This window comes from Monodelphis domestica, chromosome 7, assembly GCF_027887165.1.
Source record: "Monodelphis domestica isolate mMonDom1 chromosome 7, mMonDom1.pri, whole genome shotgun sequence".
NCBI classification, from domain to species: domain Eukaryota; kingdom Metazoa; phylum Chordata; class Mammalia; order Didelphimorphia; family Didelphidae; genus Monodelphis; species Monodelphis domestica.
The window spans coordinates 184,561,993-184,671,650 of record NC_077233.1 but is presented as its reverse complement, the minus strand read 5'-3'; the positions used below and the strand labels follow the sequence as shown (position 1 = coordinate 184,671,650).

The 109,658-nt window shown below is 38.6% G+C and overlaps 3 protein-coding genes across 4 annotated transcripts; 1 reads left to right on the top strand and 2 right to left on the bottom strand.

Moving 5' to 3' along the window:
- The first annotated feature begins 11,414 nt into the window (after positions 1–11,414).
- BFAR (bifunctional apoptosis regulator) lies at positions 11,415–51,789 on the top strand. Of its 2 annotated transcripts, none has more exons than XM_007498624.3 (8): positions 11,415–11,553; positions 37,478–37,809; positions 38,703–38,907; positions 41,309–41,478; positions 43,386–43,530; positions 45,086–45,250; positions 49,109–49,311; positions 51,381–51,789. In XM_007498624.3, exons 2-8 carry the CDS (start codon positions 37,550–37,552, stop codon positions 51,397–51,399), a joined length of 1,167 nt encoding a protein of 388 aa, XP_007498686.1. In that variant the 5' UTR covers positions 11,415–11,553; positions 37,478–37,549; the 3' UTR covers positions 51,400–51,789. The 2 variants fall into 2 exon arrangements, with proteins under 2 accessions (XP_007498686.1, XP_001375837.2); XM_001375800.5 differs by having other exon boundaries at positions 50,648–51,789.
- A 2,021-nt stretch (positions 51,790–53,810) lies between these two features.
- On the bottom strand, positions 53,811–67,661 carry PLA2G10 (phospholipase A2 group X). The gene is made up of 5 exons (XM_056806157.1): positions 67,510–67,661; positions 64,941–65,091; positions 62,645–62,751; positions 54,065–54,234; positions 53,811–53,979 (listed from the first exon to the last, which is right to left on the bottom strand). Exons 1-4 carry the CDS (start codon positions 67,550–67,552, stop codon positions 54,092–54,094), a joined length of 444 nt encoding a protein of 147 aa, XP_056662135.1. The 5' UTR covers positions 67,553–67,661; the 3' UTR covers positions 53,811–53,979; positions 54,065–54,091.
- Positions 67,662–91,414: 23,753 nt separating this feature from the next.
- On the bottom strand, positions 91,415–91,878 carry LOC130455442 (eukaryotic translation initiation factor 1-like). The gene has a single exon (XM_056804552.1). The coding sequence runs from the start codon at positions 91,809–91,811 to the stop codon at positions 91,473–91,475; it is 339 nt and encodes a 112-aa protein (XP_056660530.1). The 5' UTR covers positions 91,812–91,878; the 3' UTR covers positions 91,415–91,472.
- Between the last annotated feature and the right edge of the window lie 17,780 nt (positions 91,879–109,658).

Genomic DNA, 109,658 nt, shown 5'->3' with positions numbered 1-109,658 from the left:
CCCAGAGATTCAATTAAAATTTTCAAAAGTTTTTCTTAGGTTTTCAGGGTTTCTATTTTGGTATTTAATTGAGTGTAACTGGGTATTTGCTATTAGATGGTTTGGTTGCATATAAAGCCAGAAAATCAATAATTAATAACTTAATCAATACTTACAGTATAATTTTTAGAATTAGAAAATATAACAATGTGAATTATAGTAAGAATTTAGCCCCAGGCAAAAAGTCAATGTACATAAACAAATTAAGAATGTAATCCTTAGATGGTTTGGTTGCATATAAAGCCAGAAAATCAATAATTAATAACTTAATCAATACTTACAGTATAATTTTTAGAATTAGAAAATATAACAATGTGAATTATAGTAAGAATTTAGCCCCAGGCAAAAAGTCAATGTACATAAACAAATTAAGAATGTAATCCTTAGATTATAATACCTGAGTTATAATTTCAAATATGTGTATTTTTATAGTAATTCTGAGTGGGTGTGTTATACTAAGCATAATTAAGTTACTATGTTAATCCTAGGCAAGTGAATCTATTTTGCAATGTACTTTATATCAAACTGATTCATTTAAGAGGCTACAGGGAAGAGAAAGTCACCCAAAGGTCATGGAGGACAGGAGGCCTTAGAAGGCTGAATCCTTGGAAACCAGGGGGCCCTCAGAGGGTTCTGATATACTATGTCAAGAATGACCTGTAAAGAAGCCCAGATCAAAAGTGTTCCGACCTGTCCATGACCAATAAGTCACTATTACTCATCCAGTTGACTTGGATCTCAGGGTGTATGCTACAACTGTGACAAAATATCTTGATAATAGAGCAGGAAGCACAGCTCCCTTTAGCCTACACACTTTCACCTTCACCTTCAGTTTCTGCTGCCAGCTGGGGAAGATCTGACCTCAGGGCTCAATAATACTCCATCAGCATAATCTAGTCAATTAGCAGAGCAGAGAAAAAAAGCCCCTTTAGGACAGAATAGCCCAAACCCACAGATCTAGCAAATAATCAAAGGAGCAAGATTACAGTCAATGACAAGGGGGAAAGAAGGAAAAAATACGAGTAAACAACAGAAAAAGCAAAAAGAAATTACAATGAGCAGCTTCTATCCAGGTAATGAACAAAGAGAAAATGGAACAGAGGAGGACCAAGGAACACCAAGCAAAAAATATAGAAACTCCAGAAAATTGGACTCAGGCTTTGGAAGAACTCAAAACACGATTTTAAAAAACAATTAAGAAAGGCTAATGACAATTGGGAAAAGAATTTAAAAAGCAACCTAAGTCATTTGGAAGCAGAGGCACATGAACTAAAACAAGAAAATAGAGTCTTCAAAACCAGAATAGACCAGCTCAAAAACAAGGCAAAGAAAGTGAAAGATGACCTACAAAGAAAAACAGACCAAAAGTAAAAGGATGACCAAAAAGCCAGGGATGAAATTCAGTCTTTAAAAATTAGAATTCAACAACTAGAAGCAAATAACTTCACAAGGCAGCAAGAGTCTATAAAACAAAATCAAAAAAATGAAAAATTGAGGAAAATATGAAACACCTAAACTGATAAAACTACAGACCTGGAAAATAGATTCAGAAGAGACAATTTAAGAATTATTAGACTACTGGAAAATCATGACAAAAGAAAATGGCTAGATATCATTCTACAGGAAATTATCCAAGAAAAATGCCCCAACATTCTTAAACAAAAGGGAAAAGTGGAGATTTAAAGAATACACAGATCATCTCCTGCATTTAATCCCCAATTGACAATGCTCAGGAATGTTATAGCAAAATTCAAGAACTACCAGACCAAGGAAAAGATACTATAAGCTGCTAAGAAGAAGACATTCAGATATCATGGAACCACAGTTAGAATGACACAAGATCTGGCTGCATCTACCAGAAGGCATAGAATGTGATATTCTGGAAAGCAAGGGAACTGGGTCTACAACCAAGAATTGACTATATTCTTGCAGGGGAAAGTATGGTCATTTAATAAAATAGAAGACTTCCAACATTCCTAAAGAAAAGACCTGACTTAAACAGGTAATTTGATGCCCAAACACAGAACTCAAGATAATCACCAAAAGGTAATTAAGAAAGGGGGGTGAAAACAAACAAAAAACTTTTTTAAGGGACTCAATATGTTTAAATGATTTGTATTGCTAAGGAAAAGACCTGACTTAACAGAAAATTTGATGCCCAAACACAAATTATTAAATGTTTTTATTAAAAATTGTTAGCTAGAAGAAGTATACTTAGAGAGAACAGAGACAAACTGTATAGGATGAAATGCATATATATTTAAACTAGGTTCAAAAAAGAGGATAATACTAAGAGAAATGGGAAAAGAAATAAAATGGGGGTAATTTTATATTTCATAAAGAAGTACATGGGGATAAGGGGTATAAGAGTAGGGGGGCAGGCTGGCCTGCAGCCCTCCCAGGAAAGGAAAGATAGAAGGTTGGCCTTGAGGGAAGGATTGAAGCCAAGGAGATGGGTGAGAAGCAGGCAGACACACATGCAATATTTAACAAATGAGCTCCACAGAATAAGCTCCGCTACTTAGCCTTCACTAGGACCTGAACCAGTTAAGTAGCTTCAAACTAACATACAGGAGTAAGCAATGAATATGGAGATTAGCTGAAAGAAAAGCCATGATCCCTTACAGCCTGGGCTGCAGGTACGGATCAGTCCAGCTTGAGGAGAGGAGATCAAGAAAGAAATCACGGGTTCCTTAGAGCTGGTACTCTGAGCACGAACCGAGGAAAGGTCTTTCAGGAAGCGAGAGATAGAGAGGGAGGAAGTTAAAGTGGAGCTTGGCCTGTCCAGGAAAGACAGAGACAGGTGAGGGGTGATAAGGTAAAGAGAGCTGGCTCTCTGTGGAGCTCCTATTTATTATTATTGAGATGCAAATGTACACAATACATATTGATGAATACTTAGTGTATTGCCATTGGTCAATTGTAAATTACAACAAGGTATAGGTGTGGTTTGTCTCAGCCAGGTGAGCACAAAGAAACCTGATTTCATGCCTGATCCTGGGGGACACTGGGATCAAGGGTCAAAGGCTTTACTTGCCATGTGCAGGACTGAGCATGCGCTCTCCTAAGGCAATCTTTACATTTTAACTGTTTCCCTTGATGATAGATAGGTGTGGATTGCTACAAGGGGGAAAAAGACCAAAACAATGTAAAGGTGAAAGAGGTTGGAGACGATCTCCAAAAAAAAATTTAATCATTACATTGGGAAGAATCAGAAAGGTTCAAATAGAAGGAAGACCCCTAACTCCAAATTCAATCCTCATCATCATCATCCAACATTATCCACATCAACAACATCATCAACATCAACAGCAGCAGCATCAACATCAGCATGATCATCAATACCAACATCATCAATATCATCATCAACATTCACATCATCAACAACATCAACACCATCCACATCATCAACATCATCATCTGCCGGGGACATCTACGGAGTCGCAATAGGGGACAGTTTCGAACTGTCGGGAGACAGCTTAGAGCTGTCCGAGAAATTGCAAGAAAGAAAGACTGGAACATTATCAAAGAGGGATAATGAACGTTTATTGTAAGCAGAACACCAGATTTAAAGCTCTTCTCGAGAGACATCCTCCCCATTCCTCCCCAGAGTGTGAACAGGGGCGTTAACCCGTTCCCAGGAGATCTTGGAACTGTTCATGCAGCCTTGAACTGAGATTACTATGTTTTGGCGTACTCAGCAGGAATGGTATGTCACAAACACCTGGGAAGAGGAACTCTATTCCATGAAGTCATGAATGGTTCATTGCAATCATCAACAACATCAACAACATCATCAACAATAACATCATCAATATCATCAGCATCAACATCATCAGCATCATCAAAATCAACATCAACATCAACATCTGACTATCCATCTTTTCCTGGCCCAGGAAAAACTTTTGCTGGGTGGCCTAACCTAATAGCATACTATGCAAAGTACTGAATGAGAGTCAAAAGACCTAAACTGTATGCTTGAGTGCCACTATGTGTCCTTTGGGAGTAAAAAAAGAAAGTCTTTTTTTCCTGGACTCAGTTTTGTCATTTATGTATAAGTGAAGCTTAACTGGACTCTGCATTAAGTTAATCAATTACATCAAAGAATAAACCAGGTGTAAACAAGAGAAAAAAAGAACATGAGTTTTTTGATGAAACAAACAAAAAAGAAAAACATTGAGTCCATGCCACTTGAGGATCATTTGAACTGTACAGGAGTATTTCTTCTTGAGAAGACTTGATTTAAAACCAGAAGATCCAAAGCTTTCTACCCATTTTTATTTGCTATTTTATTCTACATATAAGCTTTTTCTTCTTATCCTTAAACAAATAAATAAGAACACTCAATCAGATTTCATTAGATGCTTCTTAGTACAGTTAGAAAATGTAGTTTGTATTTGTTTAGGGCATTAAAAAAAACTAAAATTCATCAGAACCTAACTTTGGAACTCTTCAAGTTCTAGAAGGCATATCTGGTGAAAAGTGATTATACTATTCTGATTGACTACAGAGGATAGGACCAGTATCAGTAGATGGAAATTGCAAAGAAAGACATATTGCCTGGATGAAAGGAGGTAAAGGAAACTTCCTAAAAATGGAGTGTCCTATCTCAATATATGGTAGTCTCTCCAAATTGGAAGTCTGTAAGGACAGACAACAGATGTTTGTCTAACTATGTCAGATATATTAAGGTAAGAATTTTTTTCATTTATAGATTGGACCATCAAAGTCAGAGGTCCATTATAACACAATTTAATTTTTAAAATTTTCTGACCAAGGAAGCTTATTTTGTTCTTGTTATTCAAGGAATTATCTCTGGTAGGAACTATGTTAAACACTAAGAGCTAATGAGATTATTCACTGTTCTTGATGAATAAAAAACCTTCCTCATCCTCTCCTTCCTAATCATATTTTCACCATCTTTATCATATTGTAATGGATATACCTGGAGTTAGAAATACCTGTCTCTGACATTTATGAGCTATGTAACTATTGGAAAGTCACTTAATATCTGAAAGCCTATCTCTTCAAAGAGGAGATAATTATCATTATAATACCAATGACACAGGGTTGATATGAGACTTAAATAAATGCCTCCTCTTTAACACACACACACACACAAGAATTCTTAGAATCAATAGAAATTTTTGTCTTCTGATCATACATTCCCCAGAGCAAGAAGACAAATTTGCCCATTTTCTGATTTAGTGAAAATAGAACTGTATCTTTAAGTTGTTTCCAACTTCTTTCCTTATAAACATTGGTTTGGCGTTCTTGAACTCTGCAGTCAGAACTGAGGATGAGATTGGCTCCAAGGCAGAAGAGTGGTAAGGGCTAGGCAAAGGGGGTTAAGTGACTTGCCCAGGGTCACACAGCTGGGAAGTGTCTGAGGTCAGATTTGAACCCAGGACCTCCCATCTCTGGGCCTGACTCTCAATCCACTGAGCCACCTACTGCCCCATCCTTAATAATTTAAGGTAAGATCTAGTCCCAGGTTTTAGCCGAGCATGGTCCCCTCCATGCTGGCTGCTGCTTGCCAAACTTGCCTTTTAAACCCCACTAGCTCTTCCCTCCCTGGCAATGTTTCATACTGAGGCCGGGGGATACCAGGCCATTAGATATGACATTATTCTATAATACCCATTTTTGGGATGCCTAGGGATGGAGGTAATTTATTTCACATACCCATTTGACTCAATCAGGTAAATCTCCATGACTAGAATGGGACAAGTCATCTATTTCTTTTCTTTTTCTTTTTAAATTCTTACCTTCCATTTTAGAATCAATACTAAGTATCAAGTCCAAGTCATAAAGGTGGTAAGGGTCAGCAATGGGGGTTAAGTGACTTGCCTAAGGTCACAGAGCTAAGCAGTGTCTAAGGCCAGATTTGAGCTCAGGGCTTCCCATCTCCAGCACTGGATCTCTATTCACTGAGTCACCTAGTTGCCCCCAAGTCATCTATTTCTGTTAACAACTCCATATCAATATTTTCCAAGCTTGGTAAGTGTGGACCATATCTTCGAACACTCAGATTCCATGAGCTTGACTTCATGATATGAGGCCTGCACCAATATGCATTTTTGCATCTCTAATTTCACACAGCTGTATCCTGAAGAGTTGGTGTGGAAGTGGATAAATGGTGAAACAAGGCTTACTGAAGACTAAGCTAGTGCTTCCAGTTCCAACCGATGGGTACGTTCTGTTGTAGTCTCAGGAGGGCTCCAGCCTTATTTCTTTAGACTATATCCAATTTCTTGAGACTTGGAGGTAAAGAGAATACATTAGACTCATCTTCTATTTTGATCTTCCTAATATGATTGTCTGAAAATCTTCACCATAGTAGTGTGTTATTAGGACACATACGAATTCACGAGTTGAGTAGGAGGTTAGGGTTAGGGTTTCCAACTAGCCTGCCTAACCCAAAGATTCCCATTTCTCTGCCTCACAGCCTTCTGGGTAGGAGTCCATTGCCTTCACAAAGAGTGACTGTGGTAACCAATGCTGCAATCCATAACTGCCAAACAAAGCAAAGGAAAGGCCTGAGAGGGAGTTACAGACTATTTGCCTAAAGGTGTCCTGTTAGTACTTCCAACCCAATAAACACAAAGAAGGGATATATAAATGGAGGTCACATTTCCCAGGGTTGGGGACAGGAACAGTAAAGGATAGTAGAAGGGCATCAGGAAAGAAATCTTTCACCATATAGAGAAAAGGCAGTAGCTGGAAGAATATCATAATCAGGATGGTCTCTTTCTTTCCTTTTAAATCCCTCTTTGAGGTTCACTTTCTGTGGTTAAAGTTTGTTTTGATTAGGACTAATTCTCTCTTGATGCATTCTCCCTCTAATTCTCCCTTTTCTTGTTCCCTGTTGAATTAAATGTTTTTCTATATCCAACTATATTTATGTATTTTTTCTTTCTTTGGCCACCTCAGATGAAAGTGAGGTTCAAGTACTTGTTTATTTGTTTTGCCTTATGTAGCAGTCCACCCCTAGCTATGGGCAAGGGGAACAGTTGGTATGTGCAGATTGCCTTAAAAGAGAGCATGCTCAGTATTGCACATGGCTGGGAGGGCCTCTGACCCTTGACCCCAGCTTCCCCCAGGTTAGGCGGGAAAACAGGTTTCTTTGTGCTTGGCAGGTTAAGAGAAACCACACCTATGCCTTGTCATTAACCAATGAGGATCATCCCTATGTACTGTGTATATTTGCATATCAAAGGGTATATATAACCCAGCAAGCTCCGCCTCTAGCTCTCTCTCTCTCTCTCTCTCTCTCTCTCTCTCTCTCTCTCTCTCTCTCTCTCTCTCTCTCTCTCTTTCAGGCTAGCTGATGGCTGTCCTGGCAGGAGCTTGGCCTCTGGCCAAGCTCCATCTTTAATCTTTCTCTATTCACCTCTCTGACCTGTGTGGTATTAAATGTGGATCTCTGGACTGGTAAAAGCCTTCAGAAGGGTCCTATGATCAGAGCTTAGCTGTGGCTCATGGAAAATTAATAAAGACTCACTCCTGCCACCTCATATCTCTAATTTGACTCCGTCATCCCCCTCGTGGTATCTAAAACTTCTATCCTGTCTCTATCTTCCTACCTTAAAGCTTCTCTTCCCTCTGAGGAAGCTTTACCTTATTTTTCCAGTCTAGATGTAGTCTGGTATGCTTTCTAGATTTTTGTGGAATAGTTGTAGTGGCTGTACAACTGCTTTTCTGTCATCGTGGCTGGTCAACACTCTAATCTACTAGATACTGACAGGTCTTGATTCCCAAAGAAGATACTCCCTCTATTTATGACTCTAGGTATCAAGAACATCCAAAGACTTTCTATTTATACAAAACCAGCCACTCATGAAAATAACACTTTTAGATCTTATAATAACCTTTTGATTAGCAATAAAGCAAAAGAAATATTAATTTCACATATTAAATAAGCATATGAATAATAAAACACTACATATAAATATGTTAACTCTCTCCCATCTATGTACTCATATTAAACAAGTAAGATGAATAATAAAATACTACACAGAAACATGTTTCCACCAATACACTCAGCATCTATAGGAGAGAATGTGCACACTTTGGATACACAAGAAAACTGCCAAGGAGGCACATGAGTAAGAAAATTAGTGTGAACAAGTTAGAATAACTGTGGAAATTTAAACTGTAGTATTCTCTTTCTGCCCAAGGAGCTGTTCATAAAAGTCCCTTGTTGAATATAACTTCTGTATTAAATAGATGCTTCTACTGTTAAAATCAGTTAATCCATAATGGGCTTATGGGCATGACTTTTCAAAGTAAATGATCTGCTGAGTGATTTCTCTGACTTTCCTATCAAAATACCAGATTCCTTTTGTTGATTATGGAAAAAGTATTTCATCTTATAGAGCAAAATGCTATCTTAAAGGCTCTCTTCCAACAAAGTATCTCCCAAGGCTTTTTGTAGGACATGACAACAGAAATAACAGTGTTCATTGATGCTCTGATCATAATGACCAGGAAAGGAATAAAACAGAAATATATGTTTGCCAAGAGTACACATCACTGTAAGGGAGGAGATCTAGTTCCAAGTCCAAGAGGAAATACCTGTGAAAAATGAGGTTCTTTAGGGCCTCACATTTTTCAGATGACATTGTGTTGGTTATTTTAAGCTCTAGAACACAAGAGTCTCTTAGAAAAGACCTATAATCCCTCAAGAGAACTCTGCCTTGCAATATACACAAGAAAAAGTAAATGACTAATGTCTACTTACTGTATTATAACTTATAGTTATATAGATAACCTATATAACTTATCCATCAGTTTTTATGCATCTGGGAGGGACAAATGAGCAACAAGTTGGGCCCAGCATCAAACAGGAAGAGTTAGATAAATTGCTTTCAAGGAATTACAATTCTTTTATAAACTCCTTAAATTTCTGGAAACAAAGGCCATTGAAAAAAATACCAACATTCTATTGGTGCCATTCTATTGCTATGGCTAGCAATGGAGAAGTGCATGGTGCTCATGAATGGACTGCAACATATAACCAATGATGAACTATGAAGAAGAATGGAAGTAAATAATGTCATCAGGGTAATGTATTTTAGGGAGAGAAGATGTTGGGAGTATCCTCTGTGTTTAAGCTATGAGTAGGACCTCAACAAGAATTACACTGGAGAGGTATGGATGGGTTGTTATCTGCATCTTTGGTAAAATCACAGATCTATTGAAGCATCATGATTTAGTGTGTTTTCATTCAGCTGTTTCTTTAATTTCTAACAGATCTTATAAGCTGGTTCAGGTCTTCTTTTAAGGATTTTATTTATTTATTTGCTATTTCTAATATTTTACATCTATTACTTTGAGTGTTTTTCCTATTGCTTCTTTTACCCCACAATTTAAAAAAATGCAACCAACACAACTTTGATGGGCAAGATGAAAAAGTTCCACATAGTTGGTGCTTTTTTTTCAATTTGCTAATCAATTTTGGGGGAGAGGGGGGGGGACATAATTTTCTTGTGAGAATTTCTATCACTTTTGTTTCTTTTTGGTGTTTTTACTGTTATGTTTGAAGGATTCATAAGGATCTTGGCTCAATTTCCAACCTTTCACTCTGCCATTTCCCAGAAGTTCATGCTCTTAAAATTTACATATGCTCTATGGATTAGGTGTCAGAGAATATATATGCCTAAAGGAAGTACTGTATAAAGAGCTATTTTACCACTTTGCCCACTAGAGGGGAGTAGTGTTTCATATAAAACATTAATATCTATTATCTTTTAAGTTGTTTCATTTTCAAATCAAGTATGAGATAAACAAAATGTAAAAACTATTAAAAGAATGTCAGAAGAGATAGCACACAGTATTAGACACTGGGTATTTTGTGTTATTAAAAAACAGCCTCCATTCATAAAAATAAACCATCCATAGACCCTAATCTTAAAATAACTTTGGTTATGTTAATTTAATAAAAAAATTTAATAAACATTTTAAATGCATGCACATCAATGGGATCCCTTGTGTTGCTGATGACCACTGTCATAAACTGCATCATTAATATATTGATACATGTGATAAGGGCCCTGGCATCAGTTTTCTAGGTTCATCCAGACTTTAAATTACTTAGCAAATCTGTGAAAATACAAATAAGTATATATGTAAAAACCAACAGGATATAGAGAAAGGGGTGAGGATGCATGTCGATGAGGGTTTAACTGACTCTCAGGTTAGAAGACTTTAGTTCAAATCACTACTACCTGAGGAACATAGGAACTAGAAGGGACCCCAGAAATTGAAGCTAAAAGAAGTTAAGTGATTTGCCCAGGGTCACCTAGCTAATAAGTCCCTGAGGCAAAATCTGAACCCTGTTCTCTACTACTGCATCCAGTTTTACATCCATTGAACCATCTCATCTATTAAAAAAAAAAAAAAAGAGTTAGTCGGATGGCATTTGAAGTCCCTTCTTCAGCTCTATGGCTATGACCCTAAACCACATAAATTATTTTATAAATATGTGGTTACTTTTGGTAAGCGAGATAATAGATTTGTCTCATTGTTTCTTGTAGACCTACTACGCAAAAGCACATTTGTTTGTATTGTTGTTTATGCATGTTTTCATCTTCCTATTGAAAGTCAACTTCTTGGAGGAGGCATATTTTTTCGATTTTGTAATGCCAGTGGCCTTGTAAAGTGCCCTGCACCTACCTAGTAGGTGCTTAATAAAATATTTGCTGAAGCTAGGCGGAACTTTGATAGAAACGGGAAGTAGACATAAATTCTTTGCTGTGTTACTTACCTAAATCAACAAGCACGTGCGAAAACTGAGGAATTTATCTTGTATATCTTGTTTGTACATACTTTGTTTTGCATGTTGCCTCTCCCACTAGATTGAACTCCTTGAGGTCAGTGAATATTTTTGTCTTTCTTTGCTTTAGCATAGTGCTTGACAAATAGTAGACACCTAATAAATTTTGTTGGATGAGCAAACAATCTCTGCTCTCAAGATGTAGGGAAGCTTGTTTTCCAGACCATAGTTTTAATAGTAACTAATAATTGCCTGATTTCCCATCTGAGTCAGTTCTTTTGCCAGGAACCTTCAAGTAATAGAAATACAACTACGTCAACATTCCAGCTACCTAAACTCGGAGCACGGAGGAGTCCACTAGCCCAAGGCTCAAATAACCAAGAAAAGGGAGGTGATTGTGTCTGTGTGTGGGGAGGGGGGGGGTGTAAATGTCAGACTGGTGACTTTATTGCGCAGGCGTAAACTTCCCCCTCTCCCCCACACCGCACCCCTTTCGAGAAAGCCGGGGCCTCTCTAGCCCGCGGGGAGATGCTTAAGTTGAGGCGGTGGGAATCTTTCCGAACGTGCTCTATGGTTGCTGCGGGGGGCGCACCAATGGCGTAGTCGGGCCGTATTTTATTTCCGGAAGTGAGGTCTTCCGCCTCGGCCGCGGCGGCTGGGGTCGGGGTGGGCAGCGCCGCTGCCGCCGCGGATGGGGGATGCTCGCATCCGCGTGGGGCCGGCTCCAGCACAGCGAGGTAAGAGTGGAGGAAAGTAGGGGGCAGAAGGCGAAGGAAGGGGAAAGCGCGGGGAGACTGGGGGAACAGAGGCGCCTCGAGAATCCCCCGCTCCTGGCGGACCCCAACACGTCTTTTGGGGATCCGGGGGCCGTGGCAGGCCCGAAGGCTTTTTCTTCTACGCCCGGGACCCCAAGTATCCTCGCGTCGTTTGTGTGCTCCCATTTTTACCTTCCTGCAGCTAGGGCCATGGCCCAGGGCAAGGAAGCCCTGCGGACGCATTGCCCAAGGGAATGAAATCCGAAAGTATCTGGAGCCTCGGCTGTGGACGAGGGAGGCTCCTAGGGCTGAGCAGGGGTCGGGTCCCAGGCCCGGGCCTCACCTAGTGGGGAGAAGTGAACCTGGTCACCTTGGGTATGTTAGGGAGTCCCTTCGGCTAGCTCTTGTTGAGTGTAGCCCACAACGTCGGACCCACAGGCTGCTGCGGCAGCCCCTTGGGACTGAGGGAGGTGAGGACGGGAGATGCCCCGCCTGGACTCCCTTCCCCCCTTCTGACGGGGGGTTGGGGGTGGTGGTGTTGGGAGGCTGCGGTCCTGGAGGTGGTTAAAAGCCCTGGCTCGAGGCACCGATTGGCCAGTCTTTGGGGTGGTGACGCCGCGGCCCCCTAACCCGTCCGATTGAACGGTTAGATCTTTCTGGTTCAACCTAAGCCTAGACCCGGAAGACTTGCGGCGTTCCTACCTGGTTCTTGGCTTATTTCTGGTGTTGCGGCTGAGGCCCCTAGGATGTAGCCCCTGGGATGTCGTCGCAGCTCCTGGGGAGGACGTTCTGGAGTGCTATCTGAATATTTAATCCACCCGACCCTGGAATTCCTTCCAGGACCCTTCTATCCTGCAGTGTCTGTTCTCCCAAATGAATCAATCTGAAATACTCCTATGTCAGTTAATCGTGGGCCACTCTTCCCCTTCGTTTGTGGCAGTTCTTCCATCGTTTAAGTGGTGTTTAATCCTTTCTGTCTGACTCTTTGTGATCCCATTTTGGAGTTTTCTTTGCCATTTCTTTCTCCAATTCACTGTGCAGATGAGGAAACTGGTGCACAAGGAGTTAAGTGACTAGCCAAAGTGCACACAGCTAGTAAGTTTCTAAGGCCAGTTTAAACACAGGAAGATGAATACTTAGATCCAACTGTTATAACTTATAAGGAATCATAAATTTGGACTTTTAAAGACCATCTAGTTCAGGGCATCTTATTAACCTTTTGTATGTCTCTTCTATGAGCAATATTTTTAAATGCATAAAATACTGAGGATTACAAATGAAAAATTGAGGTACAGTAATCAAAATATATGTATTTAAAAACAATTCCCAGAATCCTAGGCTAAGAACGCTTGATCTAGTCCAACTCTTCATTTTACAGATGAGGAATCCAGAATTTAACTTTTTTTATTACTTCACTCCCCAGCTTTAGCATAAACTTCAGAGACACTTTGTATTAATGACATTAGAAGATCCATCTTCTAGTACAGTCTTGCCTAGAACAGACCCTCAATTAATATGAATTGAATCATTAGGAACTTAATGCCTCATGTTGTGCAAGGTATCATTTAATACAAAAAGGTACAGAATAAGATCTTTAAAGGGCCCTCCAGGAGTTTAGGGTCTAAGTAATGAATTATTTATATATATATATACATATATATATATACACACACACACACATATATATACACACACATATATATAATAAACAGCAAAGCTAATACAAAACACTACAGAATGGTACAGTTACTGTATAAGACATAGTAAAGTACAATTTTGTGTATACTATAAATATTTAAAGATAAGGATCTAGAGCACCGAGTTCGTGTTTTGGCATGTTTGGTGAAACATAGTTTAACTACTAGTTAAGACAGTTCACTTTTGTTTCAGAAGTGTTGTAATGTTTGATTGATGTTTAATATAAGAGAAAGTGCTCCCTAAATGGGATCAAAGCTTGGAGGCTCTGTTAAATCATTTCTGTTCTGTCTTATACTGTCAAAAAACAAATCATAAGACAAAAGGTTGGCAAGAAAAGCAAAGAGCTATTGGGGAAGAGTTTATGATTTTAAAGTTGAGTCAGCAAGCCAAAATTTGGCGTGAGATCACCCTGACATTTCTGAGAGTCGGAATTATGTATATTTCAGTTTGAAGAATATTTTTAAAAACCAATCTAACTACATGTATAATTGAATATGGGAAATGGTTGTTAACCCGTTGAGCTTTGATAAGCTTGCTTTGCATTTATAGAATCAGAGAGGGTGAACTTCTGGCATTTGGGGGCAGTGTCTATGCAGCACTATGATTTCACTGCTTTTTTCTCTAGGGATGCTTTTCCCATTAGTGAGACATTTCTTTTCTGTTACAAGAGCTCTAGAAATAGAGCAGGAGATCTTTGTATAACAATTTGCATGTAATAATGCTTGGAGCCTTTTGCTAGGAAGACTGGGATTTTTAAAAAAAATTTAGTTTAAGAAATACTGAATTGTTCCCATTTGACAAATGTGGAAGCTAAGGTTTAGAGAACTTAAATGACTTGCCTGTGGTCACATGGCCAGTGTTGAAACTAGATTTGAAATTTCTTGGCTCTTAAAATCAAGTGTTGTTTTTTTTTTTACCACCACTAGCCACTTTGTGTCTGTAGTTCAGTAGTCTTTAAACTTAGTGCTTCTCCAGTAATTAGCCACTTAGCATGTAATTAATCAATTTGTTGAATTTGAATTAAACTGAATGAACATTTCTCACAAAATTAACAGAATTGGTTGATCAGGATTTTATATAAATTGAATCAAAAGATAGAAATATTTTTTTTTATTTTTTTAACATTATTTTATTTGGTCATTTTCATACATTGTTCATTGGAAACAGATCATTTTCTTTTCCTCCCCCTCTAACCCCCCCCACCCCCACCCCTTCCCTAGCCGAAGCAGGATTCGTCTGGGTATCACATGTGTCCTTGCTCTGAACCCATTTCCTTGTTGTTGGTATTTGCATTAGGGCCCTCATTTGGCATCTCTCCTGGATCATGTCCCCTCAACCTCTGTAGTCAGGCAGTTGCTTTTCCCTGGTGTTTTTACTCCCTCAGTTTGTCCTCTGCTTGAGGATAGTTTTTGTTTTTGTTTTTTTTTTCCCTCATAGATCGCTGCAGGTTGTTCAGGGACAACTAATGCCACTAATGGAGAAGTCCATTACATTCGCTTGTACCACAGTGTATCAGTTTCTGTGTATAATGATTTCCTGGTTCTGCTCCTCTCACTTTGAATCAATTCCTGGAGGTTGTTCCAGTCCCCATGGAATTCCTCCACTTTATTATTCCTTTGAGCATAATAGTATTCCATCACTAACATATGCCACAAATTGTTCAGCCATTCCCCAATTGAAGGGCATCCCCTCATTTTCCAATTTTGGCCACCACAAGGAGCGCAGCTATGAATATTCTGGTACAAGTCTTTTTCCTTATTACCTCTTTGGGGTACAAACCCAGCAGTGCTATGGCTGGATCAAAGGGCAGACAGTCTTTTATAGCCCTTTGGGCATAGTTCCAAATTGCCCTCCAGAATGGTTGGATCAATTCACAACTCCACCAGCAATGCATTAATGTCCAAACTTTGCCACATCCCCTCCAGCATTCATTACTTTCCTTTGCTGTCATGTTGAACAATCTGCTAGGTGTGAGGTGATACCTCAAAGTTGTTTTGATTTGCATCTCTCTGATTATAAGAGATCTAGAACTGTGCTTATTAATAGTATTTTGATTTCTTTACCTGAAAGTTGCTTATTCTTGTCCCTTGCCCATTTTTCAATTGGAGAATGGCTTGATTTTTTGTACAACTGGTTTAGCTCTTTATAAATTTGAGTAATTAGACCTTTGTCAGAGGTTTTTGTTATGAAGATTGTTTCCCAATTTGTTGCTTTCCTCTAATTTTAGTTACATTGGTTTTGTTTGTACAAAAACTTTTTAACTTGATGTAGTCAAAATTATTTATTTTGCATTTTGTGACTCTTTCTAAGTCTTGCTTGGTTTTAAAATCTTTCCCTTCCCAAAGGTCTGACATGTATACTATTCTGTGTTCACCTAATTTACTTATAATTTCCTTCTTTATATTCAAGTCATTCACCCATTCTGAATTTATCTTGGTGTAGGGTGTGAGGTGTTGATCCAAACCTAATCTCTCCCACACTGTCTTCCAATTTTCCCAGCAGTTTTTTATCAAATACTGGATTTTTGTCCCAAAAGCTGGGAAAAGATAGAAATATTGAAGTACCAGAAATTAAATTACTTTTTTTTTTTTTAAAACCCTTACCTTCTGTCTTGGAGTCAATATTGTGTATTGGCTCCGAGGCAGAAGAGTGGTAAGGGCTAGGAAATGGGGGTCAAGTGACTTGCCCAGGTCACACAGCTGGGAAGTGTCTGAGGTCACATTTGAACATAGGGCCTTCTGGCTCTCAATTCACAGAGCCACCCAGCTGCCCCCTAAATTACTTTTTTTAAATAATCACTTTTGAATGCTGGTAAGGAGTGTCAACATGGAATCTAGAAACCCCAAACTTGTAGCCTAGTAAGATCTGATGAACTCCCAAGTTTTAGGACTAGCTTGTAAGTTGGAGACTTGTCCTTGTTCCCTGTTCCCATGAGAATCCACCCTGAAGGGAATCTCAGGATAGCAGTTTCAGACTGAATAATGAACCCTAGCTTGTAACCTAGTAAGATCTGATGAACCCTAGGTTTGGGGTTTCTAGATTCCATTGACAGAAATGAACAAAGAAGAGGTGGACAAATGAATAATGGGAATAAAGGGGAGATTTGTTGATATTGCTAAGTTGGCAATAAAGTTTGCAAAGCCTGTGGACTTTTAGTTTTTAGAAACTATTGAAATCCAAAGTGCTTATACTAACAAAGCAACTTTTTATTGAAGGGAAGAAAAGTTAATTTTTTTTGCAGTTACAGTAGTATTTTTTCCCCCACTTAAATGTAAAGATAATTTTTGGCCTTCATATTCTGACATTTTGAGTTCTAGATTCCCTTCCTTTTTTCCCTTTCCATTCCTTGAGATGGTAAGCAATTTGTTGTGGGTTATACATGTGTAATCATACAAAAAACATATATACATATTCTTCATGTTATAGAACAAGACGCATTTTTTTAAAAAATCATTAAGAAAATAATGTGAAGTATGATCTGCTTCAGTCTGCATTCAGATTCCCATCGGTTGTTTCTCTGGAGATAGATAGCATTTTTCATCATAAGTCCTTTGGGGTTGTCTTGGGTCATTATATTGCTGAGAATAGCTAAGTCATTCACAGTTGTTCATTGTATATTATTGCTGTGGCTGTGTATAATGTTCTCCTGTTTCTGCTTACTTTACATTGTATTAGTTCATGTAGGTCTTTCCAGGTTTTTCTGAAACCCTCCTACACATAATATCTTAGGACATAATAGTATTCCATTACAATTACATACCACAACTGGTTCAGCCACTCCCCAGTTGGTGGGCATCTCCTTAGTTTCCAATTCTTTTCCATTACAAAGAGAGCCACAATAAATATTTTTATGCAATTAAGTCCTTTCCCATTTTAAAAAATCTCTCAGGGATCCAGACATAGTATTGATATTGTTTTGTGAAAAGGTATACACAAGTTTATAGCCCTTTAGACATAATTCCAAATTGCTCTCCAGAATGGTTGGGTCAGTTACAACTCCAAGAACAGCACATTACTGTCCCAGTTTCCCCTCATTCTCTTCAGCATTTATCATTTTCCTTTTCTGTCATATTAGCCAATCTGCTAGGTATGAAGAGGTACCTCAATTGCTTTAATTTGCATTTCTCTAAGTAGTAATGATTTGGAGCTCTTTTTTTCATATTACTATAGATAATTTAATCAATTTAATTTCTAATTCTTTTGTTACTTAAAGTGGCTAGGAGATTTATGCAATTGACATAGCTCTTTCCTTTTTTTCTCATGGACCTTTTCTCTTAGATTTAAGACTAATTTTTTTTTTCTCCCTCATTTGCCAGAAAACTAGCTTACTTGCCTGGTCCCTATAAATGATATTCTTTTTCTGCAATCCTGCCATTAACTTTTGCATTGTTCTCTGAGTCTAAAATACTCCTTTGTTATAGTCATCTGTGTTTCCTGATGTCTAGCCCACTTCAAGGCTTTGCTCAGGTGTTGCCCCCCTCCTTTTTAACCTTTACCTTCTGTCTTAGAACTGATATCTTAATTATTTCTTCTTTATTTCTATTAAGAACATCACCAACCTTCCAGTTACTTAGCCTTATAACTTTGGAGTTGGCTTCAGCAGCTCTATTTTTTCACTCCTAATGTCCATTTAATTTTTTAAAAATAATATTAGAGGAAGTTGGGTGGTTCAGTAGGTAGAGAGTCAGGCCTGGGGTTGGGAGGTCCTGGGTTCAAATGTGACCTCAGACACTTCCCAGCTGTGTGACCCCTGAGCAAGTCACTTAACCCCAGTTGCCTAGCCCTTACCACTCTTCTGCCTTGGAGCCAATACATTGACTCCAAGACGGAAGGTAAGGGTTTAATAAATTAAAACCAATATTACTTTATTTCTACATGTATTTGGGGAGAAATATAGTAAAATATTGGGGGGTGGGGGAACTGATTACTCCTTAAATGGGGATGAGTGGAAAGAAAAGGCAGGTATCTACAATTTGCTAACTGCTCTACAGATATTATCTCATTTGGTCCTTTAACAACTCTGGAAGATGCTATTATTATTGCTATTTTATTATTGAGGAGACAGAAGTTAAGTATGATGTCCCACTCCAAGTCCAGGACTCTTTATCACTTCACCACCTAGCTGCCTTGGGGTCTTCTCTCCACTCAAGTTGATCCCTCTAGTTTATTTCCTGGATTATTTACAAGTTTTCTGATGGGGTTTTTGCCTCAAGGCTTCCTTCTCCAATCCATCTGCCAGATTGCTATTCTGAAAGCACAGGTCTAACCATATCATTCCCCTACTCAATAACCCTTATATGAATCCCCCTTGTGTTTGTTTGACATTTAAAGAACTTAACAAGTTGGTTCTAGCTGACCCTTCCAGACATACTTTTCCAGACAACTCTTTTTCATACACACATTCTATATTCCAGCCAGACTGGCCTACTTGCCAGTAGCAGCCTTTATGTTACATTCTAGTCTCCCATGTCCATGACTTTACTTGGGCAGAGTGTGTAAATGGAAGTAATGTATCATGAGACTGGAAAGGTATCATTGTAGTGCAGAGTAATATAGTGATTCAGTGTTTATGAGTTATCAAATTGTTAGGTTTGTCACACCCAAGGTAAGGAAGCAAGGAAATATAAAATACATTTTAGAAAGATATCCTCCCCTTTCTCCCTCCTGAAAAGATTAGTTGTTTGGCTCCTAGGTACCACCTTATTGGCCAATACAGCAGCAAAGGAAAGTGATAAATGTTGGAGATGTGGCAAAACTGGGACACTAATGCATTGCTGGTGGAGTTGTGAAGTAATCCAACTATTCTGGAGGTCAATTTGGAACTATGTACAAAGGGTTTTAAAAGATCCTGCTGTTGTCTCTTGCATAAGTTGATCAATAATGTATAGCTAGCAAAGCCCCTCTATATAGGGTTTGTACCCCAAAGAAGGAAAAATACTTGTACAAGATATTTATCATTGTGCTCTTTCTGGTGGCAAAAAATTGGAAAATGACGTGGTGTCTATCGATTAGGGAATGGCTGAACAAATTGTGGTATCTGATAATGATGAAATAAATACTATTGTGCTGAAAGGAATAATGAACTGGAGGAATTCCATGTGAACTGGAATGACCTCCAAGAATTGATGCAGAGGGAAAGGAACCGAATCAGGAGAACATTGTACACAGACTGATACATTATGGCACAATTGAACATAATAGACTTCTCTACTAGCAGCAATGAAATGACCCAGGACGATCAAGAGGAATTTATCAGAAAGAACACTATCCACATCCAGAGAAAGAACTGTGGGAATAGAAATGCAATAGAAAAAGATATGATCGACCACGTGGTTCAGTGGGGATATGATTAGGGTTTTGGCATTAAAAGATCACTCTATTGCAAATATGAATAACATGGAAAAAGGTTTTGAACAATGATACATGTATAACCCAGTGGAATTGCTTGTCAGGTCCTGGGTGGGGGAAGGAAAAAGGGGTGGGAAAAGTCATGAATCATGTAACCATAGAAAAATATTCTAAACAAATAAATAATTTTTTTAAAGGGAGAAAAGAAAAAATTAGGTGTTTTAAAGGGTTAACCATCAGTAATCTAGAATACTCACCTATCCAAAGTGGAATTTCTCAAAGACACCAGGTAGTCAAATTTTTCTAGTGTTTTATTGTGATAGTTATATATTTTTAATATTTTCCTATTTCAGATGTTTGTAAAAAATTAACTGAGGTGGACATTAATGCCTGTTTGGGTTGATTCAGAATTATACAATAAGGACACAACTCCAAAGCAATATAATCTGCTATTGTCATTTGCCATAAGTTAATAAATAACGTGTAGCTAGCAAAGCCCCTCTGTGTAGAGACCTTTAATCACCATGTAGAGAATACAGGTATCCCTTCTACATCTCAACTTTCTTGATCTCAGTTTTGATATATTGCAGATTGGCATAAGAAATTGAATGGAAATTTCAGGGGAGTTTTGCAAAAGCAGCAGATGACACACAAAGGCCAGAAGATGAGACAAAAAGTTTAGAAACTCAGAAACGCATAAAATAAGTATAGTATTGTATTATGTCAACATATTTTATCTTTTAATACCATAAATATACACAATTTCTTGTTTAAAGTTAAAATAAGTAAAAAGTTAAAGTTTGCAAAAAGAAAACAAAGGCTAGAAATGTAGAGATATTTAAAAGTTTAGTAATTCATAAATACCTATCAGGTATTGTCAACAGCCCATTAAAAAAAAAGAAATTCAGACTTTCAGACTTTTTTGGTATGAAGGGAGGACCAAAAACTTTTACATAGATTTTCCACATCCCAGCCCCTAACCTCTTCAGTGTGGATGGGATATCTTTATTTGCAAAAATCATAAAATCACAGTTACAAATTTAGTTTCTGAATTAGATAACCCTTTTTTTTTTTAACCCTTACCTCCCATCTTGGAATCAATACTATGTATTGGTTCCAAGGCAGAAGAGTGGTAAGGGCTAGGCAATGGGGGGTAGGTGACTTGCCCAGGGTCACACAGCTGGGAAGTGTCTGAGGCCAGATTTGAACCCAGGACCTCCCATCTCTGGGCCTGACTCTCAGTCCACTGCACTACCTAGCTGCCCCCCAGACCTGTGATTTTAAAAGATTAACTTTTTTTAAAGAAAATTTTTTGTTTTAATAACAAATCTCCACAAAGTTTTCCAAAGTCATATGATCCATATTGTTTCCTTCCCTTCCCTCCCCCTTCTGGAACTGACAAGCAATTCAATCCGGGATATACATATATATGTATATATGTGTTATCATGCAAAACATCTCCATAGTATTCATTTTGTAAGCTACCAATCTTACAGAACCAAAACCCCAAAACATATGACCAAATAAACAAGTAATAAATCATATGTTTTCACCTGCATTTCTACTCCAACAGTTTTTTCTCTGGAGGTAGATAGCATTCTTGCTGCTGGTCCAGGTCCAGCCCTGCTTGAGACTCCAGAGGTCTTTGGTAGGTGGAAAGGCTTAGGGGAAAATGAAGGAAGGAAGGCAGATGTGTGTATGTATCTGCCTGGGGCAAGACTCTGCATGAAGTGGCTTCTTCACTATGCCCAGGCTTAGTTTTTATTTTTATACCCATTTTCTTGGCACATAGCTACATCATTCAACATATGTGTTTGAATAAAGATAATTGGATAAGTGATACATTAACTTTTCAAACAAATCGTTTGATTAACATTCTGAGATTATTCTATACACTTGTATTATATAACTATTGATTCTGACAGGATATACAAAGGTTTTGCACAAGATAAATGATTTCATCACAGGTGGCTTAATTTTCTCATTAGCCTGTGAGGAGCTTGAGCTTACAGACAATCAAAGAAAATCATATGTTATTTTTAATAAAAATAGACAATCAAGAACACGGTAGCCAAGTCAAGGGGTCAAAGGGGTAATAGAAGCATAACTAGTTCTAGTATGTTTAATAAAAAACTGATCATTTTTCAGAGCTTCATTGGGGAGTTTTGGTTGGTAAGTCAAGTCACTGAGGCATGGTGTGCTAAGGCATATTGTACCAGCCTTTCTCTATGGTGATTATGTGCTGGCCTAAGAGAATTTGTTCTGAGCATGGGAGTGGGGAATGTCTAAGCATAGCTTTGTTGGGAGTTACAGAAGTTAACCCATGACGGTCTTTTGGGTTTGATCTTTTAATGGTATTCTGGGGGAATAATGTGTAAGTATTTGCTCGTATATTATTCCTTCTGAGTCTAGGGGGAGAATAATAATCATGTCAATTCCTTTAATAAGGGATGTTGATGAGAGAAATCATTCAGAGGGGACTGAGTGGGTGATTCCATCCTGTCAAGGAGCCACTGTGTGACCTCCTGGCTTCCACGAGTAACCTTGTCAAGACATTGTGGCCTGATGGCTCCCAGCACATTCTTTTTCATAAATCCCTCAGAATTGTTCTAGATCATTGTATTGCTGTTAGTAGCAAAGTCTATCACTTTTGTCATTTCACATGATCTCTTGGTTCTACTTATTTCATTCTTTTATCAGTTCACGTAGGTCTTTCCAGCTCTTTATGAAATCATCCTGTTCATCTCTCTTTATAATAGCACAATAGTATTCCATCACCATCATATAACACAATTTGTTGTCATTCCCCAATTGAGGGACATCCTTTTAGTTTCCAATTCTTTGCCATCACACACAAAAAAGAGCAGCTATAAATATTTTTATACAAATAGGTCCTTTCCCATTAAAAAAAAATTTCTTTGGGATAAAGACCCAATAGTGGTATTATAGGACCAAAAGGTATGCATTCTTTTATAGCCCTTGGGCATATTCCAAGTTGCCCTGCAGAATGGTTGGATCAGTTCACAAGTCCACCAAAAATGTTTTAGTGTCCCAATTTTCCCTCATCCCCTCCAACATTTATCATTTTCCTTACTGTCATATTGGCCAATTTGATAGGTGTGAGCTGAAACTCAGAGTTGTTGTAATTTGCATTTCTCTAATCAAGAGGAATTTAGAACATTTTTTCATATGATTATTGATAGTGAAGCCCTATATTTCTGAAAGTAGTTAACAGTTAAAAATATATCAACTAAAAGATATTGAAATAACACAGAAGACTTATAGAAAGAACTATAGCAGAAGAGCCCAGAGATTAAGAATTATTTATTTATTTGTTTATTTGCTTATTTGTCTTAGGGATGAGGAAGGGGAGGAGAGGAAAAGGGAAGAAATAGGAGAGAATAGGGGCAAGATGGGATCTTGACACAAAAATGAAGGGCAGTATAAAACTCAAAAAGGAGATTTTTCTGGGAAACACCAACTGCCATCAGGATCCATTTCAGTTGCTCATAGATAACAAAATGCCACTACATTCCAGGAGCTCAAGTGGAGGAAGGAAGGCTTGAATCCTTTGTAGAAGCATGGTAAGGGCACAGTAGCCAACACTGGCATACTGGCCTGAGGCAGAGTTCATGTATCTCCTTTTGACCATATCCACAGGGGAGGCAGTGATGGTGGGGCAGAAGCCAGCCCCGAAGGCTTATGTGAAGGCTGGCATTGAAGGTTATCAGTCATAAGGTAGGCCTTCAGGAGAGCATCTTTGATGAAGTTATAGGTCACCAGCTCAGCACAGTTGACAGTAGTGTTTCAGGATAGTGGAAGAGAACAAATATACAAAGAACAATAGCAAAAAATTATAGTAACTTTGTATTTGACAAAAATATAGATCCAGGCTATTGGGGATAAGAAATCACTATTTGGTAATAATTGCTGGGATAGCTGGAAATTAGTATGGCAGAGACTAGGTACAGACCAAAATCTTATACCATTCACTAAAATAAGGTCAATATAGATATATGATCTAGATACAAAAGGAGATATAAGCAAATAAGGAGAACAGGGGAAATATTCCCTATTGGATTTATGAATAGGAAAGGAATTTATGAGTAAACAGGATGGATAGTGTTGTAAAATGTTAATTTTGGATAATTTGGGTGGTTTTATACAAATAAAACAAATGTTGCAAAGATTAGAAGGAAAGCAGAAAATATGGGGAAATTTTTCAGTCTCTCAGATAGAGGTCTCATATCAAAAATAGAGAGAGAACTTTTTCTAATTTATGGGAATAAGAGCCACCACCTAGTTGATAAATGGGCAAAAAGACATGAACAGAGAGTTTTGGAATGAAGAAGTCAAAGCCATATATAGATACCTGAAAAAAATACTCTAAATCTCTACTGATTAGGGGAAATGCAAATCAAAACAATTCTGAGATATTTCACGCCCATAAAATTGACCAAAATGACAAAAAAAAGTAAAATGACATCTTAGAAGGAATGTGGAAAAATGAGGATATTAATAAGCTGTAAAACTATATCCCTAGACCCAGCGATACCAAGGCTGGATCTGTTTCCCAAAGAAGAGGAAAAGAACCTATATGTTCTAAAATGTTTATAGCAACTCTTTTTGTGGTGACAAAGAACTGGAAATTAAAGAGATGCCTCTCAGTTGAAGATTGGCTTAACAAATTCTGATGTAAAATTATAATGGAACATTACTGCACCATAAGAAATAATGACCAGATTAATTTTTAAAAAAACTTTGAAGTAACTACATGAGATCATGAAGAGTAAAACTAGTACAACCAAGAGAACATTATATATAGCTATCAATTTAATATTTGAAGAATAACTTGTAAATGTTTATCTCCAGAGAATGAACTGAGAAATAGAAACATGACAGATATAACCTATATATTTTGCTGGATGTGGAGAGGGGAGGGAAAGCCGAATTAAAAATAAGGTTCAAACCTGAATAGTCCCAAAACAAATTACTCTTTTACAATACAGTACTTTTATTTATTAATAACAATAGGTGTGTTTTTTTAAAGTTTTATTAATAATAACTAAAGTAAAAGGAAGTACCTGAACTCAGCCTGGTCTCAAGTAAAAAAGAATGTGGGAAGAGTTACAGCTCACTTAGCATCACGCAAAATGCAAGGATGCAGGAAAAGGGAAAAGGATTCTAGGTAATACAGAAAGGAACTTTGGGTAATGTAGTTTTAGGGATTCGAGAATTTCTAACTACATTCCCCCTGTGATCCTGCTGGGGAGACCAGTCTCCCCAAAAGGATCATGGAAACATAACTAACTCATGAATTGAAATAATTTGTGGATAAAAGGTAAAAAAAAGAACAAAGCCAATGATTACTAGGCTGACAAAAAGCCAATTTAGGGGCAGTCCCCTTTGGCATAAGAGTATACATTCAAAACAAATGCATTTCAACCCCTCCATAGTTCAGTTCACATCCCCCAAAGTTCACTCTGGATCTTCTGGTGCAGCATGTGGTCTCTGCAGGCATCTATCTTCATGGCGCCTTCTGGATCCTGGGAGGTAGCAAGTTTCTTATCCTAAAATTGCTCAAATCCTGAGGTGTATACAATTGTAACCAGTTTTGTTGAAATCCATCCGTCATCATCTATGTGACAATTAACAAAGGCAACATGTGATCTTCGATGGATCTAGTGACAGGGGTTTGGGCAAGATGTTCATAGGCTTATACAATGATATTTTGTTCCTCAGCAAAGGTAAAGGTACAAATTAAAGCTCAATATAGGCAAAACATAGTAGCTTAAAATGATCCAGTATTACAGAAATATATTGATTAGATTAATACAGATAAACTTAATAAGTAAATGGCAAAGATACAAGCAGGCAGTGTAGTCAAAATCCTTTTCACCAGTTCGGAGTAGACTTGTTTGCTAGCTTGAGGAGAACAGACTGAATATGGTTAGCAAATAAAACAATGGAAAAGGTTTAAAATTCACCTCCAAATCTCAGAAAGGTTCGTCCCCTCCCCCCATATTATCCATTTAGATTTCATTTGTCAGAGCTCTGAAGTTTCTGATAGAAGCACAGGGCAGAATCTCCTCTCTGCATGTTAAGAGCAGTTAAGACTTTTAGAACTTTGTCAAAACATTTCAGGTTGGTTTGTAGTTTAAGTAGCCTAGCTTGTGGCAGATTCTTGAGGAGAAGGGAATAAAATGGTAAATAGCCAATGAATATACAAGCTGCCAGGAAAACAATCCAGCAGAGCCAGTATGCACTTGCTAGCTCAGGCAATTCAAACTGTTCTTTGAGAGTTCGAAGCTTGGTTTGGAACAACTTTTTTTTTTAAGTGGAATGGAAAGGAATTAAGAGACTTGTAAAAATACTGTTCTTTCACCTCCTCCTTAGGGACAGCTTAAAAAAAATCTGTTTGAAAACTAGAAGGGGTGGGGTTTCTTTTCTCCACACTGGAAAATCCACATGGGGGGAGGAAAGGGATTGGGGAATCTTATGGAATGGCAGGTGGGTCTGGTTGCAGGCTGTTGGAGGGCTGGAGACTCAACTCAGAGATAGTAGTGGGAGGTGGCAATGGAGCAGCTCTAGACTTCTCAGCACACCTCAGTGATAGGGAGACCGGGAGCAGGCAGCAGTGGGGGAGGAATGAAGGCACGAAGGCACTAAATGCAGCAGCTTGTGAACAGCAGCAGGAGCAAAGGCAGACCCAGCCACCTGGCAATCATGATGGGCAGAGACCAGGCAAACTTACTGTCCTAACTGCAAGGCTATCTGCTCAAAAATTTTTAGAATTTGTATCCTTTCATGGTTGCCATAATGTGGATTTTTAAATTAATATTTGATAACTATTATACTTTAAATTTTTTTATTAATAATATCTAAAATAAAAGGAAGAACCTGAACTCAGCCTGGTTGCAAGTAAAAAGAGCTACATCCCACTTAAATACCATCACGTAAACTGTGAGGACGCAGGAAAAGGGAAAAGGATTCTAGGTAGTACAGAAAGGAACTTTGGGTGATATAGTTTTAGGAGTTCAAGAATTTCTAACTTTACACTGGGTAGTTCAGTGGATTGAGAGCAGGACCTAGAGATGGGAGGTCCTGGGTTCAAATGTGGCCTCAGATTCTTCCTCTCTGTGTGACCTTGGGCAAGTCACTTAACCCCAATTGCCTAGCCCTTAGTGCTCTTCTGCCTTGGAGCCAATATTGACTCTAATGTAGAAGGTAAGAATTTTAAAAATAATAATACTAACATTTAGTGTTCTGTAGATTTCCATACAAATAGATAATTGCTTTCTATCATTGAATAAACCTGTTAGAAAATTGTTTAAAATAAAAGAATGAATATTTTTGCCTAACTATCCAAATGTGTGACATTATGAAATTGTTCATTTAAGTCTTCCAGGTACTCTTGTTTGCAGATGTCATTAAGTACAGAAAACTGCAGAATCTCCTAAGTGGGATGAATAATCATTCAAGAGTTCAACCTTTATTCCAATAGGAAAAACCTAGCGGATAAAAGTTATCTCTGATTCAGATGGTATAATGATATTGGGCAGATAGCCTAAAGGGTTACTCTTACAGAGTACTTGTAGCTTGGCATTAATGATCAGCTAATACTGGTGATAGATGATTTCACCTCAGAATTAAACAGAAGGAAGAAAACAGACTGGATTGTATTTACAAACAGCCCAGTATTTTTAATGACTCCATGTTTCCCCATGAACAAAAATCATGTCTTTTTAATAACCATATTTGTTTGGTGATTCTGTATTGCTGCAAATGATGGAATATTATAACTTCAAGGACTCAAAAGTGTGAACCACACAAAGGATGATGGAGACTGTGTTGATTGTCACAGAGTACCAAAGGCAATTCACACATAAAATATATCAGCAAAGGGGGATATATAATGAGACAAGGAAATGAGTAGCTCTGTAGCAATGACCAAAGGTCTTGAGATAATGTAGATCGAGTGCTGGAAAAGATTTCTGGTTCATCTAGTTCAGCCCTCTTTATTTTATGGTTAAAGACCCTAAGACCCATAGAGATTAAGTGACTTTATCAAGTTGACACAGATAGTATGTGGCAAAACCAGGATTCAGACACAGATCTTATACCACCAAATCCAGTACCCTTTCTACTGTACCATGAGGTATAACAATTTCCAACTTGCTGAATTTTAATTTTTTATTTTCCTACTGTAGTAATTTTATGTTTATTATATATTTATATTTTGATTTAATTACATTTTAATTTAATATATAATTAATTTTTAATATTTTTAATTAAATATTTTAATAAATTAGTGGGTTATATTGTTTAATGTTTCTGATGATTAATACTTGAAAATACAGTCTATGAACATTTTTTTCATATTAAGATGACTAGGTCCAGGGTTCAAATTTGACCTTAGACACTTCCTTGCTGTGTGACCCTGGGCACGACTCTTAATCCCAGTTGCCTAACCCTTGCCACTCTTCTGTCTTAGACTTGATTCTAAGACAGAAGGTAAGGGTTTTGTTTGTTTTGGGAGGGTAAGAGAGGGAGAAAAGAGAGAGGACAGGAGGGAGAGAATGGATGTTTTGTTTGTCTTCTTTCTAAAATTGACTACTTTACTGAATTTCCTATTATATCGACATCAGTGGTTTTTGCTAAGCATCTAGATGGGTAGCCTTGGTTTCATCTGAAAATGATTCTTCTTTCCTACATGATAGCCACATTGTCCTGACTTTTCATTTTTTTGTATCTCCCAAATTAATTTCCATTTTCACTTTCCAACGTTTTAGCACCTTACTCTTTTTTAAGCCCTTACTTTCTATCTCAATAACAATTCTAAGATAGAAGGATACGGGTTAGGCAAATGGGGTTAAGTGGTTTGCCTAGGATCACATAGCTAGGAAGTGTCTGAGGCCAGATATGAACCTAGGACCTCCTGACTCCAGGCCTGGTATTCTTATCTACTCTACCACCTAGCTGCCCTAACACTTTACCACATGAATTACTTCAAGATCTCCTATACTTGTGTTGGTGAATCCATGGCCTAGTGTACCTCCCATGTGCTCTAGAAGAGACTGCTCCATTCCTCCTCTCCACAGCTCTTGAGGACATTTTTCACATTCCCTGCCCCTCTGCCAAGCACCCCAATGTGAACACTTCCTCCCTCCCCTGCCTGGGTTGATGTGCAGGGAGCTCACAGGTGGCTTGAGAGTTCAGTTTGGGCATGTCATCTTATTTTAATGCTACTAGTATCACCTTGACAAATCTCCCTAAAACACAGATTTGATATGGAATTTATTTCTCTTATTGCTTATGGTTAGAAAAAGAAGAAAAGCAAATTATTGATCCCTCCCTTCCCAAAATATTGTGTTTCCCTTGAAGCTAAAACATATATTACAGGAAAGATCCATGTCTCAAATTCATCCACCTTCCATTGACTCCTGCCTCTCTTGTACACTAGCCCCCTTTCTCAGTTCCTTTTAGCATTGAAAAGGTAAATATCAGTAATTAGTTCAGGGAAAGTTAGATTGGTGTCCTCAGTTACCTAGTTTTATGAAGTCTACCTTTTATAAACTAAAATAATAGTGACATCTTATTTTGTCCTTAAGACAACTTAAAGTATCTTTAAAAAGCCTAAACGATCTGCTTTTATTTTTTTAAAGAAACTTTAAAATTCAAGTATTAGCCAATATATTTTTAAAATTAAAAGTATGTCTATAGGATAAAATCCAAATGACTAAGCTCAGCATTCAAGGCTGCTCAATCTGCCCATTCTCTATTTCCAACCTTATTTCCCACTACTTTCCATCCTGAACCCTTTGCTTCCTCTAGGCCAGTGATGGCGAACCTTTTAGAGACTAAGTGCCTAAACTCTAACCCTCATGCTGCATGACAGGGCAGGGAATAAGCACTCCCATTGGGCTGCTGGACAGAGAGGTGGGTGAAGTGAGAAATGTTGTCAGGCAAACGTGGAAAGGGAGAGGGGAGAGCCTCTCTGGCATGCATGTCATAGTTTCGCCAACATGGCTCTAGGCTAATCTTTCAGTCCCTTAAACTTAGTCTGCTCATTTATATTTGTAGGCTCTTGTTCATTGTATGCTTCTTGCCTTCTTTTATTCTCTCCTCTTTATATGGCAAAATTCTACTCATCCTAATGAATCCACACCAACCCAGCATGATTCTTCCTTCTGCACTTGAAATAGCATATGTGTATACTACTTATTTGGCATCTTTTGTGAATGCCTTATATCAGGGTTATTACAGAAAGAATTGGTAAAATTAGTTTTATCACATGCCCAAAGATAATAAAAAATATAATTTCATATTATAGTGTTTGCAGCAAGCATTTTTGAAATTTTTTTTTAAATAACTACATCTTATGCACCACTATGTTTTGCAGAAGATAAAGAGAAAATCTCTGATGAATTAAAAAAAAAAAGAATCAGAGTATCGAGTATTGGACATGGTTAGCAAATTGAGAATATTCTAATTTGAGGCTCCAAATTGAATCTATATATTTTAATGCTTGGCAACTTAAGTACAATGGTAAGCATGAGAGAAAGAGCAAAATGATGTTGTAAAATATGGTTCAGATATTAAAAAGGAGATAAAGGGGATTAAAGGAACAAAAATGAGAAGGTGTGTATAGTTAAGGCAACTCCTTATTGAGAAATGAAAAATAGATAAAAAAAAAACAGACCCCCAACATTGACTATATTTCTTATGGAAGTTTGCTATCAGTTGCCAAAATGAGGAAACCAGAAGAGGCTAGAAACCACCTTAGTAAGCAAGTACTTTAATTGCCAACTGGAAAGAGGTAGCACTTAAAAGCTTCACCAGATTAGAATATACATTTGTTTGTAAAATTCAACAGGAAAGGATGATGGAAGATCACGAATACAGTATTGCCTCATAAGATAGTGAGAAACAGTAGACAAAAAAGTTCATAGGAAATATGGTCAGAGAACCAACTAATACAAATTATCTGGAGGTATTTGAGGGTAAGTTGGAAAGAGGGCTAGAAACAGATTTTTAAAAAAACATGACAATGCTATATGACTTTTTACCAAGAAATATCACAATCTCCTAATAATTAAAGTTGAGTATTTCCCAGAGAGCAGTGGAGAAGTACATAGTGAGAATAAATAGGCTACCGCATATCAATGAAGAATTTTGTAGAAGCCATCATGGTTATCATGCCTCCCCATATTGAATGGTTGATCCTCCCTGCTGCTGTGAAAGATTTATGGGAAGAAGTAGACAAGAGCCTCACAGGTTTAGGATACAAGTTTCAATCTATATGTTGATGAAATATCAGATCCGTGCAAGTGGCCAGGAACTTTAATAAATAGCCTAATCAAAATTCCACTTGTTCAAATTCATCAGTCAAGAACTAATCAATATGGATACTTATCCTATCGTGCAAATCACAGTGCATCCGCACTTTCTTATTCTTCATGCTTCTTGTCCATGTCTTGTGGAAAATTATTTTTACCTCTATCCTATTTCTATTTGGTATTTATTCAATCCAATGTGATCAATACATTTTGCCCTAGCTAGGTTAAAAAGGTTCTTCTATCAGAATTTTTACACTATAAGAAGCAGGTTTAAGACTATATATACTATATGCCATGAGTACACTTACCTAACCACAAAAATATCCTAGCTAGAGGACCTCCACCCAAGTGGTTTGATGAGTATACGCTGAAATAAAGAAAGGGATCATCTCTAGACCTCTTCCTTCTGACATTTCTCCTAGACCAGTTTGAGGAGATAAGTATTTCATTATCTATCTTATGACAAGTCAGCAATGGCTGTACATCCTGCCCATCTTGTCAGCAGAGATGACCCTTATCTTGCCCCTTTTGTGATCATTCTTGGAAAGTCCCCGAGTTATTTTAGGAGCCCCTCGACCCTTTGTCATGTCTCTTTAATTGCCCAACAGTGGGTGGGATTCTGCCCTGCTCAATGACTGCACAACTTCTTCCCATTGCTATGAAATTTTGTATCTTAAGATATACCATCTAGATTATCTAGGACCTAAAGATGATAAAATCTGTACTAGAGAGCAAGGGAGCATTTCAGATTGTGAGGAAGATCTGAGGTCCTATTCATCAAAGCGGGTTATTGGTTAGAGTTCTGCCTCAGTGGTTTTTTAATTGCAAAATGGACAGAGACAATCTCTTCATACTTTCTAGAGCTGTGTTGGCAAAGGCATGGCACGCATGCCTTGGCATACTGGAGGGGCTGTTCTGTTCCCCCTCTCCACAGCACCTGAAGACATTTTTCACATGCGCTGCCCAGCAGTCCAATGTGAGCACTTCCTCCCCCATTGTCTGGGGTAATGTGGGCAGAGTGGGGGTTTCACAGGCAGCTCAAAGGTACAGTTTGGGTATGTAATCTCTAAAAGGTTTACCAACGCTATCTTAGCAGTTCCATGTTTTAGACAGTTTTTTTAGGGAATTAGTGCAACAACATATTGTATTGCTTTCATATTTTATTGATTGCCCTCTCTTGTAGGGGGGAAAAAAGAGCAGGGCAAAACAAATGATTAGTCTGGAAACAAGCTTTGTTTCCATACTGCTAGTCTACCACATCTTTGCCAGGGAGAGAGAGGCATACTTTACCAGCAGACTTTTGAAATCATATGCCTCTTTCTTTTTAAATTAAGGAATTTAATGTTTATTGAGCTGAATCGAAGTCGACAGAATGCTTAAAATTCTCTTTTAGAAGTTTATAAATTTTATTTTATATAATCACAACTATATTAACATCAGTATCTTTAACTGTTTACACATTGAAAGGAAATATTGCTATACTTCTGACCTTAATTCTTTTTAGCTGAAATCATTCATCATGGAGTTCTTTGAAAGCTTGTAATTTATGTTATTCTTCTATGTTGTGTGTTTTTTTCAAATACAAAAGAATATTATTAAAGCTTTTGGGGACCAACAACATCAAGAGCATGATTTGTGTGGGTGTTTTTTTGTTTGGCAAGACAAATTGAATATAACCAAAAATATTAAAAGTTTAAATTATCAGCATTGAAACAGGTTTTCAGGATTAGTGCAAAAGGAAAAAAAAAAGGAAGCTGTTTGCAAACAGTAGCTCTTAAATGTGGACTTAAATTAGTCTCTTCCCCATCCCTACCCCTCCAACACACCAAATCTTTTAAAAAAACAATTCTTAATGCTCTCTTTTCAAAAAGTGTATTTCTCTATACAAGAGGTAATAAGCATCAGTAAACACTGAAATGAAACTGTAGCCTGTTCTACTCTGTCTTTTCAAGGGTCTTTCACTAGAATTGGTTAGAGATTCATAAAGAAAGTAATGGCTTCTATCCAAATCCTCTAAGTAAAGCTTAATAGTTCGGTGCCTCCCATTTCATTTGGTTTCTATCAAGATATCTCCATAACCCCTCAAGTTTGTAAAACTCAAGCTGACATTTGGACAGAGCTCACTATTATAAAGAGTGTGCTAAGAAACTGAGAAGCAGCCTTGTTTGCAACATGTGCTTTGGTGTAGTATCCTGTGCTCAGGGAGGAGTAATATCTCTGGTATGGAGGGCTTGTCGTGCCCTCCTAGGGCAGCTCTCCAGCCTCTGACACCCACCTGACACCCAGCTCTCACTTGTGGCTCCCAGTAGCTGCTAGCATGTGGCAGCGGCCACACCCCGGGCAATGGCTTCGACAGGCCAGCTAAACCTTGTGAGGGTAGCCATCGGGTCATCAACCCCTGGTGAACCAGGGCTTTGCTCACCCAGCATGTGAAGCCTGCTTCGGCGGAACAGGCGGAAGAAACCAACAAGAAGGTTCAACGGCTGAGATGGCGACGCAGCAAAGCACTGTGGAGTGCTCAGGGCGTGTTGGAGCACAAAGAACAACACGGCCATCCAATGCAGCTGAGGAAGTCTCCAGGTGTAACGACTTTTCGTGCCACTGGACCCAGGCTTCCAATGCCAAGAGAGTGGGACTGTCTCTGTGCACCGACTTTTCCACTTAAATCTCCTTCACGCACAAGTGTCTTTGTGCACAAAAACACAAAGACAATAGTCATCCTCGGTTACTGAGAGACTACTACTACTACTACTCAGCAGAATGGTGGTACTGTGCTATTGGCCTTTACTCAGACTGGCAGCTCATTTCATTGGTTTTGAGACTATAATGGTTGGTCTTGGCATTTTCAAGTTTAGATTTTATGTCTAGTGGCTTTTCAAAGAAGTTTACTAGCAACTGTTCTGTCAAAATTGATGCTAAAATATGTTCAAGGGAGAGAGCAATATAGCATTACTTAAAGAATACTGATATTAAAAAGTTGGGCTTTTGGGGGCAGCTGGGTAGCTCAGTGGATTGAGAGCCAGGCCTAGAGATGGGAGGTCCTGGGTTCAAATTTGGCCTCAGGCACTTCCCAGCTGTGTGACCCTGGGCAAGTCACTTTACCCCCATTGCCTAGCCATTACCACTCTTCTGCCTTGGAACCAATACATAGTATTGATTCCAAGATGGAAGGAAAGGGTTTAAAAAAAAAAAGGTGGGCTTTTGTTTCATAGAGCTTCTTAGTATCATTGTCCAATTTTCCAAATACAACTCAAACGACTTCATCCTATAGTCTAGGGCCCAGGCCATTGCCCAATGACTCTATTTTTCTTGAGCGGATGGATGCTGCAATAAAATCTGAGCAGTATTTATTCTTCCACTTGATTTTTTTAAAACCCTCTGTGGATTTTTACTTCTCATAGAGGCAGCTAGAATGGTGTTGAATTTAAAGCCTAGAAGACATGAGTTTGAATTTTGCCTCAAACTGGTGCTGTGATTCTAGGTAAATCATTTAACCTCTCAACCTTAGTTTGTTTTTTTAATTTCTCTATTTTCTAAAATTTTATTTATTTATTTAAGAGTATTTTTCCATGGTTACATAATTCATGTTCTTTCCCTCCCCTCCTCACTCCCCCTCCTATAGCCAACACTCAATTCCACTGGGTTTTACATGTATCATTGATCGTGACCTATTTCCATATTATTAATATTTATAATAGAATGGTCATTTTAGAGTCTGTATCCCCAATCATATCCCCATCAAGTCATGTAATCAAGCATTTGTTTTTCTTCTGCATTTCTACTCCCAAAGATCTTCCTCTGGATGTGGATAGCATTCTTTCTCATAAGCCCCTCAGAATTGTCCTGGATCATTGCACTGCTGCTAGCAGAGAAGTCTATTATGTTCAATTGTGCCACAGTATATCAGTCTCTGTGTACAACATTCTCCTTGTTTTGCTCCTTTCACTCTGCATCAATTTCTGGAGGTTGTTCAAGTCCCCATGGAATTCCTCCACTTTATTATTCTTTTTAGCACCATCACCAACAGATACCACAATTTGTTTAGCCATTCCCCAATCGAAGAGCATTCCCTCATTTTCTAATTTTTTGCCACCACAAAGAAGTAGCTATAAATATTTTTGTACAAGTTTTTTTCCTTAATATCTCTTTGGGGTATAAACACAGCAGTGGTATGGTTGGATCAAAGGGCAGGCCTTTGGGCATAATTCCAAATTGCCTTCCAGAACAGTTGGGTCAATTCACAACTCCACGAGCAATGCATTAGTGTCCCAATTTTGCTACATCCCCTCCAACATTTATTACTTTACTTTGCTGTCATATTAGCCAACCTGCTAGGTGTGACATAGTACTTTAGAGTTGTTTTGATTTGCATTTCTCTGTAAGAGACTTAGAACACTTTTTCATGTATTTATTGATAGTTTTGAATTCTTTATCTGAAAATTGCCTATTCATGATCCTTGCCCCATTTATCAACTGGAGAATGGCTTGATTTTTTTGTACAATTGATTTAGCTCTTTATAAATTAGAGAAATTACACCTTTGTTAGAGGTTTTTGTTATAAAGATTTTCCCCCCAATTTGTTGCTTCCCTTCTAATTTTGTTTGCATTGGTTTTGTTTGTACAAACCCTTTTTAATTTAATGTAATTAAAATTATTCATTTTACATTTTGTAATATTTTCTACCTCTTGCTTTATCTTAAATTCTTTCCTTTCCCATAGATCTGACAGGTATACTATTCTATCAACCTTAGTTTCTTGATCTGTAAAGTTGGAATAATAATAATATTATCTTAATATATAGGATTCTTGCAAGGTCAAATGAAATATGTGCAAAAATCTTTGTAAACTTTAAAGCACTCTAAATATTAATTTTTATTTTTATGCTTTTGATTGGCTATAGTATTTGTGATTCTGTTACAGGATGTTCTAGGTAAACTACAAAAAGAAGAGTTTCCTGTAGTCTTAGAATCTTCCAGGTTTCCCTTACAGATAATATTTTAAAATAAGTATTTTGATAGTATCAGCAAACAGTAGCACTTCAAAATGCCAAGGACCGAAAAAGGTTAAATATGAAACTAAATATAATGTACCGGGTTTTTTTTTTCTGCATTAAATTTGGTATGTAATACCAAAACTGCCTTTCTTGTCTGTGACCTATTCTGAGTATTCTTCTGATCTCTTCTGTGTATATTTTGTGTTTGCATGATGTTTTCCTTTTTTTGCCTTTCTCTCACTCTCCCATCCCCATAAAAGTGTACTCTCTTGTAACAAATATTTGGGACTTGATAAATGAGAAATACAGTCATTCAGAAGTGATTAGCTAAACATTAATCAGGGTGCTTCTTTACCACTTTGAAAATTTTGTACTCTTGGGAGACAACTTCTGACCTAGTAAATTCATGAATAATCAGGATGCTCAGATATTTAGTTGTCTCCCATTTAAAGAACCTGTGTAGAGTAAAATATTCCTATTTGTCAATTGATTGGTAAAGTTTTTGCAGGATGAAGAGTTCAAGAACGATTTCATTTCAAACTGGTTGAAAAGGAGAACAATAATGAGCTTGCCAATCAGCCTCTACCCTAGTCATAGAAGACAGTTTTGTGAACTCTGAGTTGAAGGGACTCCAAGATAATCTCATTGCTTAAACACGCCAATCAACAAGTATTTCTTAAGTGGGCACTGACAAGAACTGGGGATACAACAACAAGAATAAGACAGTCTTTACTTAAAGGAGCTTACTTAGAGGCAGCCTGGTAGTGCAATGGCTGTAGCATTGGGCCTGAAGTCAAGAAGACCTGATTTCAAAGTCAGCCTCAGATACTTGTGCTAGCTGTATGTTCACACAATTGTTGTGAGGATATTTGTAAAGTGTTTATTATAAGCATATTGCCTGGCATATATCAGGACCTTTAAAAAATGTTTATTTTCTTATTCCCCATTGGCATGCCCTGGTACCTAAAATTTTTACCTCTTCGTTATTCCTTTATTATGACATCTCTAGAAGGCATTTTAAAATGTATTTTATGTTACCTGGGTAAGGTAAAGGAGAGAGATAGTATATATCCCATTTATATTTAACACAATTGACATATTGTCTATAATTAGCTTGTCAGTTCATTTATATTTCATTTACAACCAAAATGTAAAGCCCTCAGAAAATAAGATTTAGAACTGGAAATTGTAATGGGAAAGCCAGGTGGAAGACCAGAGTTCTAGTCCCTGCCTCTAGCACTTGTGACCCTGAGCAAATTACTTAAGCTCTTGGTAGCCTCAGTGCTCTAAGAATCCAGGTGCAAAGCAGCTGATAATAATGTACAGTGCTAGAAGGCTTTACCTCTATCAGTGAAATCTGTTCAGAAAATAAAAGCAAGAAATGGCAAGGATTTTTAAAAGCCTCATTTATCCTGATTACAATTTTTAGTGATATGACTTAATATGACAGTGGTAATTCTATGACTTTGATTATCTCTGAGTTTTTCTAAGCAAATTGTCCTATTTTCTCCTGTATTTTTTCTTCCAGATTTAATTATGCCTCATAGCTCTTAAGAGTTTGAAATAGATGTCTTCAGAGTACAGAACGATCTAGAAGAAAATGGAAGACATACAGATCATTGCACCCAACATGATGAAAACTGAAGAAGAAACCATCCCTGGCATTAGCCGTCAGATTTCTGTTAGTGAATTTTCTTGCCACTGCTGTTATGACATCCTGGTGAATCCCACCACCTTGAACTGCGGACACAGTTTCTGTCGCCATTGCCTGGCTCTATGGTGGGTGTCCTCAAAGAAAACAGAGTGTCCGGAATGCCGAGAGAAATGGGAAGGTTTTCCTAAAGTAAATATTCTGCTCAGGTAATAATTGATATTCCAGAGCATAGATAAGCAGCTTCTGTAATGATAATCTTAATAGGAAATACAGTTGCCCCATATGTTTTTAAAAAGGCAAATTCAGAGGAGCTCTAATTCCTGTTTTTCTTTTTCTTTTTTTGTTCTGTTGTAAGATCATTTGGAGCTTTAAAACATAAGTAAAATATGACAAAATTTGATTCCTTTCCACCCAAGTGATTTTTAGGGTGTTTTTTTTTTAATATGTATAAAGAAAAATTCTGTTTAGCAGACAATTACTTGAAACATTGCCTGGTTCATGCCAAATAACCTAGATTTTCTCATTTGGGGCAAACAGTATAGCCATAGAATTATTTTAAATAATTGTCATTTGTTGGATCGTTTACGCAGTCTTTGATTAAGCTCTGATCTAGTCATCCCACAATAAATAGAAAGTCATATACTATATGGTATGTATTGTAAAATGGTATGTGGTCAGAGAGCAATTACTTTCAGTTTCTATGGTTTCATAATATTTTGCATGAAATCTTAAGGAAAGCAAGACTGAAAACCTAGACTTTGCTCACTTGGTTCTTGAATTCACTACAAGTCATATTAATAAAGTAGATAAAGTAATCCAATAAACAGTTATGCATAAGTGAGTGGAAATGTTGTTGGGTTATGTTTAAAAGACTTTGTTTTTCACCTTAGGGGTTTGGTCATTTTGATGTTATTGTTAATTTTCACTGAACTGCTATTGGGTCCTTTAGCTCGAGAAAGTTAAACCCGCTGAGCCTACATCATGAGCTATATCCTAGTATTTTTCCTACTTTCTGATTTTCACTTAGAGTTCAGCCTTTTCTTTATATCCTTATGATATATTTAGTTAAATGATTTTCTTGATTCTGTTTCCCCTGTAGAGATGCCATTGAAAAGTTATTTCCTGATGCCATCAAATTGAGATCAGAAGACATTCAGCAGAACAATGATATAGTCCATAGTCTTGCAGCCTTTCACAAATATGGGAATGATCAAATTTCCATCACCCCAAATGCAGGGCGAGCAAATCCTCAAAGGGGAGGAGGATTTTTTTCTGGAGTACTGACAGCTTTAACTGGTGTGGCAGTAAGTTTACCTTTTATTTAATTCCTTCTCTATTTCATCTGATTGTTTAAGCCTGTTTCTCTTAAAATATGTCCAGGTCATAGTATGACTTCATGAAGAGGTAGCTATTTGTAGTGGATATAGGTGGAAAGATCTGGGTGTGAGACCTATATGATCCTGAGCAAGTCACCTAACTTCTCAGTTCCCAAGTGGCTCACTAAGACTTAATGAGCCAGGCAGGTCCTGAACTGCATTTGCAATGGGGTTTTCTCACCAGGAGTTTCCTGTACCAATGAAATCACAGAACTCATTCAAAAACCAAAAACAAAATGAATAGAAAAAAAGACTTAAAAGGTTTATACAATAATTCACTAGTGAGCATTTAAAATTGCTTTTAAAAAATCCTTACCTTCTGTCTGATCAGTACTAAGACAGAAGGGTATCAAAGGCTAGGCAGTTGGGGTTAAATAACTTGCCCTGGGTCAACAGCTAGAAAACGACTAAGGCCGCATTTGAACCCAGTGCTTCCTAATTCCAGGCCTGGTTTTTTATCCACTGTGCTACATTGCTGCCCCTAAAATGGCTCAATTCATATAAATTTCCCCAGTCATGTTACCCTGCTATACTAAAGTTAATTGTATTTTCCTTTTATGCTGCATAAAATGAAAGCCTTTAAATATTCCATAGTCTGTTTAATTTGCAGGACACCAGAATATAATTATTATTTTGGTTTGTAGTTTTCATTAGGACCTATGATCTCATTGGTGTAAGGAATAGCCAGAGAGGAAACTCCTTCTACTAATGCAGATTGGCAGCTGTTTTGCAATTTATAGCCTTGGAAAGATTATAGTGGGTAGGGGGCATAAGAGGTTGTGACTTCCCCAGGATCACATGATTTTGTTTAAAATCCTTATACCCAGGTCTTTCTGACTCCATCCACTACAATGCTGCAGCCTCTTCTTGAAGCCATATGATGGTCTAGTCATGTGGGATTAATGCTACTATTGGAGTATGTGTAAGGAATGATTTTCCTCTGTTAGTTTTTTAGCCTCCTTTTTCATTTGGCCCATTGCTTTCATTCATTCTTGCATTGCTTTCATTTCTCTTCCCCATTTTTCCTCTGCCTTTCTTAATTGACTTTTGAAATCCTTTTTGGGCTCTTCCAGAATCTGAGTCCAAATCATATTTTTCTTTTGGACTTGTGTTTGCTTTGTTTTACTGTCCCCTTTTGTGTCTGTGCCTTATTCTTTGCCTCCATAAAAATTCTCTATATTTAGGTGGGGGTATTTTAACTGTCTGTTCAATTTCCCCAGCCTTTTTAAAGGTAGACTCTGTTCTCTGGGAGGTGAGAACACCCTCTTAAATTTCAGTCCTTTCTTCATGCTACCCGTAGCCTTATTTCTGGGTTTTTGCAAGTTCCAAGAAGGTATGATGGTCTGTGGACTGGGAGCTCTGAGAGCCACCTCCCACTGCTAATTCAATCATCCCCTGAGACTACTGATAGCTCAGATTCTAGCTTTAGGCCCAGGTATAGTTTTTTGGTCTCATTATGGGCTTGACCAATCACTTAGCAGACTTGCCCTGCCCTGGGGCTCTTGCCTTGAGCTTTTGACAAGAGGATCAGGGGGCCCAAACTACCTCAAATTGGATCTATGTCCTCACCGTAAATTGGGGCTAGGACTCCTGGCCTCACTCTAGACCCACACAGATAAGGCTGCAAAGCACAGACTGCCCTGGGCTGGAATTCTGGACCTCACTGCAGATTTGCTTGGAACTTTAAGGGGTGCGTATTGGTTTAGTTAAACCACTATTGGCCTAGGCAGTGTCTCAGGGCCTGGATGTTGACTTGGGCTCAGGTTCAAAAACCTGGAACAGTGGATGGGGGCTGGAGAGTGGGGAACTTGACTTACTCCTTACTGTAGCCTTCTGTCGGCTGTGCCCACCTTTTCAGTTGGTCTCTTCTTGAAAGTTGCTTCACTCTGTCTCCTTGTTGGTTCTTTCACTCCTGCATTCGTTTTGTGGTGTTATTTTAAGATTGGTTGGAGAGGATTCTCTTGGTGGTTTCAAGCTTCCCTGTTTCTACACCATTGACTCCAGAACCAATACCCTTGGGTTCAAATCTGGCCTCAGACACTTCCTAACTATGTTACCCTGGGCAAGTCACAACTGCAGTTGCCCAGCTCTTACTGGTCCTTGGCTCTGGAACCAATACTTAATACCATTTCTAAGACAGGAGGTGAGAGTTTAAAAACACACAAACATACAAACTTATATTTACCAGGTATTGTGCTAGGCACATCCCTTAGGAAATCTGTGTCCGTCCACTCCCCCCACAATACCCCCCAACTTAGATTTTTAGCAATTGCAGTTAAATATCAGAATTACCTATAGCTCAAACTTGCTGACATTCTCTCATTCCCAGGTGGTTCTACTTGTATATCACTGGAGCAGTAGAGAGTCAGAGCATGACCTACTTGTTCACAAATCTGTTGCTAAATGGACAGCTGAAGAAGTCATCTTCTGGCTAGAGCAACTGGGCCCTTGGGCCTCTCTTTATAGAGAAAGATTTTTATCTGAAAGAGTTAATGGAAGGTAAGTAATAAATTGACATTTTAAAAGATAGTCCACTCTTGTAATAGATCAGTGCTTTCATATGGAAAAATAGGTAATAACACTTAATAATAAAAATAAGTAATAATCAAATTAACCTATTAAAATTTTTCAGTCTGTTACTTAAATCATCCTTATATCTCATGGCATGAAAATGACTGCATTCCACAGAGGCTTTGCCAGGAGAGTGTAAGCTCTGGCAAGTCTAATCAAGCTGGAAAGTCTTTGAGTATGAGTTTGGCATGACTTACATGTCTGTTTCCAAAGACCAACTTAGTTGAGGCCAGGAAGTCTACCTAAACTTTTTTTGAGCCACACAACCTCATCAAGACTTCACAGGGGTGTGGAGGAATTGTCTGAATCAGAAGACAAAACATACACACACCCCCAAAATCATGACTTCTTCAAATATTTGAAGAATAAGTAAAGCCTAAATGTCATTTTGTAAGCAATCAGAACATTATTGAAAAGCTGCTCTAAAAGTGTAGACAGACATCAACTCCTAAAATTTCACTTATTCCTTAGATATTTCCTAGCTTTGTGACCCTGGGCAAGTCATTTAACTCCAGTTGCCCAGCTCTTGCCACTCTTCTGTCTTAGAATTGATACTGAGACAAAAGGTAAGGGCTTAAAAATATTTTTTTTCATTTACCTTCTTTCCCATTATGTTTTAGAAATCTTCTTAAATTTTTTTTTGCTATTTCACAGTTGAAATTCCTGTAAGTATATCTATGCCCACAGTTGGGGAATATAAGATGGTCATTCTGAACCTATACTATTATTGTTACTTTGTATTTTACCTCTGACCTATCATAAAATATTTCTAAAATAAGACTAGACTTTAATACCACAAGGAGGTTCTCCCCTCCAAAAAAAACCAATAGAGCTAGAGAAGGTCCAGAGAAAGTCACACATAGCAAAGAGTAAGACTGAAAAGGTTTTTGATATTTATCAACTAAAATAATTAAGACTATAAACCACAGCTGAGATGGAATATGATATAAATCTTTATAAAAATCAACAGGCTTGGAATAGAGTTAAGCATGGAATTGTTTACCAAAACCTACAGCTAGAAAGTACCTCTTGGAAGGTGAAAGTGGATAGGACATATAGGAGGAAGAGTTACTTTAAGACAACAGGTAGTAAACTGAGTAAAAACTGAGGAAGTGTGTTAGGAAACAACTCTAGCCTTTGGATGTTGGCATTCCATGAACTCTGCTTTTCTATAAGCCTACTTTGGTGCTAATGTCCAAAGACTAAAGAGTTTAGGTGTGGATTGATTGAGGCCAACCCAGTGTAGTGATTCTTATATGTTTACATATGTACCTTTTTATTTTTAATGATCTGAAATCAGTTTCTAGTTATTATGCACTTGTGTACTGTTTAAGAGCTCAGGACTCAGGTTAATGTTTGCTGTTTTTAGTTAGTGGAGTTGAGTAAGCCTATTAAATATGAACAAATCATTTAACAGACAGATGGAGCATGAGCTCCACCAAAGAAAGAGCCCCATCAAGGCACTCTGCAGTCCTGCTTTGTTGCATGCTGGGAGGACTTGTACCCTGTTGTTGGATAGCATTTGTTTAGATACTTTATTTCTCAAGAAACTATATTACTGGCATTTGGGAGTTTAGTCATTATTTTTATTTGTTTTGTTTTTTCAATAACTGTATTGGCCTCTTGTTGAGAATGGTATGTCTCAAAATGCTGAGCAATTATTATGCTAGCCTGTTTAGGACAGTATATATGTTGAGTTGCAGGTGTATTAAATGTTTTAGCTCTATTACAAGTGTGGGATGATTTCCAAGAAGGAATTTTGAACATGGAAGGGGTGCTTTCAACGCTTGATCTCAAAGAACAGATTTTTTTTCTTTTTTGCTCCCCTGCCCTAGATTGCTTTTAACATTGACAGATGAAGACTTTTCAAAGGCTCCATATAACATAGAGAATAGTAGCCACAGAAAAGCCATCATAATGGAACTGGAGCGTGTCAAAACTTTAGGAGTAAAGCCCCCACAGAATCTTTGGGAATACAAGGTAAACTTCTATAGCAGCTGATTCCCTTCTTTGTGCATAGGCTAAAAAATACATTTGTGAATTTTAAGATAAAGCACTGAATTAGAATCCAGGTCTTCTGTGGTCATTCCCAACTCTAGTATTGGCAGATGCCATTTCTTGATCTTTGGGTTCCTTTTGTATAAAATTAGATACATTGAAACAAATTATTCTTTTAAGTTCAAAATTCTATAAATGCTGTAGGTTGTATATACTGTGAGAGCCCCATATACCTGAGAGTGCTAGATATATTCCAGCCAACTCATTAGCTTCTAATATTTATTAGCCAAGATCTTTCTGAATCCTGAACCCTTTATTCCTAGACAGCAACTAGATCCTTAAGATGCTGATATTAACTTTAATAGTAAACTTGAGAATATCATAGTTGGTAAGATAATCTTGTTACAAAAGAAAATCCTGCATTCCATAGCCACATTGATTTCTTTTTTGTACTAGTGATTTCTTTTCCATCATAATGAGAGGCAGTACAGCACAGGAGATAGTGAGCCAGTCTCCAACTTAGGAAGTCCTGGATTCGAACCCTGCCTCTTACTAGGCTCATAACTTCATTTCAGTGGCCTAAGCAAGTCTTTTTATTTTTAGACTTCAAGTTGCAGAGAAGGTGCCAGCCTACTTTGGTAGAAGAAATTCCTCACCTGGGAGTTCCTTTGCCAATAATATCATATTGTAGTTCCAATACCTGTCTCTCCCCCTATAGAAAATGGAAATAATTACATTAAAAAATGTAACCGTAACAAGATCACTGAATTGTGAACCTAGAAAGACATAAAAATTTATCTAGTGTAGATTCATGGAACCTCTTAATTGATATCTATGTAGAAGTGAAAGCAAAACGTTTTCATGATTTGCCTACATTCGAAGAGTTATTGGCAGAGGTACAACTTCCATTGGCATCCTTTTGCTCTTTCCTGTGGTTTTTCCATTATATCCTATAATGGGGTTCTCTAAGTTTTCCATCATTGGCAATAATCAACAAAGTACTTCTTTCCTCAAACAAGTACTTTTATGTTCCATGTTTCTGTGCTAGGTGCTGGTAGTCATTTATATTTCAGTAGGACTTTCTTCTTTCTTTATCTTAGTAACCAAGAACTTTATCATTTCAGGCCAGGAGTCCCATTGATAACAGGTTTAGAGGTTGACTGGAGTCCTCTTTCCTGAAGGCTCTTAATGGAACCAGCCTTAGCACTGTCAGAGTCTATAATTGGACCTTGTAATACTGTAGAATTTTTGCTCCTAAGACTTAGAAGAAACATTTATATAGGGCCATTGCTTCTCTAAATTGGCATCTGAAGATTATTTTAGAAATTGGGACTTTATGTAATGTAAGGTACATGTCGTATGTTAACAACAAATACTAGACTTTCTCGCTGCATTATTTCATTTATTTAAAATAAATTTAAAAATCGCCAAAAATGAGACTGCAAATTGTATTTTACAAAATTATTTAAAGTTAATTTAAAAGGACAATTTCCCTCTGTTGTTAATAATACATTGTTCAACTTCTAATGCATTTCAGGCTGTCAACCCAGGCAAGTCATTATTCTTGTTGTATGCCCTGAAGAGCTCTCCAAGACTCAGTATGTTGTATCTGTACTTGTTTGATTATGCAGAAACCTTCTTACCTTTCATCCATACAATATGCCCTGTGCAAGAAAAAGAAGATCTCATCACAAAATTTCTTGTAAGTTTTTTGTTTTAGAATATCTTGATTTGAACCATACATATATGAGATTGAACCAAATGGTTTGAGAAGAAACTGATATGGAACAACAACAAATTGCCTTGACTTAATAATCATACCTCACTTTAAGATGTTCAAAGCCCTTTCATCATAACAACCCTGAAAGATGAGTATTAAACATTTTCTAAAACCTATGATTTCATGAGGAAAACTTTGGAGCAGCAAAGTGGCACAGCACATAGAAGGCTGGACCTGGACTCTAAAACACTGAAGTTAAAATTCAGCCTCAGAGGGTTGACAAGGTAGCACAGTAGATAGATAGCACCAGGCGTGGAATTAGGAGGACCTGGTTCCAATTCTGGCCTCATATACTTCCTACCTGTGTGATCCTGGCAATGTAAGGGCCAGAATGTAAGGGGTTAAAAAAAAAAAGAATGGACTAAATTTATCAGAGTGTGGTCGCCAGGACTTAATTCCAAATGATTTTTTAGCAATTTATTTATAAAATATAGAAAGAGTGAAAGTAGAGAAATGAGAAAGAGGGCAGAGTAAGAAATCTAGCTTAATGAGCTAGACTATTTGCTCAAACCCTGGCTTTACTCCAGCAGGGCTCCAGAAGCTCCAGCCGGAGGGCCTAGGGGTCAGTTAAACAAGGGTTTTAGCCATGAGGCCTCCTCCAAGATGAGGAGCCCCTCTGTAAGCTGGTAACTCTCAGAACAAACTAAGGAAGGGAGTCAGCCTTTTTTACTCACCCATGTGTTAGTCCCAATAGAAAGCAGTCCTCAGCCAGAGCACTTCCAAGGTCCAGCTGAAGGCGAAAGACCCAACTCGAACTCAGAACTCCGAAGAACGAAGAATTGCCTTCACAGGAAGTTGTAACTCCTTTGAAAGATGCTTCTTTACATCACTTCCTGTGCCTTCCTCTACTTTTATGTGGACCTGTTATTGTCTATAGTTTTGCTTAGGACTGCCCAGGGGGTAGTCAGTGGTTTCTGATTTGTTACCCACTTTACATACATGGGTCACAGACCTCCCCCACTTAAGGATAAGTGGGGTTTATACGATTCTGGTGATTAAATCTAAAAATGGGCAGGGGAGAATTAATCCTATCTTCACAGCAAGTCATTTAACCCCCATTTGCCTAGCCCATGTCCTTCTGTCTTAAAGTTGTTACAGAGGCAGAAAGGATTTATTTATAAGTAATTTCTTGATGGCTGAATCTACAGTTCCTCATGTATAAAATTATTGGCATTGAAACAAATGATATCTTCAAATTCTGTGAATGTAGTATAATTGTAATATACTGTTTATTTTTTTTAAAAAACCATTCCAAGACACATATTAGTCCTGTGACCTTGGGCAAGTCATTTAATCTCAAGTTTCCTCGACTCTAAAATAGGTATTATAATAGCACATACCTGCTAGGATCATGAGGATCAAATGAGATAACATTTGTAAAGTGCCTTGCACATACTAGGCAGTTAAAAATGCTTGTTTCCTTCCTTCATGATGTGGAAACCCCTTTCTCTGTGTTGTTCCCAAACAACAACTCTGTGTTGTTTCCCAGGGGAAATCCCAGTATTGATCAGCAATTCATCTATAACTGCTTGTCTCAGAGATTGGTCTGGAAGCACTGAGAAGATAAATAGTGACTTGCCAACAGACGCACAGTGTGACACAGTCGTCTGTGTCAGAGATAGAAGTTGAATCCACGTCCTCCTTACTTCAGAGTTAGTGGACTGTCCACTGTGCTGAGATACTTCTCATGACCAGTATTATTCTACATTTTACAGATTTGGATCTAGGACATGTCTGAGCCTGAGTATAGCTTGGCTAAGGAATAATGAATTTTTTTGGCCACAATATAACTTTCAAAAGTACAGAGGAGATGGGATAGTTACTAGTAGAGGGAATAGTCAAACCAAAAAATGAGATCCTTGAATCATCATATCCTTTTTTGTGCAAAAAGATTACTCCAGAAAGTAAAGAAGTTAGCAAATGTGACCTACAGATCCCAACAAAATATGTTTAGTCATCAATTTTAGCTTTTGCTGCTACCAAGCCGCCATCTTGACCCGGTTATCTGATTTTAATGATAGTGTGAAATAGTGTCCCTGACTCTGAAAACTAAAATGGTGGCATTGCCTGTATCGTATAACAAGTTATATACTGTAAAAATTAATCTCTGAAAGCAGTGCCCAATATGGTGCTTTGCTTATAGTAGATAAGACACTTAGAAAGTTGTCATGGGAATAAATAAATGCAACACTAAATTGACCTGCTAAGTCAAGACATGTTTTCCAACCCAGTAGTTTGCCTCTGATTGATGTTTGATGAAAAGGGACATTTCGTGGGTTGGCTTGGTTGTTATCTAAGATGATAATTTTAGAATGTTAAGGATATATCTCTAATATCCTTGACTTTACTGAATGAGTCTCTGGGTCCATTTTAAAATAAATGTTATCTAAATTTTTGTTGATTCTATTTTTGTTTAATAAAATTATACTCTCCTTAGACAGGTACTACGTAAGGCTTCAATAAAGACTAAACAGTACCACAAAATCTGACAGTGACTTGATTTTAAATCTCTTTGAGGTAGAGATTGATTGTTTTTAATGAAGAGTATAAACAAATTGTTTGCTATCTCCTCCTTCCCTATTTGTTTGCCTTTTTTACTCCCTTAAAAGAACTAATGTATTGGTCAGGAATTAATTTCCCCCTTAGAAATCCTTTTGCCTTTTCCTCCACTAGATTATACTTGTTAAAAGATCCTATATTTTAAAGTCAATGGAGTTCCTTTGCTCTGTTAGCAGACTACCAGCTGGGATGCTCCTCCCAAGGAAAGATACTTCTTTCTCTTCCCTTGTTTTGAGATTCCCTCTAATTACTCTCCTCTTCACTTGCCTGTCACCTGCATTCATGTTAATCTAGTTAAGTGACTGTCCTTCTAGCAATACCTTTATGTTGTTTGAGCTGGTACTCCAAATATCTTTGAAAGATGACCGATGATCGATTTAATCTCCTTTGGCAAATTTGAACCTGGAGCCTCCCATTTCCAGATCTGGCCTTCTATTCATTGAGCTATTGACCTGCCTCACATATTGTCATTTAAATTCTTAGTAAAGTGCTCCTTAAATTATATTTTGGCCCACTTGGTGTCTTCCTTACACTTGATTTAAAAAATAGTCCCTAGATCTTTTAGAAATTATTTACTTTGACTAGCTGATTTTCCTTTTTATTTTTGCTGATGCCTATACTTTCTTTTGTTAATTCTTTAAAAAATAGGGACAAACTATCATAGTTTTTTAATATTTTTTTCAATGTTTTCCTTTCCCTTCCTCCTCTTCTGTCAGATGCCTGAGCTATATATATGATAGGGAAAAACGATAGCGACTTGATTATTTTAATGTATTCAACATCATTTCATAGATCTACTGAAAAGCTTCAAAAATTATATAACTCATGAGTGCATCTATAATCACAATTCAATCTGAGTGATTCACTTTAAGTTTAACTATTAATGGAGGAGTCAGCCAACAGGTTCTTCAGTTTTGATTATTTCAAAAAAGGAATAAAAAGTAAACTGGGGGCACTGCTGGGTGGCTCAGTGGATAGAGAGCCAGGCCTAGGGACAGGAGGTCCTGGGTTTAAATATAGCTTTAGACACTTCCTGTGTGACCCTGGGCAAGTCACTTAACCCCCATTGCCTAGTCCTTACCACTCTTCTGCTTTGGAACCAATATAAAGTATTGATTCTAAGACTGAAGGCAAGGATTTAAAAAAAAAAGTAAACCAGTCAGTACAATGAGATATTTCTTATACAAACCACTCTTTTTTTCCCCCCCTTTTTTCCCAAAGGACTTTAAAGAGCCCACTTGGAAGCAGTGGAGAGAATTCCTTGTTAAATACTCTTTCCTTCCGTATCAATTGATTGCTGAATTTGCCTGGGACTGGCTAGATGTGCACTATTGGACGTCACGATTTCTTATTGTTAATGCCATGTTGCTCTCTGTTCTGGAGTTATTTTCCTTTTGGAGGATTTGGTCAAGGAATGAATTGAAGTAAGTAGAAAAAGATGGAATAGCAGAGTTTGGGAAAGAAAATATTTTTCAAGATAAATAGTTGTCTTTTGAAGATTCTTTTATTTGGGGCTATCATTAAAAACATGTAAAATATTTCTCCAGGCATTATTTATATATAGGTATTATCATATAACTTCTAGGAGAAGAGATTGGTTTAAGAACAGGGTTAAAGGGGGCAAGTAGGTGGTTTAGGAGATTGAAATCCAGGTCCAGAGACAGGAGGTCCTGGTTTTAAATTTGGATTCCCAGCTGTGTGACCCTGGGAAAGTCACTTAACCCCCATTGCCCAGCCCTTACCCCTCTTCTGCCTTGGGACCAATACAAAATATTGATTCTAAGACTGAAGGTGAGGGTTTAAAAAAAAGGGGGGGGAAGAAAGAGGTTAAAGTAAAATTTCTTTCTTGGCATATTGCACCATGATAGAATAAAAAGGGGATCGGACATCAGGCAATCCAGGTTTTCTGCCTATTGTGTGACCTGGGATTAAGAAAGGGGAGAGGGTCAGCTAGTTTACTTGTTTACAAACTCTAGACCTGGAGATGGGAGGTCCTGGGTTCAGATCTGGCCTTAGAGACTTTGTAGCTCTGTGACCCTCAGCAAGTCATTTAACTCTTAGCCACTAGCCTGTCTTCTGCATTGGAACAGATACTTCATATTGATTCTTCTAAGACAGAAGGGATGGTTTTTTAAGAAGGATGAGGGAGAACGAGCATTTTTAAAGTACCTAGTGGGCACTGTGTGTTTTACAGATATCTCATTTGATAATTATCTCACTTTTCTTATTGGTCCTTAATCTCCCTGAGCAGCATTTTCTCCTCTGATCGTGAGATCACAGATTTAGAACTAGAAAGGATCTTGGAGGCCATTGATCCCAGTTTCCTCATTTTACAAGTGAGGAAACTGAGGCTGAGAGAGACTATGTTGATTTGCCCAAGTTTACAGTATTGGGGTAGGATTTGCACTTGGGTCTTCCCAGCTCTAGCAGTCTGTGACCCTGTATATAAAATGATTCCTGGAGGAAGATTGAGCAGACCTGGGATAAGATGTTTCTCTTTTCAGAATGCTAATCTCTGCCCTCTCACCTTTACTTCCCGCTCCTCCGGGAGCCCCAGTGGCATAGCCCGCCCTCCCGCTGTGAGGCGTGCTCAGGCGGCCTGCAGATGGGGGGGCAGAGCTGTGTGCGGCCCTCGCTTCTGTAAGTGAGGGTGCCCCGCGGTAGCTCAGTCAGGGTCTTTGCAGTGGTTGAAGAGAGGCGCCCGGCGGAAGGCACGGAGACGCCGCCGCTCCCCGCTAACGCGATCCTCTTCTTTTTCAGGACCGTACCTCACATCATGTGGAGCCATTTTTGGAAAGTATCGACGCAGGGACTCTTTGTGGCCATCTTTTGGCCTATTATTCCTCAGTTTATTTGCAACTGTTTATTTTACTGGGCCCTGTACTTTAACCCGATTATCAACATCGATCTCGTGGTCAAAGAAGTCCGCCGACTCGAGACCCAAGTGTTGTGAATGAAGCCGGCCTTCAGCGGCCCGAGCTTTGACCTTGGAGAGCGGCGGGGGCTGCGGCGGGAGCGGGGAGGGAGGCTCCGCTTTTCTATAAAGAGTGATAAAAGGAGCTGCTTTTTTTAAAAGCTACACAGAGTTTTTCTTGGCATGGGAAACAGGACCCATCAGTCCCCCACCGGTATCGGTTTATTCAGATTGTACAGCAGTGATACCTGCCACTTACTATAACTACCTCGCAAAGGTGTTGTGAGGTTCCACGAGATGATGGCTTTGAAGGACTGCTAGGAGCTCCTCAGAGAAGACGGTACATGCATTAAAGTATCATGGAACTGGGCTGTGTGTGTTTGCTTCTCGATCGGCCTCCCGGGCGGGCGTCTCCTGGGGCCGCTGCGAGGCGGGGCCCTGCCGCAGGGAGCTGCCCGCCACAAGGGGTGGGGCCTGAGGCCAGCCTCTTGGGAGGCATCCAGGTGAAACCTCGCCGCTCGCCGACTATCCCCTCCTGGCCACTTTTAATCAATGTTTTGTGTCCTTTTATTTTAAAAGGGAGATTGAACAACTTTGAGCAATTAATGAAGACTAATGTAGCCACTCTGCTCTCTCCAGGCTTCCTAAAAATCATTTTCTCTGAAAGAATTGCATCTGTGACAAATTTCAGGATTGTACTTTTGTTTAAGAAACGTTCGGTCATCGACCTCATGCTGTGTCTTTTTGTCATGGTGGTGTGGATGCCGGTACCCAAAGCTGTGATTACTGAAGTCGGCAGGGTCCGCCCCGGCCCAGGAGAGCGGGCTGTTCAGACATGGCCGATTTCTATCCAGAGGGAGGTGCGTGGCGGCTTCATGAAGCCTTCTTTGACCCTTTGTATCTTGTCTTAGAAATGAGCATTTCCTATTTGCATCTGAAGGTTTCAAAAAATGACTTCAAACAAAAATAAAGGGTTTTTTACAAAGAATTTAGAGAAGTCTTTATGAATCTAGAAGGGAATGTTTGGAGGCTGTGTGCCTGCATGTCGCCCTGATCCAGCATACTAAACACACATTTCTAAGCCCAGTTTCTAGGCGTGGGAGGGGTTCCGCAGAGGATACTAACTTTGCCTCTGGGCTTTATTGTCGTTTAGGTCAAAAGAGAGTTCTTGGCCCAGTTTTGACACTCACGCTATGTAGGTTGACCTTGTGCAGGACACAGAAGCATTCCAGGTCTTCATTTCTTGATATACAGAGTGAAGGGATGGGCTAGATGTGCACATCCCCTTCTGCCTCTTATTTTATGATTCTCTGGGGATCAAATAAAAGACAAGACATTTATTCATTTTTGAGTCCTTGACTCCTGCCTTAGAATCAATACTGAGTATCAGTTCCAAGGCAGAAGAGTGCTTAAGGGCAAGGTCATTGGGATTTAGTGACTTGCCTCGAGTCACACAGCTAGGAGTGTCTAGAGCCAGATTTGAACCCAGGACTTCCCATCTAGGCCTGGCCACTCAGCTGCCCCTGAAAAGGCATGTTTTTTATGATAGCAGCTAGCTAGCTAAGAGTTAATGTACTATATTGACCATTAAAGTTTACAAAGCCTTTTCTCATTTGATCCTCACAACACTGGGAGGTGGTACTATTTATCATTCCCATTTGTCATTGAAACAAGATGTTTCGGAGATCAGAATTGAACTTGGGCCTTCCCAACTCTAGGCACAATGTACAAGTCCACAGTACCATGCAGCCTGAACTATGTGCAAAACATTGTGCTGAGGCTGGAGACAGAAACAGAAAAATTAAGTGTCAGCCCTCAAGAAACAAACATTCTAAGAGGCACAGTCAACATAGGATACTCTAGCTGCAACTGAGATGATCCTTAGGGTGCAAGAGAGACGATAAGGCGCCCTCTTTAATACGATTTCCCTCGATAAACGCTTAGCGATTGCAACCCTTCCTCCCCCTCCAGGATATGGACCTGATGAGAGGAACGGTACTTCTATCCACGTGAAGCTTTTCTGTTTTTTGATAGTTCATCCTTTTTCTGGAGCCAATTTTGTCTTTGACATACTTTAATAAAGGAAAGATCTAGCAAGAAAACACTACACCTGCCTGTGACCAAGGATAAATCCTTTTAACCTCAATGAGTTCATTTCCTCATCTGAAAAACAGTACTAACAATATTTGCACAGTGTCATTGTTAGGGAGGCGGTTTATCAAACTGGGTTCTATGTAGATGCAGCGGTATGAACTTTAAAATTAGATGTCTGAGGCAGTTTAATTTAAATATTAAGTGCCTTTTCTTTGTGGAGAATCTGCTAAATATTAGATGAAACATGATTATCCAATTCTATAAAACAAGTGAAGTTTTGACATTTGTAAGCAGAAGAAAGCAAGGTCTTTGGTCTGTTCCTTATTGCTACTTAGACTAATAGGGAGACGACTTGTAAGTTAATCCTTTTTTTTTTTTTGACAATTCTAGTCATTCTGGTCATTTATATAGCACCTGCTGTGTGCCAGGCACTACCCTAAACAACTTTAAAACTGTCCTTCAGTCCTCACAACCACCCTGAGAAGTGGGAGCTTTTATTGTCCCTACTTTAGAGCTGCAGACAGTGGCCCAGGGTCACCCAGCTAGTAAGGATCTGAACTGGGATCATCCTGACCCCAGGCCCAGCTCCTGATCTGCCTGGACACCCAGCTACGTGGGGAGCGTGAGGAGGTAAGAGCTACGGGGCAGCCACTTGGCCAACGAAACTTTATTGAACACACATTCCTGGTTTCTAAAGGTAGAATCCATAAGCAATATTGGGAGAGAAGCCACTTGGTAACCATAAAAGCAGAATTTGAGTCGTCAGATTTCCATTTTATAGATGCCCAACCACCAGCCCTGTGAGAAGGGCTCCGCTCCGGACCTTCACGCCTCGGATTTAAAGTCCCCTCCTTAGAGCCGTGGCTCGTCTGCCTTTGTCTGGACCACCCGGTTATGACACGTAAAACTGGAAGAGCCGCTTAATCAACTATTTTATTTATGAGCTTATTTAGAACATTTTCCATGGAATCAGCTTCACAATCAAACAGCGGGATGTCTTGGACGCCATCGCTGGGTCGAAGGACAGAAATGGGCTCCAGATGGGTTTCGGTGCGATAGAAGACGCCCGCCTCGGCCGGTGGAGCTAGGAAAGGGAGGGGGGAAACCTTTATTCTGACATGCCGGCACCATCATTTTTCTGCTGAGGGAAAATCACGTGGAATACTCACGTCCAAAGGGAAGCGTCCCCCGCGGCATCATTCACACTTGGGGGATTGGTCTCCACAATCCGAGGCCAGGGATAAAAAGTGCTTTTTGTTATATTTTGCAGAGGCCAAGCAGTGGCTTAACTCCTGGTCACATTTGCAAGCTATGGCTGCGCACTTGCTCTGGGAGGACGCTGGAAGAGGCAGAGAGAAAGCAGGTTACGGGATGAGACGGGCCTGCGCGCCAGTGGGATGGGCAGGATGCAGACCAGGAGACACAGACGGGTGATGGGCTGGCTGCAGAATCCTCAGCAGCGGCGCTAGGCACAGCGCCCCTTCATGAAGGGCCCGCCCTGTGCGGCTCTGCCAAGGACGGGGACGCAGGGAATGCTGGGATGGGGGTGGGGAGGGCAGGGGGCGGGGCGGGAGTCCCAGCCTCCTCCGGGGCGCACAGTGACCTCAGCGCTCATGCACAGTGAGTGAGGGACTTCAGATGAGCCCAAGGGCGAAGACTGCAGGTTTTCCTTAGACCTGTGTCTGAAAGGGGGGCCTAGTCAAGAAGAAGCTAATCTCTTGTATCTGCCTAGACCAGGAAAGAGACAATTTACCTAAAGATAGCACTGAACACCTTGTTTATGATGCATTTGAGGGTTTGGGTTTTTTCCTTATCGAGGCTCATTTTGTAAATTCTCAGTCATGGAGTATTTTAGTTATACCATTAGTTCCTTTGAAGATGTCAAAACCCTTGGGGGCCGCTAGGTGGCTCAGGGGATGGAGAGCCAGGCCTAGAGACGGAGGAAGGTCCTGGGTTAAAATTTGAACTCAAGACACTTCCTAGCGGTGTGACCCTGACCAAGTCATTTAACCCCCATTGCTTGGCCCTTACCGCTCTTCTCCACTGGAACCAATACACAGTATTGATTCTAAGACGGAAGGTAAGGGTTTGTTTTTAAGAAAATAAAATCAAAGGTCAAAACCCTAGAATTCCCAAGAGGAATCAAAGGGAATTAATGCTCTGTTAGACCACTGAGGCAGCCCTGGTTATATGAAGATGCTTGGAAGGCCTCCACTCAGCAATCTCTAACACCAGATTCCGTTAAAGTAAGATCCTTAATATTTTAATAAATATTATGTTAAAAGATTCCTTAATAGCATAAAGTTAAAGTGAATACTTATGTATTTCTTTTAATTAATCCCCCTTAGAGGGGGTTCAGTGGATAGAAAGTCACACCTGGAGACAAGAGAACCTGCATTTAAATCTGGCCTCAGACATTTCCCAGATGTGTGACCCTGGGCAAGTCACTTAACTCCCCTTGCCTAGCCCTTACTGCTCTTTGGATCAATTCGAAACAGAAGGTAAAGGTTAAAAAAAAAAAAAGGAATCCAGCATAGCATGGTTTCATAGGAAAAGTTCTAAACTTGGGGTCAGAAGACTTGGGTTTAAATTTTGCCGTTGCTATTTATTACTACCTCAACAACGCTGCACAACTCCCTTAACCTGACATCCACGTTTACTCAAAATATGTGCTCTATGAGCTTTAACCTTAAACAAATTTTATATAAATCTGGGAAGGACAAAAGAAATAGCCACACTAACATTTTAGTGCAAACGAACTCTTCCTCCAGGATTCTATGTAGACAAAAATGTCACTTGGGATGGAGATGGGGAGCTAGCAGGAAAGACAGGTTGAAGGGAGAATCTGAAGCAAATTGCAGCTCCTGGAGAATTGTTTAGAACTGGAACTAGGGTTGAGATCATTCAGATTATTTAATACAAAAACTACCAAACTCTATTTTCCTACCAAGGTTTGTATAGATTTTCTAGACAACTTTTTTTTATTTGGGCATAAATTCTTCCCTTATCCATCATTCTAGCAGGTAAACTTCCATGTTCCCCTAACTTGTTTATAATATGGCCCTTTATTTGTAGATGAAATATCCATTTTGATTTTATCTTGGTATATGGTGTGAGATGTTGGCCTATGCCTAGTTTCTGCCAGACTGTTTTCTAGTTTTCCCAGCAGTTTTTCTCAAATGATGTGTTCTTCCTCAAAGCTTGGATCCTTTGGCTTTATCAAAAACTAGGTTACTAACTTTTACTTAGATTATTAATTTATTTACTTAGATTATTAGATTAGATAATTAGATTGTTAACAAATTCAATGATGTTGGAAAGCAACACTAGATTTGACATAAAGAGATCCAAGCTCAGTTCCTGGTGCTCCCTATATAATGACAAGAAAGTCATGTAATCCATCTCTGAGCTTCAGTTTCCTCATCTGCAAAATGGCAGTGTTGATGAGTGGGAAGAACACTCAATTTTCAGTGAAAGCACCCCAGTTCGGATCCTGACTTTGCTTATTATATTATTCTCTGTGACCTTAGACAAGGTATGTGACCTAAATCTCCTCAATCTGAAATAACGGGGCTGGCCTAAATGACCCGACACCCCTTCCAGCTCCTCTCTCTGATTTATGAACTATTATTCCAAACCACCCGGCACTCAAAAGTTGTCTATATTAGGTTCAAATTAGCCAGCTTCACAGGATCTCAGATAACGTATGTATAACTAGGAGAGCAGATCCTTTCCTTCTACAAGTTCTCTCTCGATCACCACCAGAGACTACAGAGGTAACAGCAAAGTAAATCTCACTTTTCATTACATGGAAAAAGGATGGTTTGGTGATGGGCCACTCTGGGTTGTTGAAAAGGAACAAACTGTTCTTTGCTGTCTCTTAGATTTCTGAAAATATAGGAGGAAATGCGGATGTTGGGATAGGTGTACACCCACTGGACTCCAAGTATGGTTAAGATTGAAAAGAATTCAGTGGGTTTTTCTGGCTTCGATTACCTGAAAATTATTTCTGTCTATTGCACTTTCTCAGGCCAAGAAATTTTCAGAAGAGGCACCCCATTAAAAGCAGTACTTTCCCCCATTTTTATTTGTTTTCACTTTTTCTCCGCTAATATTTGGCTTCATCTTTTTTTAGCATTTAATAGGATTGCAGGTTATCCTGTCTTGTCTTTGTCCAAGGGCTGGTAAAGATATGCTACGTAAATGGCTTTCATTTAGACCTTATTTCACATAGATCTACTGAATGAAATCAAGAAGATATGTTGGGAGCTTTGGAAAGAGTCTCTTTCTCTTTCTCCCTCCCTCCCTCCATCTCTTTCTGTCTCTCTGTCTATCTCTCTCAGAACAGAACAGTAAGGGCTAAGCACTTGAATGTAAGTGACTTTCCCAGGGTCACACAGCTAGTAAGTGTCTAAAGCCAGATTTGGACCAAGGGCTTCCCCACTCCAGGCCTGGCTCTCTACTGAGCCACCTTGCTGCCCCAAAAGCCACTTTTGAATATTGTTGAGGAGATTCTCTACACCTAAGCAACATGTATGCATAAACTTGCTTCCTTTTATAAAACAGTGGAATTTACCTTTTTTAATTAACTATTCTCTCTCTTTTTTTTTTTACCCATTGAAAGGAAAAAAAAATGCCTTGTAGCCAATAGACATTAGCAAAAATTCCTGCATTGGTCATGTTTGGATAAGGTTAGAACTCTTCAGAAGGGAAGGGGCATCAGCAGAAAAGTCTCGATTCTCAAAGGCTAATAGCTTCATCTTTGCAGGTTTTTAGAACATCGCTGCTAAAAGTCAGATGGCATTTATAATGACTCAGAATATAAAAGCGTGAGGCCTTGCAGTCAGGAAGACCTTGGTTGAACTCCACCTATCATATTTGCTAGCTGGGTAGAAGTTCATTTAATCTCCACGTGCTTCAGGATGATAGAGAAAAGGATGTTTATCTACTGAGTCATAGATGGCTGGATATCTAGGGAGAGAGTCTCATAATTCCAGTTCACTTGTGTATTGCAAATTCAAGTGAAGGCCTAAGTGAAAAACCTGAGCACTATTTTGGCATCGAACCCTGTTATTGTTGATCTTCTGCTGAGAAAAACTTTCTACCTCAATTCTGAGAGACAGATACGAATGGAGGGTGGAAATCAGACACTGTTTTCTAATATCTCAGATCCTACGAATTCCAAATAAAACAAAAGCACCAGGAAGCAAACCCCAGGTCTAAGCAAAGAATGAGCTCTGAGTGGACCAGACAGATTCCAGGGGAGACTTGGAAAACAAGAATAAATAGATCTGGGGGCAGCTCAGTGGTTTGAGAGTCAGGCCTAGAGATAAGAGGTCCTGGGTTCAAATCTGACCTCAGACACTTCCCAGCTGTGTGACCCTGGGCAAGTCACTTGACCCCCGTTGCCTAGCCCTTAGCACTCTTCTGCCTTGGAGCCAATACACAGTATTGACTCCAAGATGGAAGGTCAGGGTTTAAAAAAAAAAAAGAATAAATAGATCTACTCATTCATTTTGAACAACTTAGAGCTTTCCAATGAGAAAACCTGACGATTACCTATTTCTGATTTTTGTCCTATGGGCGCTAGCTGAATTTATAGCCTTTTTCAACCTCAATTTTGTCTCATGTCTAGAGAGAACTGAAAATTCCACCAGAAAAAAAGACGACAGAAGTCTTAAGATTGCTTCATTCTGTTATGGTTGTTCAGTTGTTTTGACAGTATCTGACTCTCCTTGAGCCCATCTCATTTGGGGTTCTTTTGTCAAAGATACTGGAGTGGTTTGCCATTTCTTTTTCCTGCCCCTTTGACAGATGAGTAAACTGAGGCAACAGGGCTAAGCAACTTGCCAAAGGTCACACAGCCAATGTCTGAGGCTAGATTTGATCTTCCTTACTCCAGATCCAGCACCTCATCCACTGTGCCACCTTGTTCTTGCTGTCTCACATGTTATTATAACATGCCTTATGAAGTAGCGGAGCCCCCATCACCAGAGACGTGGTTAATGTTTCATTATAGGACTTCCTGGCCTGGGATACTGTAAAGGAGATTTCTGCACTGGGGAAGTAGTTACCATGACCACCATCCAAGGAGTCTACCCTAAAAATTCTTTACTGAGGCTGTAAGCAACAAATAAAGAAAATTTTGAGTAGCATATTAAGTTATCGGGAGGGTTTCACCAAACAGAAATTCCTGGGGCGAATGACTTCCTGAGATAACTTCCAGTTCTAACATTTTTCTCTCTTTCTCTCCCTAAATCCAATTTTGGTTATAAGGCAAATTGTATTTTTACAAAATTACCTACTTCTGACTCAGCACATTGTGCTCCAGGAAATACACTGGGATGACATGAAGCTTTTCTATTTTACGTGCTTATCGACACCCAAGACTTGTGAATTCTTCCATACATTTTGCTTTATGGGAAAGCAAAAGGTCGCGTTTACTACGTTGCAAACCTTAGTCATGGCTGAGGGAAGACTATTAGCTAATGAAATCAGAGATATTCCCCTGGAATGAGCAGAACATGGCCGTCACTTTGGTATTTTGCCAAATGAGTTTAACTGGTTTTCGGAGCCTTGTTGCTGGGAGAACAAGACATTAGGCATGTAGGGTTAGGACACAGGGCAAATAAAAGCCATGCCCGAGGCCCAATCCAGTGCAAGGTGTGGTCTCATTTTTCTGAAACAAAAAATATTCAGGCCAAGATTCTTGCTGGAGCCAGAGGCTAAGGGAAGTAGAATAGTTTCCTAAGAAGTAGAATAGAAATAGAAGAGGAAAACCACCCCCTGAAGGAACCATGAGGAGAGACTAAGGAGCTAAGTGGTTTGCATGCCACATTTCTAATTACTGAAGGAGTTTAAATAAATATTGCCCTACTCCTCTTGTTTTAATATTTAAGTTTGTCCCATAAATGGAAATTGGGCAAACATATAATTTAAATAAAAAGCAGCACACTATTTAGAGTATCTCCAAACAGTGAAGTGTTTTAGGGGTGTGTGTGTGTGTGTATTTAAACCAATGATGCATGAAAAACACAAACCAAAGGTGTATAAAAAATATTTTGAAAACAATCTTCATTTAGTTAAAAGAACATAAAATGCATCTTCAAGGACAAGCCAATGTTTTTCAAGTGCCCACGATGTAATACATATATAACCCAGATTGAGTTGCATGTTGGCTCCAGGAGCGGGGAGGGAAGAAGAGAGGGAGCAGAAAAAGTATGGAAATTTGTTATTAAAATTTTAAAAAGATCCAAATAAAAAAATAATAAAGTGCCTACTATGTGCAGGGCAACTAGGTAGTACAGTGGATAGGACAGGATGAAATCAGGAAGATCTAAATTAAAATCCTGACCTCAGATGCTAGCTATGTGACCCTGAACAAGTCATTTAACTGTTGCCTCAGTTTCCTAATCTCTGAAATGAGCTTGAAAAGAATATGGCGAACTACTCCAGCATCTCTGCCAAGAAAACCCCAAATGGGGACACAGAGTCAGACATAAGCATGCAACAGCTTATAAACTTACTGTACTGAACTGAAGTGGGGAGGAGTGATCAAGGAAACCAGAACAAGACATCATTGTAGTGAAAAGGTACAAACCAACCAAATGACTGAAAGACGAGGACGATGACTATGGGACAAGTCCTCAAGACTGGTGGGAGGGTGGAGCAACAGAGACAATTGAAAGCCTGATCTTATCCCCCATCTTCTTCCCCAAAGCACCCCTACAAAACTGGAGCAAGTATTGCTTGGTTGGACTTTTCTAATTTCTTGTCCTTGCGCCATGACACCCCCTAGTGGAAACGCTTGGCCTTGCCCTATGAGTTCCTCAACCTCTGGAGCTCTGGTGAGAAAATTCCCTCTTCCAGTAAAGAATAATACCTGTGTAGCCATTTAGAGACTCAGATCATTTCCTGGGGCTCTTAGAGGTTCACTCGAACTGTAACTCAAAGCCAATCTCTAATCAAAGGGAGGGAAGTAGGAAGCAAGAGATTTAGCAGCATCCCACCCTTGCCTGTCATATGCCACCTATTCAGGCTAAGTTTTGATGAAATGGGAACCCTCCCATGATAGGGAAGGGCTTGGAAGTAAAACCCTGCATTGGGATGGGCACCCTTGTCAGGAATGACAGACTCCAATTACTAGCTTAAAAATAAAAGAGAGGGGGGCAGCTGGTTGGCTCAATGGATGGAGAGTCAAGCTTAGAGATGAGAGGTCCTGGGTTCAAATGTGGCCTCAGACATTTCTTGGCTGTGTGACCCTGGACAAGTCACTTAACCCCATTTGCCTAGCCCTTATCACTCTTCCGCCTTGGAATCGATGCATAGTATTGATTCTAAGACCAAAGGTAAGGGTTTAAAAATTAAATAAATAAAAGAGATTTATTAAATTGAATGCAAGTTGAAGGGCCAGGAAACAGGTACAAGAGTAGACATTGTCTCCCCAAGGAGTTGGGGTCTGGGCTTTTTATAGCCCTTTGACAACAGGGGTTACATAACCAGAGAGAAGGAGATGGGATGATGCTATTACCTAATCAGGAATGGGGTGATGTTTGGGGCCTGGAGGGGTATGAGGGGTAGCATGTGGGGTTCAAGGATTAGATGTCTTAGATGCAACCTGAAGCTTTTCAGAGTAGAACTGGGAAGTGCATAGCTGTGTTAACCGAGGGCCAAGGGGAATGTTTCTCTTAGGGATCTTTCCTTATCATGGGTTTCTGATGTTCAGGGCCACCTTTTCCTCAGCAATACAGGAATGCATGCAAAGGAAGACTTTCCTCTGTCCCTTTTGACCTGGAACACTTCTGGAGTTTGGTGTGTCCAGAGGAAACCCTGGGTCCCATGCCACCCCCACAGAGGGGGTAATTGTAGGGGCAGCTAGGTAGCCCAGTGGGTAGAGCACCAGAACTGGAGATGGGAAGTCTTGGGTTTGAAGGTGGCTTCAGATACTTCCTAGCTGTGTGACCCTGGACAAGTCACTTAACCCCAATTGCCTAGCCCTTACCGCTTTTCTGCTTTAAAAATGACACTTAAGTATTGATTCTAAGAGAAGGTAAAGGTTTAAAAAATAAAGTAATTATAGCAAAACCAAAATCCTCCCTTTCCTTCTGGCTAGCTGGGAAGTAATCCTGGCCATGGAAACTGCTCCCCCACAAATGGAACCAGAACGGTCTCCCCTAACTTCTTTGCTAATTTGATTCTTGTCACTTGTACTACTCATCTCTTCTCATTCTCTGAATCCTTGGGTGACAACTAGTCAATGGGAGAGAGAGGATTTGAACACAAGTCTCCCTGACTTCAGATCATGCACCCTGCCCATCAGGCTACCTGGCCTTGATGAGATAAGTGCAACAGGAGGGAACATGCAAAGCTCAAATGCTCCTGACTTTAAGTCCAGCTGGGATCTCTTCCAGTTTTAACCTGCTATGATTCAATGATTAGTTCAGTATTCCACATTAAAAAAGAAAACTAATATATTTATATATTATCTATCTATCTATTATATATAAATATATATGAGTTACCTGGGTGTGTGTAAGCATATATATAGGGGTATACCTGGATATATATACGTATATCTCCCAGGTAACTTCCCTAGATAGAATAACTCTTTAGCAGACCTGTTTGAGAAGTGCAGAAGGGCCAGACTCTCAGCCCAGCTTTTAGGGCACAAGAGACTCAACGAGGCTATTTTAAGAGAAGAGGACATAATGGCAAAGAGCGGGTGAGGAATAAGGAATACCTTGACTTACCACATTCCACCGTATTGTTTACGCAGTTCCAACTATAAGTTTGTAACTTGGGGATACAACCAGCGTCTGAAGCCGCCTTATAACAGCAGTCATGCTTCTGGCAACACCTGGAGAAGACAAGGATATAGATACAGTTCATACACACAAACACGCACAGATTTTAGGTGGTGGGAGAGGGGGACAAAGCATGAACAAAACTGAGGCCATCAGAGGGAAATACAGAGTACAGGACCCTAGGCTGTTTCTATAACTTAAAAAAAAATAAATACTTTTTGTCTCAGAATTGATACAAGTATCAAAAATATTTATCGCAGCTCTTTTTGAGTTGGCAGAGAATCAGAAGCTGAAGGGATGTCTATCAGCTGGGGAATGGCTGGACAAAATTGTGGTTTTATGATGGTGACAGAATACTATTGTACTCTGAGAAATGATGAACAAGATGATTTCAGAAAGAGCTGGAAAGATCTTCATGAACGGATGCAGAGTGAAATAAGCAGAACCAGGAGATCATCGTACACAGTAACAGCAATATTGTAAGATGATCATCTGTCAAAGACTTGGCTACTCTCAACAATACAATGATCCTGGACAATTCTGAAGGATTTATGACAAAGAAGGCTATCCACCTCCAGAGAAAGAACTGTTGGGGTTAGAATGCAGATCAAAGCATATGATTTTTCCCTTTGGTTTGTGTTTTTATTTTGGGGTCTTAGTTTTATATGAGTTTTGCATGATAATACATGTATAACCCAGTTATAACTTCAGAAAGTGTATGTGGAAAATTGTTATGTGTGATTGGGAAAGTAAGATCTTAAAAAAAAGTAAGTCATTATAGTTCTGTCCAAATATTGTTAGCTTCCAAAATGCAACAAATATTTATCTAAACTTTTTCCTTGATATTACTGACATTTTCAGTCTTTACCACTTTTTAAAAAACAAATTCCATTAGTTACTTCCTATTTCTTTATGTGTGATAATGTGTGGATATCATCAGTTCAACAACAATTGATTGTATCACTAGAAGTCCTTCCATTTTTGTTGTTTTTCACCTTCTAGTATAAGAAATAGGGTTTGGAGTCCTGAAGTCCTAGGCTCAGATCCAGATCTAATGTTTATTAGAGATGTGACCATGAATGAGGCATTTTAGCTTCTATGAGCTTCATAAAATCCCTAGCACTCCTTCCAGAAGTCTGTTTAGTGTTTCAAATCCTGCAATCAGTCAGTAATCAAACATTTTAAAGCAGGTCATCAGTCCTCAAGTTGAATGCCATGTCCTGCAAAAAAATCAGCTATGTGTAAACAGCAGCAGGAGTACTATTCTACCAGTCCATGGAGATCCCCGATTTAGGACTTCAAAAGATTCTTTGTCTTCCCTATGGCCTGGGCCTTTGAAAACTTCTAAGTAGCTCAGAAGACAGATGGAAAAGTAGACTTCACTAAAATGTAATAGTTATGACTAGCATTATATAGACTTATAATAATAAAACAATAACTAACATTTACCTAGAACTAACTATGTGCCAGGAACTGTACAAAGCACTTTACAAATATCTCATTTTATATTCCAAATGATCATAGGAGATTAGAGATATTGTATTTTCATTTTGCAGAAAAGGAAACTCGGGCTGAAAGGTTAAGTGATTCATCTAGTGTCGGACAAAATTTAAGCTCAGGTCTTTTTGACTCTTAAGTCTAGCACTCTTATTCACTAGAACCAGGTCAGCAGAAAGTTTCCATCTCAAGATGGAGGGGTTTCTCGTTCACAAATCAGTCTAGCTTAATATAATATGGCTACCTCAAAAATTAAAAGAATTTTTAAAAAGTTTTTTACTGCATTAGCACACCCTAAAAAATGTCATTAAAGTTGTAGGTCAAATCCCTATGTTAACCAGTTAGCTCTTTTCTATTCATGGCAAGAAACTACATGCCTAACTCCGTCACTTTAAAAATGTTCATCTTTGGACACATGAGGACCAGAGCAGAGAGTGTGGTTGGTTCAGCCCAACGCACTGCCACACCAGGAGATCTAATTCAAGTGCCTGAATCATATCTAAATAGAAAGGTCAGTTGCAGTGTATCATAAATAATAGTGGAAATCTATTGAGCCAAACCCCTTTTTCAATTATTTCCATGTACCTGACTCACGTCTAGAATCTAAGTCAAAACCAGTCCTCAACTGAGTGTTAGAGGAAAGACAAGAAAAAGACCAGGAAGTAGTCAGGCTTTCCTAGTACATGATTTGAGCATGGTCAGTCCTGGAAGGTTCTTAGAGATTGAGGACTGGGATGATGCCTACCAGTCAACTTGGTCCTGGGGCTGACCACTTCCTCCTAATCCACAGTAGCAGCCATATTTTAAATAAACTAATGCTGACGATTTGGTAGCACAAGTGATTGTTGTGGCCAGCTCCGTGAGTCCTCTCCGATGCACATGAGATTTTCCTGAAACTGAAAAGTGGAAAAATCAAGTTAGAGTGAATCTGTTCAGGGGTGACTAGATGGCTCAGTGGATAGAGTAGATAGAGTTCGGCGAATTTGGGTTCAACTATGACTTCAGACACCTCCTAGCTGTGTGACTCTGGGCAAGTCACTTAACCCCAATTACCTAGCTTAGAAACTGATACAGAAGACAAGTTTAAAAAAAAAATGGATTTTTCAGACTCCTAGGAGGGTTTGATTACTCACCCCTCCATTCCCATTACACACATTATTTATGGGTGCCATGAGGTTAAAAGTAAGATTGAGGACATCTTAGAAGAATAAGGAAGGCACAGGAAGACCACTTCTGTGGTATATACATACACACACACTTATAATATCCCACGTGGGATATTTGCCTCAGTGATGGAGCGGCAAGTGGTTATGGGCTACCTTTTCCCTCCTTGCGTACTGCCCTTCAGGAGTACAAGAACCCATTTGAAGTAACTAAAAATAGCTCTGGAACCAGTCCCAGAATCCCAGGGCTAGAAGGACCCTGTAGAACTCCATGAGTTCTTTGCCCTGTTTCTATGCCTGAAAAATGAGACCTTCAGAGAAGGAAGACACCACTTGTCCCTGGAATCTGTTTTGAGGTGTAAGCAAAACTCACAAGGATGCCCTCTCTTGTATCCATCTTCAATCCTTCTTTCTGCAGTGTAGACCTGTTGCCTATAGGAAGCAATTACTAAATGCTTGTAGTTTGAGCCCTAGATCAAGGCAGGGGATGGAGCAGATAAAAAAATTAAAGTACCAAATGGAGGGGAGCAGGAAGGAAGTGGGGCCAATACCTAATAGAGAATGGAGCACTCACCCAGGTAGAACTTTGGTAGTATGTGGGTGGAAGGGTAGGATGGAGGGGGAAGAGAACAAACATCTATGAAGGGTTACCCTATGCCAGGCCTTGTGCTAAATGCTTTCAAATATGTCAGTTGATCACCTCAACAACCCTATGGGATCCGTGTTATTATGATCCTTATGTACAGTTGAGGAAACTGAGGCAGACAGGTCAAGTTGCTTGCCCTGAGTCACACAGCTATTAAGTGTGTGAGGATAGAGTTGAACTTTGATCGTCTTGCCTCCAGAGTAGGTACTCTATCCATTCTTGTCTCTTAACTACTTCTATGAAAAGAGGAATATAGAGGACCCCCCATTCAGACTTCACTTACTATCATTTCCAACATAATAATAGCTATAAGGTCCCCCATCCCACTTTCCAATGTTCAAGTGAACTATTTTTCTACTTGTCCCATCTACAAGAGCCAGTCACGTTGGATCCCTGTCCTCCCTGCACCCACGCAGGAGCTCTCCAACTAGTTGACTCGGGCTGAACCCAAATATCTTCTGAGAACCAGGAAGGAGGTTAGAGAGAGACCAGTGTATGCCGAGCAAAGAAAGTGCTCCAGGTAGCCCTTGAAGGAAACAAAGTGTCCTGTAAATGTCTGACTGCAACACAGTGACAGCTGGGTCTAACAAAGTATATTGGAAGCTGAATCAGAGCCTTTGCCTTAGTAAACAGAGCTGGCGTCAAGCACAGCTATTTTCTTGATTTATCCCCAGGAATCATCCTGCCTCCTCCCCTCTCCCAGCTCACCTAGCAGTCCGAGGAGATTATACCCTGTATTTTTGGGAGTCTTCCTTTTGGGCATGTCTCAAATAGCTAGTGGTTGGGGAGAAGTAGGTACCTTCAGTGAAAACGAAAAAAGAACCCGAGGCTCAAGATACCAACAGATACTAAGCCATCCAGACCTCCCCGCACCCCCTACTAATCACCAAAGCAAAGCGGAAGGGGCGCTTGTTCCCTCTTCCCCACATCCACCCTGACGATTGGCCTTTGGCGAGACTTTATCCCTTTAAGGTGCGCTCGAGGTTCATTTTCATCTGACGCCGCCCGCATGAAAATGGAAGAGAGGGTCCCCGGGTGATGGGCTTCCCCCTAACGCCTACTCCCTACTCTAGTTAGCTCCCAGCTAGTCTCCATTGTGGTTAAGAAGATCCCCTCCATTTCCCGGCCGCGTGGAGACTTCGGGCATACTTGGGTTCCCTGCCCGTGCACGCGTGTTCAGTCCAGGGAACTAAGCAATCCCTCAGATTCTTTCGCCCATAAAAATCCCACAACCCTGCCCAGGGCGCAGAGGCTGGCGGCCCCCTCTCCCCACCGTTCGCTTGCATCCAGCTAGACTTTGGGAGAGAGTCCGAGGAAGGGGATGAGCTGGGACCAAAGGGAAGTGGCGCGGAGGGGAGTTTCTGATGCTAGCGACTGCCAGGAATGCCAGGTCTCCTGCGCCCAGTTCCTCTCGGTTCCCAGATCCTCGTCCTCCTTCTCTTCCTCTCCTCCGTTCCTCCGATCGGAGGATAGCCCGCGCTCTTCGAGGTTTCCTCCGCACTCACCAGTAGTGAAGAGCAGGAGCAGCAGCAGGCGCACGGATTCCATCTGGGCAGAGGCGCAAATGTAAGCCAGGAGGTGTAATTGTTGCTCCGGCTAGCTGACCCTTCCCCAGGCCCCTAGCGGCTTTTGTACCCCTGGTCCCACCCCTGCCCCGCCCAGAGTCTATCCCAGGCCAGCTGGCCAGTGCCGGAGGTTCACTTTGGCCTGGGGGACTGAATGCCTGGGAGGACTCACCAGGCTGGGGTATCTGGGTCTGGGTTCCAGACATTCTCGCTCTGGGCAGAGTTCTAGAGATAGAGCCTAGCTCTTGGGGGAGAAGAGAACGCCTGCATCTGAGAAGCGCCTATCTCCCTCGCGTCTCCTTTTCTCTGTCCTTTTCCTGGCTTGCCTTCCTTAGAAAAGGATGCCATTAATTGGGTCAGTATTTGTAGAGCATTAAAAAAAAAAACCCTTACCTTCTGTCTTAGAATCAATACTATGTGAGTGGTAAAGGCTAGGCAATGGGGGGTTAAGTGACTTGCCCAGGGTCACACATCTAAGAAGTGTCTGAGGTCACAATTGAACCCAGGACTTGACTTCCTGTCTCTAGGACTGTTTTTTAACCCATTGAGCCACCCAGCTGTCCTCTATAAAGCACTTAAGAAAACCCAAACCTGTGGCACGAGCAGTTACCAGAAGGTGTGTTAGAATACTGAAGGGTGGAGAGTAAGGTTCAGAATGGAGGTGAGAGGTGGTGTCAGCTTCCAATAAACACCTTCCGCACAAGTCACCCCTTTCCACGTGTCCAGGGGCCCCTGCCTCCTCTGGGCATTCTCAGGGCAGGGGAGTGTTTAGGGATGAAGGTCCTGAAACAAGAAAGCAGGTTAGCAACTGACTACCTCACAGAAATTGCAAGTTTAAGAGGACTCATGACATCCATGCACATAATATGTGCTGAATACCTGCTTTTGATTTACCAAGAAAAGAAAAAGTATTCTCATAGAAAGGATGAGGAAAATAGAAATCATAAAGTTTTGCATGTGGATTAGAATATCACTAAAAACTCATGAGTCATTTTAACAAACATATATGAAGGGCCTGTAATCAGTCCATCAGGGGTAGCTGTAGCACAATGGATAGAGCACTGGGCCTGGAGTCAGGAAGAACTGGGTTCAAATCCAGTCTCAGACACTTGGTACCTATGTGATCCTGGACAAAGCATATAACCCTGTTTGCCTCAGTTTCCTCATCTGAAAAATAAGCTAGAGAAGGAAATGACAAACCACTCCAGTGTCTTTGCCAAGAAAATCACAAATGGGGTTGGTCTGACCTGGCAGAACACATTTATGAAGCAATTGCCTTGTACTTAGCATAGTGTATACACACAAAAAGGAGACAGTTCCTGGCTTCAAGGATTTTGCATTCTAATAGGGAAGTATAACACATGATAGGAGAATAGTGTGCAGGGAGGAGAGTTTAGATCTGGGCTGTCATACAGGTTTGGAGTGGAGACATTTGGAAGTAGATTATCACACCCCTTTAAGGAGCAATGACAGTATTTATTTGATTATTGCTGCCAGAACAAGAGAAAGAGGCAGAAGTGGGGTGGGTGGGAGAGAAGAGTACAAGGTATTTGTATTGGATAGGCCTTGGTATAATGTTGGATTACTGAATGGGATATAAAGCATTGTCTGGGAACAGCTAGATTTAATACAAGTTTAGTATTTTTCATCCCACCAATCTGAATACCTGGATCCCAGGTCATATTCCCCAAAGGGAGAAGATTAACTCCTCCAGGATGGGAGGGAGGGGTGATTTTTAGAAGTCTAGGTCCAAAGGATTAATATATCTGGTTCAGAGAGGAGCAGTGGCAGGGCAGATTGCCAGATACCTATGCTTGAGAGGCCTTGGTACCCTTGTGGATGACTGGATGGAATGAAAGTTTGGTGACAGAGAGATATATTGGAGTAGATGTGTTTTTACCCATCCATCAAAAAGGCAAGCAAACCTCATGGTCTAGGTATAAGACCCGACAACAAAATCTTCCTCTGATATATTTTCCATGGCATGTAGGTGGCCTTATATTCTTTTTTTTAATTGAAATTTTTTATTTAATTAATTAATTTAGAATATTTTTCCATGGTTACATGATTCATGTTCTTTCCCTCTTGTCACCCCCATAGCTGATGCACAATTCCACTGGATTTTACATGTGTCATTGATCAAGAATGATTTCCATATTATTGATAATTGCACTAATATGATCATTTAGAGTCTCCATCCCCAATCATATCCCCATCAACCCATGTGATCAAGCAGTTGTTTTTCTTCTGTGTTTCTACTCCCACAATTATTTCTCAGGATGTAGATAGTGTTCTTTCTCATAGATCCTCAGAATTGTCCTGGATCATTGTGTTACTGCTAGTAGAGAAGTCCATTACATTTGATTGTGCCAGTGTATCCATCTCTGTGTACAATGTTCTCCTGGTTCTGCTCCTCTCACTCTGCATTCCTGGAGGTCATTCTGATTCCCATGGAATTCCTCCACTTTATTATTCCTTTGAGCACAATAGTATTCCATCACCAACAGGTACCACAATTTGTTCAGCCATTCCCCAATTGAAGGGCATCCCCTCATTTTCCAATTTTTTGGCCCTATATTCTTGACGGTATTTGTGAAAGTCATACCAACAGCACACAAACTTTGACTTCATTGTTTGCCTCAATGGTAGATATGACAAAATCATCTGCCCCTCTCTTTATTCCAGAGTCATCCAAGTTCAGTGGAAAGACAAAAGTCAAGAGAACTGGTGATGATGCAGGAGGCTTGGGTAGGTTGCTTACTCTCTACTTGGTTTAGCTCATCTGTCAAGACAGTTTTACCAGGGTGTGCTTGCTTCATATGCTACAACTTCTTGGAGCCACAGCTGAGAGTTGGGTGAAAGGTAAACACCTATACTAGGTGAGCAGCCCTGAAAAGGTCCCTGGAAGCCCACACCCCAGAGGTGAGAGTCCTCCCTGAACACCCCATATAACTTCATGTGAGGCACTTACTTCACCTGTGAGTTGTCCATCTCAAACTCTACCAGAGGTAACCTAAGCTTCCTAAACCAGCTTGTGGCCAGCTGTTGCTACCTAACATCCTGAAATGTCCTCTAACATCCTGCTTCTGTGCTCTAACTGTCCCTGGAAGAGACTGCCCTCTCTCCACCTTCAACTCCTCTCCTACCACCCCTTGTAGTTCTCAAGCATAAATTGACCCTTCTTGGGCTACATGTCCCTTTTGCAGACATCTAACTACTTTCCCTTTAATAAATAATCTTTTGCACTCAACCAAGACCCCTCAATATTTGAGGGGCAAGTTTCACAGTATCAAAAAATGAAAACCATGTAACTCCATCTATTTCCTTTTCCGTTTGCCAGTGCTTTTATTAACTGCTGCCTAGAGGCATTCAGTGGTTGGGAGCTATACTACAAATATGCATTTACCTTGGCTGCCACAAAATGTTCGTTAGTACTCAGATACCTTGTAAGTTCTGGTTTCTGGGGATTATAATTCTTCTCTGATACTAGTTGGGAAATACATTTGAGCCAGTCATAACTGAAAGTGATCATACAATGATTATGTCCTTCTCTGTTGGAGTTCACTTATAGCACTTTTAATGAGATTCTCCAATGTATTTACCCTGAGATATTTCGTATTATTGTTTTCTCTGCTGGTGTCCCATTCAAATTCTAGACTTCAAATTCCATGAGGATAGAGAATAGATTTTGATCTAAACTTTCTAAACCCTTTTAGATAGCACAGTTCTCTGCATACAAGTGGCATTTAAAATATAAATGCACAAAATGAATGAAATTACTCACAATCCTGCTAGTGCAAACCCAGTGAGGATGACACAAAGACAGAAATGACAAGTTCAAAGGGGGAAAAAACCCAGGAATTTTAACTTGTATTCATGTTAGAAATCATTTGTCATTTGTTGGATCAGTTCAGCAAAGCCAGCATAAGGGTGATAAATGGTTGAGTTAATCTATTGAACTGTATCATCTCTTTTAAAGTAAGTGAGCTAGCAGATTGGCTAACATGACAGCAGAGGAAAGTAATGAATGCTGGAGGGGATGTGGCAAAGTTGGGACACTAATTCATTGCTGGTGGAGTTGTGAATTGATCCAACCATTATGGAGGGCAACTTGGAACTATGCCCAAAGAGTGCTAAAACACTGTCTGCCCTTTGATCCAGCCATAGCACTGCTGGGTTTGTACCCCAAAGAGATAATAAGGAAAAAGACTTGTACAAGAATATTCATAGCTGCGCTCTTTGTGGTGGCCAAAAATTGGAAAATGAGGGGATGCCCTTCAATTGGGGAATGGCTGGACACATTGTGGTATATGTTGGTGATGGAATACTATTGTGCTAAAAGGAATAATAAAGTGGAGGAATTCCATGGAGACTGGAACAACCTCCAGGAAGTGATGCAGAGTGAGAGGAGCAGAACCAGGAGAACATTGTACACAGAGACTAATACACTGTGGTATAATCAAACGTAATGGACTTCTCCATTAGTGACAATACAATGTCCCTGAACAATCTGCAGGGATCTAGGAGATAAACACTATCCACAAGCAGAGGACAAACTGTTGGAGTAAAAACATCAAGGAAAAGCAACTGCTTGACTACAGGGGTGGGGGGGACATGTCTGAGGAGAGACTCTAAATGAACACTCTAATGCAAATACTAATGTGGAAATAGGTTCGAATCAAGAACACATGTGATACCCAGTGGAATCATGCGTCAGCTATGGGGGGGGGGGGAGGAAAAGAAAATGATCTTTGTCTCTAATGAATAATGCTTGGAAATGATCAAATATAATATTGTTTTTAAAAAAATAAAGTAAGTGAGAAAATGCAATTCTATGGATACTTTAACAAGTTAAGAACACAAATCTCTCATTGAATCATAGAGTCTAGACTTGATGAGAAAAAAAAAAATCCTTGACCAGATGCAGTGACTTTTTGGCATAGGAAGTGTGTTCAGATTGACTGAAGAAATTTGGTGACAGAACTGAAGGGATGGAAACAAATGGAAAGAAAATTATAGCCAAATCTCTATGTGATGGGGAGGGAGAAGGAGGAGAAGAAAAGAGACCCCAGGCTTTGGGTCTCAATGCCATTCCTAGTCACTATCTCACTGGAAAAGACTTTAAGGAAAGGACTTCAGTGACCCAGAGGACTTGCTATCTTCCATTAGTATCCTCAGATCAGCTAATAACCATGGACAGCAGAGTCTGCATCAGGAGCTATGGACAGCCTAGATACGGATCCAGCCCAGAATTTCAGCAAAAGAGCATCCAGGAAGTGTGGGTTATCCCTTTGCCACACATGCTCTAAGCTTTAGCCCACTTTGTCCTGCACTCTGTGCCTGGGGGAAATGGTGTCAAAGAATTTTCAAGGAAATGTATTTCCAACTTTCCCAACTCTATGGCCACAGTAAGAAACCTTTTTCTACAAGTTAATTCAGTCTGGCTGACTAACTGATAATCAACTGAAAATCATGGTGGGAAGCACAGAGGTAGGTGTTTGTGACCTATAGCATTAGAAAGACACCTTCAACCTGTCATGGCTAACCCTAGAGACCTGAGGCTACAAAACTAGCCTTCTTCTGGGGACCTGGCATGAGGGTTGCCATTTGGGCACTCAGTCTCTAAGGTCTCCAAAAGGTTCACCACCACTGCCTTAGAGAATCCCTCCTGAAAGAGTTCTCAGTTCATGTGTGCAAGGAACCCTGGGAGAGTTAATGAAATTGACCTCAAAGCAAAAGGGTACCTGACTGATTAAGACTTTTCATCCCTGGATATAATTCAACAATTCTTCCCAGTGAGTATTTGTCCCATACTACTTTGCATAAAGCTGTTTTAGGCATTGTGCCTGAGTAAAAATTCATTTAGAAGACTGTCTCTTCCTTCTTGGAACTTAGAGAGGGAAAGGTACACATAAACAGGTAATGAGGTAACACAGTGGATAGAATACTAGAGCTGGGGTCAGGAGGACTTGAATTCAAACCCAGATTCCTACTCTAATTCTGTGATGTTGGGAAAATCACTTAACCACTGTCTGCCTCAGTTTCCTCATTTGTAAAATGTGAATAATAATAGCACAGAGATCCCAGGGTTGTTGTCAGAATAAAATGAGATATTTTTGAAATGCTTTGAAAACCTTAAAGGGTTATATAAATATTAGCCATTAATATTAGCTACCACACACAATAAAAAATAAGGGCTTTAGAAAAGGAAACTTCCTGTACCCCATACACTTAATAAACTCCAATGGCTTCTTACCCTTTTTAGAATCAAATACAAAATGTTCTGTTTGGCACTCAAAGCCCCTCACAACCTAGCTCCTACCTACCTTTTCAGTTTTCTTAAACCTTACTCCCTACCATGCAATTTTTAATCTAGTGACAGCTGCTCCAGGAATACAATACTTCATCTCTCAGCTTTGGACATTTTCTCCAGTTTTCCCACTTTCCTGGAACGTTGTTCCTCCTTATCTCTGCCTCTTGGCTTCACTGGGCTCAAATCCCAACCAAAATCTCATCTTTTACAGGATGCCTTTCCCAACCTCTTTTAATTCTAGTACCTTCCCTCTCTTAATTTTTTCTTGTTTTTCCTGCATATATGTAGCATGTATATATTTTTTTGAATTAGATTAGATTTTTTAAAATGCAAAGATATTTTATTTTCCCAATTACATATAATAAAGAACTTTCAACGTTTTCTGAAATTAGAAAGATCCAAATTTTCTCCCTCCCTTCCTTCCCTCCTCCTTTTTGGAGATGGCAAGAGATTTCATCTTGGTCATACATGTATTATCATGCAAAATATATTTTCATATTGGTATTGTTGTAAGAGAATATTCATATAGAACCAAACCCCCCAAATAAAACCATAAATAAACTAATGTGAAATATGACATACTTTTATATGCATCTGAATCCAACAGTTATTTCACAGTAGATAGCATTCTTTATCATAAGTCCTTGTCCCAGATTTTATTACTAATAGTAGCTAAATCTTTCACAGTTGATCATTTTTGTATTAGCAAAGGGGACTTTAAAGAAGAGGAACCAATGTTCAGTTATTTGGGTATTGAATACAATGTGACACTTCCTTTCTTCCTTCCTCCCCTTTCCCCAAGTTGAGCTGTTTACTAATGTAGTCAATCTGACTACACTAAAGGGTAAATCAGATTTTCCCTCAGCCTCCTTCTTGAAATGATGGGTTTTGGAAGTTCCCCTCTTAACACATGGATTCTGATTCAAGTTCTATTATAAATCAAGATGTCTAATTTATTTGGATATAAAGAATTGAAAAGGTACTGAAAGGACAGGGGGAAGAGGAAATCCCTAAGGTATCTTCCCTATATAGACGCTGAGGGTTTGAACCAGGGAACCTTCTTCAGAAATAAGCTCTGAGTTCCCCTAAGAGAAAAAGAGAGTCTTTATCCTAAAGATTGCCACCAGTTGAGAAATTAGATCTTCTTCATCTGCTCAGATAAAAGGATTGAGAGATTTGGGGTATTTTCACAGCCAAGTAGTTCTCCCTCCCAGTTCCAAAGAGCCCAAGACAAGAAGAATCTTGGTTTTTTCTTCCAACTGCTTTTGAGCCTGGCTGGAATTCCATCCCATCCTCCCAGGTCCTCTGGGGTTCCATCTGCTCATCTTCTGAGGCATTTCTTCAAAATTCAATTTTTCTTTGCTTATGGTCATTCCTTTGTACACATTGTGTAATATTTCTGTTACTGTATACAGTATTCCCCTGGTTCTGTTTATTTCACTCTGCATCATTTCATGTAGTTATTTCTAGCTTTTTCTGAAATAATTCTGCTTATTGTTTCTTATAGCACATTAGTATTCTATCACCAATATATACCACAGTTTGTTCAGCCAAGCCCCAATTGATGACAACCTTTCAATTTCCAATTCTTTGCCATTTGTTTTTTAACAAAAATTTTAAAATGTTAAAAAAACTCAAAACATTAAAAATAAATAAATCTGTATTAAATTAACCAAAGATATTTTATTGAGCTAGAAAAAATAATAACAAAATTTATTTAGGAGAAAAGGATCAAGAATATCAAAGGAATTAAGGGAAAAAAATATAAGGGAAGGAGGCCTATCAGTACCAAATTTTAAACTGTATTATAAAGCAATAATTGTCAAAACTATCTAATACTGGCAAAGAATTAGAAAGACTGATCAATGGAACAGAGCAGACATACAACAAATGATTGTGAAAGACTATAGTAACCTTATTTTTGCCAAAAGTAAAGATCTAAGTTTTGGGAATGAAAATTCACATTTTAGTAAAAATTGCTGAGAAAATTGGCAATAGTCTGGCAAAACCTAGATATAGACCAACATCTTACAGCATTTACCAAGATAAAAAGATTGTGACCTAGACATAAAGGGATATATCACAAGTGTGAAGATAAAAATTGATATGTGACCTAGACATAAAGGGATATATCACAAGTGTGAAGGGTTAAATTTTGGGGCAGGAGTTTGATCAAAAGCCAGTGCACAGTTTATTAAACACAAAACACTTAGTTTATTATTAGGAAATATAGATAGGAAATAGGAAAGAGGAAAATGAAAGTAATCTTATAATAGAGTATAAATATACCCAAGATCCCAATCCTAACTAAATTTTTCTACATAACCCTATGTCTATCTGCCCCAGAGGGTAGCATCTTCTGCTAGGCTAAAGCCCTTGCCTACTCTCTCTATCTGATAATATAACCACTATCTATCTACCTTATCTCCCCAAGTTAATAGATAATCAATAAGGCTGTTAAGACCTTAATTCAGTTCTCTGTCTCCAATAGTCCAGAGAGAGCAAGCCACACACACACACACACTCCTCTCCCCAAGAGATCCAGAGACCAAAAGCTCTTACCAAGGGTCTGCAACTCACTAACCACATCCAGCCATACTTTTCTGTCACCAACTGCCAAGCAGGACAGCAAGGGGTCTCTAACTGAAAAATATTGTTGTTCCTTTTCCTCTTAAATATAAAAAGGAGAAATTAATAAAAAATTCTCTTATCATAAATAAATTAGAAGGACAGGAAAAATGTTGCCTATCGGGTTTATGGTTAGGAGAAAAATTTATGAATAAACAAAAGATAGAGAGCATTGTGAGATGCAAAATGGATCATTTTGATTACAGTAAATTAATAATTAAGTAAGTAATAAAATTAATTTAATTAAGATTTGAAGAAAAACAGAAAATTTGGGGAAAATTTCATAATTTCTCATAGAGGAGTCTCATATCTCAGCTATATAAAGAACTTTGTCAAATATGAGCATTACCAATTGAAAAAATGATTTAAAAAAATAGACAGTTTGGGGATAAAAAATCAAAGCTAAACACAGTCAAATTAAAAAAGTGCACTAAATCATTACTGATGAGATAAATGCAAATCAAAACACCTCTGAGAGATTATCTCACATCTATCAGATTTGTTAAAATGATAAAAGGGGAAAATGATAAATGTTGGAAGGAATGTGAAAAAATAGAGCTATTATAAATACACTGTTGGTGGAACTGTGAAGAGAACCAACCATTTTGGAGATCAATCTGGAATAATGCCCAAAGAGTTATAAAACTACATATGCCTTTTGACCCAACAATAACACTATTGGGTCTATTTCCCAAGATAATTAGGGAGAAAGGGAAAGAACCTATCTGTTCTAAAATGTAGAAGTTTCCATTGTCATAGCAAAGAAGGAAATTGAGGACATGTCCATCAATTGAGGAATGGCTAAATAGATTGTGGCATATGATTATGATGGCAACTTATAGCTTCATTTTTTTTATTTTTTTTATTTTTTTTATAGTATTTTATTTGATCATTTCCATGCATTTTTCATTAAAGACAAAGATCATTTTCTTTTCCTCCCTCCCACCCCCCCGTGGCCGACGTGTGATTCCACTGGTATCATATGTGTTCTTGACTTGAACCCATTGCCATGTTGTTAGTATTTGCATCAGAGTGTTCGCTCCGAGTCTTTCCTCTGTCATGTCCCCTCAGCCATTGTAGTCAGGCAGTTGCTTTTCCTTGGTGTTTCTATTCCCTCAGTTTGTCCTCTGCTTTTGGATAGTGTTTTTTTCTCCTTGATCCCTGCAGATTGTGCAGGGACATTACACCACCACTAATGGAGAAGTCCATTACGTTCGATGATACCACCGTGTGTTTGTCTCTGTGTACAATGTTCTCCTGGTTCTGCTCCTCTCGCTCTGCATCACTTCCTGGAGGTTGTTCCAGTTCACATGGAAATCCTCCACTTTATTATTCCTTTGAGCACAATAGTATTCCATCACCAACATATACCACAATTTGTTCAGCCATTCCCCAATTGATGGGCATCCCCTCATTTTCCAATTTTTGGCCACCACAAAGAGCGCAGCTATGAATATTTTTGTACAAGTCTTTTTGTCCATTATCTCTTTGGGGTACAAACCCAGCAGTGCTATGGCTGGATCAAAGGGTAGACATTCTTTTATTGCCCTTTGTGCATAGTTCCAAATTGCCCTCCAGAATGGCTGGATCAGTTCACAACTCCACCAGCAATGAATTAATGTCCCTACTTTGCCACATCCCCTCCAGCATTCATTACTTTCCATAACTGTCATGTTAGCCAATCTGCTAGGTGTGAGGTGATACCTCAGAGTTGTTTTGATTTGCATCTCTCTGATTATAAGAGATGTGGAGCACTTCTTCATGTGCTTGTTAATAGTTTTGATTTCTTTATCTGAAAACTGTCTATCCATGTCCCTTGCCCATTTATCAATTGGGGAATGGCTTGATTTTTTGTACAATTGATTTAGCTCTTTATAAATTTGAGTAATTAAACCTTTGTCAGAGGTTTTTATGAAGATTTTTTCCCAACTTGTTGTTTTCCTTCTGATTTTAGTTACATTGCTTTTGTTTGTACAAAAGACTTTTAATTTGATGTAGTCGAAATTATTTATTTTACATTTTGTGATTCTCTCTATGTCTTGCTTGGTTTTAAAGTCTTTCCCTTCCCAAAGGTCTGACATGTATACTATTCTGTGTTTACCCAATTTACTTATGGTTTCCTTCTTTATGTTTAAGTCTTTCACCCATTTTGAATTTATCTTGGTGTAGGGTGTGAGGTGTTGATCAATTCCTAATCTCTCCCACACTGTCTTCCAATTTTCCCAGCAGTTCTTATCAAATAGTGAATTTTTGTCCCAAGACCTGGGATCTTTGGGTTTATCGTATACTAAGCTTCATTTTTTAAAATGGAAAGTTGTATAGGAATTTATTGAAGGAATTTATGAAGAGTGTAATGAGAATAATCAAGGGAACATTATATACATCAAAAGAAATATTATTTGAAGAATAACAGAATGTCCACTTCCAGAGCAAAGACTGATGAATAGAAACATGCATGGCATAGTTTTATAAGTGCATATATATATAGTCAATATATAGTCAAAATGCATATATATATAGTCAAAAGATGCTTTCTCTACTTCAGGAATGGGAGAGAGGGGGGGAGATACCCGGAAACTTTAATGTAAGAAACAAACAAATTTTTTATAAAAGCATGGGTCAAAAGAGGAACCTCTGACTTCCCCTTATGCCAGAGGACTATCACAAGACACTTTCTAAGTGGGTTCCCTACCTCCATTCTTCCTCCCTCCCCCATGAATCCCTTAAGCTTCTGCCAGAGTAACCTTCTTTATTGTATAGATTTGGCCATTTTTTCTCTTTTGCTGAAATTTTTCATTATCTTCTTTCTTTAATTAATTAGATTAATTAATTTGGAATTTTTCCATGGTTACATGATTCATGTTCTTTCCCTCCTTTCTTCCCTTTCCGCTCCCATAGCCAATGAGCAATTCTACTGTGTTTTACATGTATCATTGATCAAGACCTACTTCTATATTATTAATATTTGCATTAGAGTGATCATTTAGAGTCTACATCCACAATCATATCTCTATTGAACCACTTGATCAAGCAAATGTTTTTCTACTCCCACAGTTCTTGATGTGGATAGAGTTCTTTCTCATAAGTCCCTCAAAATTGTCCCGGATCATTGCATTGCTGCTAGGAGAGAAGTCCATTACATTCAATTGTATCACAGTGTATCAGTCTCTGTGTACAATGTTCTCCAGGTTCTCCTCCTTTTGCTCTCCATCAATTCCATGGAATTCCTCCAGTTCATTATTCCTTTCAGCACAATAGCATTCCATCACCAACAGATACCACAATTTGTTCAACCTTTCCTCAATTGAAGGGCATCCCTTCATTTTCCAATTTTTTGCCACCACAATGAGCATGGCTATAAATATTTTTGTACACATATTTTTCCTTATTATCTCTTTGGGGTACAAATCCAGCAGTGGTATGGCTGGATCAAAGGGCAGGCAGTCATTTAAAGCCCTTTGGGCATAATTCCAAATTGCCTTCAAGAATGATTAGATCAATTCACAACTCCACCAACAATGCATTAGTGTCCCAATTTTGCTACAACCTCTCCACCATTTATTACTTTCCTTTGATGTCATATTTTGATTTGCATTTCTCTAATTACGAGAGATTTAGAATAGTTTTTCATATATTTATTGATATTTTCAATTTCCTTAACTGAAAATTGCCTATTCATGTCCCTTGCCCATTTATCAATTGGAGAATGGCTTGATTTTTTGTACAATTGGTTTAGTTCTTTATAAATTTGAGTAAATAGACCTTTGTCAGAGGTTTTTGTTATGAAGATTGTTTCCCAATTTGTTATTTCCCTTCTATTCTAATTTTGGATGCATTAGATTTGTTTGTACAAAAACTTTTTAATTTGATGTAATCAAAATTATTGATTTTACATTTTTTTTTCTGGCTCTTGCTTGGTTTTAAAGTCTTTCCTTTCCCAGGGATATAGCATGTATACTATTCTGTGTTCACCTAATTTGCTTATAGTTTCCTTCTTTATATTCAGGTCATTCACCTATTCTGAGTTTATCTTGGTATAGGGTGGGAGATGTTGATCCAAACCTAATCACTCCCATACTGTCTTCCAATATTCCCAGCAGTTTTTATAAAAAAGTGGATTTTGGTCCCAAAAGCTGGGATTTTGGGGCTTATCATAGACTGTCTTGCTGAGGTCATTTACCCCAAGTCTATTCCACTGATCTTCCTTTCTGTCTCTTAGTCAGTACCAAATTGCTTTGATGACCACTGCTTTATAGTATAGTTTGAGATTTGGGACTACAAGTCCTCCTTCGCATTTTTTTTCATGATTTCCCTGGATAACCTTGATCTTTTGTTCTTCCAAATGAACTTTGTTTTGTTTTTTTCTAATTCAGTAAAAAAGTTTTCTGATAGTTCAATGGGTATTGTGTCAAGGAAGCTCATCTCCTCCTATTTCTGAGTAAAATTAGCTGTCTATCAAACATTCCTGACATACCACAGTCGCACCAGGGTTGCATCAGTGTACTTTCTGTACATCAATAAAAGTTAAGGTTTGAGGAAGAATCAGGGGAGACCGACGAGAGGACCATGAGAGAACCATGAGGAGAACAGACAGTGCAGGAGGTGACAGGAAATGAGGAAGATACATCTAGGCTAGGCATCACACAGTCAGGTTACTTAGGAATGATTGTCTACCTTTCCTAATAAACTTTATAAAAATACATATCACTGGGTAGAAATAAATATTATTATTTTTAATTATTACAGTTGGGCACTAAATAAGTAAATTAATTTGGGTAGGATTGTCATTTCTATTATGCTAGTTCGTCCTACCCATGAGCAATCAATGTTTTTCCAATTGTTTAGATCTAGTTTTAATTTAATTTTGTTTGTTTGTTTTTCTTTTTTCCCCCTCTTTTTTAATTACCTTTTGATGATTCTCTTGAGTTCTGTGTTTGGGTATCAAAGTTTCTGTTCAGGTCTGGTCTTTTCTTTACAAATGTTTGGAATTCTTCTGTGTTGAATGACCATACTTTCCCCTATAAGAATATAGTCAGTTTTGTTGGATAGTTGATTCTTGGTTGTAGACCTAGTTCCCTTGCTTTCCAGAATATCATATTCCATGCCTTTCCGTCCTTCAGTATGAAATCAGCCAGATCCTCTGTTATCCTCACTGTGGTTCCATGGTATCTGAATGACTTCTTCTTGGCAGCTTGTAATATTTTTCCTTGGACTGATAGTTCTTGAATTTGGCTATAACATTCCTGGGTGTTGTCAGTTGGGAATTAAGTACAGGAGGCGAACTGTGGATTCTTTCAATTTCCACTTTTCCCTCTTGTTCTAGAATATTGGGGCAGTTTTCTTGGATAATTTCCTGTAGTATGACGTCCAGACTTTTTCTTTTGTCATGGTCTTCTGGTAGACCAATGATTCTTAAGTTGTCTCTCCTGGAATGATTTTCTAAATCTTCTGTTTTGTGAATGAGATGCTTCATATGTTCCTCAATTTTTTTCATTCTTTTGATTTTGTTTTATAGTGTCCTGCTGCCTTGTGAAGTCACTTAATTCTAGTTGTTGTATTCTGGTTCTTAAAGACTGTATTTCATCCCTGGCTTTTTGGTCATCCTTCTCCTTCTGGTCTGATTTTCTTTGGAGGTCATCTTTCATTCTCTTTACCTCATCTCTCATCTCCTTTGGCTAATCTTTCATCCTCTTTACCTCATCTTTCATCTCCTTTGTCTCATCTTTCATCTTCTTTGCCTCATCTTTCAACACCTTTGCCTCATTTTCAAGCTGGTTGATTTTGGCTTTCAAGACAATATTTTCTGTTTCCAGATGACTTATCTTAGTTTTTAAGTTCTTTTCCCAGTTGTCTTCAGCCTCTCTTAATTGTGTTTTAAATTGCATTTTGAGTTCTTCAAAAGCCTGTATCCAATTCGCTGAGTTTTCTGTTTTATTGCTTGATGTTCCCTCCTCCTTCTCTGTTCTGTTTGCTCTTTGTTCATTACCTGTATAGAAGCTGTTGATTGTAATTTCTTTTTTCTTTTTCTGTTGTTTGCTCATATTTACCCCTTCTTTACTCCCTGCAGTTGTCTGTGCTCTTGTTCCTCTCATATTTTTTTTTGGTTTTGGGGTTTTCTGTCAGTCTCCCCTCTTGGAATTTTGTCAGGAGATCTCTCAATGCAGTTTGTTTTTCTTCTATCTTTCTTACTTGGTTCTTGAACTCTTTTTTGAGTTCCTTGAGAGCTTGTGACCAATTTCCATTTTGGAGGAAAATTTTTGATGTATTTGCTTGTTTGTCACTTCTATATTTTGTTTTTTTCTCCATAGAAATTATCCAGTGTCATAGGCCTTTTCTGTTGTAGCTTATTGCTTTTGGTACTTGTGGATTATGTTTCCTGTATGTTTGTGGCCATTGATGTTTTAGTTTCTGTCTCTGTACTATCTTCCCTTCACAGCCAGAAGCCTGAATAAGGAAGGCAGGCAGTCCTTTGTATAGCAAACTTTAAAGTGCTTTGTCTTGAGGCTATTTTTCCAGTTCTTGTCACCCCTTCTTTGGTGGCCTACTTCTCCCCAATTTCCATGATTTGCTACCCAGGCTCCATGCTCGTCAGTTTCAGGTCCCAAGTCTCACTGCCAAGGCTTTTCACTGTCCTTATGTATAAGTCTGTGTTGCTCTCAGCCAGCCCTGAAAATTTAGAGATTGCCCTGGCCCTCACTCTGACTCTAGCACAATAGGTCATGTGGGGGAGGGGTGATCAGCTCACCTTTTGGTAGTGTAAGGGTTAAAAATAATGGCTGTTCTAAATATATAATATGTGGTTGTTGAAAATATATTACTCAAGTCAGGAGGATTTTTATGGTAGTTTATTTACAAGAGGAGAAAGAGTGAAAGTAAGGGAAATGAGAGAGAGAGAGAAAGAGTAGATAATTACTCCAGCCTGGTCCAAACCAGGCAGGGCTTCAGAGGCCCTACCAAAGGGGGGGCCCAGAGGTAAATTAAAGGTTCTAGCCACAAGGCCTCCTCCAATATGAGTGACCTCTCCAGAGGGTAGCACCTCCAGAAAAGCCAGGAAAAGGAGTAAGCCTTTTCACTCAGCCACATGGTAGTTCAAAGGGAGAGATTGAAGAGCAGTCTCACCAAATTTCAGAGACTCAGGTCCATGAAGTAAATCCTTCACAAGCCTTGAACTCGAACTCCAGACTCCAAAAAACTGCCTCTTACAGGAAGTTGCAACTGCTTTTAAAGGTACTTCTTTGCATCACTTTCTATGCATTCCTTCCACTTTACATGGACAAATTGTAGCTTTAGCTTTGCTTAGGACTGCCCAGGGGGTAGTCAGTCATTTCTGATTTCATCATCCACTTTAGCTCAAGTGGGCCACAGACCTCCCCCACTTAAGGATAAAATAGGGTAAATACACTTCTGGTGATTAAATCTAAAAATAGGCAAGGGAGAGTTAATCCCATCTTTACAAACTCCCCTGTGACCCTTTGGGAGACAAATCTACCCAATGGATCCTTTGACATAATCATCTTGTACCCCTAAAAATCTTTTAACTACAGGTGTATACAACATTGCACCTTCTAAGAGGAAACTATAATAGAGATAAGAGAGAAAAAGAAGATAGAGAGCAAAACCAGTGTTTGCTAGGTGCATTGTGTAAGTGAGATTTTGCACAGAGATGAGATGGAATGTTGAGGAAAGGCATGAGTGACAAATAAGGATAGTTGGAAGGTTGAAGAGCAGAGAGTGCTGGGAAAAAACTGTCACAGGGAAGGAGTTCGTTCCTAGATCCGGGATTGAACGGATCTCCTATTGCCACCTCAGGATTCAATCCCACAACCCCTGAGGATTTCCCAACCTTTTCCTTTGATCACAAGGTTTATGGATTATGCAAAGTATTAAATGGACTGGCTGAACTTTTAGTCTCCTAAGGGGTTTTGCCCAGAAAGGCAGGCTGAGCCAGGTCTAAAGAAAGAAACTACTCTGTGCCAGCTACATCTAAAGACAGTTGTAAACTGCCATTACTAGCTCAGACTATCCGCATAGGAAAAGGAAGAAGTCAAAGAAAGCTTCAAGGCCAGGGCCTTTTGGCTTAGGCCAAAAAGGACCCTATACCATTCTTTGTTTTAGATTAGGGTACTCCTGTTTCCTCTCCCAGTCCTTTCCTTGATATTTGTTTATTAAGCCACCTTTGTGTTCATAACCAAATGCAGTCAGAAAATATTTAAGAGGGTGAGAGGGGCTTGAAGGGTGAAGGGTTTCTTTGGGGGGGAGAACTCTCTTTAACCCCAAATTCAGTCAAATCTTGGGGTGTCCATTATTGCTCTCCCTCCAGAAGGGTTTGGTCAGAAAGAGACTTTGGGGGAAGGTCAGGTTAAGAAAATTCCTGAGCAGAAGTCAATCCTCATTCCTGCAGTGTCTCTTCTGGTTCAGATCTCTGATTACCCCTTTGCTTCCACTCTATTCTACAGGGACTGAGAGCAGCCATCATCTCTCAGTCAGGAAGAAGCAGTTTCCCCTGAGGTCAACTAGTCAATCCATCTTGACCAGTCTTAAACAACAGCTTCTAGGGGGTCTCCCTTTTATCCATTTAAAATCTGCTACTTGGTCTAGCTCACCATTAGGACTCTAGTCTGGGACAGAGGGCAGCTGTAAGCATTCTGCCCAGACAAAGAAGAAATTTCCCTGAGGGTTAATTCATCAGTTTACACAAACTAACCTACATACCATCACCCCCAGGGGTTCTCTTCAATTCCTTTTTAACATTTGGAGAAGCCAGCCAGGTTTCATACCGATTTATTCAAACTTTGGGAAAGAAAAGACAATGGTTAAGGCCTAGTCACCACACAAAGGCCTGGGTAATAGTGTGAGGTAGCCATTTTGAAACAGTGATTCTAGTCAGAGCTACTCCACCCAGCAACAACAACAGCCAATAAGAACACTCTTCTCTTGGGGGGGGGGGGGGCAAGCTCTTAAAGGCATAGACTTAAAGATACTTTTTTCCTTTGGAAAAAGTCTTTTTAAAATCAATACGGCTAACAAATTAGTAGTGGCTATGTGTTACTTAGCAATTTTGGGGAACTTCATATACATGTGATATTCATTCATTTATTGTCATGATTCCAGAATATATATATTTCTTTTTAAATTTATATGACAGCTGACAATGGTTAAAGATTGGGATGGACAGGGTGAATTCTTACTTGCCTGTGATATTAGGAATACTTGTTGCAATGATCAATCTGTATTATGCTCTAAAAAGTAGAGTAGCACTGTTGGTTGGGATATTAGGCAAGGACAATGACATGAAAATAATGATATTAAAAATGGGGAAGGAGATCCCTCAATTAAAGGAAATGGTTAAAAACTTGTCTGAGGAAAAGGAAAACAGCACGGCAACAATAAACAACAAGAAAATACAAAACCAAGCAATGTAGCTGAAGAGGGAAAGAAAGATGAAGCTGAAGGGCGAATACCAATTCTGCCATTGAGGGATCAAACTAGTTTGCAAGACCAAGGGATCATCCATGTGAAAACCTACAAACCATTTTTATCTGGGGAGTTAGAAAGTTTGAGGAAGAGAATGCCAAAATAGTATGTCGATCCTTTCTGTTGCATTAAGGAGTTTAAGTGTGCAATTCGTTTGTATGATTCCACCTTTGCTGACACAGAAATTCTCTTATCTGAGCCTTTTACCCAAAAAGAAAAAGATCAATTTATTGGGAAGACAAGATCAAACCCCAGTTTAACAGCTTCGCCAGAACAATGGCAAGATTTGGAATTATCTCACAACTACAATTTAGTGTACCAACCCAAGGCAAAGGAAGATCTTGCTGAAGCAATGAAGCTACACTCAAAATTGACCTGGTACTTGGGGGCTTTTAAGTTAAGGCAAGAAGCAGGCAAGCATCCATCAGTTTTTCTCAACAGGGTTGTTGAGACTGCTCAGAATGTCCTGCATTTTCAAGATCTAAATGAGCAAAATCTCCATCATATCAGGAGACAATTTGTTAAAGGGAGTAATCTGCCCATTAAGAATTACTTTTGGTTACATTGTCCTGGGTGGGAAAGATTTGGGGTGGAAGATTTATGAAGGACTGCTACTTATATATTTTCAGGTCATAGAGAAAATTCTCTTGAGGAAGATGAATTAGTTCAGGAGTTTAGAAATCAGCTCAAAGACACAAAGGACAAAGTAAAACAAAAGGAGAAAGATGATATAAAGATTTTGGCATCATTGCAATGTTATAGACCAAAAAGAAATTTTACACAGAATAACCAGAGGAAAACTTTGCCTAAGGACTTTTTATGTGGAAAATTGGGACACATTGTCAGGAACTGCAATTTGAAAGCACAAATAGACTCAGCAAATAATATGAAGTGATCCTGGAGAAATAACAACATACACCAAAGAAGTATCTTCACAATGTTGTCAACATAATTGCTCAGGGTCCACATATGCCCTAGACCTCGACACTATTAAAAGGTTTATCCAACAAGGAGAGAAACTGAAATACTTGACTATAGTCTCAGGTGCTACAAAGAACAGTCAGTTATGAAGCCAGATGTTGGAAGTGTCAGATATAAGTAATGATGGAAGAAAAATGGAAAAAATGGTTTTGAGGGAAGGTATAACAGTTGGATAAAAAAGAAAGTACAGAACTAGAGAACAAGAAGATGAGGAAATTAAAATGCAAAATGATATAGAGGAAATAAGGTGCAAGGTGTATGGAACAATGGAAAAGGATACAAGGGAAGAGGGTAATGGAGATATTGGTACAAAAATTAGAACACATGCAGTAAACTTGTTAGTGAACAATGATTTAGTAAGCACAGAATTCAAAGAAACTTTCTGGTGATAAGGAGTTAAACGTTTTCTCGGCACAAACAAAAAATGACTTACTAAAGGAAAGAAACCATAATTTGGAAACTAATAGCTGTGATAAATAAAAGAGTGGAGTCCATAAACTGTAATAATTAAAATAGTTGGTTGTCATAAACTGTAGTGATTAAAATAGTGGAAGACTTAAATTGTGACCACAGAAAATATGTTTTCACTACAGTGTCTTGTTTTTAAATCAAATATAAGGTGGTTGCCAGGGAAATATTCCCAATTATTAAAATATACCCAAGTCAACTGGGTTTTATAGAGATTTTAATTAATACAAATGATGAATTTAAGAAAGAGAGAAAAAAGAAATAATGAGAAAAAGATAGGCCGGCCCAGGGCAGCCCTGGCCAACCCAGGCCTAAGCCTTAAGAGAAAGATCAGTCAGTCCTTAATCACTCACCATAAGATCTGTCCAAGCAAGGATTCTAGTGATACCAGGCCAGCTTCATCTCAGCCGCCTTCACCAGCTCAATCCTGAATCTGAATGTCTCTGAATGAATCTGAGCTCCTATTTAAAGGGAATTTTCTCCTATGTCTCCTCCCCTAAGTTCTCCCATCTACCAATCACAGTAGACGTTTTTCAAAGGACAGCCCATTCTGAATTCACACCTGAGTAGACTAATCTTTTGAGTAATTCACACCTGAGTAGACTAGAATCTCTAAGTAAGTTTTCACCTCTTTGCTCCTTGTAAGTTCACAAGTTGCCTGACCTTTATAGGTACTTAGCACCCTTTTGTATTAGTCCTAAAATAGGCATAGCTTAAGAACTTTTGTCCCACTATAAGTATGGGTTTAAGTACTTTTCATTGTTCAGAAAAGAGTTTACAACTTTATCTTCCCCTAAGGCATGCTTAAGTATGGTGAAGTACAGTTCTTCACATTCCTGATCTAAGTAGAGTTCTCACATACCTGATCTAAGTACCTTCACTGCCCAAATGGGGAATGGTCCCAATGGGGAATGGTCTTAACCCAATCTTATGAAGTAGGGTCTGAGAATTTTTAAGGTTCACATAGCATAAAGCAAAAGGAACAAATAAATGTTATTTATTCACAAAGAGAGGAGTGTTCTAATGATGCAAAAGCAAACTATTTCACTGAACTGGGGGATAAAACATCAAAGCTAAAAGTAGAACAGAACAATGGGTTGGAACAGTTAATGTCTCCAAAGATTCACATGAGTAGACTGAAGATACAAACATAGGGGATAATACAGAAAAGAGAAATGTCACTGATATATTATAGGAATCTAAATAAAACCCTAATGTTAAAGAATTTAAGCCAGTAACATATACAGGATCATTAAACAACGCAGACATTATACCAATATCTTTAAATCTTCATGCTTAAGCAATCCCATTGCAATAAGCAGATGGGTTGCAAAGTGAAGTCTTAAATCAAGAATCTGTATCAATAAAGAATTCTCACATAGAAGAAGAAGAAAAAGAATGGGATCTGGAGAAGCAGAGTTGCAAGCACCTATGGTTCCTGTATTTCAAGAACCTAATAATACTCAGCTACAGGTAATGATCAAAATGGGAAACAAAATATATCCAGCATTAATAGACACTGGAGTAACATGCTTTGTGCTAAAACCATCTCTGGAGGACAGTAGAATTGTGGGTTCAATAAAAGTTATGGGGGCCACAGGAAAAACACAAAGAGTATCAAAACTAAAATAAAAAATGGTAACTCTGAGTCCTTCAACTATTGAGCACACTTTCCTATTAATACCTGGATGTCCTTTGAATCTCCTAGGTAGAGATTTTTTTGTGTGTAAAATTGGGACAACAATACAATGTGATATATCTGGAAAGATTTTCCTACACTTGTCCAAAGAAGCACTGAAACAACATTCTTTGCTTTTCCTGGAGCAATTGGATGAAGATCAACATCAAAATGAAAATACAATCTATGAGATTCCTAGTGAAGTGCCAAATGAAATTTGGCCAAAGCATGTAGGACTTTTGAAATCTGCAACTCCAATAAAAGTCAAAGTAAAGAATACCTCCAAGAATTCCCCAATATAGATCAAGCAAAGAGGTAACCAATGGCATCAGTACAATCATCCAAAGCCTGATCCAGCAAAAAATCCTGGTTCCAATGAATCAGAATACAATACACTTATCATGCCAATTAAGAAAGCAAATCTAGATGTCCAAGGTAACGTGCAATGGAGATTAGTCCAAGATTTAAGGACAATCAATGATTTTGTCATCAAATCATACCCAGTTATCCCAAGTCTCTCCAGTATTCTAGCAGAAATTCCAAGAAATTTAAAATTTTATACCATGATGGATCTGTGTAGTGCTTATTTTTCAATACCCATTGACAAGGAAAGCCAAAATATGTTTGCTTTTACTTGTATTGGGGATTAATTTTGTTGGTCACAATTGCTTCAAGGGTTCTGCAAAAGTGAAAATTTGTTTTGTCAAATTTTAAAACAAGATCTGAAGTCCATTGTATTCAGGGAATGTAAAGTGATTCACTTGGTTGATGATATACTTCTTGCTAGCCCCAGTGCAAAAGTAAGTATTTGGAACAGTACAAAACTGTTCATAGAGCTTCACAAAAGAGGTCATAAGGTGTCAAAAACAAAACTGCAGTGGTGCATTCCAAAGGTCGAATACTTAGGTTTCATTTTGGAGAAGGGAATGAGGTAAATATCTAAGAAAAGGGTGACTGGTATCCAAAAGCTAAGTGTGCCAAAATCCAAGAAGCAACTTCAAGAGATTCTAGATACTACTAGGACTTTGAACATCTGATTTTTTGAGTTTCAGGCTGAGCACTGACAAGCTTTATACCTCTTTTTTAAATAAGGGACTGCAAGACTAGACAACATGGCTCTTTTCAGTTTATTACATGAACGAATTATACTAGTCCACGTTAAACAATGGACCCCAAATGGTTATGTTATACAAGCTGTAAACGTACACAAACTAACCTACATACCATTTCCCCAGGTCTTCTCTTAAATTCCCTTTTAACAATTGACAAGAAGCCAATTAGGGGACAGTCCCCTTTGGCATAAGAGTTTATATTCAGAATAACTGTGTTCAAACCCCTTTCAGTTTAATCAATTGTACCCCAAAGTTCATTCTGGATCTTCTGGATGCAGTATAGGTTTCTGCAGGCATCTTTCTCCAAACAGTTCATTTTCTGAATTCAAGGAGTTGGCAAGCTTCTTTCCCTGAAATTTTTCTCAAACAAAATTTTAAATCATGGATTTTATGGAAATATATACAGTAGCTATAGTTTTACCCCCTTATAGCATGGAAATGCCCAAATACTTCCTACCTTTAAGGTTTTGCTCCTTGGTAAAGTCCCTTTACTCATCTGATTTTGACTCAAAAGTGTCCTTTTGAGATGTTTTGTAGTGATCCGTAGTAGAGAGAGTCCTAAAGTTCCTGCTACTATTTGGCCATCTTAACTCTGCCCCTGCATGATCTTCTTTTTATCTACTTAGTAAACTTTATTTTTTCCACATTTATGAAAACCAGTTTTATTTAAATAAGAGCTTTAATACATTACATAACATTTAAATTAATTTTAAAAAATCAAACCTGTCTGTTAACTTCACATGGCATTGGGCAGCTGTTGCTATTAAAAGGCAAGTTCCACAGTTACTTCACTGACTGTTTTGATACATTAGTTCAAAATTTGTTCCCTTGTCAAAAATTTAATTCAGGTAAAGTTGGTCTCACATTATGGTGTTCTCTCCACTTGTATATTCCCCAGAGGTAGGGCACTACTACTAAAAGTCTGGTCAAACACTAGACCTTGGATAGGGAGCTCTGCAGACATGGTCTCTTTGCTGCTGGGGCTTTGAATATCTGATTATTTGAGTTTCAGGCTGAGCACTGACAGGCTTTATACCTCTTTTTAAATGAGGGACTGCAAGACTAGATAGCATAGCTCTTTTCAATTTATTACATGAATGAATTATTCTAGTCCAAGTTAAACAGTGGACCCCAAATGGTTACGTTATCCAAGCTGGGAGGTTTTTAAACTTATGACAAGGGATTGAAGGGAATTTTTTCTACTCATTGCAAGGAAATCCTCACTTAAGCTTCTGTGAGCCACAAGCACTTAAAACCCATGAACCTTCAGCTGGTTGTCCTTAGCCAGGCCAATCTCAATGAGGAACTGGCATATGTTCTTGCACTGATCACCTTGTAGGTGAATTACTTCTCCATATTCTGGATGTTCAATTATAGTATCATTGCAAGAAAATGTCTTCTTCAATGCCTTCACTAGTTTCTTTTTACCATAATCATCAATGATCCCCTGGGCAGTAGTGAATCTTCCTCCTATTTCTCTGTTGAATTCTTTGTGGATGCAATTCTTAGTCCCAGCAGGAAGCAGATCATCACCCTTATTTGCATCAGCAAAGGGGTCAAAAGAGTAGAGATTCCGGATAGTGGACATATGATATGATTCCTTTTCCTAGGTGAAAACAGCCTGCAGAAGGCAGTGACAAGAGAAGGTGGGTGGGCGGGGGTTGGGAACAGCACTGGGAAGCAAAGGGGCTTGAAGGGGAGGCTACTGAGTCTTTGGCAGTGGCTCAGTGACTGGGGCCTACTCGGTAAACTTTAGAAGGGTATTGAGGTGGCACAGTGGATAAAGTGCTGTGCCTGGAATCAGGAAGACCTGAATTAAAATTCAGACTCAAGACACTTCCTAGCTGTGTGATCCTGGACAAGGCATTTAGCCCTTTTTGACTCAATTTTATCATCTCTAAAATGAGCTAGAGAAGGAAATGACAAACTATTTCAGTATCTTTGCTAAAAATCCCAAATGGAGTCATAAAGAGTTGGACACAACTGAAAAAACTCAGCAACAATAAGCACGTTCAACTTCATCTGATATTTAAGACCTTTTACCATTTGAGGCCATCCTACCCTTCTAGTCTTTATTTCATACTATTTTGCTAATTTCTTACTAGTCTATAGGTATAGGGATTAGACCCATACTTTTATTGATATATGGAATTTTCAGATAAAAAAAACAACTTCATTTATGCTTTAGTCAGACCAAGCTACTTAAACACACAATTCATTCCTCACCTTGTCTTACCCTAAGTCTTTTTGAAGGTTGATCAACAGGGGTGGAATGCACCTTTCCCCCTCTTCTGCTTGAATTTCTAATAATCATTTATAGTTCAATTCAAATGACAACCTTTCCTAGATTCCAACTTGTCTGCAATAATCTCTCTTCCCTAAGATTTAATTTAGCATTTTGTACTTCTCAATTAATCAATATTTATTAAGTAACTGCTATATGATAAGCATTAAACTAAGGACTCAGGGTACAAAAAGAAGCAAAAGATTGTCCTTTCCCACATGGACTTTACAATAGAATGGGTGAGACACTATGCAAAAAAAAAAATAGTAATAAGCAAGGCATAGTTTAAATATTTATGCATATAAATATTTTGTCAAATGATGACTTCTCTAATAGGGACAGGAAAGGGAAGGAAGCAATCACTTGGGTATTTTAATGTAACAAACAAACAAATAAATTTTAATTAAAAAAAATTAACTACTACGTGCCAGGCACTGTGCTAAGGGATGAGGCTACAAAAAGAGGCAAAAGATTGTCCCTGCCTTCAAGAACTTTACAATAGAATGGGTGTGGCACCATGCAAACAAACTTGTACATGCTAGTTATATTCAGGATAAACAGGAAAAAAATTAAGAAAGGGAAGACACTAGAATTGAGAAGCTGGGAAAGGCTTCCTGTAAAATATGGGGTTTTAGTTGGGACTTGAGGCCAAGGAAGCCAAGACACAGAGATGAGCAGAAAGAACATTCCAGGAAAGGGGAAAAACTCCAGGAAATCACCAAAGCTGAGAGATGAAGTATTCTGATCCTGGAATAGCAGCAAGGAAGACATAGATTGAAGAGTACAGAGTGAGGGAATCAGGTTTAAGAAGACTGAAAAGTAAGCTGGAGCTAGGTTATTAAGGGATTTGAATGCCAAACAGAACATTTTGTATTTGATTCTAAAAAGGGTAAGAAGATCCTTCCCAGGATCACACATTTGGGGTGTGCTCTAGCATGGGTTACAGGAGAGTCACCTAGGCACATTGACCCAGAAAGGATCAGATTAGGATCTGGGAATAAAGGAAAAGATATAAAAGAGGGGATTCCAGGAAGTGGGCTTTCTGTATTTACTTGGGCATGCAGTGGACATGGGCTGGAGAGAGAGAGAGTCATGGGATGAGTGCCCATGTGGCTAGTTCAGAATACCACTCTGTCTGCTTTCTCTTATTCAAGTAAATATTAATAAACTCTATGGAAATTAGGGATTTTAAGGGTTAAAAATGATTTGACTAAATTTATGAGTTAAAAAAGATTGTTATGGTTGTCATTTATAAAAATTAAAGTTATATTGTGAGTCAGTAGACTGTTTAGTAGCTTTATTTACAGCAAGGTAGAGATATTAAAGTGGGAAATATAGGAAGGAGTTAGAAAATACCACCTAGCTAAAAATATCCTAAGTCTGGGTTCTAGTGCTTCCAGATCTCAAATGTGAATCCACATGCAAATCTCACCAGTCAGGTGTTCCAACAACCAAAAATCAACACTGAAGAGGCTGAACTGCAAAGGGCAGTCTCTCACACCATAGAGGCAAGAGTTTCAACCAAGTAAGTGTCCTTCTTCAGACCAAGTCTCCAATGCAGGAAGACAAATCTTCATCAGAATCCAAAGTTCAGATCAGGAAGACAAAATCCAAAGAGACAAAAACAATGAAAACTGTCAAGAACCTTCAGTGCACATGAGGCCAAGACCACCAAGAGTCCCACCAGAGCTCACTCTCCCAAAGCTAAGAGCTGCCAAGAATAAAGACCCCAAAACTCTCTCAAGCGCCCTCTTAGATAGTTTTCTCCACCCATCAGCTCTCCTTGTCACATTTCAGTAATCAATCACAGCCTTTCAATTTGCCTAGCACTGCTGGGGAGGGGGGTTCCCCTACCTCAGTATCTCTTTCTCAAGGCTGCTTTTTCTCTGTAGTTGTGCCCTTTTCCTGACCTTTCTCAGGAATGCTAAGAGGAGAGGAAGAGAGTATTTCAAGGGTATTTAACCCCTTGGCTCCCAACAATAAGTGAATTCCAACAGAGAAGGGCGTAATCATTTCCACCTTAAATGTGCTTCCCAACTAGTGTCAGAGGAGAATTATGATCTGTATATCTTATACCATTTCTCATAAATGATGAACCATCAGTAAATAACACAAGATCTGCATTTTCTAACAGAGAATCAAGTAGATTTTTCCTTAGTTTCTCTGCCATAGAAACTACTGATTCACAATTATGAAGTGGTTCTCCTGTTGTTGGTAGATCAGGATTCAGTGTAGCTGGATTCAGTGTTGTGCAGCATTTTAATGTAATATTCTCATTTCCTAGCAAAGTAATCCCATATCATGTAAGCCTTTAGTCTTAAAATGCTTGTGTTCTGTGTTTTAATGGTAACCCTTCAACCTCATGTGAGCACATAGTGGTTAGTGGACATCCCAACACTAAGTCTGTAGCTTTTGTCCCTAACAGAGCTGTAATAGCAACACCTCACAAGCTATGAATAATAGGCAATTGGTCACTACAGTGGTCCCAATGTTTGTGTTAATATGCCAGAAGTTACTCCATTTCTTTCATGCACATACAAAGTAAAGTTTCTTATAATCAGATATGCCTAAAGCTGGAGCTGACAAAATTGCTTGTTTTAACTTATTTAACACTGCTAAATGTTCTGCATTTAATTTCAGCAGTTCTGAAACTATATTTTTCATCAATTCTAATAGGGGTTTGGTAATTTCTTCATAACATGGAATCCATTGTCTGCAAAAAAAAAACCCTTTGTTCCAAAAACTGCTCTTAGTTGTTTTGAAGTTGTTGGAGCACTCAATTTTTGTATGTCTTCAATATGTTTGGGAGAGATTTAACACACACCTTCTGCTAAAACAAATCCTAAATATTCCAATTTTGGGAGACACCATTGTACTTTTGATTTTGAAATTTTATGTCCCCTTTTGTATAATTCTAGTAGGAAGTGCTTACTGTCCTCTTGGCATGCAATTGCATTAGGCCAGGCCGAAGAATAAGTCATCTGCAAAATGAGTTAATCTGTTCTCCTTAAATTTGATATTAGCAAAATCTTGAGTTAAAATTTGTGAAAATAGGGTAGGGCCTTTTACATAACCCTGAGGCAACCAGCACCATGTATATGTGACCCTTTCTAGGAAAATGCAAATATCTTTTGGGAATTTTCATGTATGGGTATTGAAAAAAGTGCAGAACAGAGATCTACCACTGTATAGTACTTTGCATTGCTAGGAATAGATGAAATAATAGTTGATGGACTTGGGTCAACTGGATGTCTTTTGATGATGTGATTGTCAATAGCTCCCAAATCTTGAACAAATCTATATACTGGTTTTCCATTCTCATCCAATTTTGGTTTCTTAATTGGCAAAATAGGTGATTTGCAAGGGATTATTATCTTTTGTTTGTTTAGAGACTCTATCACTAGGGTAATTCCTTCAATGATTTCTTTTGCTAAAGGATATTGTGGAATAGATGGAACTAGACCACCTCTCGTTCTTATTTGGACCAGAACAACTGATTTTAACAGGCCTACATTGGTGGAAGATGTAGCCCAGAGATCATCTGTTAGTATTTTGAAATTCTGATTTTTTATCCACTTCTTGATTATCTAAAAATAGTACTGGGAACAAATGATTCTTTTGGTCATTCTAATGTTATGTCACCATCTTGGGTACAAACTATTGTGGCTCTTAGTTTGCACAGCAAAACTCTCCCTAATAGATTCATAGGGGAATTAGGTATTAACATAAATTAATAACCCACAGATAAAGATCCTACAGTAACCATTCTTGGTGAAAGTTTATGGACTTCAAAAGTACTTCCTGAAATTCCAAAAACATTAATTGAGCCTATTGAATTACAATTTGAATCAGGTGTATTAATTAAAACCAATCTTGATGCCCCAGAATCCAAAAGACAATCATAAAGTATATTTCCAACTTTTAGAGTTACATGTGGTTCTGTGCTATTTGGGGGGGAATTAACTTGAATTAATGATGTAATTATATATGGGTCTGGAAATTAAAAATTTTCTACCTGTGATTCTATAGTTCTTTCTCCCCCATTAAACCTTCATAATGGACCATGTGTACCTTTCTGAGATTCCTCTCTTTGAGGAGAATTAGCATTTTGATTTTGGGTAGTAGGTGGACATGCACTCTTCCTAATAAACTACAACAATTCATTTGCTTTGGTCTGGTTATTGTTTCTATCTTGGTATCTATCCTTTGCATTTCTAAAATTGCGGTGGTGGTTGTAATTGTTGCTGTTGTTGTACTTAAAATTGTTGCTGTTCATAAATTTATTTCTAAAGTTGCCCACATTACTCCTGAAATTACTAAATATTTGATTTCCGCATCAGCAGTTAGGCTTTAAATGTCATCTTTTCCCATAGAGATAACAAATTTGTCCTTGATTAGTAAATTGTCTTTGATTCCTATATTCCCAGACTGCAGCTAACCCAACACTGGTCTCTCCTTTTTCAACTTTATCAAGTTTTCCTTTCAGGGTTTTTAATCGCTCTTCTTTTTTTTAAGACTCTTTTTTTTTAAATTTTATAATATTTTATTTGACCATTTCCAAGCATTATTCATTAAAGACAAAGATCATTTTCTTTTCCTCCCCCCCCCCATAGCCGACGCGTGATTCCACTGGGTATCACGTGTGTTCTTGATTCGAACCCATTGCCATGTTGTTAATATTTGCATTAGAGTGTTCGTTTAGAGTCTCTCCTCTGTCATGTCCCCTCAACTGCTGTAGTCAGGCAGTTGCTTTTCCTCGGTGTTTCTACTCCCACAGTTTGTCCTCTGCTTATGAATAGTGTTTTTTCTCCTAGATCCCTGCAGATTGTTCAGGGACATTACACCGCCACTAATGGAGAAGTCCATTACGTTCAATTATACCACAGTGTATTAGTCTCTGTTTACAATGTTCTCCTGGTTCTGCTCCTCTCGCTCTGCATCACTTCCTGGAGGTTGTTCCAGTCTCCATGGAATTCCTCCACTTTATTATTCCTTTTTGCACAATAGTATTCCATCACCAACATATACCACAATTTGTTCAGCCATTCCCCAATTGATGGGCATCCCCTCATTTTCCAATTTTTGGCCACCACAAAGAGCGCAGCTATGAATATTCTTGTACAAGTCTTTTTGTCCATTATCTCTTTGGGGTACAGACCCAGCAGTGCTATGGCTGGATCAAAGGGTAGACATTCTTTTGTCGCCCTTTGGGCATAGTTCCAAATTGCCCTCCAGAATGGTTGGATCAGTTCACAACTCCACCAGCAATGAATTAATGTCCCCACTTTACCACATCCCCTCCAGCATTTAATCTCTCTTATTAATTCTTCTACTAATTGAGGACTATCCTCATCTTTTTTCTTATGATACCTTGTGTAAACATACATCACTACCCTTCTCAATTCATCTGAGACCTTGTTACTCTGGTTTGGACAATGCAGTTTAAAATAATTCCTGACTACAGTGCAGCAGTTTTTAACAAACCCAAATGTCCCTTTCTATTGATATATCTAAGTCAGTTTAGTGTTCCCCCAACTTAGTCAACGTATCCATAAACTTAGATGAGTTCTCTCCTATGTCCTGTCTTAGTTTTTCACACTTGTTCCTTGTGCCAGGTCTGTTGGAACATTTTCTCATAGCTGTTAAAACTGCTTTTCTAGCTTGGACTAGTCTGTCATAATGCAAAGGATTGTTCATATCCCATCTGGGATCTGACCAAGGCCATTGTATAGTCCTCCACTCTTCCTTGGTTAATCTAATTATTTTGTCTTTTTCCCTCTTTGTTAAAAGTTATTCCATTAATTCCATTTAATTCCATTAAATATTCAAAGTCAAGCCATGTGGGGTTGCATTGTTTGCATCTTTTCTATTTTCTTAATTACAGCTATCGATTCCTCCTTGAAGGAAGAGTACCTCCCTTGAGCCCTTCCATGTCAGTAGGAGTGAAAGGTCAATGTTGCCTAATATTAATTAATTCCTAGTCAGGATTGAATGTTGGTACTTCACACAATGGGAAAAAGCATTGTTGTTTGTGTTTTGCTTAGTTGTTATTTTAGCAGTGGTTTTAGAATCAGTATTAGCAGCATTGAGAAGTTGAGCTATTAGTTCACTTGCCTAGAGATAGTTTCATTGAGTTGTACTATAAACTCCTCTAGATACAGAAGCCTCACTTCATTTTAATCAGTCTTCAGTTGCTTTTTCTTTCTCTTTATAATTTGGCTAAGTATGAGGCACAATTGGTACCCCTGAAATAATCCCATTAACAGAAAGAAGAGAAATATTGGTAATAATCTAAGTATGTCTAAAATGCTGAGATGTAATATCCCACCAACAGATTTTGGCACAGGCAGTTGCTGGAGATAAGACAGCACCACCCCTTGTATTATTGGAGTCATAGTCTCAAATACCATGGTTCTTGTTCACTTTTTTCTTATTCCCAACTGTTTTATAGAAGATTTATAGGTTAATTTGAACCCTTTAGGCTCACCAAGCTGTTAACTGGCTTACTCTCTGACACATATTTCTGTCTAGTTAGATAGCTCATAGAAAACAGATATATTAATTTCAGAAATATTTCTACTCTAGGAAATAGATTCATCAGCATAGATAAATTTGTAAAGAAATTCGAGCAGGAATTTATTATCTGGGTCCTTAAATTTCATATTCATATTCTCCCTGATAGGTGCTAAAGATTTTCAATAGCAGCCCTCAGGTAGCTTCTATTCTCTTAGAGGATACTAGTCATTGTATCAAGAATATTATACACAGAATCTCAGAATCACAGACTGCAGAGTGAACTTGAGAATCAAACTGTAAGAGTTAATGAAAGCAAAGCACATGAAGTATATTTAGCATTCTCTGAGCCATAGGAAAGGTAGGGCAAATAATGCTTTGCCTACATATGTCAAAGGTATATGATGCTGATAGCATATCGTGTCTTGTACTTCAGCTATATAAACAAGAGAGTTCAAAATGAACTTGTGAAAATAGTCAGAATAGGAATCTACCAGATGTTGAGTTAAAATGAGCTCTTCTCCCCTCTTCCTTCCTCTAGCAATGGCCTCTGTAGCTGAATTTGGTACTCTGGTAGTTCTCTCCTAAAGCATAGTTAGCATTTTATACTTCTCTACTGTAAGATAATTTTAGAGTTGTGACTTAAAATCTAGATTTAATTGGTCACCAGGGGAAATCCCAAATAAAATACCCAAGTCAATCTGGAATTTTATGGTAATTTAGTTAATATAGAGGGAAGGAATTTAAGGAGAGAAAGGAAGGGGATATAGGATTTCTCCTGCCTGGTCTGTGCCAGGAGGAATTTAAAATCCCTGCCTCTAGGTCTCTGGAGAAGATTAGAGGCTTCAAAGAGGATAAAGTTGGAAAGTAAAAGAGGAAAAAACTCAGCCAGAAACTCACCACTGAACAGGACAATAGCTTGTAGCCACACTAAGATGCCGAAAGGCTTAGCATGCTGCTCTCAGCTAACTCTCCACTGCCAATCAGGGAAAGAGAGTTTCATCCTTGAGGGATGAAAAATCTCAAATATATAGACCTTTCACCCTTGTGTCTCCTCCTCTAAATTTCACATCTACCAATCACATCAAAGGCTTTCTCCAGGACTGCCCATACTTTTAGTTGTCTTTTGAGTTACTTAACACTTCTTTGTTAAGTTCATCTTTTGTTAGTTACTTGACCTTTTTGTGATTAATTTAACCTCTATAGTTACTTAACACCTTTTTTGTATTAAGATACTTGACCTTTTTTGTGATTAACCTTTATAGTTACTTAACACCTTTTTATATTAAGATCTAAAAATAGACTTAGCTTAAAGTTCTAGCTTCACTATAAGGTGAGAACTAAGTACCTTCATTGTTCAATCAAGAGATTACAACTTTATCTTCCCCTAAAGTAAGGTTTAAGTAGGGTGGAGTAATTTAAGTTACACTACCAATCATTTAATAAACAGTTATGAAGTTAGTACTGTATTCCAGGCATTGTGCTAAGGAATGAGGATACAAAAAGATATTCCCCACCCTCAAGGAGTTTATAATCTAATGGGTGAGATACAATGCAAACAAATATATACAAGCAAAGAATCTACAGAAGGGGAGAAGGCATGCATGCTTTCTGCCATTGAGCCAAGTACAATTTGGGTTGCTGGCTCTGGTCACAAAAATTTCTAGCTATCTCCTGAGTATACCTGTTTTTCTGTGGAAAGTTCTGCTGAATGATATTATACCTTTCTACAATGTTCACTGCAGGGCCTGCTAAATAAATAGAATATTAGACTTAGAGACAGAAAGACTGAAATTTAAATCTTCCTTCAGATATCTTTGAGCTATATGATTCTGGACAAGTTACATTAACTCTCCTAGCTTCCTCATCTATAAAGTGGGTATAATAATAGTGTCCATTTCACAAGTTTTTTTGAGAGTCAAATGAACAATACATGTAAAGGGTTTTTAAATGCTGTATTAATGCTAGCTGTTATTGTTGTTTTTATTATAATTTTTTAAAATTCTTACCTTCTGTCTCTCCATTGATTCTATGACAGAATAGCAAGTTAGGCAATTAGGGTCAAGTAACTTGCCCAGGGTCACACAGGTAGGAAGTGACTGAAGCCAAATTTGAACCTGGGTCCTGCCTACTCTAAGCCTGCTTCTCTATCCATTGTGCTACCTAGTTACCACTTAATATTATTCTTCAAAGTTGTCAAATATTTCCTCATTTCAAATCCAAATCATGTCTACCCTTGACCTGAAATGAGACCTTTTCTGCCACTGATATTTTTGACAGTTTATAAATTTCTGACCTAATGAAATTCCTATAGAAATGATGGTTATTTATGCTAAGGAACAGGAAATGGATCTGTGATTTCATTGGTGTAGGGAATTAAGGAACTTTTCTATTTTCTCTGAACCTTGTAGTCTTAAAGAATTTTCTAGAGATCTGAGAGGTTAAGTGCTTTTCCAGAATTATACAACTATTATGGGTCAGAGGCAGGATTTGAATCTGTGTCTTTCTGCCTTCAAGACCACTATCAAATGAGACAATATGTGGAAAGCCTTTTACTACAGTACCTGGAATGTAGTAGTTACCTCACAAATTCTTATTCCCTTCTCTTTCCCTTCTTTTTATTTGCTGTCACACTACTTTTCTATATCTATACAGATTTACAAAAAGCAATATGGCAAATTACTGAATATCCACAAAATATATTTCCCTCATGTTGGAATGATGTTGGTTTTAGTGTTTGCTTTTCCTATTTCTTTTGTCTTTAAAAAAATAACTTGAATTTTTCTGCACTAATCTGCAATTTCCAAACATATATAAAACTGTGGACTGTCTGAGAGAACACCAAACTTCTTCCCATTCACCTGAATATTCTCCATTTGGTTGTGAAAATTCTCTTAATCATTTGTTGAATTATGTATGGCCTAATGTATTTGAGACATCTCCCCATGTTATTCAAGCAGTTATTGGAGCTCTGGAAGGCTTAAGAGTTGCTATTGGACCATATATAATGTTGCAACACTGTTTGCAGGCTTTGTTTCACCCAGCCAGAAAAGTCAGACATGTATACTGGAAGATTTACAATTCTATCTACATTGGTTCACAGGATGCACTCATAGCACATTATCCTAGGATCTACAATGATGAAAAAAAACACCTATATTTGTTATGAACTTGACTATATCTTATAATTTTATTTGTTTGTTTTTGTGTTTAATGCACAGCTGTTCCACACCTTAAACTTGCTTCAATTCAGTGATGTAAAATTTTAAACATTGCAGATCAGCGTAGAACTGGTCATAGAAGAGCTAGAAATCCAGTAGCATGATTTTAAATAACCTGTCTTTGTTTTTGATGTTAAACAGTAAATGCCAGTAGTGACCAAGGACACTGATTACACACAATTTACTGGAGAGATTTCATTTTGAATTCATCTTTATGAAGATTTAGATTTCATTCCTTGCGTTTAAAGGGGATGTTTATTTGAAAAATAAACATTTGTGTACAAAATGCTAAAAAAAAAAATGGCCTAGGCTGGCCTAGCCTTTTTCTCATTGTTTCCTCTTACTCTCTCTCTCATTAATTCCTTATTTGTATTAATTAAAATCTCCATAAAAACCCAGCTGACTTGGGTATATTTCATATTTGGGAATTTTTCCCTGGCAACCACTTTATATTTGATTTAACTCAAGACAATGTCTTGAAACCATATTTCCACGGTCACAGTTTAAGGCAACCACTCTTTTATCTGTAACAGTTTGTGGCAAACATTTTTTAAAATGTTACAGTTTATGGCAGACCATGAAGTTGGTGGAAAAACCCTCAAAAGTTTCTGTGAAATCTCTTTCCTTTCTCTCTTTATTACTTGCTCTATCAGTCAGTCTTTTTAAACTTTGCTAACTTGGCTTCAGAACACAGCTGCAAGAGTGGGTGAGTAAAAAACATTTTGATTTCTCCTTAAATTAAATAGAATACAGCTGTTTTAAATTTTAGCAACAGGGCACTAAGGTCCTGGCTAGAAGAGCTGTTTCTAAATATCTGTTCCTTTAGGGAACAACTGCCTAAATTAGGATTAAGAAAAACCTGGGAAAAGCTTTTGGCCTTGTCCTGCTTCCCACTTTAGAAATATGGAGTTACAGCCAGTTCAGAACTTAGTTCACAACTGGCTTTTCAGTAAATACTTTGTTCTTTTTTTAGTACAAGCATTGGTCTGCAACTTACTTAACATCTGGCTCATCAGCTCCATGACCAATCTTGTAAATACAGAATTCCTTGTCTCTCTGAAAGGGGTCATCCCATGGAATTTATGGCAAAATCTAATTGACATACTACTTTCCCTTGAGTTTTTGATTGTTGTAATTGTAATATTGGATCTCCTTGAAGAATCCACTTCTCAGTCAAACCAACCGAGTGTTCCTTCTACTACTCAACAAAATGCAGAACTAAATACTCGGCTTGAGCTTATGGAGGAAAGTTTGGGGGAGATCATAGCTTTTATGAGGAACATTAAAAGAGAGTTAAGAACATTATCAGAATCTCTGGACATTAACCCTTCTAGCCAACCCACTGATCCTCCTGCCAACTCAGTCTTAGAAACTCCTGCTTCTAACCAACCCACTCCTCCCCCTACCCATGCCTCAGACAACCCCACACATTCCACCCTGAGTTCACACCCCACCCATGCTGATCACCCTACACAATCCACTCTAAGTTCACATCCCACCCATACTGAACAACCTAATGCCTCTAACCTAAATTCACACCCTACCTCTGATCTTTCTGGCACTATGGGACAACAACAAATCCTCTCCCTCAGTGTGCCCAACTCTTCTCTTTCTCATACCTACCCCATTGAGAATGGAGCAAGAAGGCTAGAAACAGAAACAGGAATATCAAATAATTCAGATAGGTTATTTTCTTTAAGGGAAGTACCCACTTTTAATAAAAATAGAAACTTGGTATCTGTAAGACATCATACACCTTTTAGCCCTGAGGATTTAAATAAATTTAAGGAAGATCTTCCATCATTTGAGGAAGAAACAATATTAATTATAAAAAAAATTAGAGAACATATTCAGAACTTTTGACCCCACTTGGATGGATGTTGAAAATTTGTTAGAGACATTTTTAACAAAAAGAGAAAAAAATAATATCGTCTCTCTAGCTAATCAAAAAAAAAAAAGAGGACATTGGCCAACTGAAGATCCACATTGGAACCCCAATGTTGAACTAGAGCACACAAAACTAAACCAGACCAGAGAAGCATTATTGACAGCCATGAGAGCTTGCTTGGATAGACTTGAAAAATGGTCAAAATTTGAAAGAACCCGACAAGATATTGATGAAACACCCTCCCAGTTTATGGAAAGACTTATTGATGTAGGAAATACATATATGGACCTTGATTTATTCAGAGAAAGGGACATTAGACAAATATGTAGGAAATTCACTGAGAATTGTTGTTCAGTGGTAAAAGACTACTTTAAAACTAGCTGTCCTAATTGGGACTCTATGGACCTCGAAGAATTGAGGAGAGTAGCAACCTATGTATATAAGAGTCGTGTAAAAAGACCTGAGGAACACAATACATTAATGGAAGACTTAAAGAAAGAAATTGAAATGTTAAAGAGACAATTGAAAAATAAGGGAGAGACGAATTCACGAATAAATCAGTAACCTACCACATCTGTGAGAAGAAGGGCCACAAAATGATGGAATGTAGAACCTTTCTTAAGATGATCAGAAGAAATACACAGTTTAATAACAACTTTAGAAATAATAACTATAGAAATGATGATAATGGTCATAGAAACCAGAATTTTAGAAATTTTAGAAATTATAATAATGATTATGGAAATAACTATAATTATTATAGAAATAAGAACTTTAGAAACCAAAATTATAGAAATAGGAATTGGGAAAATAATGACAATGCTCCAAATGAAGAAAATGATAGTGCCCAACAACAATATATAAGAAATGGTGCTCGTCCAAAAAATAGTCGAGGTGCTAATGACCCTCAGAGGGGTGCCCTTCAGGGGGGTGCCCAAGGAACATCCCAAATATAATGAAGATGGTTCTTAGACTCTATTGATTTTGTTGATGTTAATTAACCTTTTTCAGTTTTGTCTCCCCTCCAAATAGTAGGAAAGAATGAACAGAGAACTTAAAACTATGATTGGAAAAGTATGCACGGAGACCCATTTAAAATGGCATGAAATTCTACCTCTGGCCCTATTTTATCTTAGAAGCAGGCCTAGAGGAGACCTATACGTCTCACTATTTGAGATGCTTTTTAGACATCCGCCTATACAGGCTAAACCTTTATTCCCCTGCATATACATCACTATTAGGGGGAGATACTACTATTGCTTACTATATACAGGAATTACAGCACAAACTATGTGAACTTCATGAATACGGAGCTGCAGTACAAGCCAGACCACTAGACTTTTGTCTGCATGACCTGAACCCAGGAGATAAATTATATATTAAGAATTTCCAGTGTACTGGAGCAACTCAGCCTTTGTGGGAAGGACCATTCCAAATATTGTTAACTACTCCAACATCTATAAAGGTTGGAGAAAAGGACTCTTGGATTCATTGCTCACATGTGAAGAAAGTATCTTCTGTTGGGACTGATTGACTGTATCCTATCATATGCATTGGAGATAATAATCCATTGACAAATGGATGTTGTTTTTGAGAACACATTGAATTCCTGATTTTTCCCCTTATTTATTATTGCTTTTCTTTTATTTTTATTAGAATATTTGATTTTTTCCTTTTTTTCTCATTTCTTGTGCTAAAGGTACATATAATTAATATTATTTTTCTGCAGTTATATAAGTTAAATATATATACTTGCTATTATATCAATGCATACCCAAAAGCTTTAAACTATGGGAACCTGCCATTTATTGATAAAATATAATGAGACTATGATTAATGTTGTATCTGATTCCAGGAAATGAGATAAAAACAAGGAGCACAGACTTAACCTTAAAAGTGCCAAAAAGAGCACACAGGTCAAAAATAAAACCAATCCATGTGGGATTGATGAACTTCTACACCAATATGGTAGGAGTTGAAACTAAATGTGGACTTGAGGTTGCGAAGCTTGACATATGTTAAGTCATAGGACTTCCTTGTATCTACACTTTTTGTGAAGTACTCATACAAGTACAAAATTTGACTATCATGCTGGCTTCCTATATCTCTGAGAATGTCAGAAATCAGACAAGGGAATGACACTTCCCTATCAAAATAGAATTCTAGTTCCTTTCTTTCTTATATTATGGCAACTTCCTGTAGTCTTGGCTGCAAATGGATAAGTGAAATATTACTGCATTCTGTCCTATAGACTTGTGGGATAGAAATTACTTTAAATTGGACCTATATAAGGGCCTATTTTGAATTTTTTTCCTTATGTTTTTTGTTGTTTTTTCTCTTCTTTTGATAATTGACTCATACATCCCCATAACTCAATATTGCATCCTGAGCTGAACTGGATTTTTTTTTAACACATACTTCAGGGGGGGATTGTATTTTAATTTAAAATCCAAGATTTTTTATTTTTTTGTTTGAGATTGTATTTTTATAAAAATCCAAGATTTTGCAAAACAACTCTGAGGTATCACCTCACACCTAGCAGATTGGCTAACATAACAGCAAAGGAAAGTAATGAATGCTGGAGGGGATGTGGCAAAGTAGGGACATTAATTCATTGCTGGTGGAGCTGTGAACTGATCCAACCATTCTGGAGGGCAATTTGGAACTATGCCCAAAGGGCGACAAAAGAATATCTACCCTTTGACCCAGCCATAGCACTGCTGGGTCTGTACCCCAAAGAGATAATGGACACAAAGACTTGTACAAAAATATTCATAGCTGCGCTCTTTGTGGTGGCCCAAAACTGGAAAATGAGGGGATGCCCATCAATTGGGGAATGGCTGAACAAACTGTGGTATATGTTGGTGATGGAGTACTATTGCGCTAAAAGGAATAATAAAGTGGAGAAGTTCCATGGAGACTGGAACAACCTCCAGGAAGTGATGCAGAGCGAGAGGAGCAGAACCAGGAGAACATTGTACACAGAGACAAACACACTGTGGTATCATCGAACGTAATGGACTTCTCCATTAGTGGTGGTGTAATGTCCCTGAACAACTTGCAGGGACCCAGGAGAAAAAAACACCATTCATAAGCAAAGGATAAACTATGGGAGTGGAAACACCGAGAAAAAGCAACTGCCTGAATACAAAGATTGAGGGGACATGACAGAGGATAGACTCTAAATGAACACTCTAATGCAAATACTATCAACAAAGCAATGGGTTCAAATCAAGAAAACATCTAATGCCCAGTGGACTTACGCGTCGGCTATGGGGGGTTGGGGGGGGGGAGGAAAAGAAAATGATCTATGTCTTTAACGAATAATGCTTGGAAATGACCAAATAAAATATATTTAAAAAAAAAAAAAATCCAAGATTTTGATTTTGTTCAAGAAAAGATCTTCAAGGAAGAAGTTTGCTAACTCCTAAATCCAGAGAATGAATTGTTGCAGAAAGATGCTGGAAAATCCACACTACATCAAGAAGATCAACAATAAACTTTGGATATGGTTGATTGAACTGAAATTTGATTGAACATTTATTGTAAATGTGCACATTTATGCCAAAAGGGACTGACCCTAATTTGGCTTTCTGTCAATGCGCCTAGCAAAACATTGGTTTTGCTTGCTTTCTTTCTTTTCTATTCCTCCCTCACTATTCTAATTTCCTCTTAGAAATTGAATATTGTATATATTTATAGTTAGAAGTGAATTTAGGACTACAAGATTATTATGTTAAAATGATCAATAGGGAGACTAGTCTCCCAATGATCATAAGGGGGGGATTGTGAATCTTAAAAATTCTCAGACCCTACTTCAGAAGATTTGGTTAAGACCATTCCCCATTTTAAACAATGAAGGGACTTAGTCAGGAATATGAGAACTCTACTCCACCCATACTTAAGCATATTTTAGGGGAAGATAAAGTTGTAAACTCTTTACTGAACAATGAAAAAGTACTTAACTCATACTTATAGTGAAGCAAAAGCCTTAAGCTAAGTCTATTTTTAGGAAGGTGCTAAGTACCTATGAAGGTCAGGCAACTTGCAAACTTGTAAGGGACAAGCCTTAACAAAAGAAGTGTGAGGTTTTAGTCTACTCAGGTGTGAATTACTCAAAAGCTTAGTCTACTCAGGTGTGAATTAAGAATGGTCTGTCCTTTGGAAAATGTCTACTGTGATTGGTAGATGTGAGAACTTAGGGGAGGTGACATAGGAGAAAATTCTCTTTAAAAGGAGGTCAGAAGCTGAGAGAAGAAAACTCTCTCTGAGAGAACTCTCTCTGAAGAGACTCAGCTTGCCAAAGCTGAGATGAGAGGAAAAATTCAGCCTTGGAAGTTGAAGTGGAGCTCAGGAGCTGAACTGGTGGATCTCTCTGAACACTAGAATCTTGCTTAGGACAAATCTTGTGGTGAGTGGATTAAAGATTGACTGACCTCTCTCTTAGGGCTTTGGCCTAGGCTGGCCTAGCCTTTTTCTCATTGTTTCCTCTTACTCTCTCTCTCATTAATTCCTTATTTATATTAATTAAAATCTCCATAAAAACCCAGCTGACTTGGCTATATTTCATAATTGGGAATTTTTCCCTGGCGACCACTTTATATTTGATTTAACTCAAGACAATGTCTTGAAACCATATTTCCACGGTCACAGTTTAAGGCAACCACTCTTTTATCTGTAACAGTTTATGGCAAACACTTTTTTAAATGCTACACCATTAGGCGTCTAAGTATTATTTAAGCAATAGAATGGAGTTCTTTTAATTAGTCCCCCCTTTCCTGGAATTCACCACTACTTATGTATCTGCTAATAACTTAATACCAGGACTTTGAACTCTACTTCTGAAAGGATGAAAGCTAACTTAAAATCAGTATTGATCAAAACTTAAATTCTTATATAGAAAAGCTCAGCTTAACCTACTTTCATATATCTCCCCCACCAATGTCTGCTTTTACTTATAAGAACCTCCCAGTCTCCCTGTGCTGGCAACTGAGTGTCATCTTCAACTCCTCATTCTCTCTCCCACTTCCTCTTCCACTTCGAATATTTAATACATTGCCAAGGCCTGTCAGTTTCACCTTTGCTACATTCTCAAATTCATCTCTTTGTCTTTTCTTGAATATACCTAACAAAATCCTCAGTTTAATGTTCAAAGCCCTCCCAACCCTAGCCCCACCTCACCTTTCTAGTGTTCTCACACTGTTATGGTAGGATTTGGGGTGAGGAAAGAACAAGAGGGAAACATATAAATAAATTCTGATTTATTATTTGGGAAGGGTAGGAAGGAATAAGGGTTTAGGAATAAAGTTATACTTAATTTAAAAGCTAATATCTATAACTAACTAAACTATATTACTAAGCTAAAACATTAACTTCCCAATATCCAAGTCTCACACCAGGAGTCCAATCAAATAGGGCCAGGATCTCAAGTTGGTAGATGTCCAAGTAGGTCCAAAGATCTTCTCACTGATGCTGCCAGCAGAACAGATCCAGAAAACCTCTTTCCTCTGTTGGTCACAGGAGAAACTC

Excerpts from the sequence above, each read along its gene's own strand:
- BFAR (XM_001375800.5), top strand. The coding sequence starts at position 37,550 with ATGGAAGACATACAGATCATTGCACCCAACATGATGAAAACTGAAGAA. Across the intron at positions 38,908-41,308 it reads CAGCTTTAACTGGTGTGGCA|GTGGTTCTACTTGTATATCA; the intron begins GTAAGTTTACCT and ends TCTCATTCCCAG. Across the intron at positions 49,312-50,647 it reads TGGTCAAGGAATGAATTGAA|GACCGTACCTCACATCATGT; the intron begins GTAAGTAGAAAA and ends CTTCTTTTTCAG.
- PLA2G10 (XM_056806157.1), bottom strand. The coding sequence starts at position 67,552 with ATGGAATCCGTGCGCCTGCTGCTGCTCCTGCTCTTCACTACTG. Across the intron at positions 62,752-64,940 it reads CCCCAGGACCAAGTTGACTG|GTGTTGCCAGAAGCATGACT; the intron begins GTAGGCATCATC and ends TGTCTTCTCCAG. Across the intron at positions 54,235-62,644 it reads AAACAATACGGTGGAATGTG|CGTCCTCCCAGAGCAAGTGC; the intron begins GTAAGTCAAGGT and ends TGCCTCTTCCAG.
- LOC130455442 (XM_056804552.1), bottom strand. The coding sequence starts at position 91,811 with ATGTCCACTATCCGGAATCTCTACTCTTTTGACCCCTTTGCTGATGCA.